The sequence below is a fragment of the Gorilla gorilla genome, chromosome 20, assembly GCF_029281585.2.
Source record: "Gorilla gorilla gorilla isolate KB3781 chromosome 20, NHGRI_mGorGor1-v2.1_pri, whole genome shotgun sequence".
NCBI classification, from domain to species: Eukaryota; Metazoa; Chordata; class Mammalia; order Primates; family Hominidae; genus Gorilla; species Gorilla gorilla.
In genome coordinates, this window is record NC_073244.2 from 24,744,059 (window position 1) to 24,850,634 (window position 106,576).

The window sequence follows — 106,576 nt, forward strand, 5'->3', positions numbered from 1 at the left end:
GAGTAGTGCTGGGAACAGCAGGTGAAGCCCAGAGGAGGAGGGAGAGGAGGAGGAGAGAGAGGAGGGGGATGGGGGATGGGAGTGGGGGATGAGTGGAGGAGGATGGAGGAGGAGGGGGATGGGGAGGAAGATGGGGAGTGAGAGGAGGGCGATGGGGGAGGAGAAGGGGGAGAAGGAGGAGGAGGAGAGAGGGATGGCTTCCCACAACTGCCTCTCGGGGGCCACTGCCCAAGGCCAGCCTCTGCACTTTTGTCCCTGAAGCGGGTGTTTGGCTCCAGGATGAGGTGGCGTCAGCAGCCGACCCGGGCCTGTCGCACTCTGGCGGGGGACTGTGGGCTGGCCCTGCAGAGCTCAGCCCCGGGCTGAGTCACAGCACAGCGCCAGGCGTGGGCCTCCCTAACAGAAAGCAAACTCCGGGCGAGAAGGTCTGGGGGCGGGTGGGGACCATCTACGATAAAGGCAGCCCCAGTTGGGTGAGGAGGGCACAGACCATCGGAGGGACAGAAAGACCTGGAAGCCTTGGATTTAGGAACTAGACTGGTGCTTTTGGTTTCTTTTCTTGTTGAGGGGGCTGAGGATGAGGCTTTGTGAAACCAACCAGGAAGAATGAAACACAGAGCTGGTCCGACACCCAGCTCGAGGGAGGGGGGCCGGAAGCTTCTGGAAGTTGGCTGCCCCTAAGCAGGGGCCACTCTAGCCCACAAGGCCAAGTTGGCAGAGGCAGACGAGGGGACTCTGCGGCTCAAGTCACGGGCCAGGAGGGACTGGGCCTGGAGCCCGCAGCTGCCGGGCTGGAAAGGTCAGAGCCGGCTCTGCGTCTGGCTGCGCCGGCAAGAAGCCACAATTACGCAGGCAAAAGAGCCCGGGGATTAGCCCCAGCACCTGGGACCCTGAATGGTGAGAAGGCACCTAGGGGGTGTTGGAACACATTCTGAGTTCAGAGCCTGGTCAGGGAGAAAAAACCAAACGGAGATCAGGAAGGGGAAGGGGTCTTCGAGGGCTTTCCCATCCCAACTTCCCAGGATGCCTCCCCAGAGCTCCCGGATTTGATCCACGCCTCGTGACACACACAACCCCTGGGAGGAAGGAACCCAGGCTCCTTGGAGAGCCCCAGAGGCCTCTAAGGGCCGGTGAGTCTAGGACATGGGGCAGGAGCTGCAAATGGGGCCTCCCTGCTCCCCACCCTTCCTTCCCTCCTCCTCTAAACATTGCCCCACCCACCTCGCCCTGTGAGCCCAGCCCCCTGCACGGCCCACACTGTAGGGGCATGGGATGTGCCAAGAGATGCTCCTGTCGACCAGGCACAGTGGCTCATGCCTGTAATCCCAGCACTTTGGGAGGCCAAGGCGGGAGGATCACTTGAGATCAGGAGTTCAAGACCAGCCTCGCCAACATGGTGGAACCGTGTCTGTGCTAAAAATACAAAAATTAGCCATCTGTGTTGGTGCACACCTGTAATCCCAGCTACTCAGGAGGCTAAGGCAAGAGAATCGCTTGAACCCACGAGGCAGAGGTTGCAGTGAGCCAAGATTGCGCCACTGCACTCCAGCCTGGGCAACAGAGCGAGACTCCGTCTCAAAAAAAAAAAAAAAAAATGCTCTTGTCCAACAGGCAGGTGGGTGCCGTGGGCTGGTGCATCCCAAGGCTTCCAGGCCCGGGCCCCCAACTGCTGCCCCTGCCTGTGTTGAGGGGGCGGGTTTGTGAGGTTCAGGGCAGGCCACATCCTGGACCCCACATGCCCCATCTCTAACCATCAATCAAGTGCCGCTGTGGCGGAGAGGATTCAGGCGACAGCAGATATCCATCCCTGTCCCCCACCCCACACACAAGGAGAGCATCCCAGGCGAGGACATTGTAAATGCAAAATCTATACGATGGCAAGTAACTCTGAAGACTCAAGAAAGAGTTCCTCACGGACGGGACCTTTTATTCCAATCACCTCTCAAAATAGGTCTCCGAACGAGGACCCTGAAGAGAAGGCTATGCAGGGGGACGGGCCGCTGCCTGGCTCAGGGCTTCCCTCTGGTTTCTTCACGGTCCACAGATGCTACCCGGAGCCTTTCTCGAAAGCGCTGACTCAGTGTCTCAGGTGCGCGCCCGAGGAGTGGCAAACCCGGCCTGGCTCAGAAAGGGGGCAGGAGCCTCGTGAGAATCTTCCATGAGCATCTTCCGAGGGGATTCCTGTCCCGTCTTCTCTGTGTGAACACCAGTGTGGACAGATGAGGATAGATGATGGAGCCCAGGCCACCCAGGAGGGGGTGATGGGGACCATGCGTGGCCCCTGCCTGGGACTTCCCTCCCCACACACCCCTCGGCATTAACATCTCCACAGAGGGGAGAGGGTTATAGGACAACCTGGTGTGGGGGGCGCCGGGGACTCTCAAGAGCCCCCACTGTCCAGATGCTGGTCTTGCCTTTTGTAAAAGGACATCAGTGCTTCACTGTGCCGCTGACGCCTGGTGACAACTCTCAAAAGGAAGCTTCCCTTACAGGAACGGGGATTTCCTGAGAGTCCAGCGATGGACAGAGGGCAGGAGACCCGCTAGGTGCACCCAGAGGCTCAAAAGGAACAGTGGATGTGCAGTGTGTAGTTTTATTTGTTTTTATTTCCATAACACGAGAGGAAGTGAAGGGCCAGGGCCCGAGGCATCCCCTGCACAGGTTCGAAGGCTTTCAACCGTCCCGGGTTTGTTTTGAAGGCAATTTTGGGGCCGCGCCCAAGGAAACTCTGCAGGCTGTCAGTCGCGGCGTGAACAGCTTAAAATAAAAATCTCCCGTCTGGTCGCTGCTCGGAGAGGCTCCGAGAAATGCAAAACAAACCCGCCTGGAAAATGCTGCCCTGAGAACCAGAGCGAGGGCTTGAAAGATGCCTTCAACACAGACTCTTCTAGGAATCCAGCCAGCTTTGGGACGGCCGTTTCACAAAACCAAAAAACACCAAGTAACATTTCTAACCGGAGAATTGCCGGTTTTAGCAAGAAAAAGGGGCTTCACCTAAAAGGGAGGGTCACAAAACACGATGGGGGTTCCCCCTGGCGCCTGCCTCTTTCTTTCTGAGCAGATCCGTCCGAGACTGTGGAGCGGAATCGCCACCCTGGCAGGAGGGGGCGCAGCGGCCGGTCTGGGTGGGCGCTCACTGTTTGCCCGCCTGTCTGCCAGGCTTCTTCTCTGGCTGGCCTCTGCCTGTGCCCGGGATCCCACCTCGGCCCCGGCCACCAAACACACCTAGAGGACAGAGAGAGGGGGCTGCAGCAGAGCCAGGTGGGTGGGACCTTCGACAGGATCCCAGCGCCCTGAAACTCTAGGCCAGGTCACGTAAGTCTCCAGCCTCAGCTTCCTCATGTGTGAGGTGGTGACTGAGGGTGCTTGGATCTCCTCCGTGGGGCAGAGCATCTGAGGAAGGCAGGAACTCCAGGGCATCCTCATTATGGGACTAGACCCAGCCCCCAGGGATGCGGGGGGGGGACTAGGTGACAGAGGACACTAAGTCACATCGGGGGTTGGGGCAGGCTTCCTAAAGGACAAAGCCAGAAGGGTTTCCTGGAGGAGGAGGAGGAGGTAGGAGAGGCGTGGAGCAGAGACCAGGGCAGTAGGCCAGGCTGGGGGCTCCCTGGGAGTGGGGGGGCCTCCTATGCTCGACAACCACCCACAGCCCCTCGTCTACCTGCCAGGAGGAAAACAGAAAGAGGGATTTCTGTGTATCCAGCCCTAAGGATGGGGAAGGGGAGAGGACTCCCCAGCAGGCCTGAGGCCACAGAGATAGACCATGAGGACAAATGACATTTTCCATGAAGCCCCTGAGGTGGGAGCATGTGGCCACTGGGGAGGTGACAGGGGGGTCTCGGGAGATGAGGGCCCCAGGGACTGAGTGGACGCTACAGCGGCACCTCCAGTAATCCTGAGCAGGCTGCACGCAGGGCACGCGTGTCCCCACACCCTCTGTGTGCCTGGCGCCCCTTCACGCCACCCTCACCACAGGCCAGGCCTGGACGCAGCAGGTTGGGCAGGCCGGGACCCAACATTGATCCTCCCTCTCTGTCTCCCTTGGGGACCCCAGCTCTGTAAGCCCCGTTTAGGGAGCCGTTCCAGAGAACTTTCTAGCTGGACGAACGCTTGAGGAAATCAAAGCTGGAGCTTCAAACAGCAGGAGAGCCAAGGCCAGCAAGAGGAGCTGGCCCTGTGGCCCATGTGCTGGGTGCCAGGGGCCAGAGGCCAGCGCTGCAGGCAGCATAGCTCAGGCCCTCCACAGAGCCCGCTGGGAGGCTCAGTCGTGGGCCAGGGAGGTCTGGGGACAGGAGGACTGACCCCACCAGGAACTGGAATCTCGGTCTACTCTGCAGACCTCAACCCCGTGAAGGTGGGGTCAGGGGTCCAGATTGAGAGGATCTAAGAGGTCAGGGCTCTCACCAGCCAGGGGCCATCAGGCCCTGTGGGGACAGAGGCCAGAGGCCAACGCTGGCCTGGGCCACCAACCTCCCCTCTCACCAGGCAGGACCAGCTGTGCTAGGGTGCACAGCCTGGTGGGGGTTACTGCGAGGCTGCTATCTGCACTCCATGGCCCAGTGGCTTCCTGCAGAGCAGCCAGAGAAAACCCCCCACTTCCCTAGGTAGGACCCGACCCACTCTCTCAACAACCTTGACCCCAAGTACTGGGAAGGAGCCAGGCCGGGGACCCCAGAGGCCCCACCCACCCTGAGATCCCCAAAGCTCCCTGCCTGGAGTACTATCCCTGCCCCTCCCTCGGGCTCACTCCTGACCACCTCGTGAGCCTGCACAGAATTGGCGCCTGGGGCCTTCCGGGGGCAGCCATGCCGTGCTGCAAGCCCCCAGGCTGGCACCTGAGCCCAGCACACAGGCAGTGCCCATGGATGGCAGAAGCAAAGCCCAGGTCCCCCCGAGAACACAGAGCTGGGGACAGAGAGGTGAGGAAGGGCAGGGGCTACAGATGGCCCCTGGGCCTAACAAATGGAATTTTATGCCAATTCATCATCTCCGGTGGGGGCGGGCGACCTTGGCTCTGGATAGAGCCACGCCAGGTTCCAAGTGGAGTTGCCGGCGGCCTGGATAGATGGGCACCACCAGACCCTCTCAGAGGGGAAACTGAGGCTTGGGGAGGTGACTTGATGTGCCCTGAGGACCGCCAGGAGGCACAGTGAGAGGAGGGCTGAGTCCCAGGTCTCGGGGCTCCTCTGCCTGGGCCTTGGCTCATGGCCAAGGACCAGGAGGGGGGCCCGGGAGGGTCAGGAGGCTCCGAGGCAGCGCTGCGGGGGCACCAGCGCTGCGAGGGCAACTCCAAGAAGGAGGGATGCCGCGTGTGGCTGTCTTCCCGCCCCAGGTACGTCCACTGGAGAGGGGAGACCCACCTCGGCCAGCGCCGCCCATGCCCCGGCCTTTCTGCTGCTTCTGCTGCTGCAGGCCTCCGCGGCCGCGGCCCTTGGCCACCACCTCCTCCTTGACCATGTCGATGATCTCGTCGGGGATGCGCAGGTACTTGATGGTGCTGCCGCGGATGTAGCACTCGGGCATCCGCCAGAACTTGTCCCCGTCCTGCGGAGAAGGGGAGCAGGTTATTAACTTATCACCGGGCTGTCTGGCCCAGCCCTGGGAGCGCGGAAGGCCCTGCAGATCCTGCCCAGCCTGCACCCCGTACCACCCCTGCAAGCTGCACAGTATCAGTCCCGGGACATACGTGGCAAGGGGTCCACCCTGCAGGCGGGATCTGTCCTGACCCCAGGCAATCCTTCACCCAGGAGCAAGGGTGGGTGTGGTATGCGCAGCCCCCATTGTGCACCCACAAGGAAGACTGGCTCCTATCCTCTGCCCGTGGGCCTGGCTCAGGAGTGGCTGACTGGGGCTCCCTCCAGCCTGGGATGGGGCTCTCTCTGGTTGGGGTTCTTCACCTGCAGCCCAAAGCCCAGAGCGGGTGGGGTCCTCCCTGTGCACCAGACACAGCCGAAGCCCAGCTACTCCTCCTCCTGCCCCAGCCCCACCTCACTTCTGGAAGCCTCTCTACGTGCCCTGACTCATTCATTCATCTAAGTATCTCCTGACAGGGCCTGCGCTGGGTGCAGGGACATGCGAGCAAGCTACAGGCCTAGTGTGGTGGGTGAAGAGGGGCGGGAAATGGGGGGGGCTTGGGTCCTGCCAGGGTGGCTCAAGGGCGGCTCCCAGCGATGCCAGTTTTAGGAGAGCTAACCAAGACTGGAGAAATGGGGATCTTGCAAAGACACAGACTCATGCTGCAATGCCTCCGAGGCCCCCACTGGGACAGATCGAGGGATTAGCAGGGGCCAGGGCCATTCCTACCATATCAGTTTCCCAGCCCCGCCCCACCGCCCAGGTTCCTGGACAGACCCACGTACGACGCCTGGATGGCCTTTGCCCCCGATGCCCTTTAAAGTCAGATCACAGTATGTTCCAGCTTGGAACCCACCCAGGGCCCCCTCCAGCCTGGGGGCAAGGTCTAAGAACCTCAGCAGGGCTCCCTAGGGCCCGAGATCCTGCCCCGCCCTGGCAGTCCTCTCCCAGCCCGACGACACTCCCTCCAGATGGAACTTTCTGTTTCCGGAACACACGCCATGGGCTTGCCCCCAGAACTTTGCACGTGGTTTTCCCACTTCTCATCTGGCTAACTCTGACCCCAAAAGGCCTTACCTGCCCGAATCCCCAAGTCCTCCTGTCAGACACTCTCCTCCACACCTGGGTGGGTGTGGCCTGGCCTAGCGCTGGGCGGGGAGGAACAGCCCCTTTGGGTGCTCACTCTCCCAGGAACCCCTCGAGGGCTCGTGGGGTGGACACACCATGGTTCTGTGGGGACTCAGGGCCTGGGCAGGTGACTTGGCGCCCAGCTCTCCCAGGCAGGGCCCAGAGGCTTCCTTGTGCAGGAACCTGGGCAGGGCCTGAGCTCACTGCAGGGAGGCCCCTGCCTCCTGCCCACAGCGCTCCAGAGGTCTCTCAGCCCGGGGTCTCTGCATCCTGCGGCCTGCCTCTGAGGGAGGGAGGGCCCCACTTAGATGGGGACGATGTGAGTTCCCATCGCCTCTCCTCCCAGCCACATGTGACGGCAGCATCACCGCCCGGCCTGTGCCTCTGTGAGGCAGGCTGCTCAGGGAAAGCCATCCGTCCACTCGAAGCTAGAGGCAGAGGCCAAACCAACCCCTGGAGACCACACAGCCTCTGAATCAACAGGCTTCTCATGTCTAGGACCTGGAGGTGTCCACAAGACCGCACATGCTCACGCACGCAACACGCCTGGTGATTCCAATACCAGAAGTGGACAGAGCCCCGCTGGCCGCAGATGGGAGGCACGCGGTTCTGCACCAAGGCACCGTCCGACACAGCCAGACTGGACCCACCCAGACGCCCTCCGACAGGCTATGGCACGAAACCCAGCAAGCAGCTTCTAGCGCTGCTGCACAGCAGCCTCACCCCCTGTCCCCACCCCGCCCAGCCCTGTGCTGATGAGAGGCCCAGTCCCGGGTGGGGGTGGCGGTCACGGCAAGATACGGCCACTTCAGGAAGAAGCGCCTCCCCCCTCGAGCCCTGTTGTCCTGTCAAGGTGACGCCAGGCAGGCACTCCAAGCTCCCCAGCAGTTTCCTCCCTATACCATGGGGGGCTGCCACCCACAGGGAGACAAGACGGATGGGGTCAGGGAAGGTTGGTGGGAGGAGTCCAAGGGAGCCGCTGCCTTCAGCACCATCCCTGGCCTCCTCCTCAGTGCTCTGTGGGTCATCCCAGGGGCAGGGAAGGCCCGTGACGCCAGGGGAACCATCTTCCAGCCCCGGCCGACCCAGCAGCGCTCCTAGCCAGGCACTTCCCGGTCTTGGGCTCTGGCTGGTGGCTCCTGGCCCACCGGGCCCTGGCGCTGCTCCTGCCCACCGTGACCTGGGCATCCCGGACATCCCAGGGCCACACTACCATGGCCCGCAGAGTGCAGGCAACATCCAGGCTGGACTAAAGGCAGCAGAGTCCGGGAGTCTTGGGCCTCCCCTGGAGGGGGCTGCCCCAACCTGAGCCACAGGGAGTCCCCAGTCCTAGGTCCTTCCAGGTCAGGGGTGGCACCAACAGACACACAGCAGGAAAGTCTCCCACAGGGTCAAAGTCCAGGGCACACTGGGAGACTTGGTGGCCTAGCTCACCCTGCCCTGTCCCTCCTGACTGACCCCTGGAAGGATGAGCAGTCCTAGGCGGCCTCCCCCACTGACTCCTCCCATGAGGTCCAGGGAGGGAGGGAGGGAGGAGGCTGAGTGTGCACCCCCTGCATCCCACCCCCATTGGTGGGCGCAGCACCCACCCTGGACGTGCAGATGACTTCTCGCAGGTTAATGTTCATCCAGTTGTCGCAGCTCACCAGGTGTCCATTGTATGTCTCCCCATTTTTCAGCTCCACCAACTAGAAGAGAGACAGGCTAGAGGTTGGCTGTAGCCCTGGAGCCCTGCGCCATGGGCCCCTCAGGAGGTGTAGCTCTGCCCTGAGACGGACCACCACCTCCGGGCCTCAGCCCACAGCTCCCAGACCCCTAAATGGCCTTCCTTACAGGCGACAGGCTCTGCCTCCGCTAGACACTTTGCTGGCAGTTAGACAGTCTATCATGACGCCAACCTTTGTGCAATTAAAAAATGATACTGGGCCGGGTGCGGTGGCTCACGCCTGTAATCCCAGCACTTTGGGAGGCCGAGGCAGGCAGATCACGAGGTCAAAAGATTGAGACCATCCTGACCAACATGGTGAAACCCCATCTCTACTAAAATCATAAAAATTAGCCGGGCATGGTGGTGCATGCCTGTAGTCCCAGCTACTCGGGAGCCTGAGGCAGGAGAACTGTTTGAACCCAGGAGGTGGAGGTTGCAGTGAGTTGAGATAGGCGGAGGTTGCAGTGAGCTGAGATCGCACAACTGCACTCCAGCCTGAGCAACAGAGTGCCACTTGGTCTTAAAAAAATAAAAAACTAAGAAACACAGAAAAGTTTAAAGGAATAAGTGAGACAATGGTGATGGTGGCCACTGATCCAGGGTGGCTGGGGGCCAGGTGGGCATAGCTGGGCACAGCTGGGCTGGTCCTGGCAGGCACCCCCACAACACCAGATATTTGGGCTTCGGTGTTCCACAAATGCTGTTTTTTACTGCAATAATTACTCATCTATTTTGGTATGTTTTGAGAACAAAGATAAGTAGCAGATCATTCTGAAGATATGCTGCTGTTAGGAAAAGACTGAGATTTTTTGGTGTCTTTTATGAGACAGGGTCTTGCTCTGTTGCCCAGGCTGGAGTGCAGTATCGTGATCATGGCTCACTGCAGCCTCAACCTCCTGGGCTCAAGCCATCCTCCCACCTCAGTTTCCCTAGTAGCTGAGACTATAAGCGCACACTACCACACGTGGTTAATTTCTTTTCCTTTTGTAGAAGTGGGGTCTCACTGTTGCCCAGACTGGTCCCAAACTCCTGGGCTCAAGTGATCCTCCTGTCTTGGCCTCCCGGAGTGCTGGGATTATAGGCATTAGCCACCACACTCAGTCCAAGGCTGAGATTTTCTTTTGAGATGGAAGTTTCTCTGTTGTTGCTCAGACTGGAGTTCAATGGTGTGATCTCAGCTCACTGCAACTTCTGCCTCCCGGGTTCAAGTGATTCTCCTGCCTCAACCTCCCAAGTAGCTGGGATTACAGGTGCCTGCCATCACGCCCAGCTAATTTTTTAGTAGAGACGGGGATTTCACCATGTTGGCCAGGCTGGTCTTGAACTCCTGACCTCAGGTGATCCACCCGCCTTGGCCTCCCACCAAGGCTGAGATTTTTAAATGACTCAACTTCGGCATCTGCCCAAGAGAAATGAACACAGGCAACCATACAAAAATGTGAGCGTGAACGTTCACAGTGACACTATTCGCAATAGCCAAAAAGGGGAAAGAGCCCAGATGCCTATCAGCAGACGAACACATAAACAAAATGTAGGTCGGGCGTGAGCCTGTAATCCCAGCACTTTGGGAGGCCGAGGCAGGCGGATCACGAGGTCATGAGATCGAGACTATCCTGGCTAACACAGTGAAATCCCGTCTCTACTAAAAAAAAAAAATACAAAAAAAAATTAGCCAGGCGTGGTGGCGGGTACCTGTAGTCCCAGCTACTCAGGAGGCTGAGGCAAGAAAATGGCGTGAAACCGGGAGGTGGAGCTTGCAGTGAGCCCAGATCACTCCAGCCTGGGCGACAGAGCTAGACTCCCTCTCAAAAAAAAAAAGTGGTAAGTATCTGCTCCACGGAGTATCGTCTGGCTATAAGGAATGAGGCACTGACACAGGCCACAGGGTGGATGAACCTCAAAAACACGGTGCTGAGTGACAACCACCAGGCTTGAAAGGCCTCATGGTCTCCGTTCGCATGCATGGGAAATATCCGGAATAGGCAACCCCACAGAGACGGCAGCTGCCTCATGCTCATCAGGGGCTGGGGCTGGGAAATGACTGCTGATGGAAATGGGCTTTCTTTTGCGGAGACGGAAATGTTCCAGCCTAGATAAAGGTGGTGGTTACACAACCTGTGACTGCACCAAATGCCACTAAATTGTGCACTTTAACTGAAGTGTTAGTATGTAATATTATCCTTTTTTTTTTTGAGATGGAGTCTCGCTCTGTCACCCAGGCTGGAGTGCAGTGGCGCGATCTCAGCTCACTGCAAGCTCCGCCTCCCGGGTTCACGCCATTCTCCTGCCTCTGCCTTCCGAGTAGCTGGGACTGCAGGTGCCCGCCATCACGCCCGGCTAATTTTTTTGTATTTTTAGTAGAGACGGGGTTTCACCGTGTTAGCCAGGATGGTCTCGATCTCCTGATCTCATGATCTGCCCGCCTTGGCCTCCCAAAGTGCTGGGATTACAGGCATAGAGCCAATATTATCATTTTTTGGAGACAGGGTTTCACTGTCACCCAGCGACCTGCAACCTCAAACGCCTCAGGCTCAGGTGATCCTCCTGCCTTAGGCTCCCAACTAACTGGAACTACAGGTGCACGCCACTACACCCAGCTAATTTTTATATTTTATGGAGAGACGTGGTTTCTCCATGTTGCCCAGGCTGGTCTCTGAACTCCTGGGCTGAAGCCATCCTCTAGCCTCAGCCTCCCAAAGTGCTGGAATTATAGGCCTGAGCCACCATGCCCAACCTGAAGTTCTTTTTATTTTTTTAAGTGACAGGGTCTTGCTATATTGCCCAGGTTGGATTTGAACTCCTGGGCTCAAGTGATCCTTCCACCTCATTAATTTTCTTTTTCTAGAGACAAGGTTTCACTCTGTTGCTCAGACTGGAGCACAGTGGTATGATCACAGCTCACTGCAGCCTCAAACTCCTGGGATCAGTCGATCCTCTTGCCTCAGTCTCCTGAGTAGCTGTGACTATAGGCACACACCACCTCATCTGGCTAATTTTAAGTTTTTCTTCTTGCCCAGGCTGATCTCGAACTCCTGAGCTCAAGCGATCCTCCTGTCTCGGCCTCCCAAAGTGCTGGGATTACAGGCGCGAGCCACTGCAACTGGCCCATTAAATTTTTAATAAGTATGTATGTATTACTCTTACAAGCAGCAGAAATGACAGGAGTGTGGACACTCCTGGGGAGGGAGAAGAGAGCGAACTGCCATGCTGGTGGACAGGCAGGCCAGGAAGCCGTCTGCTCAGCCACCGCCCCATGCTGAGGCTGGCCCCCTCTCAAACAGGCTTTCCCAGACCACTGAGTACTCACCATGGGGTGATTCTGAGCCGTCTTCAGCAGTGACAAGGGAAGCTGAAAGGCAAATAAAGCCACATGATTTGTCTGTTTGACCAGCGCCTGGGAGCTCTGGTCTTGAGTCCCACCCACGACTCATAGATGGTGCGGTGCGGGTGAGGGGGCACAGGAGTGCGTGTCAATCACCCCCCGCTGGAAATGCCACTTCCTCACTCTGCCCAGCCCTGGAACATACATCTGCCTCTTAGATTAGGAAGAAAAGCCTCACACACCCTCCCTACTCCCGTAGGTGGCCACCACCTGCTCTTGGTGCTGATCACTCTGGTCAATTTTTTTTTTTTTTTTTTTTTTGAGACGGAGTCTCGCTCTGTCACCCAGGCTGGAGTGCAGTGGCATGATCACGGCTCACTGCAACCTCCACCTCCCGTGTTCAAGCCTCACAAGCAGCTTGCCTCAGCCTCCCAAGCAGCTGGGGACAACAGGCATGCGTCACCACACCCAGCAAATTTTTGTATTTTTAATAGAGGCGGGGTTTCACCATGTTGGCCAGGCTAGTCTCAAACTCCAGACCTCAGGTGATCCACCCGCCTCAGCTTCCCAAAGTGCTGGGATTACAGGCATGAGCCACCGTGCTTGCCCTAATGCTTGTATTTTAAGCTCAAACTGGTATCTCTGAGATGCATCCATGTTGATGAGGTTACTCTGAGTATGGAGTTGAGGACACTACAGCTTGGAAACCGAGGAACTTGCCCAGTACTATGGCGCTAGGAGGAGACAGAGCTGGCCTGGTCCTGTCTGTCTGAAGCAAGCACAAGCCCATGCCTTGCAGGGCAGCCCCAACTGGCCCAAGACTGACACCGCCAGGCCCCAATGCAGGGGTCAATCCCATCAGAGAAGGCCACATCTGAGCTGGTTTTATTTTTATTTTTTTAGATGAAGTCTTGCTCTAAAAATACAAAACTTTGCTGGGCATGGTGGTGCGCATCTGTAGTCCCAGCTACTTGGGTGCTGAGGCAGGAGGATTGCTTGAGCCTGGGAAGCAAGCCTGTCACCCAGGCTGGAGTGCAGTGGTGTGATCTTGGCTCACTGCAACTTCCACCTCCCGGGTTCAAGTGATCCTCCCGCCTCAGCCTCCCAAGTAGCTGGGATTATAGGGGTGCACCACCATGCCCAGATAATTTTTGTACTTTTAGTAGAGATGGGGTTTCTCCATGTTGGCCAGGCTGGTCTTGAACTCCTGACCTCAAATGATCTGCTTGCCTGGTCCTCCCAAAGGGCTGGGGTAACAGCATTGAGCCATCACCCCCCGCCTGAACTGGGTTTTCTTTTTTTTTTTTTTTGAGACGGAGTCTCGCTCTGTCGCCCAGGCTGGAGTGTAGTGGTGTGATCTCGGCTTACTGCAAGCTCCGCCTCCCGGGTTCATGCCATTCTCCTGCCTCAGCCTCCCGAGTAGCTGGGACTACAGGCGCCCGCCACCACGCCCGGCTAATTTTTTTTTTGATTTTTATTTTTGTATTTTTAGTAGAGACAGGGTTTCACCATGTTAGCCAGGATGGTCTCGATCTCCTGACCCCGTGATCCGCCTGCCTTGGCCTCTCAAAGTGCTGGGATTACAGGCGTGAGCCACCGCGCCCGGCCCTGAACTGGGTTTTCAAAGACAGGAAGTCACCAGGTAAGGTGAACTTTCAAGATTTTTTTTTTTTGGTGGCGACAGGCTTTTACTATATTGCCCAAGCTGGTTTTGAACTCTTGGCCTCAGGGAATCCTCCCATCTCAAGCTCCCAAGTAGCTGGAATTATAGGTATGCACCACCACGCCTGGTTTCAAGATGTTTTTTTCCATCATTACTGAATTTCTTTATTATGTCAAATATGTAGTATTTCTATTACTGGGGGGAAAATCAACACTTTCATTTTGGAAACAGAAAACTCAACCTGTACACTGGGAGCTGCCTCGGGTGACGCAGGGCTGTGCCTGGGTGCGGGGTCCTATAACATGCCCGTTCTAGTACTGCCATGAGGAAGGCCCCAGCACCAAGGGGCCCTGACGAGACAGTGCCTCACGGGACACAGGCTTCACCCAGCCCTGTCCTGGTGACTGGAATTCCAGGTGGCCCTGACCCCAGATGCCTTTGCTGGGAGTCCTGCCCTGGCCACCACCCCAATCCACAGTGTGGCTGCTTTTCCAGGTGGTGTGAACTTGAAGGCCTCTCCCTGTGGAGGCCGGAAATGGCCCTCAACCCTGGCGGGGTGGCTCCCCCATGAAAGGAAGGGGTTGGGGAGGGAATCCTACATCCCACAGCCCCTTCCTGAGAAGAGCTGCCCAGGGGAGGTTGGTGCCAGCAGGAAGCCAGGCCCAAGCCCACTTCCTGCACCGGCTTCCTGGAAGAGCCAGATAAGGGGGAAGAAAGGGCCATGTGGCCCCGGGGCAGCTGCTTGGAGAGGCAGGGGAGGAGGGCTGTGGGCGGCTGGGTGTGCATCTGACTGGGTGCCACCAGCCACAGAGAAAACACAGGAGCCACAGACTGGCACACGGGTCCCATGCCCAGGTCGCCCTTTACTGTGAAGAAGCCATGGGTTTTCCTCAGCAAGCCTGTTTTCTTTCTCTAGTCCGTAACAGGAACGGGACCTTGGACCTCCTCCTGGATCACCAGGGAAGGCGCAGAGGTCAGGCTAGCCCTTAAAGTCCCACCTCTCATTCTGCAGAGGAGGCGCCAGCGCCCACAGCAGAAGTGACCTGCCCAGGGACATCCAGCAAGGCCCTGGCAAAGCTGCCCAGAGGCAGATGCCCTACTGTCAGCAGGTGGCTTGTAGTCACACCTTCCATGCCAGTGACAGACCCTCTTGGGCCACCACCTGGTCTCAGCGACCAATAGCACAGCCTGGGAGGACCCACGGCCTCCTTGCCTGTCACCTGCAGTCCCATCCAAAAAGCAGCAGAAAGAACATCTGAGAAACAAAGAGAGCTGGTGGGATGGCCACGGAGGCTCTCGCCTGTAATCTCGGCACTTTGGGAGGCTGAGGTGGGCAGATCACCTGAGGTCAGGAGTTCCAGACCAGCCTGGCCAACATGGCAAAACCCCACCTCTACTAAAATACAAAAATTAGCTGGGCGTGGTGGTGGTCAACTGTAATCCCAGCTATTCAGGAGGCTGAGGCAGGAGAATCGCTTGAAACCAGGAGGCAGAGGTTGCAGTGAGCCAAGATTGCGCCACTGCACTCCAGCCTGGGCAACAGAGCGAGACTGTCTCAAAAAAAAAAAAAAAAACAAAAAAACAAAAACAAAAGAAAGACTGGCTAGGCGCCGTGGCTCATGCCTGTAATCCCAGCACTTTGGGAGGCTGAGGTGGGCGGATCACGAGGTCAGGAGTTCGAGACCAGCCTGGCCAATATGGTGAAACCCCATCTCTACTAAAAATACAAAATATTAGCCAAGCATGGTGGCGCACACCTGTAGTCCCAGCTACTTGGGAGGCTGAGGCAGAAGAATCGCTTGAACCCAGGAGGCAGAGGCTGCAGTGAGCTGAGATTGTGCCACTGCACTCCAGCCTGGGTGACAGTGACACTTCATCTCAAAAAAAAAAAAAAAAAAAAAACCCAAATAGGGTTGGTGCAGACCCGCTCTCACAACGCTCCCCAGGCCCGCTATAGAGTCAAGGCAGACAGGCTCTGCCACACTGGCCGCCACACCCATTCCTGCCACCTGACCTTTGCTTCTGCTGTCACCTCTGCCTGGGGTGACCTTCCCCAGACCTTCCCGTGGCTGCTGAAACGTCACCTCCTTTGGCCAGGCCCTTTTAATGGCCACCCTCTGCCTCATGGGTGTTTGTTTCCATCATAGGATGCAGCCAGTCTTTAATTACCTTGTTTATTACCTGTTTCCCTCGCTAGACTGGAACACTCAAAGTGGGTGTGGACTTTGTCCAGGGCCAAGCACAAGGCCAGGCACATGAGAGGGACTCGGTAAATATTTGCTGAATAAATACACAAGAAAAATGCACACACTACCCAGGGAGGCATGCAGGGAAGGCAGAACACTCGCCCCATCCCACAGGTAAGGGAAGGAGTGGCTGCGGGACAGGGAGCTGCCTGACTCCCAGGCCCTCCTAGGCTGCAATGGCCTGGGGCTGTGACCATATATCTTGATTTCTCCTACATCCTCATCTCCAAACACTGTTGGAGAGAGGTCAGAGGAAGGGGTGGATCCTCAAAATCTTAAAAGAAGATATATCAAAGTGCCAGGTGAGGCCGGGCACAGTGGCTTGTGCCTGCAATCACAGCACTTTGGGAGACTGAGGTGGGAGGATCGCTTGAGCCCAGGAGTATGAGACCAGCTTGGGCAACACAAAAGATTCTGTCTCTACAAAAAATCTAGAAATTAGCCAGGTTTAGTGATGCATGCCTATGGTCCCAGCTACTTGGGAGGCTGAGGTCAGGTGGGAGGATCACGGGCCGGTGAGGTTGAGGCTGTAGTGATTGTGCCACCGCACTCCAGCCTGGATGAGAGTGAGATCTCAGCTCTGAAAAACAAAAAAAGTGTAGAGTGCAGTGGCTCACGCCTGTAATCCCAGCACTTTGAGAGGCCGAGGAGGGTGGACCACCTGAGCTCAGGGGTTCAAGACTAGCCTGGCCAACATAGTGAAACCCGATCTCTACTGAAAATACAAAAATTATCCAGGTGTGGTGGTGCGTGCCTGTAATCACAGCTACTTGGGAGGCTGAGGTAGGAGAATCACTCTCCGAGAGGTGGAGGTTGCAGTGAGCTGAGATTACACCACTACACTTCAGCCTGGGCGACAGAACAAGACTCTGTCTCAAAAAAATAAATAAAATGAAATAGAAAAAGAAAAAAAGTGCCAAGTGTGATGGGAGAGGCCCCACCCTGGTTTATGGAAAGTCACAAGAAAATCCAGAAAAGAGAATTCCTTTCTCTGGGCTTTCTTGGAGCATCTGGAATCTGGTTCTCAGGTCTAGATCCACGAGGACCTAAACCCAGTGCCTCCTAATTCAGGAAGCTGTCCAGGACTGCCCATCCCCGCTGCTAACCTAGGCCACTCCTTCTGGCCCTGCCCTGACGACAGGGAACTGAAGTGTGTATCCTGTGATGGCTTGTCCATTCTCGGCCAGTCCTCCAGGAAACAGCTGGACAGCCAGGACTCTGGATGTTCAGAAGGTGGGAAGGGGCTGAATGAATGAGTTCATACTTTGCCCACGCACCGTTCTACACACTGGGAATCTAGTCGGAAGAAAAACGAAGATCCTGCTCCCACAAAACTTAACACAGGGATGGATCCTTCCAGCTCTGCCCAGTCTTACATGCCAACTCTGCCCTCTAAGTACACGGCAGAGAGGGACAGGCTCTCTGAATCCTTGCACTTGAAATCGCCTTTGCAAAAATTGTAACAGGAAATTATGACAGTGAAAAGAGATCAGACCTAACCGACTCCATTGTGCTTCTAACCTTTACGCCATCCTTGCTTATTCCTAGGTATAGGCCAAACTAACCTTGGGAAGCGATTTAGCTTATAGTTTGACTCTGGAACAAAATTGGTAATAGCCCTTTCCCGAAAAGATCCTCTTCTTGCCTGGGGACCAGTCTGCCTTTGTAGGACTAACAAATAAGCTACAAGATTAGAAATTACCATTTAGGGGTCATACAGCCTCTGGCTGCAAGAGTCTGAAACTCCCCAAATTGCTCCTTGGGATAACATCACTATTATAAAATCTAAGATCAGTGCTTGAGATATTTTGCAGACCCTGTACTTGACGGATCAGCTGACACTACCCTGACCAGTAATCTGGCTCAACCAGTCCTGCGATCCCACCCAGGAACAGAAGACAGCAAGAAAACTTCACTTCAACACTCCTGTCGATGACTCCATCTCCAACCTCAGGAAGCTCCAACCAATCAGCACCCCCCACTTCCTGAGCCCCTACCCGCCAAATTATCTTTAAAAACTCGGATCCCCTAATGCTCAGCGGACACTGATTTGAGCAATAATAAAACTCCGGTCTCCTGCATAGCTGGCTCTGTGTGAAATACTCTTTCTCCATTGCAATTCCCCCCGTCTTGATAAATCTGTCTAGGAAGCAGGCAAGGTGAACCCATTGGGTGGTTACACACCGACCAGCCAGATTTAGGAAGAGTTCTCACTAATCCACAGTTCTGATGCAGCCACCCCTGGGGGACCCTCCTGGTTACTGAATCTCCCACTGTCTCACAGAGTCTGGAAGTCACATCCCCAACAAGGGCCTTGGTTTCTCTCATTGAAAAAAGAAGGCCCAGATGATGATCGGCCAGGAAACTCCCAGCTCTGAATTCCTTTTCCGATCTGCACACTGGGGGACACGGGCACTTTCTAGCCCAGATCCAGAACTTCCAGAATCATAAACAATGTGGCCCTGCAGAGACCTGGGCCGCAATTTTTCCTTCTTTGTACTGGGAGGATGTACTTTGTCCACCCCTAGCTCAAAACGCCCCCTTCCGCTGGAATGACATGCTATGTGACCCAAGGAGAAACACCACACCCCGGCACCAGGCCTGCTTTTCAGCCAGAAACCAAGAGGCCTAGGAGGCTGTGCTGCTAGCATCTTGCAAGCTCTGAAATTCCTAAAACTAAGTTTCACAACTCAGACTGGCCCCCTACTTCCCAGCACTCTAGTTTTCAATCAGGGAGGTCAGACTGGGCCCGAAGCGTAAGGGACCCCTTCCCTGCCCAAAAACTCCCTGCTGCATTTGGCGGATCCCCACCTTTTTTTTTTACTTCAGTTTCCCCACCTGCAAACTGGGAAAACTAACTAAGGCGAGGCCACTGTACTGTGGATACAAGTCCGTGCAACCCTAAATCCCAGACGAACGTGGTAGAGCCATCCGCAGTCTCCGGCCTCAGTTTCCCAGCCTCGTGCCGGGGGGCGGGACTCGAGGCTCGGACCTTACGTTCGCCCGGCGCCAACCAAGCCCACAGCGCCCGCCCGCAGGGATCCCAACGACTGCTGTTCCCGCCTCCCGGTGAGACCCCGCAGTTGCCCTGCCCTCACCATGGTGCCGGCGGGGACCGAGCTCGCCGGCCACTTCCGCCGCCGCCGCCGCACACGCTCCCGGCGGCCGTCGCCGCGCCGCGCGCCACTAAGCTGAAAGAAAGTGGCAGAGACGCAAGCCAGTCAGCACCGGGCTCGAAGGGCGGTCAACCAATCCACGCGGAGTAGGGCGGGGCCCGCTGGGCGAAAGGGCGGGGCGGGCCGTGTTCCCGCCCGAGGAACGAAGACGAGAGCCGTAAAGTGCCGCGGCTTGTAATGCAAAAGGAGGCGGAGCAACGCGCGCCGGCGCGGGGTGCATTGTGGGGAAACGCGTGCGCAGGTGAAACCTTCGTCGGTCTCCTGGGCTCCACGCTGTGGGCAAAGCCAGTTAATACCTTTTGTTTGCAGTAGAGAGAGGGAAATCGAGGCTTCGTGGTGATTGGGACGTGCCTGATGTTGCCCTTCCGACTCCTAGTTTTCTAATTCTGTAATTATCCAGGGAACATCATTTAGTAGGTTGGAATCCTGACCACGACCCTCGGGGCCTCAGTTCGCTCCCTGTAAATAGTAGTGTCTGCTCCAAAACGTTGCTTACTGTGAGGATGAAATGAATGAAACCATGTAAAAGCACTTAAAACAGCGTCTGGCACATATTAAGTACTTATTACCTACTCTGTGCCTGCTTCTGCTCACAGAAATGAACAAAACACAAAATTCGTGGCCCTCAGGGAGACAGACAGTAAACAAAGTAAATAGGCGAATGCTATTAGTTTCCTGGGGCCTGCTGTAACAAATGCCCACACACTGCGAGGTTTAAAACAACAGAACGTGATTTTCTCACAATTCAAGAGATCAGAATAATGAAGTGAGGTTGTCAGCACGGTTGGCTCCCTCTGGAGGCTCTGAGGACAATCTGTGTGTCCTATGTCTCTCTCCTGGGTTCTGGTGGCTGCTGGGAATCCTTGGAGTTCTTGGCTTGTAGATGCAGCCTTCCGCGTTCTGCTTTTGTCGTCACTTGGCCTTCTCTGTGTGTCTCTGAGTCTCAAATGTATCTCTCCTTTTTTTTTTTTTGTAGTAGAGACAGGGTCTCCCTGTGTTGTCCAGGCTGGTCTCGAACTCCTGGGGTCAAGCAATCCTCCCTCCTCTGCCTCCCAAAGTGCTGGGATTACAGGCGTGAGCCACCGAGCCCGGCCGCTCCTTTTTCTTGTAAAGGACACTCCTTTCTCTTATTAAGTCCACCATAAATTTCGGGATAATGTCATCTCAAGATCCTTAATTACATCTGCGAAGACCCTATTCTTTTTTTTTTTTTTTTGAGATGGAGTCTCATTCTATCACCCAGGCTGCAGTGCAGTGGTGCGATCTCGGCTCACTGCAACCCCTCCCTCCTGGGTTCAAGGGATTCTTCTGCCTCAGCCACCCGAGTGGCTAGGATTACAGGCACATGCCACAATGCCCAGCTAATTTTTGTATTTTTAGCAGAGACGGGGTTTTACCATGTTGGCCAGGAGCTGGCCTCGAACTCCTGACCTCAGGTGATCCTTCCACCTTGGCCTCCCAAAGTGCTGGGATTACAGGCATGAGTCACCACGCCCAGCCTCGTTTTTTAATGACTGATGCTATTTATTGACATTATTCATAATATCAAAAGACTGAAAGAAACCCAATGCGACCAAATAGTAGAGTAATACAGCTATAAAAAGGAATGAAGACAATCTTCATATACTGACATTGAATGGTGTCTGGATATATTAAGTGAAAAAAAACCAAGGTAGAGAACAATTTTTACAATATGTCATCCTTTGTGTGCAAAAAGAGAAATACATGCATGTGTATGTGTATATATATTTGCATGTGTGTATATATATATATATATATATATATTTTTTTTTTTTAACCACACCAAGCACGTGAACCAAATTTGCTTATATTTTTAATAAGAAACATAAAGGCCAGGCTCAGTGGCTCACGCCTGTAATTGCAGCACTTTGGGAGGCCACGGTGGGCAGATCACCTGAGGTCAGGAGTTTGAGACCAGCCTGGCCAGTATGGTGAAACCCCATCTCTACTAAAAATACAAAAAAATTATCTGGGCATGGTGGCGGGCACCTGTAATCCCAGCTACTCCGGAGGCTGAGGCAGGAGAATTGCTTGACCCCGGGAGGTAGAGGTTGCAGTGAGCCGAGATCGTGCCACTGCACTGCAGCCTGGGCGACAGAGTGAGACTCTGTCTCAAAAAAAAAAAAAGAAAAGAAAAAAAAGAAACGTAAAAAGTACGAACCAGGCCAGGAGTGGTGGCCCATGCCTGTAATCCCAGCACTCTGAGAGGCTGAGGTGGCTGGACCACTTGGGCCCAGGAGTTCCAGACCAGCCTGGGAAATACAGCAGCAAAACCCTGAATCTACAAAAAATGCAAACAAGTAGCCAAGTGTGGTGACTGTGCATGAAGTCTCAGCTACTCAGGAGGCTGAGCAGGGAGAACTGCTTGAGCCTAGGAGGCAGAGGTTGCAGTGAGCTGTGATCCTGCCTCTGCACTCCAGCCTGGGTGACAGAGCAAGACCCTGTCTCAAAACAAACAAACAAACAAACAAACAAAAGAAGCATGAACCAAAATATAGGCCAGGCACGGTGTCTCACACTTGTAATCCCAGCATTTTGGGAGGCTGAGGCAGGTGGATCACCTGAGGTCACGAGTTCGAGACCAGCCTGGCCAACATGGTAAAACCCCATCTCTACAAAAATACAAAAATTAGCTGGGCGTAGTGGCGCATGCCTGTAGTCCCAGCTACTCAGAAGGCTGAGGCAGGAGAATCACTTGAACCTGGGAGGAGGAGGTTACAGTGCATGCCATTGCACTCCAGCCTGGGTGACAGAGCGAGACTCCATCTCAAAAAAAAAAAAAAAGTAACCTGGGGGAATAAGGGAACAAGATGAAATCATAAGAATGAAAGCCAGACTTCTTTCAGTGTACCTTGTTGTCTAGTTTCAACTTTGGAAGCATAATTAAAAATAAAAGTCAAAAGGAAAAATCAAAAGAAATCCCTAAAAATGGAAACAAACAAATGAACCTCACTGTATATCAAGTTGCAAAGACCCTATTTCAATTACAGTCACATTCACAGCTACCAGCAGGTTAGGATTTGGATATACGTGTGTGTATGTGTGTGTAAATTTTTTTATGACTGCGTCCCTCTTGCCCAGGTTGGAGTATGGTGGTGCCATATGGCTTATTGCATCCGCAACTTCCTGGGGTCAAGTGATCCTCCTATCTCAGCCTCTGAGTAGCTGAGACTGCACACAGGTGTCACCGCCACGCCCAGCTTATTTATTAATTTAATTTATTTATTTATTCATTTTGTAGAGATGGGGGTCTGCTTGTTGCCCTGCCCTCACCGTGCTAGCCTCCAACTCCTGGGCTCAAGAGATCCTCCCTCCTTGGCCTCCCAAAGTGCCAGGATTATAGGCATGAGCCACCATGCCCAGCTGGGATATATATTTTTAGGGGCTACTACTCATTACATCAAGTATCAGCTGTGGTAGCTTAAAACATAGGCATTTATTTGAGTAGTTTACTTCTCCACAGTGACATGCCTATAGTTTTTTTTTTTTTTTTTTGAAACAGAGTCTCATTCTGTCACTCAGGCTGGAGTACAGTGGCGCGATCTCGGCTCACTGCAACCTCCGCCTCCTGGGTTCAAGCGATTCTCCTGCCTCAGCCTCCCAAGTAGCTGGGATTACAGGTGTGCACCACCACACCCAGCTAATTTTTGTATTTTTAGTAGAGACGGGGTTTCACCATGTTGGCCAGGCTGGTCTCAAACTCCTGACCTCAGGTGATCCACCTGCCTTGGCCTCCCAAAGTGCTGGGATTGCAGGAGTGAACCACTGTGCCCGGCCAATGACATGCCTATAGTTACATATACTTGCAAGCAGGACTGTGACCTGAATTCCTAGAAGAGGCTTATCTAGGTGCCAATCAAAGGTTCCATCCCCTGGCCACATGCCTTGACTTTCAGGCCTACAAGTGAGCAATAGGGGACCTCATAAAGTGACTCCTTGTATCCCAGCCTCCTGAGTCTCAGCACTGCCCTGAGAGCCTTTTCTTACCAAGTCCAGGGTGAGGAACTTCTGGCTGAAAGGACCCTATGCCTCTCAGAGCTGAACTGGGGAACCCTTGTTCAACTTCTCAAAGATTTTCCTGCTGGGCATGGCGGAGCACGCCTGTAGTCCCAGCTACTCAGGAGGCCGAGGCAGGATGATCGTTTGAGCCCAGCAGTTCGAAATCCCAATTCCCTGATCCTTCTGACTGGAACCACATCCAGGTGGAGTGGACTCTGGAGGTCTGAGAAAGCCCAAGGAGCCTTATAAGAGGAAGCCAGGCCAGGCGCAGTGGCTCACACGTATAATCCCAGCACTTTGGGACGCCGAGGTGGGAGGGGATCACTTGAGCCAGAAGTTCCAGACCAGACTGGGCAACATAATAAGACCTACGTCTCTACTAAAAATTTTAAAATAGGCCAGGCACGGTGGCTCATGCCTGTAATCCCAGCACTTTGGGAGGCCGAGGAAGGTGGATCACCTGAGGTCAGGAGTTCAGGACCAGCCTGGCCAACATGGTGGAAACCCTGTCTCTACTAAAAAAAAAAAAAAAAAAAAAATACAAAAATTAGCTGGGTGTGGTGGTGCGCCTGTAATCCCAGCTACTCGGGAGGCTGAGGTGGGAGAATTGCTTGAACTAGGGAGGTGGAGGCTGCAGTGAGACCAGATTGCGCCACCGCACTCCAGCCTAGGCAACAGAGCAAGACCCCATCTCAAAAAAAAAAAAGAAAAAGAAAAGAAAATATGGCGAAACCCCATCTCTACTAAAAATACAAAAATTAGGCTGGCGCGGTGGCTTACGCCTGTAATCCCAGCACTTTGGGAGGCCGAGGCGGGTGGATCACCTGAGGTCAGGAGTTCAAGACCAGCCTGGCCAAAATGGTGAAACCCTGTCTGTACTAAAAATACAAAAATTAGCCAGGCGTGGTGACGGGCGCCTGTGATCCCAGCTACTCAGGAGGCTGAGGCAGGAGAATCGCTTGAACCCGGGAGGCGGAGGTTGCAATGAGCTGAGATCGCGCCATTGTACTCCAGCCTGGGTGACAGAGCGAGACTCTGTCTCAAAAAAAAAAAAAAAAAAAAAAAAAAAAAAGATTAGCTGGGTGCAGTGGCCTGCGGCTGTAGTCCCAGCTACTTGGGAGGCTGAGGCACGAGAATCACTTAAGGCCGGAAGGCGCAGTTTGTAGTGAACCGAGATGGTGCCACTGCACTCCAGCCTGGGTGACAAAGTGAGACTCCATCTCAAAAAAAAAAAAAAAAAGGAAAGAAACAGGGTCTATGAGGTGTCCCAGCATCAACATGGCGATGAAGGTAGCAGCAAACCGCATTCTGGGTCATCCTTTCTGACTTTTCTAGACTTTTCTACATGCAGTCTTTCTTTTTTTGCACAACTTGCAAACTCCTATTCATCGTTGAAACCTCTGCTTCGGTGTCCCCTTGTGGCAGCCAGTGGCTACTGCAGTTTTTTTGTTTGCCCTTTCAACAGTAAGGGTGGCCAATCAGCGTTCCCCATCCCCCTGGCTACAGGGATTGGTTAAAGAAAGAGCACGGAATTTACCAAGGCCAATGAGATTCTCCCCTGGGAAGGATACCGAGGGCTGGGAGGGAGAAGAGCTCGTTCCTGGGGAGTTAAAGGGAAAGTCCAGCAGCCCTTAGGCTCTGTCCTCTGGAAGAAGCTTTCTGCAGAAATAATCCAGCAGACACAAGACAACGGAGGTACTCGGTGGAAAGGGAAGTATGGTTTGAGCCCCTGGATCCAGCTATAGTTGAAGCCACAGCTATGATGTTGCACTTAAATGAGCCCGAGAAGTTTTTTTGAATTGCTTCATCCACTTGGAATTTGCAGTCTGTCCCTGGCAAAAGAGCCAGTACTAATGCATATCTGCTCTGTGAACTCTTCCTTAGCTGCCCTGCTCAAAAGCTAATCATTCCTTCTCTTATACTTTGAACTTTAGTACCCTCCATTGATTTCTATCATTGCCTGGTTTATGCCATGTTGTAATTGCTTGTTTCAGCCCTCTCAACTTTGACTTGTAGGAGCAAGGACCTAAGAGGTTTCCTGGGGCTCTACGTGGGGCTGTTCAGGACAGTTTACCCTCCCCTATCATCATGAATGCATGACCCAGGCTGGGGCAATCAGAAGGCTTCCCTGGCTGGCTGAGCATGGTGGCTGATGCCTGTAATCGCAGCACTTTGGGAGGCCGGCCGGTGGATCACCTGAGCCCAGGAGTTCGAGACCAGCCTGGGGAACATAGCGAGACCTCATCTCTCCAAAAAAAACTTAAGAAGAATTAGTTGGGCGTGGTGGCACGTGCCTGTAATTCCAACTACTTGGGAGGCTGAGATGGGAAGATGGCTTGAGCTTGGGATTTCGAGGCTGCAGTGAGCCATGATCATGCTACTGCACTCTACCCTGGGTGACAGAGCGAGATCCTATCAAAAAAAAAAAAAAAAATCTTCCTTGGGATGGTTTTGGGATTGCAGAGCTGGAGTGATCAGCGATCACAGTCAGGTATAGCCATGGCCATTTCTTCACTGCAGAGTCATGGCCGTGTCTAAGCCTGAGCCCAACTGTATCTGAGCTTCATAAATCTTCATTCTTCCGTATTCCACTAACCAAAATCCTATTCTGGATCCAGCTTAAATTATATTTCTGACCGGGCACAGTGGCTCACACCTGTAATCCCAGCAATTTGGGAGGCCAAGGCGGGTGGATCACCTGAGGTCAGGAGTTCGAGACCAGCCTGGCCAACATGGCAAAACCCTGTCTCTAATAAAAATACAAAAATTAGCCAGGCGTGGTGGTGGGTGCCCGTAATCCCAGCTACTCGGGAGGCTGAGTCAGGAGAATCACTTGAACCCAGGAGGCAGAGGTTGCAGTCAGCCGAGATCACGCCATTGCACTCCAGCCTGGGCAACAAGAGCAAAACTCTGTCTCAAAAAAAAAAAAAATTGTATTTCTTCCAGCAGAAACCTAAGAAGTCTAGACCAATGTACGTCTCCAACTAACAAAAATACCCTACCCACTACTAAAAAAAAAAAGAACAGCATAAAAGCCAGTACTGGCAAAGTTGTGATGAAACTGGCAAACATATGCTTCCTTTTAAATGGGAAAAAAGTTGGTATTATATCTCAAAAGCTATAAAAATATCACACCCTTCAGCTCAGCAATCCATTTCTGAACATTTCTACTAAGGAAGTCTTTTGGGTGAAGGGAACCACCATGCCAGGGCCTCACAGCAACATCGCCAATTCTAAAAGAGCAATATTTTGCTGGGCGCAGTGCCTCACACCTGTAATCCCAACACTTTGGGAGGCCAAGGCGGGTGGATCACCTAAGGTCAGGAGTTCAAAACCAGCCTAGCCCAACATGGCAAGACCCCGTCTCTACTAAAGTTACAAAAATTAGCCAGCCATGGTGGCGTGTGCCTGTAACCCCAGCTACTTGGGGGGCTGAGGCATGAAAATCGCTTGAACCTGGGAGGTAGAGGTTGCAGTGAGCCGAGATCACGCCATTGCACTCCAGCCGGCGCAACAGAGTGAGATTCCATCTTAAAAGTAAATAAGTAAATAGCAGGTTTTTTTAAAAAAAATTAGCTGGGCCAGGCGAGGTGGCTTACGCCTGTAATCCCAGCACTTTGGGAGGCCAAGGCGGGAGGATCACGAGATCAAGAGATCAAGAGATCAAGACCATCCTGGTCCACATGGTGAAACCCCATCTCTACTAAAAATACAAAAATTAGTTGGGCATGGTGGTGATCACCTGCAATCCCAGCTGTTTGGGAGGCTGAGGCAGAAGAATCGCTGGAGTCCGGGAGGTGGAGGTTGTAAAGAGCTGAGATCGCGCCACTGCACTCCAGCCTGGGCAACAAGAGTGAAACTCCGTCTCCAAAAAAAAAATAAGGAAACGCAGACACCCTCCTGGGTTGCGCTTCGCTGGTCAAGGCAGTGACCCTCTCCCATCCAGGGAACCAGGAGCCTCACATGGATCAGGCCCTTCCTGATCCATGGCCACCTGAGCTGAAACAAAATATCATTTGTACCTTGCCCAGTGCATTCCTGGGGTGCAGGCAACCAAAGAACAGAGGTTCATTTGCCCCTGTCCTTGGCTGCCTTCATATCCCAGAGTCAGAAGAAGCAGAGATTCCTCAAATGGGTTTTTTGTTTTGTTTTGTTTTGTTTTTGTTTTTGTTTTTATTATTTTGAGACGGAGTTTCGCTCTTGTTGCCCAGGCTGGAGTGCAGTGGCGTGATCTCAGCTCACTGCAACTTCTGCCTCCTGGGTTCAAGCGATTCTCCTGCCTCAACCTCCTGAGTAGCTGAGATTATAGGCATGTGTCACCACGCCCGGCTAATTTTGTATTTTTAGTAGAGACGGGGTTTCTTCATGTTGGTCAGGCTGGTCTTGAACTCCCGACCTCAGGTGATCCACCTGCCTCAGCCTCCCAAAGTGCTGGGATTACAGGCGTAGCCACTGCACCCAGCCATGGGGTCTTTCTTTCTTTCTTTTTTTTTTTTTTTTAAGACAGAGTCTCAAAAAGACCCCCTCAAGTGGGGTCTTGAAACTTCCTCCACTGTCCACCTGCGCCCAGTGGCCTGGTAGAAGTTCCTTAGATGGGCACGGAGACTGCTGGATCCAGCCCCCCTTCGTCCTGCACACATCTCTGCCCCTGCGCATTAACTGTGCACCTACTGTGTGCTGGCACAGACTAAAGGGAAAGAAGACCCAGCCTCAACGTTCAAACTATTCCAGGCGAAAAGAGGGAGAGGCAGGAGTGGGGAGTGGAGCAGTAAATATACCCTCCAAGGGGCGGGCCAGGGCTGGATGAGGGAGCAGGGGCCATGGGCAGTGGCTGACCACCAAAAGCACATCTGTGGGCCTAGTCTTTTTGTTGTTGTTGTTTGAGACAGGGTCTCACTCTGTTGCCCAGGCTGGAGTGCAGTGGCAAGATGGTAGCTCAGACCAGGTGCGGTGGCTCACGCCTGTAATCCCAGCACTTTGGGAGGCTGAGGTGGGCAGATCACTTGAGGCCAAGAGTTCGAGACTAGCCTAGCCAACATGGTGAAACCCCATCTCTGCTAAAAATACAAAAATTAGCCAAGTGTGATGGCGCGTGCGTGTAATCCCTGCTACTTGGGAGGCTGAGGCAGGAGAGTCACTTGAACCTGGGAGGTGGAGGTTGTAGAGAGCCAAGATCACACGACTGCACTCCAGCCTGGGCAACAGAGTGAGACTCCGTCTCAAAATAAATAAATAAATAAAAGGATCATAGCTCACTGCAGCATTGAACTCCTGGACTCAAGTGATCCTCCTGTTTCAGCCTCCTGAGAACCTGGCAACTGATGAGCTCGCTACCACCTTCGGGTGATTTTAAAATTTTTTGTAGAGATAGGGTTGCACAGCCTGGTCTTGAATTCCTGGACTCAACTGATCCTCCTGCCTCCACCTCCCAAGTATGAGCCTTGTCTTCTAGCCTGAGCTCCCCAAAGGCCTCACTATCTCCAGACACCGCCTGGAGAAAAAGGACACATTCATCCTTTAAGAATGCATGTCTGGGCCAGCCATGGTGGCTCATGCCTGTAATCCCAGCACTTTGGGAGGCCAAGGCAGGTGGATCACCTGAGGTCAAGAGTTTGAAACCAGCCTGGCCAACATGGCAAAACACTGTCTCTACTGAAAATACAAAAAAGTAACCAGGCGTAGTGGCAGACAACTGTAATCTCAACTACTCGGGAGGCTGAGGCAGGACAATTGCTTCAACCTGGGAGGCAGAGGTTGCAATGAGCCGAGATCGTGCCATTGCACTCCAGCCTGGGTGACAAGAACGAGACTGTGTTTAAAAAACAACAACAACAAAGAATGCATGTCTGCCCAGACATCTCTCTCCCTACCATGGCCATGAGGCCCCCTGCAGTCCTCAAACTGGGCTTGGTTTACTCTGACAGAGCCAAAAGGACAGAGCCCTAACACAGAGCCGTGTGGTCCCCATGAGCTCCAAATCTCCCTCCCTTCCAAGGCCACTCCTATTAGCAACTGGCAAAGCCCAGAGAGGCTTGGAGCCCCCAGGGGCAGGATCTGAGCGCCGGTGCAGAGTCCATGAGTCCTGCCTTCCCCCACCTGGCTCCCTAGGGCTTGGGTTCAGGGTGGCCTTAGTCCTCAGAAGCTCCCCAAACTTCCCTGGGTTGTGGAGGTGGGAGGCTAGAGAAAAATGTAGCTTCTGCCCAGCGCAGCGATACACATCCGTGGTCCCAACTACTCGGGAGGCTGAGGCGGGAGGATCACATGAGCCCAGGAGTTCTGAGCTGTAGCGCACTGTGCTGATTGGGTGTCCACATTAAGTCTGGCATCAATATGGTGACCTCCCGGAGCAGGGAACCACCAGGTTGCCCAAGGAGGGGTGAACCAGCCTAGGTTGGAAACGGAGATGGTCAAAACTCCAGTGCTGATCCGTAGCGGGATCATGCCTGTGACTAGCCACTGCACTCCAGCCTGGGCGACAGAGTGAGACCCTGTCTCTAAAAAAGATAAATTTTAGGCTGGGCAAGTGGCTTATGCCTGTAATCCCAGCACTTTGGGAGGCTGAGGCAGGCAGATCACTTGAGGTCAGGAATTCCAGACCAGTACGGTGAAACTCTGTCTCTACAAAAATACAAAAAAAAAAAAAAAAAAAAAAATTAGCCAGGCGGTGAAACTCTGTCTCTACAATACACACACACACACAAAAATTAGCCGGTCATGATGACCTGCGCCTGTGGCCCCAGCTACTCCGGAGGCTGAGGCACAAGAATAGCTTGTACCTGGGAGGTGGGGTGAGCCAAGATTGCGCCACTGCACCACTCCAGCCTGGGTGACTGAGCAAGATTCTCTCTAGAAAAAAAAAGAGATACATTTAAAAAATGCAGCTTGTGTTGCAAACCAACATCCAGCTCGGCAGGTTTTGCTCTATTTAGCGTTTTTTTGTTTGTTTGGGTTTTTTTTAGATAGGTATTGCTCTGTTGCTCTGGCTGGTCTCACGCTCCTGGCCTCAAGCAATCCTCCCACCTCACCTTCCCAAAGCACTGGGATTACAGCAGGGGTCCCCAACCCCTGGGCTAAGGACTGGTACCAGTCTGTGGCCTGTTAGGAACCAGGCCGCACAGCAGCAGGTGAGCAGCGGGCAAACGAGTGAAGCTTCATCTGTATTTACAGCCAGTACCCATCACTCCCCAGTAGATCCTGAGCTCCGCCTTCTGCCAGTCCAGCAGCAGCAGCATTAGATTCTCATAGGAGTGTGAACCCTATTGTGAACTGCACATGTGAGGGATCTAGATTGTGCACTCCTTATGATAATCTAATGCCTGATGATCTGAGGTGGAACAGTTTCATCCTGAAAACATCTTCATCCCCCCCAACCGCCAAGTGCATGGAAAAATTGTCTTCCACAAAACCAGTCCTTGGTGCCAAAAAGATTGGGGACTGCTGGATTACAGGCATGAGCCTCTGTGTCAGGCTTCACAGCATTGTTTTTTGTTTGTTTGTTTTTTTGAGACAGAGTCTCGCTCCGTTGCCCACGCTGGAGTTCAGTGGTGCGATCTCGGCTCACTGCAACCTCCACCTCCCAGATTCAAGCTATTCTCCTGCCTCAGCCTCCTGAGTAGCTGGGATTACAGGCATGCACCACCATGTCTGGCTGATTTTTGTATTTTTAGTAGAGATAGGGTTTCACCATGTTTGCCAGGCTGGTCTTGAACTCCTGACTTCAAATGATCCACCCGCCTTGGCCTCCCAAAGTGGTGAGATTACAGGTGTGAGCCACTGTGCCCGGCCATTTATTTTATTATTTATTTATTTTTATTATTTTATTTTATTTTATTGAGATGGAGTCTCGCTCTGTCTCCCAGGCTGGTGTGCAGTGGCGTGATCTCGGCTTACTGCAAGGTCCGCCTCCCTGGTTCACACCATTCTCCTGCCTCAGTCTCCTGGGACTACATGTGCCCGCCACCATGCCCTGCTAATTTTTTGTATTTTTAGTAGAGACAGGGTTTCACCGTGTTAGCCAGGATGGTGTTGATCTCCTGATCTCGTGATCCGCCCGCCTCGGCCTCCCAAAGTGCTGGGATTACAGGCGTGAGCCACCGCGTGCGGCCTATTTATTTATTCATTGAGACAGAGTCTCGCTCCGTCCCTCAGGCTGGAGCGGAGTGGTGCGATCTTGGCTCACTGCAATCTTTGCCGCCTGAATTCAAGCGATTCTCCTGCCTCAGCCTCCAAAGTAGCTGGAATCATAGGCATGTGCCACTGATACGAGAGTGCTGGGATGGGGAGAGCATGGTGCCTTTAAATGATAGGGAAGGGAAGTGCGGGGTAAAGGAGGGCCTGGTCCCTGGCTAGGGCTCCACCCCCAGAGACCTAGGTGAGGACCCGCACTCCCGCCTTCGTGCCCAAATATTGCATTTTCCAGGACCACACTGGCCCGCCACGCCCCCATCCTGTGCCTATAAAAACCCGAGACCCTAGCGGGCAGGCACACAAGCTGCTGGACGTCTTGACGTACACATCCATGGAAGAAGATACAAGTGGCTGGACAGCGAGAGGACGTCGAGGGAGCACGCTCGCGGAAGGGCACACTGGCATGCGGGCGGGTAGTCGACCAGTGGAACTAGGCTGAGTTTGGCCTGGGCAGTCAGCGGAGAGCTGGGGCCGCCTAGCGACCCAACTCCAGAGAAAGACCATCTCCCTTCTGGCTCCCGCATCTACTGAGGGCTACTTCCACTCAATAAAACTTCATACTCATTCTCCAAGCCCAGGTGTGATCTCATTCTTCTGGTACACCAAGGCAAGAAACCCCAGGATACTAAAATCCCTCTGTCTGGGCTGGGCGCAGTGGCTCATGCCTGTAATCCCAGGACTTTGGGAGGCCTAGGTGGGTGTATCACTCGAGGTCAGGAGTTTGAGACCAGCCTGGCCAACATGGTGAAACCCCATATCTACTAAAAATAAAAAAAAATTAGCCGGGTAAGGGTGCGGTCACTTGTAGTCCTAGCTACCTGGGAGGCTGAGGCAGGAGAATCACTTTGAACCCGGGAGGCGGAGATGGCAGTGAACCAAGATCACGCCACTGCACTCCAGCCTAGGGGACAGAGCGAGACTCTGTCTCAAGAAAAAAAAAAAAAAAAGAAAAGAAAAGAAAAGAAAAAAATAAAAGAAATCCCTCTGTCCTTGTGACAAGGTAGAGGATCTAATTGAGCTGGTAAGCTGCCTATAGATGGCAAAAAAAAGCACCCTGTAACACACGCCCCCTGGGGCTTCAGGAGCTGTAAACATTCACCCCGGACACTGCTGTGGGGTCAGAGTCCCACAGCCTGCCCATCTGTATGCTCCCCTAGAGGTTTGAGTAGAGGAGCACTTCAGAAGCAAGCCACACCCCCATCGCCCACCCTGTGAGGGGAATAAGGGAACCTTTCCCGTTTCACCACCATGCCTGGCTAATATTTTTTGTATTTTTAAGAGACAGGGTTTTCCCATGTTGGCCAGGCTGGTCTCGAACTCCTGGCCTCAAGCAATCCACCTGCCTCAGCCTCCCAAAGTGCTGGGATTATAGGCATGGGCCACCACACCCAGCCACAGTCATCCAATTCATAGAGACAGAAAGTGGAATGTTGGGTGCTAGGGGCTGAGGGAGGGGAATAGGGAGGGAGTGTTTAATAGGTATGGAGCTTGTTTGGGAAGAACAAGTTCTGGAGATGGATGGTGGTAATGGTTCCACAACAATGTGAACGTACTTAATGCTACCCAAGGGTATGCTTAAGATGGTAAATTTTATGTTATGTACATGTTACTACAAACCACCCCCCCCCCACCCCACCCCGGCCGAGGCGGGCAGATCACTTGAGGTCAGGAGTTTGAGACCAGCCTAGCCAACATGGCGAAAACCCATCTCTACTAAAAATACAAAAATTAGCCGAGCATGGTGGCGTGCACCTGTAGTCCCAGCTATTTGGGAGGCTGAGGCAGGAGAATGACTTGAACCTGGGAGACAGAGGCTGCAGTGAGCCAAGATCGTGCCACTGCACTCCGGCCTGGGTGACAGTCTCAAAAAAAAAAGTTCCTCCAAGTTGGGCATGGTGGCACATGCCTGTAGTCCCAGTTACTTGGGAGGCTGGGGTGGGAGGATGGCTTGACCCCAGGGGGTGGAAGCTGCAGTGAGCTGTGACTGTGCCACTGTGCTCCAGTCTGTGAGACAAAGCAAGATCATATCTCAAAAAACAAAAACATGGCCCAAACATGATTAGGGCTACGAGTGAACATTAGCCTTTACGCCAGTCATTGGGGCAGTGGGGCATGACTCAGTTTCTCCCCATCACTGCTGACTCTACATGTTTTCGTTCCTCCCATTGCAATTGAGGAAACTAAAATCCACTGTCACTTCCCTCTCGCCTTCCCTCTTCTAGCAACGCACGTACTCCACACCAGACACGTATGACATATTCAGGTTATAAAACCTGCCTTTGGGTGAGTGGTTTTTTTGTTTTGTTTTGTTTTTTCTGAGACGGAGTCTCGCTCTGTCGCTTAGGCTGGAGTGCAGTGGCACGATCTCAGCTCACTGCAACTTCCGCCTCCTGGGTTCAAGTGATTCTCCTGGCTCAGCCTCCCCAGTAGCTGGGACTACAGGCACGCACCACCACTCACTGCTAGTTTTTTGCATTTTCAGTAGAGACAGGGTTTCACCATGTTGGCCAGGCTGGTCTCGAATTCCTGACCTCAAGTGATCCGCCTGCCTTGGCCTCCCAAAGTGCCGGGATTACAGGCGTGAGCCACTGCGCCTGGCCAGGTTAGTGTTTTGATCTGCTTTTTTCTCCCACTTGGCTTGGACCTCATTCCCTGGCCAGCTCAGACAGCTCTCTGATGTTCTGCATTCTACCTGAAGCTGCTAAAGACCAAAATAGCCACTGAGCGTGTGACCTGGGGTGTGGGCTTCCAAACAGGGCTCAGGGGCAGTCTAGAGAACTCTGCCCTTGGTGTTGGAGGAAGTCGGGGGTGGAGCCAGTAAACACCATAGTACCAGCTGGGCACGGTGGCTCATGCCTGTAATCTCAGCACTTTGGGAGGCCAAGGCAGGCAGATCACCTGAGGTCAGGAGTTCAAGACCAGCCTGGCCAACATGGTGAAACCCCATCCCTACTAAAAATGCAAAAATTAGCCAGGCACGGTGGCAGGCGCCGGTAGTCCCAGCTATTCAGGAGGCTGAGGCAGGAGAATTGCTTGAACCCAGGGGCCGGAGGTTGTAGTGAGCCGAGATCGTGCTATTGCACCCCAGCCTGGGCGACAGAGTGAGACTCTGTCTCAAACAAACAAACAAAAAACCATAGTGTCTTAGCGAATGATGGCAAAGTCAAAGTGGAACGGGCTATCAGTGAACCACACAGTCAGGAGTTCTGGCTCATGCCTGTTATCCCAGCACTTTGGGAGGCTGAGGCAGGAGGATTGCTTGAGCCCAGGATTTCGAGACCAACCGAAACAGGCAACATAGCAAGACCTCGTCCCTATAAAAAATATAAAAATTAGCCGGGCATGGCAGCACGCGCCTGTAGTCCCAGCTACTCGGGAGGCTGAGGTGGAAGAATTGCTTTAGCCTTGGAGATTAAGGCTGCAGTGAGCTGTGATCGCTCCATTGCTCTCCAGCCTGGGCAAAAGAACAAGATCCTGTCTAAAAAAAAAAAAAAAAAAAAAAAAAAATTCGTGACCCAAGTCCAAGGTCCAGCCCTGTTTCTGAAGATGTGGCCAGAAACTCAGCTTTCATTTTCTACCTGTTTTTAGAGGAATTCTGGTCTCTGATGAATGTTGGCAGAATGTGCCTGGGGATGTGCTGGGTGTTGAGACGCAGCTCTAATAGAACAACACTTCCTCCTCTAGAAGTTTTCATCTCTATGTTAGAGGAAATGGGAAGCCAACCAGAGAGGCTGTGACTATACTAAATGATTTCTGCTTAATAATACCTGGGGAGGGGGGGCCGGAAGTGGTGGTTCATGCCTGTAATCCCAGCACTTTGGGAAGCTGAGAAGGGTGGATCACCTGAAGTCAGGAGTTCGCGACCAGCCTGGCCAACATGGTGAACCTCCCTCTCTACTAAAAATACAAAATTAGCTGGGTATGGCGGCACTCGCCTGTAATCCCAGCTACTTGGGAGGCTGAGGTGGGAGAATTGCTTGAACCCGGGAGGCAGAGGTTGCAGTGAGCCAAGATCACACCACTGCACTCCAGCCTGGGTGACAAGAGTGAAACTATGTCTCAAATAAATAAATACATATATAATTTCTGCTTAATAATACCTGGGGGACTAAATAATCTGTACGACAAACCCCATGACACGAGTTTATCTATATAACAAACCTGCACATGTACCCCAAAACTTAAAAGCTAAAAAAAATTAAAAATGATTTCTGGCCAGGTGTGCTGGTTTACACCTGTAATCCCAGCACTTTTGGGAGGCCAAGGTGTGCGGATTGCTTGAGCTCAGGAGTTCAAGACCAGCCTGTGCAACACTATGAAACCCCTATCTCTACAAAAATACAAAAATTAGCCGGATGTGGTGCCACACACCTGTAGTCCCAGCTACTCAGGAGGCTGAGGTGTGAGGATCAGTTGAGCCCTGGAGGTAAAAGTTACAGAGGTATGATTTTGCCACTGCACTCCAGCCTGGGTAACAGAGTGAGACCCTGTCTCCAAAAAAAAGAGAGAGAAAGGAAATTGTTTCTGAGCTTTATTGCTATGAAGAGGATAGAACCAGGGAATGAGATGGAACCACTGGGGGGTAGCAGTGAGGTCATTTCAGCCAAGGAGGGCCAGAAGGAACCCTCAGAGGAGGTAATAGGATATCAGGGAGGTGACAGCCAGAGAAGGCCCCAAGGAGAAAGTGACAGTTCACCCCTGGGAGGAGGTGACAGCCAGGGACAGGAGGAGGGCCCCTGAGAGGAGGCGACATTGGAACACTGGAGCTGAGGCCTGAAGGAGGCCAGCTTCGCAGGTACCTGCGGGGTGTGTTCCGGCAGAGGGAACAGCAGGTACAATCGCCCTCCCCCATTAGCCTCCTAGGACCATGGGGGCCTGCAGAGAAACTTCTGGCACCACACAAATGTGGTTGCCGTGTTTTTCCTTTTTTACTCTGTCCTCCCCCACCCCCGCCAACTTCCTGGCCTGAATGCCGCTCCTGTGGTCACAGGCCTCGCCTTGAGGCGAGTGACCTCGGGGAAGTGGCATTCTGTGCCTCAGTTTCCTTATCTGGAAAACGGGCCTTGCTCGCGGGGACTCCCCTCCCTAATTCTGGGCAGTATGCATGCATAGGGCAGGCCCTCAATGAACCCTTGCAGAATAAAGGACCGGCTCATCCCCAGCACCTGGCTCAGTGCGTGCAAGCGGCTACACACTACGGCATAAGATGTTCCCATTTTGCAGACGGGGAAACAGAGGCTGGGGAATACCCGGCCCAGCCGACGGAGGCGCGGCGCAGGGCGCGCACGCTGCGTCTCGGGCCCGGGGGCGCGCACGCGGAGCGGCTGACCGGGGGCGTGGCCGGGGGCGTGACAGGGGCGTGGCATCGCGCGGCCGGGAGGCTGCTGCGGCAGCAGCTGTCGCGCCAGTCGCAACAGAAGCAGGTCCGAGGCACAGCCCGATCCCGCCATGGAGCAGCCGAGGAAGGCGGTGGTAGTGACGGGTACGCTGGCTGATGGGGGCTGTAGCGGCAGCGGCCGGGGGCAGAGGCGGGGGCGGCTCCGGGACTGCGGGGCCGAGAGGGGCAGGTGCTGGAAGTCCTCTCAGATTTGGAAGGTGTCATCACCCGCGGGAGCCCCGCGCAGCCCAGGCTTCCTGGAAAGTGGAGGAGGAGGAGCCTTGGGTGTCCCAGGGTCGGGAGTCAGGGCAGTCAGGCGCGGGGCTTGGGGGGCCGGGCAAAAGCCCGGCGCTGCGCAGGCCCCCCTGGCGTCCTTTCCTCCCAAGATGGGGATGGTGACCCTCCTGGCACCTGCCTCCTCTGTCTGGCCTGCGGGCTGGACTGGACCCTTCCTCCCTGCCCCTTCCGAGGTCCAGCCTGTCCCCCCACCGCTCCCCCAACCCCTGGCCCCAGGGTACAAAGGCCGATTTGCGGGCAGGAAGTGTCCCAGTGACAAATGAACCTCCCAGTCACTGCTCGCCGCGCCCTGCGCTCCTGGGGGGCTACTCTCCCAAGGCAGGGGCAGGTGGGGGTCCGGGGACCTCGGGCTCTCCCAGCTGTCCCAGGGACTGTCTTCAGCGGAAACCTTTTTGTGTTTTGTGCCAGGGCTGTTTGTTGGTGAGTCAGGGCCCCTGCTGTCACCGACTCCCCCCCACCCCCAAACCAACTATTTCTCCTCCCTGAGACTCCGCCTCGGGGCCACGTGGGGCGCCAACTTCCGCTGGGGCCTCAGAGTCAAGGAGTGGGGGGGTCATTTTGACCTGCTGTCTGGAGGGGTCAGAGTGGGAAATCCAGCAAAGGTGCACACAGGTGTTTTGTGGCTGTTGAAGGGAGGTTGAGGCTGATCCAGGAGATTCAGGGAAGAAGGAAGAAACAAGGCACCTGCTTAACAGGTGTGTATAATTGGGAGGAGGGTCACTGCCCCCACCCCTTCCAGCCTTCCTTTATCTGGTTATTTATTCCAGCACTTTTTGCATGAGCTGATTACAGCTTTACTGTCTCCATTTTGCAGAAAGGGAAACTGAGGCTCACAGAGGTCATCCAGTTTGTAAGGGGCTGAGCTGAGACTGAAACCTCGGCTGTACAGAAGGATAGAGTTAGGAGGTCCCCTCCTGAGTCACAGCCCCTACCTGCTATCCCAGGCTACAGCATCTCTGCATAGCATTCATATCCTGTGGGATCACTGGCCCAGATGGACCATATTTTTTTTTTTCTTTTTTTTTTCGAGACGGAGTTTTGCTCTTGTTGCCCAAGCTGGAGCACAATGGCGCGATCTCGGCTCACTGCAACCTTCGCCTCCTGGGTTCAAGCGATTCTCCTGCCTCAGCCTCCTGAGTAGCTGGAATTACGGGCACGCATCACCCCATCTGGTTAATTTTTTGTATTTTTAGTAGAAACGGGGTTTCACCATGTTGGCCAGGCTGGTCTCAAACTTCTGACCTCAGGTGATCCGCCCGCCTTGGCCTCCCAAAGTGCTGGGATTACAGGCATGAGCCACCGCACCCAGCCCCAGGTCTGGATTTGAATCCCAGCTCTTTCACCTTCTTGCTGTGTGACCTTGGGCAGCTAGCTTCACCTCTCTGTGCCTCAGTCCCTGCTCCTGGAAACTGGGCCCAGGAAACACCCTTGTCTGAAAGGGGATGTGGCCAGGCTTAATGCCAGGAAGATCACTTAGCACAGCCTTGGGCGACTGTCGTGTTTTGGAAAGGGGGCCTGGAGTTTGAGCTAGCTGGGAGGAGGGTGACAGGGTGAAATCTAGACAGCCTGGAGGGCTCATTCCTCATTTGGTGCCGATTCAGGGCATTTTGGGACAGTGACACAATAATTGTAGGTTGAGTCAAGGGGACCAGAGGAAGTGAAGACAGGATCAGGACCTTTTCGGAGGCAGAAGAGACCTCTGGCCCCTGGCTGAGCATGAGGGGCAGGCGGAGGTGAAGGCAGGAAGGGACTCATTGACTTCAGAGCAGACAGGTGCAGGACGGCGGCTCTGACGGGCCTCCAGGTGCTCCCAGAACTCAGGACCAGGCCCCCAATGTTGTCCCTGGCAGCTGCGCCCTGAAGCTCCTTTCTTGCTTCTCCAGGTGGGAGTAGCGGCCAGGCCAGGGGCAGACTGGGAAGGGCCACTCTTGGGTAATATATTGCTTTTCCTGTTTTTTCAGGATTTGGCCCTTTTGGGGAACACACCGTGAACGCCAGTTGGATTGCAGTTCAGGTAACTTAGATCCGGAGGGTGGGAGTCAGGCTTGGAGCTGGGCACCCCCCAGAAAGTTATGGCATCCAAGAAAGTCCCCTTTTAACAAAAACTTTTTTTTTTTTTGAGACGAAATCTTACTCTGTCACCCAGGCTGGAATGCAATGGCACAGTCTCAGCCCACTGCAACCTTTGCCTCCTGGGTTTAAGCGATTCTCCCACCTCAGCCTCCAGAGTGTCAGAGATTATAGGTGGCTGCCACCATGCCCGGCTAATTTTTGTATTTTTAGTAGAGTCGGGGTTTCACCATGTTGGCCAGGCTGGTCTCGAACTCCTGACCTCAAGTAATCCTCCTGCCTCAGCCTCTTAAAATGCTGGAATTATAGGCGTGAGCCACTACGCCCAGCCAGCTCTTACAAAACGATGTCGGATCCACATCTCTTCCTGGATAGTAACCACCGGAGCACACGTCTGTTGAGTATTTGTACCCAAGCGCTCTGAATCCTCCCAACAACCCATGCATAGTACGTGTAGTTATTCTTGTGCCCACTTAACAGAATAGGAAACTGAGGCCCAGAGGAGGGATGAAGGGAGTTCTCCGAGGTCACACAGCCAAGAAATGGGAGTGGCATTGCCTCAGAAGTGCCCCAGGCTCTGGCCAGCGGCTACAGATCTGGGTCTGGAGGGCCAGGTGTGGATATAAACGTAGCTGGTTTCCAGGACACAGCTGTTTATGTGGTGCTGGCATCTACTTTACCTAGGAATTATCCAACTCTAGGATCTCCCTCTTTTTTTTTTTTTTTTTTTTTGAGATGAAATCTCACTCTGTTGCCCAGGCTGGAGTGCAGTGGCGCGATCTTGGCTCACTGCAACCTCGCCTCCCGGGTTCAAGCGATTCTCCTGCCTCAGCCTCCAGAGTAGCTGGGATTACAGGCACCCGCTACCACGCCTGGCTACTTTTTTCTATTTTTAGTAGAGACGGGGTTTCACCATGATGGCCAGACTGGTCTCAAACTCCTGACTTCAGGTGATCCACCCACCTCGGCCTCCCAAAGTGCTGGGATTACAGGTGTGAGCCACTACCCCTGGCCAGGATCTCCCTCCTTTTTAAAAATCTTTTCCATTGACTCAGACAAATCGTGACCCAGGTTGGTTTCTGAACAGCCAAAGTGAGAATTCTCTGGTATGTTTTAGGCAGGTAATTCATGGTTCAGGAAGGACCAGGCAGGAATATGTGGGGTGGGGTGGCAGGGGAACATATCTTGACCTTGTAGGAGGGGGTACAGTGAGCCTCGCTGTCATCTCCTCGCAGCTGGGGGAGGAAAAGATGGCATATTAGGGACCGAGGGGGGCTGTCATTCCTGGTGCCCTGAAGAAGATGCCAGTCTGCAAAACCTTTCTAGTTTCTTTTCCAGATGGAGTATTTTGTAGGGACAGGCTGGGGAGCAATGCACGGAGAGAAAGACGGAAGTGTTTTCTCGTTATATAAATCAGATCGGCAGAGACCAGAGCCAAACCCCTGTTTATCCTAGCCTATGAGCTGCCTGATTTAAAGTAACCTCTGTTCCCATTCCAGAATCCTAGATTTGGAGAAAAATCTAAGTTGAAACCTCAGCGTGGCAGTCCCCAGCTGTACCCCCCATTTTTTAATCACCCCCTCACTCCCCAACTTCAGACCTCAAAGTTTTGGCTGTTTCCCTTATTTTTTTTTTTTTCCTTCCTGCCCACTTCGTGAACGGGATGGAGGGACGGGATCCCGGGACCCTGCAGATGGGAGCGTGCCCAAGGCCCTGCCTGCTCACCCGCTCCCCGGAGAGCCAGACAAAAAGAAACAGCATGTTTCTGAAGACTTGTGTGTCAGGCTTTGTGCACATTTCAGACGGCAGCCTTCACGGGGCCGAGTGGACACAAAGCCGGGTGTCTGAATTCCTGGGCCCCAGACACTGATCTACATCTAAATAGAAGAAAAATCAATTAAACAATCTTTGGAAATCCCTCCGAGCTTCAGGGCTTCTCGGATGGTGAAGGATGGCAGGTTTTTATCTTGTGGCCAGAGAGGAAATAGCCCTTCTCCTTGGTTCTCCTCTCTCCAGACCTGCAGTTTCCACTTTTTGCTTTCTTTTTTTTCTGGAGACACAGTTTCGTTCTTGTTGCCCAGGCTGGAGTGCAACGTCACGGTATCAGCTCACTTCAACTTCCGCCTCCTGGGTTCAAGCGATTCTCCTGCCTCAGCCTCCCTTAGTAGCTGGGATTACAGCTGCGCACCACCAGGCCCGGCTAATTTTTGTATTTTTAGTACAGCCGAGGTTTTGCCATGTTGACCAGGCTGGTCTTGAACTCCTGACCTCAGGGGATCCGCCCGCCTCGGCCTCCCAAAGTGCTGGGATTACAGGCGTGAGTCACTGTGCCCAGCCCCACTTTTCACTTTCTTCCCAAAGTTTAGGACACAAGATTCCCCACCATTCCCCTGCTAAAAAGATGCCAGCCTTCTTAGATCTGATTGTTTCACTTAAACAAAACAAAACAAAGTTTAACATATATACACCCAGAACACTCATTAGTGAAATTTTAGGGCTGACATGATGCCTCACGCCTGTAATCCCAGCACTTTGGGAGGCTGAGGCAAGGAGTTCGAGACTATCCTGGCCAACATAGCAAGACCCCATCTCTAAAAAAAAAAAAAAATACAAACAGCCGGGTGTGGTGGCGCATGCCTGTAGTCCCAGCTACTCGGGAGGCTAATATGGGAGGATCACCTAAGCCTGGGGAGGTAGAGGCTGCAGTGAGCCCTCATAGTGTCACTGCACTCTAGCCCAGGTGACAGAGCTAGACCCTATCTCAAAAAAAAAAAAAAAAGGAAAGAAAAATTTGGCCAGGCACAGCGGCTCACGCCTGTAATCCTAGCGCTTTGGAAGGCTGAGGCGGGCAGATTGCTTGAGGTCAGGAGTCAAGACCAGCCTGACCTATATGGTGAAACCCTGTCTCTACTAAAAATACAAAAATTAGCCAGAAATCACTTGAACCCAGGAGGCAGAGGTTGCAGTAAGCCGAGATTGTGCCACTGCACTCCAGCCTGGGTGACAAAACGAGATTCTGTCTCAAAAAAAAAAAAAAAAAGAAATTTTACATATGTGCACCCCCAAGGCCAGGTCAAGATCTCGAACATTCTCTGGTTCTTCCTCGCATTCTTCACAGAAGCCCCACATAGCCTCTCCCCAAGTACTCCCAAGCCCTCCAGATGTAAACCTCTGCAGACTTTTTTGCGCCACTAGGTGAATTTTGCCTGTTCCAGAAGTTGGCAGGAACAAGCAGCTTCCAGGTGCCACACCTCTGCGAGAACCGCCCCTGGAGTTGCTGCTTGGTTCCTTCCTGTCCTGGATTTGCCTGTTAGAAAGGTGTCACTGCTGGATGGGTTGAATCCATTCCTCCAAAAAATGTGCCCTGGAGTGTTGTTGGTGTAATGCAGGCAACTGTTGCCAGGCGTCACCTCCACCCAAAGATGGGTGTTTTGTTCTGCACTGTGGGTGGCAATTGCTTCCTGCCGTGACCGATTTTTCGGAAGCTCCTCGTCCTTCAGGGACCCCCTAAGTACTTCTCTGTGTCTCTCCCCTCTTGCTCCCTCTGGGTATCTCTCTGTCCCTTTCCCTTCTTCTATCTGTTAATATCTGTGTCTCTCTTCGTCTCTCTGTCTCTTCTGTCTCCCTGTCACTTTCACCTTCTCTATCTGTGTGTGTCTGTTTCTCTCTCTCTCTCCTTTTTTTTTTTTTTTTTGAGACAGAGTTTCGCTCTTGTTGCCCAGGCTGTAGTGCAATGGCACAATCTCAGCTCACCGCAACCTCCGCCTCCCGGGTTCAAGCAATTCTCCTGCCTCAGCCTCCTGAGTAGCTGGGATTACAGGCATGTACCACCACGCCCAGCTAATTTTGTATTTTTAGTAGAGACAGGATTTCTCCATGTTGGTCAGGCTGGTCTCGAACTCCCGACCTCAGGTGATACGCCCACCTCGGCCTCCCAAAGTGCTGGGATTACAGGTGTGAGCCACTGCACCCGGCTGTTTCTCTCTCTTGTGTCTTTCTTCCTCTCCCTCTCGTCTCTTTCTGCCTCTCTCTCTCTGGGTTTCTCTGTTCCTTCCCACCTCGTCCCTTCTTTCTCTCTCCGTTTCTCTCTTTCTCGCTCTCTTTTTTTTTTGAGACAGGGTCTCACTCTGTCATCCAGACTGGAGTGGAGTTCAATGGTCGATTGAACGAGTGAGGTGAGCAATCTCAGCTCACCTCATCCTTGACCTCCCGGGCTCAGGTGATCCTCCTGCCCCAGCCTCCCCATTAGCTGGGACTACAGGCATGCACCACCGCACCCAGCTAATTTTTTATTCTTTCTTTCTTTCTTTCTTTCTTTTTTTTTTTTTTTTTTTGTAGAGATGGGATTTGGCCATGTTGCCCAGCCTGGTCTCAAACTCCTGGGCTCAAGCCATCCTCCTGTCTTAGCCCCCCAAAGTGCTGGGATTACAGGCATAAACCTCCATGCCCAGCCTTCTCTGTTTCTCTCTGTCTCCCTGTCTCTCTCTCTCTGGGTCTTAACTATCTCTTCCCCTTTCTCTCTCTTTCTATCTTTGTTAATCTCCGTGTGTCTCAGTTTCTCTCCCTGTGTGTGTCTCTGTCTCCTTGTTTCTTGCTCTCTGAATCTGTCTCTTTCCCCTTCTCTCTCTCCCCATTTCTGTTTCTCTCTGACTCCATCTCTCTGTCTCTGTCTCTCCTTTTTTTTTTTTTTTTTTTTGAGACAGGGTCTCACTCTGTCACCCAGGCTGGAGTACAGTGGTGCCATCTTGGCTCACTGCAACCTCTGCCTCCCGAGTTCAAGTGATTCTCCCGTCTCAGCCTCCCAAGTAGCTGGGACTACAGGTGCACGCCACCACGCCCAGCTAATTTTTGTATTTTTAGTAGAGATGGGGTTTCACCATATTGATCAGGCTGGTCTCGAACTCCTGACCTCGTGATCCGCCTGCCTTGGCCTCCCAAAGTGCTGGGATTACAGGCATGAGCCACCGCGCCCGGCCTGTCTCCGTCTCTTCTGATCCTTTCTCTTTGTCCCCTGGGTGAAGTCATGCCCACAGCATAGGTGGAACTGTTTCCCACCCACAGTGTTCAGGAGGTGGGAGTTGGTGGGGTACAGAGGGGACCCCCCCTTGTCTTTCCTGGGATGGCAGCTGCCCCCAGCACCCCAAGCAGGAGGCACCATGTGTCTTGTGTGTCCCATCTCTCCTGCCTCTCAGGGTGGACTGGGGCACTGGCTGTGTTTCTCTTCCGAGGAGGCGCAGGTGGGTGTTAAGGGCTGGGGAGCTCCGGGGCTCGGGGCCATCTGGGGCGTCTCTTGCCAAAGCTGGGTGAGGAGGACCCGGGTCACAGAACTTGGTAACATCACGGGACAATTGCTGCCACAGTGAGTCTAGACAGACCTGCTAAGGATATTACCAGGGAACAAAGAGGGTCTTTGTTGTGGGGTCAGGGGAATCGGTCAGACGAGGCTGCGCGGCGGGGTCCTGTCAGGTAGATGGGGTGTAGACAATGGGGCGTCTGCCCGAGCCCCGCCCTTTCACAGTTTATGCTCTGATGGTGCATGAGGCCGGGTGTGCTCCTGGCAAAGTGATGTGGGACTTGGGGTGCCCTGCCCCCCTTCTCCCGGAGGAGAACCATCCAGCCCTTTTGGAACAGAGCGTGTTCAGAGGCTAAGACTTCAGCCAGATTACCAGCCACACACTTCCTTCTAGTGCCAGATACACTGTATGGCAGGTGGCTCCCCGCCGTTACCCTATTTAAAATTGAGTGATAATTTACATCAGGCAATGTGAACAGACCTTAAGTTTCCCTATCACTTTGGTGAGAAACTTTTTTTTGTTTTGAGATGGGGTCTTGCTCTGTTGCCTAGGTTGGAGTGCAGTGGTACAATCATAGCTCACTGCAGCCTCGACCTCCTGGGCCCCGGCGATCCTCTTGCCTCAGCCTCCCAAGTAGCTGGGACTACAGGCATGCACCACCATGCCTGGCTAATTTTTTAAATTTTATTTTTTGTAGAGATGGGATCTCACTATATTGCCCTGGCTGGTCTTGAACTCCCGGGCTCAAATGATCCTTCCACCTCGGCCTCCCAAAGAAGCTGGGATTATAGGTGTGAGCCACTGAGCCCTGCCATCAGGTGTGTCTTGGCAAACACACACGTTAACACCTCTCTTGTGACTGCAGGTCTTGGGGTGTGTGTATATGTTGACAGTGGTTTTCTTTCTTTCTTGTTTTGTTTGTTTGTTGTTTTTGTTTTTGAGACAGAATCTCACTCTGTCATCCAGGCTGGAGGGCAGTGGCACAATCTCAGCTCACTGCAACCTCCACCTCCCGGGTTCAAGTGATTCTCATGCCTCAGCCTCCTGGGTAGCTGGGACTCAGCTAATTTTTGTATTTTTAGTAGAGACAGGGTTTCGCCATGTTGGCCAGGCTGATCTTGAACTTCTGGCCTCAAGCAATCCTCCTGCCTCAGCCTCCCAGATCGCTGGGATTACAGGTGTGAGCCACCCACCCCTGACCCTATTTTTCTGAATACAGCTTTCCCTGTTGATTTTTTTTTTTTGAAGTTTTTTTTATTTTTTTATTTTTTTATTTTTTTATTGATCATTCTTGGGTGTTTCTCGCAGAGGGGGATTTGGCAGGGTCACAGGACAATAGTGGAGGGAAGGTCAGCAGATAAACAAGTGAACAAAGTTCTCTGGTTTTCCTAGGCAGAGGACCCTGCGGCCTTCCGCAGTGTTTGTGTCCCTGGGTACTTGAGATTCGGGAGTGGTGATGACTCTTAACGAGCATGCTGCCTTCAAGCATCTGTTTAACAAAGCACATCTTGCACTACCCTTAATCCATTCAACCCTGAGTGGATACAGCACATGTTTCAGAGAGCACAGGGTTGGGGGTAAGGTCACAGATCAACAGGATACCAAGGCAGAAGAATTTTTCTTAGTACAGAACAAAATGAAAAGTCTCCCATGTCTACCTCTTTCTACACAGACACGGCAACCATCCGATTTCTCAATCTTTTCCCCACCTTTCCCCCCTTTCTATTCCACAAAACCGCCATTGTCTTCATGGCCCGTTCTCAATGAGCTGTTGGGTACACCTCCCAGATGGGGTGGTGGCAGGGCAGAGGGGCTCCTCACTTCCCAGTAGGGGCGGCCGGGCAGAGGCGCCCCTCACCTCCCGGACGGGGCGGCTGGCTGGGCGGGGGGCTGACCCCCCCACCTCCCTCCCGGACAGGGCGGCTGGCCGGACGGGGCAGCTGGCCGGGCGGGGGGCTGACCCCCCCAACCTCCCTCCCGGACGGGGCGGCTGGCCGGGCAGAGGGGCTCCTCACTTCCCAGTAGGGGCGGCCGGGCAGAGGACTCACCCCCCCATCTCCCTCCCGGACGGGGCGGCTGGCCAGGCGGGGGGCTGACCCCCCCCACCTCCCTCCCGGACGGAACGGCTGGCCGGGCAGAGGGGCCCCTCACTTCCCAGTAGGGGCGGCCGGGCAGAGGTGCCCCTCACCTCCCGGACGGGGCGGCTGGCCAGGCGGGGGGCTAAGCCCCCCACCTCCCTCCCAGACGGGGCGGCTGGCCGGGCGTGGGGCTGACCCCCCCACCTCCCTCCCGGAGGGAGCGGCTGGCCGGGCAGAGGGGCTCCTCACTTCCCAGTAGGGGCGGCCAGGCAGAGGCGCCCCTCACCTCCCGGACAGGGCGGCTGGCCGGGCGGGGGGCTGATCCCCCCACCTCCCTCCCGGACGGGGCGGCTGGCCGGGCGGGGGGCTGACCCCCCCACCTCCCTCCCTGACGAGGTGGCTGCCGGGCGGAGACGCTCCTCACTTCCCCGACGGGGTGGCTGCTGGGCAGAGGGGCTCCTCACTTCTCAGACGGGGCGGTTGCCAGGCAGAGGGTCTCCTCACTTCTCAGACGGGGCGGCCGGGCAGAGACGCTCCTCACATCCCGGACGGGGCGGCAGGGCAGAGGTGCTCCCCACATCTCAGACGATGGGCGGCCGGGCAGAGACGCTCCTTACTTCCCAGATGTGATGGCGGCCGGGAAGAGGCGCTCCTCACTTCCTAGATGGGATGGCGGCCGGGCAGAGACACTCCTCCCTTTCCAGACTGGGCAGCCAGGCAGAGGGGCTCCTCACATCCCAGACGATGGGCGGCCAGGCGGAGACGCTCCTCACTTCCCAGACGGGGTGGCGGCCAGGCAGAGGCTGCAATCTCGGCACTTTGGGGGGCCAAGGCAGGCAGCTGGGAGGTGGTTGTAGCGAGCCGAGATCACGCCACTGCACTCCAGCCTGGGCGCCATTGAGCACTGTCCCTGTTGATTTTTAAAGTAACACATCCCATGAGACTCAAGACATCACCTTGTGCCCATTAGGGAAAAGACAGAAAAGAGGCAGATCTGTTGATATGGGACTATGGGTTGTTTTATTTTTTTTTTTTTTGATTTTGTAAAACACTGACATGGTTTAAAAGTCAAAATCATGCGATGAGTTTTTTGCAGAGAAATCTCCCTCCCGTCCCCATCCCCGCTCCCATTCCTTCCTTGCCCAGAAGGTGGCACAGTCTCGCCACCGGTCATGCCAGGAAATCCCTCAAGGTTGGTCCAAACAGAGATTACTCATTCTTTTAAATATTTTAATTTTGTTTGTAATTTTGATGAAATCCAGTTTATCGATTATTTTTCTTTTATTGTCTGTGCTTTTCGTGTCATTTGGTGTGTGGGGGCTTTTTGGTCTTTTTTCGAGATGGGTTCTCACTGTGTTGCCCAGGCTGACCTCAAACTCCTGGCCTCAAGTGGTCCACCCCAGTAGCTGGGATTACAGGCATGAGCCACTGTGCCTGGCTGCTGATTTGTTTTTTGTTTGTTGGTTTGTTTTGAGACACAGCGAGACTCTGGCTGGAGTGCAGTGGTGTGATCTTGGCTCACTGCAACCTCCACCTCCCAAGTTCAAGCGATTCTCCTGCCTCGCCCTCCCGAGTAGCTGGGACTACAGGCATGTGACACCACGCCTGGCTAATTTTTGTGTGTGTTTTTAGTAGAGATGGGGTTTCACCATGTTGGCCAGGCTGGTCTGAAACTCCTGACCTCAAATGATCTATCCACCTCGACCTTCCAAAGTGCTGGGATTACAGGCATGAGCCACTGCACCCGGCCTGCTGATTTGTTTTTAAGAGAGAAAAGAGCTCTGTGGGTCTCCTCTTGGAGATTAGGGGAAGACGCATTTATAAACGGTAAAGTTTTCTCCTCTGGGACGTATTGAATATGAAGTGGGAAAACCAGGCTTCAGTGTAACGATCTCTCTCAATAGCAAGTATGTATTGACTGATCTGCAGTGCAGCAATGCCCCTACTTGGCATTTATGCCCCACCCATCAGCATGAGAAGTTTGCATGAGGACGTTCACTGCAGCATGGCTTTACAGTAAGGAAAATTAGAAGCCACTTTGATGTTCCAACGTAGGGGAATGTTTAAATCCATAGTGACCAGTTTCTGAGGTGGAGTATTATGCAGCAGAGAAAAGGATGCGCTGAGATCTCCGTATAGTAATGTAGATAGATCTCTGAAATAGACTGCTGAGTGGAGCAAACAGAGTTGCAGGATAAAATCAATGGCTGGGCACAGTGGCTCATGCCTGTCATCCCAGCACTTTGGGAGGCCGAGGTAGGAAGATCGCTTGAGCCCTGGAGGTCAAGGCTGCAGCGAGCGCTGGTGGCGCCACTGCACTCCAGCCTCAGTGATCAGAGCTGGACCCTGTCTCAGAATTGCTTTTTTACTGCCTATGAATGGAAAAGCAGCAGTAAATCTTTTTAAAAACTTTACTTTTGGCCGGGCGCAGTGGCTCACATCTGTAATCCCAGCATTTTGGGAGGCCAAGGTGGGCGGATCATGAGGTCAGGAGATGGAGACCATCCTGGCCAACATGATGAAACCCCGTCTCTACTAAAAATACAAAAATAAGCGGGGCATGGTGCCTGTAATCCCAGCTACTCGGGAGGCTGAGGCAGGAGAATCACTTGAACCCAAAAGGTGGAGGTTGCAGTGAGCTCAGATCGCGCCACTGCACTCCAGCCTGGGTGACAGAATGAGACTCCATCTCAAAAAAACCAAACAAAACTTTACTTTTAAGTGCTGTTGGACTTTGTCTCAATACAATTTTTAAAAAAAGGATAAAATCAGGCCAGCCATGGCGGCTCTTGCCTGTAATCCCAGCACTTTGGGAGGCTGAGGTGGGCAGATCACCTGAGGTCGGAAGTTCGAGACCAGCCTGACCAACATGGAGAAACCCTGTCTCTCCTAAAAGTACAAAATTAGCCAGGCGTAGTGGCGCATGCCTGTAATCCCAGCTACTTGGGAGGCTGAGGCCGGAGAATCACTTGAACCCAGGAGGTGGAGGTTGCGATGAGCCGAGATCCCGCCATTGCACTCCAGCCTGGGCAACAAGAGCAAAACTCTGTCTCAAAAAAAAAAAAAAAAAGAAGATAAAATCGCTGTAAAAACAAGCCAGATGTGGTGGTACATGCCTGTAGTCTCAACTAAGGCTAAAGTGGGAGGATCGCTTGAGTCTAGGAGTTCAAGACCAGCCTGGGCAATGTAGCAAGACCCCATCTCTAAAAAAAAATACTATGGGATTTCTCAGGTGTGTGAATAATAGATTAGAAACAGGTCTGCATGGGGCTGAGTGCAGTGGCTCATGCCTGTAATCCCAGCACTTTGAGAGGCCAAGGGGGGCTGATCACTTGATCTCAGGAATTGAAGACCATCCTGGCCAACATGACGAAACCCTGTCTCTACTAAAAATACAAAAATTAGTTGGGTGTTTTCCCAGTACTCAGGAGTACTCTAATCCCAGTACTCGGGAGGCTGAGGCAGAAGGAACTCTTGAGGGCGGGAAGCAGAGGTTGCAGTAAGACAAGATCATACCACTGAATGACTTTTGATAATCCATCTCAAAAAAAACGAAAGAAAGAAACAGGTCTACATGATGTGTGCCCTGTCACCTCTGTGGTGTGAAGATGGGAATTAGTGCAGGTTTGTTGACGGAACGGATGGTGGGGCCTTTGAAAAATATAATTGTCTCTTTTTTTTGAGACAGAGTCTTGCTCTGTCGCCCAGGCTGGAGTGCAGTGGCATAATCTGTGCTCACACTACAACCTCCACCTCCCAGATTCAAGCCATTCTTGTGCCTCAGCCTCCCGAGTAGCTGGGAGTACAGGTGCGCACCATCACACCCAGATAATTTTTGTATTTTTCATAAAGACAGGGTTTTTCCATGTTGACCAGGGTAGTCTCGAACTCCTGACCTCAGGTGATCCTCCCGCCTCGGCCTCCCAAAGTGCTGAGATTACAGGCGTGAGCCACGATACTCAGCCACCTCTCACTATTATTGAACTTTTTCGGGGATACTGCTGAGTTACTTGGAAACAGGTTGAATCTTTTTTTTTTTTTTTTTTTCCTTGAGACAGAGTTCTACTCTTGTCCCCCAGGCTGGAGTGCAGTGGCGCAATCTCGGCTCACTGCAATCTCTGCCTCCCAGGTTCAAGCCATACTCCTGCCTCAGCCTCCTGAGTAGCTGGGATTACAGGCACCTGCCACCATGCCCAGCTAATTTTTGTATTTTTTAGTAGAGATGGGGTTTCACCATGCTGGCCAGGTTGATCTCAAACTCCCGACCTCAGGTGATCCACCCACCTCAGCCTCCCAAAGTATTGGAATTACAGGCATGAGCCACCGGGTCTGGTTCTTTTTTTTTTTTTTTGAGACAAGGCCTTGCCCTGTTGCCCAGGCCATAGTGCAGTGGTGCAATCTTGGCTCACTGCATGCAGCCTCCCCCTCCCTGGCTCAAGCAATCCTCCCACCTTAGCCTCCCAATTAGCTGAGACTGCAGGCATGTGCCACCACATCCAGCTAATTTGTATTTTCGAGTTTTGCCGTATTGGCCAGGCTGGTCTTCAACTCCTGGGCTAAAGCAATCCTCCTGCCTTGGCCTCCTAAAGCACTGGGCTTACAGGCATGAGCCACTGTACCTGGCCAAATTAATCATTTTAAAGTATATAATTGCATGGCATTAAGTACACTCACTGTGTTGCGCAACCATCATCTCTATCTAGTTCCAGAACATTCCATCACCCGAAAAGGAGACCCTGTCCCCATCAGTAGCCATTCTCCATTCCCCTCCCCCAGCCCCTGGCAGCCACTCGTCTGCTTCCTGTCTCTATGAATTTGCCTGCTGTGGGCATTTCATATCAATGGAATCATACAATATGTGGCCTTTTGTGTCTGGCTTCTCTCACTCAGCATCATGTTTTCAAAGTTCATCCACAATGTACCAGGGATCAGTGCTTCTTTCCTTTTCATGGCTGAATCGTATTCCATCGGATGGATGGACCATATTTCATTTATCCATCTGTTGATGGGCATTTGTGCTATTTCTACCTTTTGGCTTTTGTGAATACTAGAGAGGCTTCTTTTCACAAATTGGACATGGTGGCTCACCCCTGTAATCCCAGCACTTTGGGAGGCCAAGGCAGGTGAATCACTTGAGGTCAGGAGTTTGAGACCAGCTTGGCCAACATGGTGAAACCCAATCTCTACTAAAAATACAAAAATTAGCTGGGCGTGATCCCGCATGCCTGTAATCCCAGCTACTGGGGAGGCTGAGGCTTGAGAGTCACTTGAACCCAGGAGGCAGAGGTTGCAGTAAACCGAGATCATAGCACTGTGCTCTAGCCTCGGTGACAGAATGAGACTCTGTCTCAAAAAAATAAAAGACTCTTGGGAGGCAGAGGCGGGTAGATCACGAGGTCAGGAGATTGAGACCATCCTGGCTAACACAGTGAAACCCCGTCTCCACTAAAGATAGAAAAAATTAGCCAGGCGTGGCGGTGGGTGCCTGTAGTCCCAGCTACTTGGGAGGCTGAGGCAGGAGAATGGCGTGAACCCGGGAGGCGGAGCTTGCAGTGAGCCGAGGTGGCGCCGCTGCATTCCAGCCTGGGTGACAGAGCGAGACTCTGTCTCAAAATAAAATAAAATAAAATAAATAAAAGACGCTGTTGCAGGGCACAGGGTCTCACCCTGCTGTCCAGGCTGGAGCACAGTGGCACGATCATAGCTCACTGCAACCTCAACTGCCTGGGCTTAGGTAATCCTCCCATCTCAGCCTCCTGAATAGCTGGGACCACAGGTGTGCACCACCATGCCCAGCTAATTTTTAAAGTTTTTGTAGAGGCCAGGTCTCACTATGTTGCCCAGGCTGGTCTCAAACTCCTGGGTTCAAGCGATCTTCCAGCCTCAGCCTCTCAAAGCGCTGGGATTACAGGCATGAGCCACTGCACCCAGCCCCATTTCTAAAATAATAACAGTAATAGGATAATGGCAGCCAATGTCATTTGAACACTTAAAATATGCCAGACATTGTGCTTAGAACTGTTAGCGTGAGTGAGCACATTTAATTTTGAAAGCTATCCTGTGAGGTAAGTCGATACTCTTTTTTTTTTTTTTTTTTGAGACGGAGTGTTGCTCTGTCACCCAGGCTGGAGTGCAGTGGCACAATCTCGGCTCATTGAAAGCTCTGCCTTCCAGGTTCATGCCATTCTCCTGCCTCAGCCTCCCCAGTAGCTGGGACTACAGGCGCACGCCGCCACGCCCAGCCAATTTTTTTGTATTTTTAGTAGAGATGGGGCTTCACTGTGTTAGCCAGGATGGTCTCGATCTCCTGACCTCGTGATCCGCCTGCCTCGGCCTCCCAAAGTGCTGGGATTACAGGCATGAGCCACCACACCTGGCCTTTTTTTTTGAGATGGAGTTTCGCTGTTGTTGCCCAGGCTGGAGTGCAGTTACGTGATCTTGGCTCACTACAACCTCTGCCTCCCGGGTTCAAGTGATTCTCCTGCCTCAGCCTCCTAAGTAGCTGGGATTACAGGTGTGTGCCACTGCACCCAGCTAATTCTTATATTTTTAGTAGAGATGAGGTGACACCATGTTGGCTAGACTGGTCTCGAACTCCTGACCTCAGGTGATCCGCCCACCTTGGCCTCCCAAAGTGCTGGGATTACAGGCCTGAGCCATCACGCCTGGCCTGATAACTCTGTTATTCCCATTTTACAGATGAGGAAACTGAGACTCAGAGAGATTAAGTGGATTGCCGAAGGTCACACAGGCAGGATTGAGTCCAAGGAGCCTGGGATTTAACCACAGGGACCATAGAATCATGTCACCTTCCATAGAGATACAGAGAGACTTTGAGGCAAGAGGTTGCGGAAGGAAATGAGGGGCTTTGAACTAAATCAACACACACCCTTCCCATCCTGCAGAATGAGTCTGGAGAACGGCCTGTTTGTTTCACCCCCAGAGAGCGCATTATCCGCATAGCTGTCACCTGGGGCCATGACACTCCCACTCTCCTCTCTTCCAGGAGCTAGAAAAGCTAGGCCTTGGCGACAGCGTGGACCTGCACGTGTACGAGATTCCGGTTGAGTACCAAACAGTCCAGAGACTCATCCCCGCCCTGTGGGAGAAGCACAGTCCACAGGTGAGTGGTGCCAAGGGGCGGCACTTCCTCATCAGGACGTACAGGTTGGCACCCTTCATGTGGAGGACTTAGGTGGCTTTGGTCCTGATCAGATCACGTGACCAATGCCATACAGCCTTGTCTTCAAAAGGGCTTTTCAGGCCGGGCATGGTGGCTCATGCCTGTAATCCCAGCACGTTGGGAGGCCGAGGCAGGTGGATAATCTATACTCAGGAGTTCGCAACCAGCCTGGGCAACATGGCAAAACCCTGTCTCTACTAAAAATACAAAAAATTAGCCGGGTGTGATGGTGGGCGCCTGTAGTTCCAGCTACTCGGGAGGCTGAGGCAGGAGAATCGCTTGAACCCGGGAGGCGGAGGTTGCGGTGAGCCAAGATTGTGCCACTGTACTCCAGCCTGGGCAGCAGAGCAAGACCTGTCTCAAAAAAACAAAAAAACCCAAAGGGCTATCCAGGCCAAGGGTAGTGGCTCATGCCTGTAATCCCAGCACTTTGGAAGGCCAAGGCAGGAGGATTGCTTGAGTCTAGGGGTTTGAGACCAGCCTGGGCAGCATAGTGAGATCCCATCTCTACAAAAAAATTTAAAAATTAGGCATGATGGTACATGCTTATAGTCCCAGCTACTCAGAAGGCTGAGGCAGGAGGATTGCTTGAGCCCAGGAATTTAAGACTGCAGTGAGCCAAGATTTTTATGCCACTGCACTCCAGCCTGGACAACAGAACAAGTCTCTTAAAAAAACAAACAAGACCGGGCATGGTGGCTCACGCCTGTAATCCGAGCACTTTGGGATGCTGAGGTGGGTGGATCACCGGAGGTCAGGAGTTTGAGACCAGCCTGGCCAACATGGTGAAACCCTGTCTCTACTAAAAATACAGAATTAGCCAGGTGTGGTGGCGCATGCCTGTAATCCCAGCTACTTGGGAGGCGGAGGCCAGAGAATCGCTGGAACCCAGGAAGGGGAGGTTGCAGTGAGCTGAGATCGCGCCACCGCACTCCAGCCTGGGCGACAGAGCAAGACTCCATCTCAACGAAGAAACAAAAACACTGCATTGGCATTTTAACACCTGCATAGTAGCTCATTATTTATTGAACTAACTCTGCTGGATGGCTAGTTAGCTTGTTTGCAGTATTTGATTTCGATAACAAGAACAGCTGCAGTGAACAGCCTTTCATGTTTCAAATTCTTGCCTGTCTTACATGGCATACCTTTCTCCAAGAGTGACTGCAGGGTCTATTCTAGCAGCAAGAGGTCAGAAACAACACAACCCCAGGCAGAGCTCATTAAGGATGCTGCCTTTTCCCTGGCCTCAGGGGGACCCCTCTGAGTCCCACGGGCAGGCCATGTTAAGTCCTGCCCCTGTCTGTGTGCAGCTGGTGGTGCATGTGGGGGTGTCAGGCATGGCGACCACAGTCACACTGGAGAAATGTGGACACAACAAGGGCTACAAGGGGCTGGACAACTGCCGCTTCTGCCCCGGCTCCCAGTGCTGCGTGGAGGACGGGCCTGAAAGCATTGACTCCATCATCGACATGGATGCTGTGTGCAAGCGAGTCACCACGTTGGGCCTGGATGTGTCGGTGACCATCTCGCAGGATGCCGGCAGGTAGGGCCCTGTGGGGTGGGAGTGAGTGGGGATTTCCCTCCTCCACCCACTGAGCCTGGTGTAGAACAAGCCAAGCGTGTTGACCTTGGCCTCTTTGGACCAAGCACTCAGTGTATAGTATTTGTACGTAGCAGGCGCCGTTGGTTCTGCTCCTGGGACTCATGGATCTGCCCACTTCTCCCCACCATCACGGTCCCCACCAAGGCCCCCAGCATCTCCCACCTGGACACTGCCCCAGCCTCCATCTCAGTCTTCCTCCCTGCTGCCTCCACCCCAACCCAAGCAGTCAGTTTCTGTGTTAATTTCCTGGAGCTGCTATAACAAATACCCACAAACTGGGTGGTTTCATATAACAGAAATGTATTGTCTAACAGCCTTGGAAGTCAGAAGTCCAAGGTCAAGGTGGTAGCAGGGCTGGTTCCTTCTGGAGGTGCTGAGGGTGAATCTGTCCCAGGCCTCTCTCCTGCAGCTGGTGGCTGCCGGCCGTCCTTGGCTTGTAGACACATCGCTCCAGTCCCCACCCCTATCCTCACATCACTTTCTTCCCTTTGTGTGTGGCTGTGTGGTCTTCTTATTAGGACACCAGTCATTATATTTAGGACTCATCCTAATCCAGTATGACTTTTTTTTTTTTTTTTTTTTTTTTGAGACGGAGTTTTGCTCTTGTTGCCCAGCCTGGAGTGCAATGGCGTGATCTCAGCTCACTGCAACCTCCACCTCTTGGGTTCAAGCAGTTCTCCTGCCCCAGCCTCCCAAGTAGCTGGGATTATAGGCATGCACCACCACGCCCGGATAATTTTATACTTTTATTAGAGACAGGGTTTCTCCACGTTGGTCAGGCCGGTCTCGAACTCCCGACCTCAGGTGATTCACCCACCTCTGCCTCCCAAAGTGCTGGGATTACAGGCGTGAGCCACTGCGCCCAGCCGACCTCATCTTAATTTAACTAATTACATCTGCAAAGATCCTCTTTCCAAATAAGGTGACATTCTTTTTTTTTGAGATGGAGTTTTGCTCTTGTTGCCCAGGCTGGAGTGCAATGGCACAATCTCGGCTCACTGCAACCTCCGCCTCCTGGGCTCAAACAATTGTTCTGCTCCAGGCTACCAAGTAGCTGGGATTACAGGCGTGCATCACCAGACCCAGCAAATTTTTTGTATTTTTAGTAGAGATGGGGTTTCACCATGTTGGTCAGGCTGGTCTCGAACTCCCGATCTCAGGTGATCCACCCTCCTCAGCCTCTCAAAGTGCTGGGATTATAGGCATGAGCCACCAAACCTGGCCCAAATAAGGTCACATTCTGAGGTCCCAGGTGAACACGAATGTTGAGGGAGATGATTCTATTGCAAAAGGTCTTTTATAAATTTAAATCAGGGCCAGGCGCAGTGGCTCATGCCTATAATCCTAGCACTTCGGGAGGCCAAGGCAGGAGGATCGCTTGAGCCCAGGAGTTTAAGACCAGCCTGGGCAACATAAGGAGACCCCATCTAACAAATAAAAAAAATAGCAGGCTGAGACAAGAGGATTCCTTGAGCTTGGAGTTCGAGGCTGCAGTGAGCTGTGATAGCGCCACTGCACTTCAGTCTGGGCAACAGAGCAAGACCCTGTTGGCTCTAAATAAATAAATGCATGTGTTCCTTTCCTAGACCTTCCCTATGGCTCCCATTGCACATAGAATAAAATTCCAACCCTGGCCCTTGGCCCGCCTCTCCACCCCGCTCTGCCTCTACTCATCCCGTATCCATTGCACTCCAGAAACATAAACCAGCTTCCTCCTGCTCCTCAAACACACCAAGCTCACTCCAGCCTCAGGGCCTTTGAATGCCCTATGGCCTCTGCCCAAAACACCTTCCTCTGGGAACACCTCTTTCCAGTCTTTTTTTTTTTTTTTGAGATGGAGTCTCGCTCTGTAGCACAGGCTGGAGTGCACTGGCGTGATCTTGGCTCACTGCAACCTCCGCCTCTGACGTTCAAGTGATTATCCTGCCTCAGCCTCCCAAGTAGCTGGGATTACAGGCACGCGCCATCATTCCCAGCTAACTTTTGTATTTTTATTAGAGGCGGGGTTTTACCATATTGGCCACACCAGGGTGGTCTCGAACTCCCGACCTCAAGTGATCCACCCACCTCAGCCTCCCAAAGTGCTGGGATTATAGGCCTGAGCCACCACGCCTGGCCCTCTTTCCAGTCTTAATTCCAACACGAGTCACCTCCTTGTGACTTGTAGGCCTCTCCAACTCCCCAGACCAAGTTATACCCTCCTAGCACCAGCTTCCTCACTTTTCCCTAATCTGTGCGCTTGTCCAACTCAAAGGCGGCTATTGGTCAATGCAGTTGAGTAGCTGAAGGAAGGAATGCCTGGATTTACCATCAGGATTTTTGTTTCTGGAGACAGGATCTCGCTCTGTTGCATAGGCTGGAGTCAAGTGGTATAATCACAGCTCACTGCAGCCTCCATCTCCTGGGATTAAGTGATCCCCCACCTCAGCCTCCCGAGTAGCTGGGACTACAGATGGACACCACCACGTCCAGCTAATTTTTGTATTTTTTGTAGAGATAGAATCTTGCTGCATTGCCCAGGCAGGTCTTGAATTCCTGGGCTCAAGTGATCCTTGTGCCTCGGCCTCCCAAAGTGCTGGGATTATAGGCAAAAGCCACCGCACACCACTGAGTTCTTTTTAAAGCTAACTTTTTCTCTTTTTTAATTGAAAACTAATTGTTATTTAGTTGTTTATTTATTTTGACAGGATCTCGTTCTGTATCCCAGGCTAGAGTGCAGTGGCAAAATCACAGCTCATTGCAGCCTTGACTTTTTGGGCTTAGGTGATCCTCCCACCTCAGCCTCCCAGGTAGCACAACCAAACCCAGCTTATTTATTTATTTATTTATTTATTTATTTATTTATTTATTTATTTTGAGACAGAGTCTTGCTCTGTCGCCCAGGCCGGAGCCAGGCTGCAGTATTGTGGCACAATCTTGGCTTGCTGCAACCTCCACCTCCCGGGTTCAAGCGATTCTCCTGCCTCAGCCTCCTGAGTAGCTGGGATTACAGGTGCCCACCACCACACCCAGCTAATTTTTGTATTTTTAGTAGAGATAGGGTTTTATCATGTTGGCCAGGCTGGTCTCGAACTCCTGACCTCAGGTGATTCGCCTGCCTCGGCCTCCCAAAGTGCTGGGATTACAGGCATGAGCCACCGCGCCTGGCCTAATTTTATTTTATTTTAGTTTTTTTGAGACTGTGTCTAGTCTTGTCACCCAGGCTGGAGTGCAGTGGCTCGATCTTGTTGCACTGCAGCCTCCATCTCCCGGGTCAAGCGATTCTCCTGCCTCAGCCTCCGGAGTAGCTGGGATTACAGGCACCCACCACCACACCCAGCTAATTTTTGTATTTTTAGTAGAGATGGGGTTTCACCATGTTGCCCAGGCTGGTGCTGAACTTCTGAGCTCAAGCAATATGCCCACCTTGGCCTCCCAAGGTGCTAGAATTACAGGTGTGAGCCTCCGCACCCAGCTCAATTTTCTTTCTTTTTTTTTTAAAGACAAGAGTTTCGCTCTTGTTGCCCAGGCTGGAGTGCAATGGCAGAATCTCAGCTCACCACAACCTCTGCCTCCCAGGTTCAAGTGATTCTCCTGCCTCAGCCTCCCAAGTAGCTGGGACTACAGGTGCCTGCCACCACGCCCAGAAAATGTTTGTGTTTTTACTTGAGATGAGGTTTCACCATGTTGGCCAGGCTGGTCTTGAACTCCTGACCTCAGGTGATCCACCCGCCTTGGCCTTACAAAGTGCTGGGATTACAGGCGTGAGCCACCGCGCCCGGCCACCCAGCCTAATTTTTTTGTATTTTTGGTAGAGACAAGGTGTTGCAATGTTGCCCAGGCTGGTCTCGAACTCATGGAGTCAAGGGATCCTCCCACTTCAGCCTCCCAAAGTGCTGGGACTGCAGGTGTGAGCCACCATACCCAGCTTCCATCAGTCTCTTTATAAAATTAATTTTTAATCATAGGTAACTCTAGAACATATCCTCATATGTCTAATTGGGAAAAATTCTCATTCCCTCTCTTTTTCCGTAGTGGTCCCTCTGATAAGTCAGACACGGAAACTATGAAGCTCCTACTGACTGACACGTTTCCGTACATATATACGTCACTTGGCCTGCTGCTTTACGATTTTGTCTTGTTTTGCTTTGCTTTTACGTGGATGGAGTCACACGGCGAAAGTCACACTTTACTGAGAATTCTCTTCCTCAGTTTTCATTCGTGAGTGTTCAACATGCGTCTGGCGAGTTCTCCATTTTTTTCTGGCTGTACCACATTCCTTGTAAACGGATTCATAGGATTCCATGGTGTGGATAAACCAGAGTTTACTAAGCCACTCCCTGTCAGTGGGCTTTAGGTTGCTTTCTGTTTTCCTGCTTTTATACATAATATGGTGGGGAGCATCCCTGTTTGTACTTTCTTGTACCCTTGTGCAGATGGTTCCTGAGGGTAGATCTAAAAATGGGAAATAGGCCAGGCGTGGTGGCTCACGCCTGTAATCCCAGCACTTTGGGAGGCCGAGGCAGGCGAATCACTCAAGGTCAGGAGTTCCAGACCTGCCTGGCCAACATGGTGAAACCCCGTCTCTACTAAAAATATAAAAATTAGCCGGATGTGGTGGCAGGCACCTGTAATCCCAGCTGCTCGGGAGGCTGAGGCAGGAGAATCGCTTGAACCCGGGAGGCGGAGGTTGGAGTGAGCCAAGATCTCAACACTCCACTCCAACCTGGGCGAGAGTATGACTCCGTCTCAAAAAAATAAATAAATAAAAATAAAAACTGGAAATAGGGCCAGGCACTGTGGCTCACACCTGTAATCCCAGCACTTTGGGAGGCTGAGGTAGGCAGATCACTACAGGTCAGGAGTTTCACAACAGCCTGGCCAGCGTGGTGAAACCCTGTCTCTACTAAAAATACAAAAATTAGCCAGACGTGGTGTGGCCCACGCCTGTAATCCCAGCTACTCGGGAGGCTGAAGCAGGAGAATCACTTGAGCCGAGGAGGCAGAAGTTGCACTGAGCTGAGGTTGTGCCACTGCACTCCAGCCTGAGCAACAGAGCAGACTCTGTCTCAAAAAAAAAAAAAAAAAAAAGCCAGTGGTGGTGGTGCACACCTGTAGTCCCAGCTACTCAGGAGGGTGGGGTAGGAGGATCACTGGAGGCCAGGAGTTTGCACTCCAAACTGAGTGACAGAGTGAGACCCTGTCTCAATAAACAAAAAATGGAAATACCAGGTTGTAAAGTCTGGGTGATTATAATTTTACTAGCCTGACAAATTGCCTTCCACACGGGGACAACCAGCGTGCATTCCCACCAGCAACAGCTCACTCTGCCCATTTCCCCACATGTGCCACAGCACTGGGAGTTGTCAATTTGTGTGTGTGTGTGTGTGTGTGTGTGTGTGTGTGTGTGTGTGTTTAAAGAGACAGGATCTCACTCTCTCACCCAGGCTGAGTGCAGTGGTGCAGTCATGGCTCACTGCAGCCTTGACCTCCTGGGCTCAAGCAATCCTCCCGCCTCAACCTCCTGAGTAGCTGGGACTACAGGCACGTGCCACCACCCCTGGTGATTTTTTTTTCATCTTTGCCAACCTGGGGAGGGAGGAGAGTGTTATTCCATCTTGTGGGTTGCTGGTAAGGCTGGGGTCTCCCCTTGGTTTTGGATGGGTACTGTCACCTTGGTCTACAGATTGCCCCTCTGACCCCGTTTTGGTCTCTCTCTTACCCGCCATGCCCTGCGGCTTAGATATCTCTGCGACTTTACCTACTACACCTCTTTGTACCAGAGTCACGGTCGATCAGCCTTCGTCCACGTGCCCCCACTGGGGAAGCCGTACAACGCGGACCAGCTGGGCAGGGCACTGAGAGCCATCATTGAGGAGATGTTGGACCTCCTGGAGCAGTCAGAGGGCAAAATCAACTATTGCCACAAACACTGAGGGACGCTTAGGTCTCCTAAGACCTCATCTTGCTGGGGACCCCACGAGGGGACATCCACCCTCTGGGGTGTGGCCAGGAAAAGACAAGCTCTTCAGCTTGGGGATCCGATCTGGAAGAGAGATTCTGATCTGCCCACCTCCTCTTCCTCCTTCTCTACAAAAGCTCCGGTTGATTTGAGGGAAGTGGTGAAATTTTTTTTTCTCCCATTTTCCTCCCTGCATCTGGGGACACAGCTGCCGTGACCAGGGAGGCCAGCCTGGGAGGTCCAGATGCCCAGGGAGAATCTTGGTCTGGTGGATCCATGAGCTGCGATACCACGGCTGGGGCCATGTGTTCACCTGCTTTCCTGTCCATTGGTGAAGGAATTTCAGAATTCATTTTATATCCAAGACTGGCTTTTACCAAATTTAAAAGCCTCTCAATGCGTCCTCGACCTTGAACTGTGCTCAACAGCCTGGCCCTTTCTGGGGCCACCCTGGGATATGGCATTTTTTCTTTCTTTCTTTCTTTCTTTCTTTCTTTCTTTCTTTCTTTCTTTCTTTCTTTCTTTCTTTCTTTTCTTTCTTTTCTTTCTTTCTTTCTTTCTTCTCTCTCTCTCTTTTTTTTTTTAAATAGTGCTAGTTTGGGCACAGAGTAATTTATATTCCCTTTGGTTAAAATGCAGGCTTTTTAGCCAACAACAAAAGTGTTTTCCCCCCACCCCCACTCGCCCACCAGGGTGAGGCCACTTTTGCCTCCTGCCCTGAAAATTGGACTTAAGATGCCATGTCTTGGCCGGGCGCAGTGGCTCATGCCTGTAATCCCAGCACTTTGGAAGGCCAGGGTGGGCGGATCACCTGAGATCAGGAGTTCAAGATCAGCCTGGCCAACATGGTGAAACCCTGCCTCTACTAAAAATACAAAAATTAGCCGGGCATGGTGATGAGTGCCTGTAGTCCTAGCTACTTGGGAGGCTGAGGCTGGAGAATCGCTTGAACTTGGGAGGCAGAGGTTGCAGTGAGCTGAGATTGCACAGCTGCACTCCAGCCTGGGTGACAGAGCGAGACTCTGTCTCAAAACAATTGGACTTAAGATGGTATGTCTTTGTTTTAGGGCCAAAAATGAGGCCCCTTTGCTTAAGGCATGGGGTCCGTGGCCAGGCGACGGGGTGGGACTGCCGCCCCAGATGTGGCCATGGGGGTCGTGGTCCTTTCAACACCAAGCTATGAGCTGTTGCCATGGAGACCAGGGCCACCTGTGGAAAGGCGGATTTTGTCTGCTTTTGACTTTTCTTTTTTAATATGTAAAACTCCACATCAGCGGAAACCCCCCCCCCCCCCACTTCTGGCCTGGAGCTTCAAGGTTTTGGTGCTGGGACGAGTTTGTTGTTCTCCTTAGCGGGGTGGCACGGGGGGCTCAAAACGGGGGCGCGGGGGCTGGAGTTGGCAGAGCTCTGCATGTCCCGGCATGTCTGGGCAGGAGGAATTCCGGGCGGCCAAAGGGTTTTATGTAGATTGCTTTTGGACACTCGCCCAGGAGTCAGGAGTCGATTTTTATCTCACTTCCTGGTAACCTTGAACTTACCAGGCAGGGATGAGATGATGTAAACTTCCTCAGATGACGTAAGTTCAGCCACATCTTGCTGCCCATTAGGGAGAGAGGACGACCCCCACAGTGAAACTAATTGAGTGAAATGCACGTTCTGGAAATCAGTTTCTATTTTGGCCTGGGGGAATGTGGCTATACTGCTTCCCTGAGTGTGACACAGTTGGAATCTAATCTTGTTGGTTTCCCAACATCTAGGTTTTTGTTTTGTTTTGTTTTGTTTTTTTGTGATAGGGTCTTGTTCTGTTGACCAGGCTGGAGTACAGTAGTGTGATCATGGATCACTGCAGCCTCTACCTCCCGGGCTCAAGTGATCCTCCCATCTCAGCCTCCTGAGTAGCTGGGACTACAGGCATGCACCACCACACCTGGCTAATTTTTAAATTTTTTATACAGACAGGGTTTTGCCATGTTGCCCAGGCTGGTCTCGAACTCCTGGACTCAAACTGATCCTCCTTTCTCGGCCTCCCAAAGTGCTGGGATTATAGGCATGAGCCACTGCACCCAGCCCAGTTCTTTCTTAAAGCAGCTGAGAGTTTTGTTTTCTTCAGCGTTCACCTTCCTTGTCTCCAGTTCTGATGCTGACAGTGGTTCCTACCTCTGTTGGGTTTCTAGATAGTTTGGGAACGGGATTGATGGGTTTCTGTGAAACACATTTTCCAAGTCTTGGGCTTTCTCTGGAGGGGAAGGTGGATGCTGGCGGGTGACTTGTAGTGGGCGCCTGGCAGTGGGTGTGGACTGTAACTGACAGGTGGAAATGAGTAGGGACACTATTGTTCCCTCCATGCCAGCCTTTTTTTTTGCTGGAAATGCCCCCTCCACACCCCTGGTAGCTCTGTGTCCTGAGAAATCCAGAGTGTGGGAGACATCACTGCATCTGTCCCCCCAGCTTCTGTGAAGGGAAGCTGTGGCCTCTTTTGAATGTGGGGAACAACTGAAGACTCAGGGGTCACCCAGAGGTCTGGTGGAAAGCAACTTCAGGTTTCATCTTGCTCTATTCCTCAAAGGTCTGGTCTCTGGGCCTCTGAGGAGAAAACAGGTCTAGCCAAGACAGGGGCAAAATGGGGAAGGGGGTGTGCCAGGCCTGAACTGAGCTAAGCACCTGCCCCGGGCTCCACACTTCCATCCTTCTTTTGTCTTCATTTCGCCTCTGTGTTTAAAGCACTGTGTGACATAGCTCCTTAGAGATATAACCTATTGTCTGCTCATTGTCAAGTGTGTGTGTGTCATCTTTGTGTTCTTGCAGTGGTTTCACATTTCCTTACCGAGTCAAGCCAGTATCCCATCCTTCCTCATAATGCACAAGATTTGGCTCATTTTATTTTTCTCATTGTTATTTTTTATTTTTATTTTTTGAGACGGATTCTCACACTGTCACCCGGGCTAGAGTGCAATGGCGTGATCTCGGCTCACTGCAACCTCCAACTCCTGGGTTTACACAATTCTCCTGCCTCAGCCTCCCCAGTAGCTGGGATTACAGGCGCCCGTCACCACACCTGGCTAATTTTTGTATTTTTAGTAGAGATGCAGCTTCACCATGTTGCCAGGCTGGTCTTGAAATCCTGACCTCAGGTGATCTGCCTGCCTTGGCCTCCCAAAGTGCTGGGATTACAGGTGTGAGCTACTGTGCCTGGCCAAGTTTTTTACAAATATTTTTCTTTTGGTGGAACTCATCTGTGCACTCTCTGGTGTGTTTTTCCACCTTTGTTGGGTCTTGGCTTAAAATATCCTCATGTGGGCTAGGTGTGGTTACTCACACCTGTAATCCTAGCACTTTGGGAGGTTGAGGCAGGAGAATCCCTTGAGCCAGGAGTTCAAGACCAGCCTGGGCAACATAGCAAGAAACCCCATATCTATCAAAACATACAAAAATTAGCCAGATGTGGTGGTGCATACCTGTGGTCCCAGATACTCAGGAGGCTGAGGCAGGAGGATCACCTGTGCCTGGGAGGTTGAAGCCCCAGTGAGCCATGATCACACCACTGTAGTCCAGCCTGGGTGACACAGCAAGACTCTCTCAAAAAAAAAAAAAAAAAAATCCTCATGCAAGAAGGTAAGGACCAAGTCCCATTCCCTCTTGCCTCATTTTCAGAGCCTGGGGTAGGGGCTACAGGTGGCATAGGAAGGGTCTGCAATGTGGGTGGGACTTGGCAGGTGTTGGGAAGAGGAATAGGGGTGGCAAGTGTCAATGGTGAAAAGACAGGCTGAGGGGTGTGGTGGGAAGGCTGGGGGAGAAAGGTGAGAAGTGATTGGGGGGGCTTCCCTGATGAGTCCTCATGGAGGGTGCTGGTGCTGAGGCAGGGAACAGGGGTGCAGGGACAGTGATCAGGGCACCTGGTGCCCTGACCAACTTGATGATGGCATCTCTTTTAAGATGCCCAAGTCTGTGCACCTTTATTCCTTTATTCGGCCCCTAGCACCCCCTCCCCAACCCAAAGAAGGTCAGTAGCATGCGTGTGGGGATGTAGCTCAAAAAAGAAATAAGATGGAGTGGAAAGGAAAGAAAGGAAGAAGCAGGAATTCAAGGTGGGTGAGCTGAGCTTGGGGCCACCTAGCCCACCTGCTCCAATCAAGGGCTGGAACAAACCTGAGGCCACTTGGAGAGGCAGGGCTGGGCAGGGACAGGGGGTGGGGGCCGAAATCACAGCTTCCCCATCAGAGCCAGATGTGTGAAGGAAATGTCCCAGATGGCAGTAGTTTCTTGGCAAGGAGGGGAATCCTGGAGATGGTTCATGTCTGTGATCCCAGCGCTTTGGGAGGCTGAGGTGGGAGGATTGCTTGAGCCCGGGAGTTCGAGACCAGCCCTGGGCAACATGGCGAGACCCCATCTCTACAGAAATTTAAAAAAAATTAGCCAGTTGTGGTGTCAAGCACCTGTAGTCCCAGCTACTTGGGAGGCTAAGTTGGGAGGCTTATCTGAGCCCGGGAGGTGAAGGCTGCAATGAGCCATGATTACACTACTGTACCCCAGCCTGGGCAACAGAGCAAGACCCTGTCTCAAAATTAAGAAAAATAAAAGGGGGGGGGGGCAGGCGCAGTGGCTTACGCCTGTTATCCCAGCACTTTGGGAGGCCAAGGCGGACTGATCACTTGAGGCCAGGAGTTTGGGGCCAGCCTGGCCAACATAGCAAAACCTCATCTCTAGTAAAAATACAAAAATTAGTCAAGAGTGGATGGTGCGTGCCTGTAATCCCAGCTACCTGGGAGGCTGAGACAGGAGAATTGCTTGAACCTGGGAGGCAGAGGTTGCAGTGGTGTGAGATCACGCCACTGCATTCCAGACTGGGCAACATAGCAAGACTCTGTCACACACACACACACGAAAAGAATTCCCTGCTCTGCTTTTCTGCTCGTTGCTGGCATAGAAACATCTAGAACAGAAAGTATCCACTCTGGGGCAGGTGGGAGAGCTGGAAAAGTAGATTCAAGATGCCTTTTAGTCTTGGAAGTTTCTTCCAGGAAGCAAGACCAGCTGGTATGTTTACACCTGCACTCCAGTGCCCTGGGGAGGTGACCGGGTGGAGGGAGATGGCTCATGGAAATCTGTCCCGCACAGCCGGCCCCCTTTTGGCTGCCACTGTCTAGACTGCTGGCCTTTGACCTCTCTGCCTCTTGTGGCGTCTGAACCTAGACGTCCCTTTTGGAGACAGCTGGACAAAGCCCTATTCTCCGCAGCCCCAGCCTCTATCCTGAGGCCTCTGGGAGCCGTGTGACGGCCAGCGTGGGGTGCTGATCATGGTCAAGGAGGCAGGTCTTTGCCAGGTTGCCCCATGCAGCCACCCATCCTCAGCATCCTAACTTGAGGGGACAGGAGAGGGCTTTGTTTTTATAATCCGGATTAAATTTCCCTTCCCTGGGCACAAGTGCCTCATGAGGGCCCGGGGCTGCTGGGTGGGAGGGAAAGCATCCCCGTTTTTGCAGTGAGGAGGCCGGCCGAGGGCTGGGGTTCCACTTAGACCCTTGGCAGAATGGCTGTTGAGGGGCAGGCGCAGCCCAGTGCCCACGTCTGGAAAGCTAATTCCCGGGTGGACGCTGAACATACCTGCTGAGAGACTCTGTCCCCTGGTTTCCAGGACAGTTGTCACAAGCTGAGTGGGGGGGGACTCCAAGGACTTCAGGGACCCAGTCCCACCCCAAACTGCTCCCCCTCCCCGAAATTCCCTTTCTCCTCCTGCTCTTTCTCCCCGCTGTGCCTCCCCCAGTTACCCACAGAAGTGCCTGCCTCTCCAGCGCTCACAGAACACACAAAAAGGGACAGGAAGGTCACTGGGTGGTGGCCGTGGCTCCTGATGATCCAGACCAGCGTCTGGCCCAAGCCATTCAGAGGTGGGGTCTGGGGCCTGGGGGTTTTGTGTCGTGACACTTTGTCTCGAGGAGATTCCACATAGGGATTTGAATTAGGCTTTCTGCTTGCCAAGGCCTGTGGCATCTGAGCCTGGCTGAGGGCCGGGCAAGCCTCCCCTGAGCCTTTGGAAGCCGAGTTCACTCTCTGCCTGCCCAGGGGAGCACCGGCTTGGTTTTGGGGGCTCCTCTAACATCTCAGGTTTTTCTCTTTTCTTAAATTTCTTTCTAGGAAAAAACCCTTCCCTGCCAAAGGTGACTGTGTTTTCTGCCGCCAAAGCAGGGCCCGGTCCCTCCAGGCTCAGCGTAGCTTCTCCCTGACCCCCGCCCTAGAACTTTTGCCAGTGCCTTTTCTGAAACTCCTGTGTCCCGGACCCCCCAGGCGGAGAAGGATATGCCGGATTCTGCCTGGGGCTGGGCTCTAGGAGACCCCAAATTTGACACCACAGAAAGCAAATAAAACACTTGAAATACGCATACATTTCCTGTGTGTCCTTATGTGGGGCTGGAGTTCACCTGGGTGCCCGGGGATAGAGGGGACCCTGTGTCACTGGGTTTCTATTCTCAGTGGTGCTGGGCCCAGGGCAGCTGGTGACCATGTGCTGAGTGAGTGAGAGGAGGGGAATTCTGCCCCCAGTGGTCTCCTTCCTCAAAATCAGAGGCCTGGCCGAGCGCAGTGGCTCACACCTGGAATCCCAGCACTTTGGGAGGCTGAGGTGGGTGAATCACCTCAGGTCAGGAGTTCCAGACCAGCCTGGCCAACATGGCGAAACCCCGTCTCTACTAAAAATACAAAAATTAGCCAGGTGTGGTGGCACGTGCCTGTAATCCCAGCTACTCGGGAGGCTGAGGCAGGAGAATTGCTTGAATCCGGGAGGCGGAGGTCACAGTGAGCCAAGATCGCACCACTGCACTCCAGCCTGGGCAACAGTGTGAGACTCAGTCTCAAAAAACAACAACAACAAAAAACCGCGGACCTTTGTTCCAACACACAGGGAGGTTGAGGAACTTGCCTGTGGTGACACAGGCACTGGGATTTGAGCAATGATCTGCATCAACCTCCAGGGCATACAAAACCCCCATCATGGCTGGGCACGGAGGCTCATGCCTGTAATCCCAGCACTTTGGGAGGCTGAGGCGGGTGGATCACCTGAGGTCAGGAGTTCGAGAACAGGCTGACCAATATGGTGAAACCCTGTCTCCACTAAAAATACAAAAATTAGGCCAGGCGCAGTGGCTCACGCCTGTAATCCCAGCACTTTGGGAGGCCGAGGCGGGCGGATCACAAGGTCAGGAGACCAAGACCATCCTGGCTAACACGGTGAAACCTCGTCTCTACTAAAAAATACAAAAAATTAGCCGGGCACGGTGGCGGGCACCTGTAATCCCAGCTACTTGGGAGGCTGAGGCAGCAGAATCACTTGAACCCGGGGGGTGGAGGTTTCCGTGAGCTGAGATCACGCCAGTGCACTCCAGCCTGGGCGACAGAGCAAGCAAGACTCCACTTCAAAAAAAAACAAAAAGTCCCCATCACTCTGACAGGGGATGCCATGCCATTGCCACCTTTACAGACAGGGAAACTGAGTTTCCACCAGTTGAAGCCCCTTGTCCCCTATGTCACGGCCAGGGAGAGTAGGGGTGGGAATGTGAACCCAGGCCGGCTTCTCTGGAGTGGAGGGCCTTGAAGAACACAAATGGACGTGTTCATTCCCTATGCCTGTCCGCAGCAGGAATGAAGACACCCTGGTCTCTGGCTCTCTGAGAATAAACTTTTGACACCAAAGGGACTTGGACAACAGTTAGGAAGATGTCCTGGAGCAAGTGGACCCCATGGGTTGGGGGAACTTCTTGGAGTCACAGAGGACTGAGGGTTCTTGCACCCCCAGTGGAGGTATTCATATCTGGGTGGTCTTTCCCATAGGGTCGACTCTTATTATTATTATTTAATGTAGAGACAGGGTCTTGCCATATTGCCCAGGCTGGTCTCAAACTCCTGGGCTTAAGTTCTCTACCTGCCTCGGCCTCCCAAAGCTCTGGAATTCCAGGCATGAGCCACCATACCTGTCCCTTTGCTGTCTTGAGCCTTAGTTTACCCATTCCTCATGGGGCTTTTGTGGCAATTCAATGAGATTCTGCTTTTACAGCCCTTAACTTGGAGCCTGGTGCCCTGTCATTGCTCAGTAAATACAATGATCAGGGTGTGGGCTCTCACTTTTAATCCCAGCACTTTGGGAGGCCGAGGCGGGTGGATCACTTGAGGTCAGGAGTTCGAGACCAGCCTGGGCAACATGGTGAGACCCCCCCCCTATCTCTACAAAAAATACAAAAATTAGACAGGTGCAGTGGCCCACACCTGTAGTCCCAGCTACTCAAGAGGTTGAGGTGGGAGGATCACCTGAGCCTGGGGAGGTCAAGGCTGCAGTGAGTGGTGATCGTGCCACTGCACTCCAGCCTGAGTAACAGAGTGAGACCCCATCTCAAAAACAAAAACCCGGTCGGGTGCAGTGGCTCATGCCTGTAATCCCAGCACTTTGGGAGGCAAAGGCAGATGGATCATTTGAGGTCAGGAGTTCGAGACCAGCCTGGCCAACATGGAGAAACCCCATCTCTACTAAAAATCCAAAAATTAGCCAGCCATGGTGGTAAACACCTGTAATCCCAGCTACTCGGGAGGCTGAGGCAGGAGAGTCGCTTGAACCAGGGAGGCTGAGGTTGCAGTGAACTGAGATCATGCCACTGCACTCCAGTCTGGGTGATAGAATGAGACTCCGTCTCAAAAAAAAAAAACCCACAAAATAAATACAGTTACCATGACGAAGCCCTCCTGGCTACGTAGGCATCTCCTCTGACTCCTACAGCTGCCTGGGTGTCCCCATTGTAGCACTCTGGGTGGTAATTGACAGCCTCTGTGAGAGGGTGGATGGGTATGTGTGGGGCCCCCTCTGTGTCTCCTGTGCCCAGCACAGTGCCAGGGACACAGTAGGGATGCAATAAACTGCTGGGAGGAGATGAGTGTTGTGGGTCCACTCCTGAGGCTAGCCAGGGGCTCGGCAAGGCACCAATGCCTCCTCCCAGGAGTGAAAGACGCTGGAATCACCAGGCTCCTCCTGCAGTCTGAGGCCCCTCACCCCGTGGCTGTCCCAGTCATTCAGGAAATGTCCACTGTGGGCTGAGCCCTGGACTGGGGACACAGCAAGGATCAGGCAGCTGGGAGTACAGCCTGGAGGTTCCCTCTTGGGATGAGGGCTGCACAGGCAGTTAAAGGGTCCAAGGATCATCCCAGGATATGGCTGAGAGGCTGCAAGAGGCTCCATCCCCTAGAGGCCCCCTCCGCCCTCGCCTGGGTGCTCCCAGCCTTACTCAAAGGAGCAGGTCGGCCCGGTGCGTTGTCTCACACCTGCAATCCCAGTGCTTTGGGAGGCCGAGGCAGGCGGATCACTTGAGCACAGGAGTTCCAGACCAGCCTGGGCAACATAGCAAGATTCTATCTCTACAAAAGTAAAAATAAATCTTATAAAGTAGCTGTGGACTGGGCACAGTGGCTCACACCTGTAATCCCAGCACTTTGGCAGTCCAAGGTGGGCAGATCACCTGAGGTCAGGAGTTTGAGACCAGCCTGGCCAACATGGTGAAACCTCATCTCTACTAAAAATACAAAAATTAGCCAGGCGTGGTGGTACACATCTGTAATCCCAGCTACTCAGGAGGCTGAGGCAGGAGAATCGCTTGAACCTGGGAAGCAGAAGTTGCAGTGAGCTGAGATCGTGCCACTATACTCCAGCCTGGGTGACAGAGTGAGACCCTGTATCTAAAAAAATAAAATAAGAATGAAAAGATGAGGATCTTGGCCTCCATTCTTGCCCTTCCACTCCATTCCAACTGCTGAGCCTCTCACACCCTCTGTGGCTCCCTTTCGCCTACAGGAAATAGGATTTCTGTACTGGGCATTTGAACCCCATTCCCTTGTTTCTGCTGACCCCCAGCAGTCTCAATATCCCCTACTTCCTCTTCCCAGAACCACCCTCCCCAAAGCCCTTATCGATGCTTGGAGGATTCCTATGCATCCCTCAAAATCCAAGGTTTGGGAAAGATGCTGCAGTGGTCTCAAGACATCCTCAGTGTGATGACAGCCTGGGGTGGCGGTAAGGGGGCAAAGTCCAGCACCAGAAATCCCAACTGAGTCCTTCCCCCACACGTCTTCCACCTTCCCACCCTCTCTTTCGGGTTCTGGCTCCCTGCCTCCAGGCAATCACCAGTTTTTACCAGGAGTGCCTCAGACCTGCCCGGACATGTCCAAGTCCCCCAGAAGCAGGGAGGGGTGGGTGAGGCTGTCACCTCTCCCTTCCCTGTACGGTGCTGATAAGGGCATGGGGAGGCAGAGACAGGCAGAGATAGACACGATGAGAGACAGGCAGAAATGGAGGGAAAGCCACGGAGAGATAGACACAAAGAGGAAAAGTGGAAATTCTCCAGATATTTTGTTTAGGGTGAGGACACGGAGACACAGACAGGGACTTAGCCAGCCGAGGATGACGATTTGGGATGTTAGGTCACCCAGGTGCTGTGCTGTGTAACTCAGGCACAGAGCTGCCCTGTTCCGAGCCTCAGTTTACCCCTGTGACTCAGAGCAGATCTCCATACCCCCATCACAGGGCTGCGTATCCGAGCTCAGCCAGAGCCTGGCATGCAGTAGGTGCTTCATAAATACACACTGTGGACAGTAGAATTATGATGGGAGCGAGCGTGTGAACTGGGTTGCTAATGTGGAGCGTGAAGGGGGAGGCCCAGGGTTACCCGGCCAATGGGTTCCGGGCAGCAAGCACGTGGGGGAAGCCTCAGCTGACCACTTCCTGGCCAGTTTATGCAGGAACTCGCACAGCCGGTCCCCGAGGCTGAGCCCACCACTTCCGCCCCCCATGGTCCCAGCCCTGCTGACTCATACTCAGCTGCCACGGTCCGCTTTCCCTGCTGAGCACGGGGGTGGGGGGCGGGGGGGAAGAGGGGGAGGGAAGGGCACCTGACCGAGGCCAGAGGCCCAGAAAGGACAGAAGGTCATGGCTGGGGAGAAGCAGGCAGGAGAACCGAGTCTTGGCCTTAACTGGCTGGCAACGTAAAACCTGCCCTCCACAAGGACAAGATGAAAACTTGGGGATTTGGAGGGGACAACAAATTAGACTCAATCACAACTTCAAACTTTTGGATGTCAATATATCCATCAAGAAATTGAAAAGAGGCCTGGCATGGTGGCCGATGCCTGTCATCCCAGCACTTTGGGAGACCAACGTCGGAGGATCACTTGAAGTCAGGAGTTCCAGACCAGCCTGGGCAACGTGGTGAGACCCGGCCTCTACAAAAAAATTTAAAAATTAGCTGGACAGGGGCCAGGCGCGGTGGCTTACGCCTGCAATCCCAGCACTTTGGGAGGCCAAGGCCTGGATGACAGTGAGAGACTCTGTCTAAAAAAAAAGGACAGGTGCGGTGGCTCGCGCCTGTAATCCCAACACTTTGGGAGGCCAAGGCAGATGGATCACCTGAGGTCAGGAGTTCGAAACCAGCCTGGCCAACATGGTGAAACCCCATCTCTACTAAAAATACAAAAATTAGCCAGGTGTGGTGGCGCATGCCTGTCGTCCCAGCTACTTGGGAGGCTGAGGCAGGAGAATCGCTTGAACCCGGGAGGCAGAGGTTGCAGTGAGCTGAGATCGTGCCATTGCACTCCAGCCTAGGTGACAGACAGAAACTCTTGTCTCAAAAAAAAAAAAAAAAAAAAACCCACCAGAGATAAAAATGGGCAGCAGATGACATTGTTTACATAATACTGACCACAAACTTGATGTCCTAAAAGAACAGGACTTCTCTCAGAGTTCTGGAAGCCAGAAGTCCGAAATCAAGGTGTCACAGAAGGACTGGTTCCTTCTGGAGGCTGTCAGGACTCAGAATATGATACTCCAAAGTATGGCTCCTTGGCAAAAACTTTGTGGTTTTTGTTTTTAGAGACAGGGTCTTTCTCTGTCACCCAGGCTGGGGTGCAGTGGTGCAACGATAGCTCACTGCAGCCTCTACCTCCTGGGCTCAAGCAATCCTCCCACCTCAGCCTCCCAAGTAGCTGGGACTACAGGCATGCGCCACCACACCTGGCTAATTACTTTTATTTTTGTAGAGATGAGGTCTCGCCGTGTTGCCCAGGCTGGTGTCGAACTTCTTCTTCTTCTTCTTTTTTTTTTTTTGAGATGGAATCTCATTCTGTTGCCCAGGCTGGAGTGCAATGGTGTGATCTTGGCTCACAGCAACTTCCGCCTTCCGGGTTCAAGTGATTCTCCTGCCTCAGCCTCCCGAGTAGCTGGGATTACAGGCATGCACCACCATGCCTGGCTAATTTTGTGTTTTCAGTAGAGACAGGGTTTCTCCATGTTGGTCAGGCTAGTCTTGAGCTCCTGATCTCAGGGGATCCACCTGCTTCAGCCTCCCAAAGTGCTAGGATTACAGGCGTGAGCCACCGCGCCCAGTGAAGACAGTTATTTTAAAGTATTTGTCTAGTGAGTCTGATGTGTGGGCTTCCTTAGGGATGGTTTCTGTCTGTTAATTTTGTTCCTTAAAATGCGCCACACTTTGCTGTTTCTCTGTATGCCTAGTGATGTTTTTGTTGTTGAAAAGTGAGCATTTGAATATTCTAAATTATGGTAACTCCAGAAATCAGATTCTCCACCTTTCTGAGAGTTTTGTGATTTTTGTTTCTGTTTTTAATTATGGAAGGCAGTAGCCATCTCTTTGTTTAGATAGTTTTCCAAACCCTTTTTTTTTTTTTGCAAAGACTGTATTCCGGCCGGGCCCGGTGGCTCACGCCTGTAATCCCAGCACTTTGGGAGGCTGAGGCAGGTGGATCACGAGGTCAGGAGATCGAGACCATCCTGGCTAAAATGGCAAAACCCTCCTCTCTACTAAAAATACAAAAAATTAGGTGGGCATGGTGGCGGGCACCTGTGGTCCCAGCTACTCGGGAGGCTGAGGCAGGAGAATGGCGTGAACCCGGGAGATGGAGCTTGCAGTGAGCTGAGATCGCACCACTGCACTCCAGCCTGGGCGACAGAGCGAGACCCTGTCTCAAAAAATAAATAAATAAATAAATAAATAAATAAATAAATAAATAAATAAACCTGTTCCCCAAATATATATATGAAATTAAAACATGCATGGTCATGATCAAGTTCTAATTACAGACAAAGACTTCCTTGAGATTGGGGAGAACCTGCCTTGGACTGCGGGGACCGCTTCACCTCTCTTGGGAATGATTTTTCTTTAGGTGGGTGCTGGATAGGGGTGTTTGTGATTTTATTATTAATACTTTTGTGTGTGCCTGAAAGATTTCACAATGACAAATAAAACTGAGAGGAAAAGGTTTGGCAGTTCCCCATTAAGTTCAATACAGGGTTACTCTGTGACCCAGTAATTCCACTCCTCAGTAGAGAGCCAAGTGAAATGAAAACAGGTGTTCAAACAAAAACGTGTATACTCACTTTTACAGCAGCATTCTTCATCAAGACGAAACTACAGTACAAATATTGTAAAATTCCATTTCTGTGAAATGTTCCGAATAGGTAAATCTATAAAGGCAGAAATTAGGCCAGGTGCAGAGGCTCATGCCTGTAATCCCAGCACTTTGGGAAGCCGAGGCGGGTGGATCACTTGAGGTCCGGAGTTCGAGATCAGCCTGGGCAACACGGTGAAACCCCGTCTCTACTAAAAATTCAACAATGAGCTGGGCATGGTGGTGCACGCCTGTAATCCCAGCTACTCGGGAGGCTAAGGCAGGAGAATCGTTTGAACCCGGGAGGTGGAGATTGCAGTGAGTCGAGATGGCGCCATTGCACTCCAGCCTGGGCAACAAGAGTAAATCTCCATCTCACCAAAAAAAAAAAAAAAAAAAAGCAAGGCACAGTGGCATCAGGCTGGGGTGGGAAGATCACTTGAGCCCAGCCATTCGAGACCAACCTGTGCAACACAGGAAAACCCCATTCTACAAAATAGTAAAAAATTATCAGGGCATGGTGGCACATGCCTATAGTCCCAGCTACTCGGGAGAGTGATGGGGGAGGATCACTTGAGCCCAGGAGGTCGAGGCTGCGGTGACCTATCATTGTGCCACTGCACTCCAGCCTGGGCTACACAGCCAGACCCTGTCTAAAAAGAAACAAAACAGGCAGGACGCGGTGGCTCACACCTGTAATCCCAGCACTTTGGGAGGCCGAGGTGGGCGGATCACCTGACATCAGGAGTTCGAGACCAGCCTGTCCAACATCGTGAAATCCCCTTCTACTAAAATACAAACATTAGCCGGGCATGGTGCGGGTGCCTGTAATCCTACCTACTTGGGAGGCTGAGGCAGGAAAATTGCTTGAACCTGGGAGATGGAGGTTGCAATGAGCCGAGATCGCGCCACTACACTACAGCCTAGGCGAGAGAGCAAGACTCCATCTCAAAAAAAAAAGAAAAAGAAAAAAAGAAAGAAACTCTCATTGATGGAGTGTTCATTGATGGAGCACTTTTTGGGAGTGGGTTGACATGCTCACAGGTGTTTTTAACCTCACCCCGTCTCTGAAGAGGTGCAGATAAAAGTCTCCAGGTGAGGAAAATGCCTTTTTAAAAACAATTTTTAGAGGGCCAGCACGGTGACTCACGACTGTAATCCGAGCAATTTGGGAGGCCGAGGTGGGCGGATCACTTGAGGTCAGGAGTTCAAAACCAGTCTGGCCAACATGGTGAAATCCTGTCTCTACTAAAAATATAAAAATTAGTTGGGCATGGTGGCACATGCCTGTAATCCCAGCTACTCGGGAAGCTGAGGCAGGAGAATCACTTTAACCCGGGAGGTGGAAGTTGCAGTGAGCCAAGATTGCGCCAGTGTACTCCAGCCTGGGCAACAGAGCGAGACTCTGTCTCAAAAGAAAAAAAAAAAGAGATGGGGTCTTGGGGTCTCACTGTGTTGCCCAGGATGGTCTCCAACTCCTGGCCTCAAGCGATCCTCCTGCTTTGGCCTCCCAAAGTGCTGGGATTACATGCCTGAGCCACTGTGTTCAGCCAGGGTGTCCCTTTTCTGAGACTGCATTCTTCCCACCTTGCCCAGGTATTGCAGGAGAACCACAGGCCCCATGCTGTGCTGGCGAAAATCTCATCTCATGCTGGCCTGTTAGGGTGGCCATATCCTCTCATTTCAGAGGCTCTGAGGGAGATGGAACAGGCTCAGCGGCTGGCTGCTTGGGGCTCTAACCCCAGCCCTGCTGTCTTCTGGCTGTGTGGCCGTGACGAGCCCACCTCTCTGGCCTCAGTTTGTCATCTGTGAAATGGACATAATCTATCCACCACATCAGGCTGTATAAAGATTAGGCCAGGTGTGGTGCCTCACACCTGTAATCCCAGCGCTTTGGGAGGCCGAGGCAGGCAGATCACCTGAGGTCAGGAGTTCGAGACCAACCTGGCCAAAATGGTGAAACCCTGTCTCTAATAAAAATACAAAAATTAGCTGGGCATGGTGGCATGTACCTGTAATCCCAGCTACCCAGGAGGCTGAGGCAGGAGAATCGCTGGAACCCGGGAGGCAGAGGCTGCAGTGAGCCAAGACTGCACCACTGCACTCCAGCCTGAGTGACAGAGCGAAACTCCGTCTCAGAAAAAAAAAAAAAAAGATATGTCCAAGTCCTAACGCTCAGTATCTGTGACCTTATTTGGAAAGAAGGTCTTTGCAAATGTAATTAAACTAAAGATCTTGTACTGAGATCATTCTGAATTAAGAATGGACCCGTGGCTGGGCACAGTGGCTCACACCTGTAATCCCAGTGCTCTGGGAGGCTGAGGTGGGCAGATCACCTGAGGTCAGGAGTTCAAAACCAGCCTGGCCAACATGGCGAAACCCCGTCTCTACTAAAAATACAAAAAAAAATTAGCCGGGCGTTGTAGTGCACACCTGTAATTCCAGCTACTCGGGAGGCTGAGGCAGGAGAATCACTTGAACCTGGGAGGCTGCAGTGAGCCGAGATTGCGCCACTGCATTCCAGCCTGGGCAACAAGAGTTTCAACTCTGTCTCGAAAATAAAAACATAAAAAGAGTGGACCCATGGCCAGGCACAGTGGCTCATGCCTATAATCCCAACGCTTTGGGAGGCCAAGATGGAAGGATCGTTTGAACTCAGCCGTTTGAGACCAGCCTGGGCAACATAGTGAGACCCCGTGTCTAAATACAAACACAAACAGAAAACAAAAAGAACCCCGGCTGGCTGCGGAACCCCCTAGATGGCACAGGCACATCCTGGCTTTTGAGGACAGTCACGAGCATGAGACAGCATTTCTTCTTGTCCTCGGGGCCTGCAGGAAGTTTTTAAGTAATCTGCTTTTGTGCCTCTTCCAAATCTCCTCCTATGACCCTGTTTACATTGTATCACAAGAAACAATCAATAAAAGTGATTTGTGTTCGTGAGTGCCGTGTGTTTGACAAAGGCGTCGATAGCTGAGAGCTGGTAGTGGAGGGGGGAGATTTTGGGAGATTGGGGCCCTGCCAGGTGGAGGGACTGGCCTGACCTCTGGCCCCTGCGCTCTGTTTACTTCCATCCCAGCTCCACCTCTGGGGACCCATGGAAGCTGTCGGTGAGGAACACAGGATCCGACCTGCTGAGCTCATCTCTGGCCACCTGCCTGCATCCGCCCCATCTCTCCTCTCAGCTTGGCCATGAGGCGGGCTATGAGGTCATTGGTTAAAGATTTGGGGAAGCAGAGCCAGGCGAGTGGCCAGATGTGGTGGCTCATGCCATCACAGGATCCCAGCACTGTGAGAGGACAAGGAAGGAGGATGCTTGAGCTCAGGAGTTCGAGACCAGCCTGTACAACATACCAAGACCCCCGTCTCTACAAAATATAAAATTAGCCAGTTGTGGTGGCACACGCCTCTAGTCCCAGCTACTCGGGAGGCTGAGGTGACAGGATCCCTTGAGCCCAGGAGGTCGAGGCTGCAGTGAGTGGGTAACAGAGCCAAACCCTGTCTCTAAAACAAACAAAAACAGAAACAAAAAGTACACTACTTACTGTCTTGCTTCTCACCATTCCAGCCTGGTAGTCCTTTTTTTTTTTTTTTGAGACAGGATCTTGCTCAGTTGCTCAGGCTGGAGTGCAGAGGCGTAATCACAGCTCACTGCAGCCTTGATCTCCAAAAAGACTACCAGCTTGGCTGGGTGTGGGGACTCATGCCTATAACCCCAGCACTTTGGGAGCCAGAGGCAACAGGATTCCTTGAGCCAAGGAGTTCGAGACCAGCCTGGGCAACACAGTGAGACCCTATCTCTAAAATTTTTTTTTTTTTGAGATGGAATTTAGCTCTTGTTGCCCAGGCTAGAGTGCAATGGTGCAATCTCAGCTCACCACAATCTCCACCTCCCAGGTTCAAGCAAAATTCTCCTGCCTCAGCCTCCCGAGTAGCTGGGATTACAGGCATGCGCCACCATGCCCGGTTAATTTTGTATTTTTAGAAGAGACGGGGTTTCTGCATGTTGGTCAGGCTGGTCTCAAACTCCCAACCTCAGGTGATCTGCCTGCCTTGGCCTCCCAAGGTGCTGGAATTACAGACATGAGCCACTGTGCCCAGCCTAAAAAAATTTTTTTTTTAAAATAGCTGAGTGTGGTGGCACATGCCTATAGTCCCAGCTACCCAGGAGGCTGAGGTGGGAGGATTGCTTGAGCCCAGCAGATCAAGGCTGTAGTGAGCCAAGATTGTGCCACTGCACTCCAGCCTGGGCAACTGAGCGAGACCCTGTCTCAAAAAAAAAAAAAAAGAAAAAAAAAGGACTACCAGGTGTTTCTTTTTTTTTTTTTTTTTTTTTTTGAGACGGAGTCTCGCTCTGTCGCCCAGGCTGGAGTGCAGTGGCGCAATCTCGGCTCACTGCAAGCTCCACCTCCCGGGTTCACGCCATTCTCCCACCTCAGCCTCCCGAGTAGCTGAGACTACAGGCGCCCACCACCATGCCCGGGTGATTTTTTTGTATTTTTAGTAGAGAGGGGGTTTCACCGTGTTAGCCAGGATGGGCTTGATCTCCTGACCTCGTGATCCACCTGACCTCGGCCTCCCAAAGTGCTGGGATTACAGGCACGAGCCACCGCGTCCGGCCTGGTGTCCTTATTTCTTGGGAAAGGATACAGAGGGTCAGAGAGGCGCCCCAGCTTGTGCAGGAATGCATTCCTGAGATCTGGCCTGGCCGTGGTCACCGGAGTGTTTACTCTGCTTGCAGGGTCTGGTGTAGTGGGGGATGGCAGGGTAGGAACGTGCAGGCTGTAAAGCCAGACCCCAGGTGTCAGTGCGGTTCAGAAAGCAACTAGCACAGCCATGCCCAGGCCAGGACCCGTGACACAGCGATGCTCTCAGATGCTGCTGATGTTACAGATGTTGTTGGGGGCACCCTGGGGGGGGCACCCTGACTCTGCAGGTGAGAACCTTCTGGGGTTCCTAGGACCCTCGGACAAGCACTCTGATCCGGATGACTCCAGGTCCCAGGAGTTGCAGAAACGCCACCAGGACCTTCAGAGCACCAGTTAGACAAGGAGAGCCAGGAGGAGCCGGGCCCCAACCTCATCCAAAAGCACAGGTGAGCTCTGAGATCTCCACCCCCAGGACAGCCCCCACGTCTATTTTCTTTTTCTTTAAAGATGTTCTTATTTGGGGGCCAGGCGTGGTAGCTCATGCCTGTAATCCCAGCACTTTGGGAGGCCGAGGCAGGTGGATCACCTGAGATCAGGAGTTCGAGACCAGACTGGCCAACATGACAGGGTGAGACCCCCATCTTTACAACAAATACAAAAATTACCCGGGCATGGTGGCACGCGCCTGTAATCCCAGCTACTAGGGAGGATGAAGCAGGAGAATTGCTTGAACCCAGGAGGCAGAGATTGTAGTGAGTTGAGATCGCACAACTGCACTCCAGCCTGGGCAACAGAGCGAGACTCCAATCCAAAAAAAAAGAAAAAAAATCCCCTAGGACAGGGCTGTGGCTGAGACCCTGAGGGCTGGAGGCTTGGCTGGCCTTGCACAGCAGCGGGTGCATGCTGGGGTGGGGAGAGGCCTGGAGACCCTGTGACTCCACTGGGGGCCTTGCTGTGTGACCCCCCAGTGAGTCCTTGTGTCTCTTGCCCACGCATGCCTGTCACATGCAGACACCCACACACACCCACTATCTGCCAGACAGAGCAGCCCTTCCTCTCCGCAGACAGGAAGCTGGATGTAGGCACAAGGGCTGACGCCTGGGGCCAGGAATCCTGAGCATTAGGAGAAGGTCTGGAACCCCAGGGGGAAGGGCACTCCTGGGGCATCCCCTGCCCCTCTACCATCTGGTGGCTGGACTCCACACCAGCCTGCCCTGCTCTAAAACCCCAGCTCCTCAATTCTGTGCCACCTCCTCTCTAGGCCCAGACAAGAGCAGATTCATCCCTGCCCCAAAGGAACCACCAGTCTTGGGTCAGCAGAGCTGGGCTCAGACGCTTCCAGTGCCGTGGGGCTGTGACTGTGATAGGTCTGTTGCTCCATGCACTTGGCAAGTCAATAGCTGAGAAAACAGGTTGCAACATGGAAAGAGTTTTAATCCGACCGGTGTGGTGGCTCATGCCTGTAATCCCAGCACTTTGGGAGGCTGAGGCGGGTGGATCATCTGAGGCCAGCAGTTCAAGATCAGCCTGGCCAACCAGGTGAAACCTCATCTCTACTAAAAATACAAAAATTAGCCAGGCGTGATGGTGCGCACCTGTAATCCCAGCTACTTGGGAGGCTGAGGCAGGAGAATCAATTGAACCTGGGAGGTGGAGGTTGCAGTGAGCCAAGATCATGCCACTGCACCCCAGCCTGGGCAACAGAGCGAGAGACTGTCTCGGAAGAAAAAAAAAAAAAAAAGGCTGGGTGCAGTGGCTCATGCCTGTAATCCCTACACTTTAGAGGCAGAGGCCGACGGATGACTTGAGGTCAAGAGTTCGAGACCTGTCTGGCCAACATGGTGAATCACCGTCTCTACTAAAAACACAAAAATTAGCCAGGTGTGGTGGCGCACGACTGTAATCCCAGCTACTCAGTAGGCTGAGGCAGGAGGCGGAGGTTGCAATGAGCTGAGATTGTGCCACTGCACTCCAACCTGGGGGACAGAGGGAAACTCCGTCTCAAAAAAAAAAAAAAGAGATTTAATCCTAGGGCCACCCAATGAGGAGATAGGAGGGAACCTCAAATCCATTTCCAGGAGGAGGAGTTTGGGGCCACATAAATATATATATACATATATATATATTTTTTTTAAGATGGAGTCAGCCGGCCGTGGTGGCTCACGCCTCTAATCCCAGTACTTTGGGAGGCCGAGGCAGGCGGATCACAAGGTCAGGAGATCGAGACCATCCTGGCTAACACGGTGAAACCCCATCCCTACTAAAAATACAAAAAAAAATTAGCCAGGCGTGGTGGGGGGTGCTCATAGTCCCAGCTACTCAGGAGGCTGAGGCAGGAGAATAGCATGAACCTGGGAGCTGGAGCTTGCAAGGTGGAATGCAATGGCATGATCTCAGCTCACTGCAACCTCCGCCTCCTGGGTTCAAGCGATTCTCCCGCCTCAGGCTCCCGAGCAGCTGGGATTACAGGCATGTGCCACCACAACCGGTTAATTTCTGAAATTTTTTAGTAGAGACAGGGTTTCATCATGTTGGTCATGCTGGTCTCGAACTCCTGACCTCAGGTGGTCCACCCGCCTTGGCCTCCCAAAGTGCTGGGATTACAGGCGTGAGCCACTGCACCTGGCCAGGGGCTAGAGTTTTAATTTTTAAGGGTTTTGGAGTGGGCTGAAGTGTGGAGGTCATTGCTTGGTGAAAGAGTGCAGGAGGTGAAGTCACAGACAGTAAGAAACTGTATTCTCATGCAGATTCCATTCCTCTGTGGGGTCTTCACACTGGTGGGTGTCATTGGTTAAGGATTTCAAAAACATCTTAAGAAATTCTTTTAAAAAGTCTTATGATTCTAAGGTCGGAAATCACATCTATAGCAAATGGTCGGTATCAGGTGCTACAAGCAACTTGCGGTCACAAGGAAGTGGGTCAAAGTACAGCCTGATTAATGCTTAATTATAACTAAGTTTCTGTCCAGAATTCTTTTTTTTTGAGACAGAGTTTTGCTCTTGTTGATCAGGCGGAAGTGCAATGGTGAAAACCTGGCTCACTGCAACCTCCACCCCCTGGGTTCAAGCGATTCTCTTGCTTCAGCCTCTCGAGTAGCTGGGATTACAGGCATGTAATCCCACCACCAAGCCCAGCTAATTTTGTATATTTAGTAGAGACAGGGTTTCTCCATGTTGGTCAGGCTAGTCTAGAACTCTTGACGTCAGATGATCCACGTGCCTCAGCCTCCCAAAGTGCTGGGATTACAGGCGAGAGCCACCGTGCCCGGCGCAGAATTCTTTTTTTTAGAGACGAGGTATTGCCATCTTGCCCAGACTTGTCTCGAACTCCTGGGCTCAAACAATCCACCCACCTCGGCCTCCCAAAGTGCTGAGATTATTGACATAAGCCACCATGCCTGGCCCCCAGAATTATGAATCCTGTGAGGATGGCTTCAAGGTGAGCGCTGAGCCAGACAAAAGGATGGGGTTTGGGAGCACCCTGCTTAGACTGGAAAGATAATGTTGGAGAAGACTTCCTGGAAGAGGGGCTTTTTGCGTAGAGTTTTGAAGAATGAGTAGGAGTTCTCCAGAGGAGGATGAGTAACTGCAATAACACCCAGTTTATCAAGCGCCTCCTATGTGTCTGGCCCTGTGCTTTACCCCTCATTTGACCACCTCTCCAGTGAGAGTCTCAGTCCCTTTTTTCCTGGTGAGGAAACAGGCATGGCAGAGAGGCATGACACATCAAGGTTGCCCTTCCTGGCTCCATCTAGCCCGTTCTCCTCTGCTTCCTTTGTTTTTCACCATCTTTAGCCTTTGACCCCAACCAAAAAGAGAAGAGAGGAAATCCCATGGGCATAGACAGCCACCTCTTAAACTCCTGTCTGGAATTTTTCACATAGTAACAATGTCTTTTTTTCCTCCAAAAAGACTCCCAGGCTGGAATGGTGTCCTCATATGGAGGAAGAGGATACTGAGGCCCAGAAATGTGCCCTAGCTTTACTAGGAGCGCCCCCACCTAAAGATCCTCCCCCTAAATACACCCCCAGACCCCGCCCAGCTGTGGTCATTGGAGTGTTTACTCTGCAGGCAGGGGGAGGAGGGCGGGACTGAGCAGGCGGAGACGGACAAAGTCCGGGGACTATAAAGGCCGGTCCTGCAGCATCTGGTCAGTCCCAGCTCAGAGCCGCAACCGGCACAGCCATGCCCAGGCAAGAACTCAGGACGCTGAATGGCTCTCAGATGCTCCTGGTGTTGCTGGTGCTCTCGTGGCCGCCGCATGGGGGAGCCCTGTCTCTGGCCGAGGCGAGCCGCGCAAGTTTCCCGGGACCCTCAGAGTTGCACTCCGAAGACTCCAGATTCCGAGAGTTGCGGAAACGCTACGAGGACCTGCTGACTAGGCTGCGGGCCAACCAGAGCTGGGAAGATTCGAACACCGACCTCGTCCCTGCCCCTGCAGTCCGGATACTCACGCCAGAAGGTAAGTGAAATCTTAGAGATCCCCTCCCACCCCCCAAGCAGCCCTCATATCTAACCAGGGATTCCTCTTGTCTTGAAAAGCCCAGACCTACCTTTGAGCCTCAGTTGCTCCATCTGTGCCCTGGGTAGGAACATCCTGGACCCCCTTGGGTCTGATGGGGTAGCCGATGCCTGATTTGCACCCACAACGTGGGAGGTTATAACCTGTCCCCAAATTGCAAATGGGGAAACTGAGGTACAGGGATGCCAGGGACCCTCCTGAATGTGCACAGCACCTGGGAAACCCGGGGACGGGGTCGGGCGTGCGGTGTGGGCATGGTCCCTGACCTGGGCTGGGGCCAGGATCTGAGAGAAACAATGGGGGTGTGGTGCATGGATGGAGGTTGGTGATGGGCAGAGCCAGCTGGAGCTGGTTCTGAATCTGATGAAATCGCTTGTCAAGGCACTGCTAAAGTCACATGCAACGAGCGACTTGTTAGGGGAGGAGGAGAGTATTTTCCCCATCTCTGTGCCCTCCATGGAAGCTCCAGGGGTGCAGGGCACTGGATGAGGTCTGGGCTGTGGTGGGACCCAGGAGGGGGCAGGCAGAGGGGCACACTCTTAGCCCGCCCTAAACCCATCTGTGCCGTGTGACTCTGGCAAACCTCTCACCCTTGCTAAGCCTAGCAACTAGGTTAAGGCACCCTCAAACCCCAGTCTCCCCAGTCTCCCTAACACTTGTACCAGCCTGAGGGGCTGTGATTCCTAGAGGCTCAGTAGTCTGGAATGTGATGGGTTTGGCACTCTTCATTTCTCGGGATTACACCTGTAATCCCAGCACTTTAGGAGGCCAAGGTGGGAGCATCGCTTGAGGCCAGAACATTGCAGCCTGAGCAGTATAGCGAGAATCCCATCTCTACCAAAAATGTTTAAAAAAAATTAGCCAGACATGATGGTGTGTGCCTGTAGTCTCAGTTATTCAGGAGGCTGAGGCGGGAGGAGCACTTGAATCCAGGAGATTGAGGCTGCACTGAGCCATGAGTGCCCCACTGCACTCCAGCCTGGGTAACAGCAAGACCATAATAAATAAATAAATAAGTGAAGCAAGTAAGTTTTTGACTGCCAGAAGAAAAGCAGAGCCATGGTTGGAATCTCAGGCTGCCTGAATATCAGATATACATTAATTCCTTCAAGTATTTACTAAGCACCTATTGTGTGCCAGGCACAGTATCAACCAAGCTAAGATTCTAAGTAGGGAATATGAATGATACACAAGGAAATAAAATAGGGTGCTTCCTATTTTAGGCAGGCTGGAAGGAAGAGGAGGAGCCAGCCATACTGAGATTCAGGAGATTCAGGGGGAGAAATGCCCTTTTTTTTTTTTTTTTTTTTGAGAGGTAGTCTTCCTCTGTTGCCCAGGCTGGAGTGCAGTGGCACGATCTTGGCTCACTGCAACCTCCACCGCCCCGATTCAAGCCATTCTTCTGCCTCAGCCTCCCGAGTAGCTGGGATCACAGGCACCAGCCACCACGCCCAGCTAATTTTTTGGTATTTTTAGTAGAAGCGGGCGTTTCACCATATTGGCCACATATTGGCCAGGCTGGTCTTGAACTCCTGACCTCAGGTGATCCACCTGCATCGGCCTCCCAAAGTGCTGGGATTACAGGCGTGAGCCACCGCGCCTGCACGGAGAAATGCTCTTGGTAGGGGAAATAACTTGTGCAAAGGCGCCGGGGCCGTGGTGAGATCCAGCTTGGCGTGTTAGGGGAAATGGGCACCCTCGTTCCAGGAAAACGGTAGGCCTGTGGGTGACCAGCTTCCCTATCTGTCTTTCCACAGTGCTGCTGGGATCTGGCGGCCACCTGCACCTGCGTATCTCTCGGGCCGCCCTTCCCGAGGGGCTCCCCGAGGCCTCCCGCCTTCACCGGGCTCTGTTCCGGCTGTCCCCGACGGCGTCAAGGTCGTGGGACGTGACACGACCGCTGCGGCGTCAGCTCAGCGTTGCAAGACCCCAGGCGCCCGCGCTGCACCTGCGACTGTCGCCGCCGCTGTCGCAGTCGGACCAACTGCTGGCAGAATCTTCGTCCGCACGGCCCCAGCTGGAGTTGCACTTGCGGCCGCGAGCCGCCAGGGGGCGCCGCAGAGCGCGTGCGCGCAACGAGGACCACTGTCCGCTCGGGCCCGGGCGCTGCTGCCGTCTGCACACGGTCCGCGCGACGCTGGAAGACCTGGGCTGGGCCGACTGGGTGCTGTCGCCACGGGAGGTGCAAGTGACCATGTGCATCGGCGCGTGCCCGAGCCAGTTCCGGGCGGCAAACATGCACGCGCAGATCAAGACGAGCCTGCACCGCCTGAAGCCCGACACGGTGCCAGCGCCCTGCTGCGTGCCCGCCAGCTACAATCCCATGGTGCTCATTCAAAAGACCGACACCGGGGTGTCGCTCCAGACCTATGATGACTTGTTAGCCAAAGACTGCCACTGCATATGAGCAGGCCTGGTCCTTCCACTGTGCACCTGCGCAGGGGACGCGACCTCAGTTGTCCTGTCCTGTGTGGAATGGGCTCAAGTTTCCTGAGACCCGATTCCTGCCCAAACAGCTGTATTTATATAAGTCTGTTATTTATTATTAATTTATTGGGGTGACCTTCTTGGGGACTGGGGGACTGGTCTGATGGAACTGTGTATTTATTTAAAACTCTGGTGATAAAAATAAAGCTGTCTGAACTGCTCCCTGTGGTGTCCAGGATAAGGGAAGGTGACCTTGAGAAGATCCTCCTCTCCCTGACCTCAGTTTCTCTAGGAGACCTGGGAGGGGGTAAGTGGAAAGGCTCAAGGAATGAGTGGCAAGGTGTTCTCGGAGATGCCAAGCCATTGGAAGGTGCTTACGACACCTGTGAGCTCTAAGGGCAGCCTTGGCCATTCCTGACTCCCTGACTCTCTGTCTCTATTTCTCTATCTCCTTATTGCTGTTTCTTTTTTCTTTTTATTTTTTTTAGACGGGGTCTCACTCTGTTGCCCAGGCCGAAGTGCAGTGGCACAATCACAGCTCACTGCAGCCTCAACCACCCGGGCTCAATCGATCCTCCCACCTCAGCCACCTGAGTAGCTGGGACTACAAGTGCATGCCATCATGCCCAGCTAATTTTTGTATTTTTTGTAGAGGCTGAGTTTCGCCATGTTGCCCAGGCTGGTGTTTCTGTTTTGGAAACAGCTGAGACCCCATACCTTTTTAAGTCTCAGCTTCCCTCCATCTTTCCTCATTCCTCAAAACTTCTCTCTTTGGAGGCTGAGGCAGAGGATCTGTCTCTATCTTTGTCTCTATCACCATCCTGTTGTCTCTCCCCACTTGGGAGTCACCTTTCCAAACACAGGCAGCTCAGAGCCAAGTCTATCTGCAACCAAGTGCCTTGTTTTGTGGTACTGTCCCCAACCTGAGGGGTGAGTCCCATCACCTCTCCTGTTTGTGGCACTTCCATGTTAGTGACACCTCATTCTTTCATATATAAAGAGTAGGGAGAAACAAATAAGTTGTGAAGAATATTTTCATGCACACCACATCTCCCAGGTTATATATACTTCCTGTTTAGGATGTTGGAATTCTGAGGTGTGCTGAGTCCAGCCCCCTCCCCACACCAAACTGCCTGCCCACCCTGAATCTCTGACAGGAATGGCGATGGGTGTCTCGAGGGACAGAGTACCCACTTCCAGCAGTGAGGTGTATCTGCTGGGAATGCCACCACCCACAGGCCAACCTGAATGACTGCAGGTTCCCCTTAACATATTCAGTGAGTGCCCACTTTATGCCAGGCCCCGGATACAGCTGTAAAAAGACACACAAGGACCACCCCACTTTGCGGAGCCTGGTTGAGTGAAGGGGACAAATGAGTAAATCCTAAGAAAGTAGTTGATTGCAGTAAGATTTGTGCTGGGGATTCAACCCATCAGTTCATTAGTGAACGGAGGCAGAGGTGATCTAGATAGTTGGATGGGGAGGCCTCCCTGGGGAGGGAGGTCACATTTGAGCTGAGACCTGGAGGAAGAAAAGGAGTCGGGGAGGGGGTAGTTGAGGGTGGACATTGCAAGTAAATGCAAACAGCAAGTGCAAAGGCCCTGAGATGGGAGCAGGCTCACTTCAGTCACAGCAAAGCTGTTGAAAATGGGCACCTAGGAGGCTTCAAAATTAAACTCAACACCAAAAGGCAGCAGATGGCGTCACTGAGTCTTTCCCCAAACAACAGCTGTTGCCTTTGCAAGGTAAAGGGCTGGGCCTGTGCCTTCTCTGTGCTTCTCCAGGCTCTTGCACAAGTTGGTCCACCCAGCCAGCATGCCCTTTCCTCTCCAATTCTCAAACTCCTATGCATCCTTCAAAACCCACTGCAGATTCCCCTCTTACATGCAGCCTTATTCAAACTCATTCAATTGTCTCCATGTGGGGACTGTGCTCCCATTCTTCCCTTTGGCCCAGGCTTGATCTCCCAGGACTGAGGGTACTTGTCTCTAGTTCTATCTCCCCCAGGCTGGAGGATTGGGCTGGGACCAGCTGATAGGAAACCCAGTTGAGGCATGAGCCTGAAAAAACTCTTGAAATACAGACGTCTGTGAGTCATTAACTCTGCCTGAGAAGAAACCAGGGACAGCTTCTCAGAGGAGGTGGCATTGCACCAGGGTCTTGAAAGATTTTCTCAGAATATTAGAGCTAAAGGAATATACATATATTTTTATTTTGGGGGTGGTGTGGGCTGCTCTGGAGGCCAAGCCTGGAGATCAGGGACCTGGGAAGGGGCCCTGAGAGGGGCAGAAGGGAGGAATGTGGCTGGGCGCGGTGGCCACGCCTGTAATCCCAGCACTTCAGGAGGCCGAGGCGGGCAGATCCCTTGAGGTCAGGAGTTCGAGACCAGCCTGGCCAACATGGCGAAACCCCGTCTCTATTATAAATACAAAAATTAGCTCGGCATGGTGGCGGGTGCTGTAATCCCAGCTACTCGGGAGGCTGAGGCAGGAGAATCACTTGAACCCGGGAGGCGGAGGTTGCAGTGAGCCGAGATCACACCATTGCACTCCAGCCTGGGTGACAGAGTGAGACTCAGTTTCAAAAACAAACAAACAAACAACAACAACAACAAAAAACAGGGATGGGAGGTGGGGAGCAATTTGGGAGTCTCAGATGGAGACTTGGTCTTAGAACTCAGAAATCCCCACCTTGAGGAACCCACGCACCCTGAGCCAGCAGCCTCGTCAGCCTCAAAGCATTTATTGAGCACTGCCTGTACATCCACAGGAGGGTGATGACAGGATTGACACAGTGACCCTCCTGTCCCCTTGTCGGGGGTCTCTCCTCTTCCCCCTCTAGGAGCTGAGGGGGCTGAGGAGCGGCATGAGGGACAGGGAGGGGGCGGCAGAGCTTCCTGGGGCCTCAAGGACAATCCTTTCCTGTCCCCATTCTTCAGATGGGGAAACTGAGGCCATGGAGGAGTTAGGACACCCTGAGTCACCCAGCAGGGACTGAAAGGGTTCTGGGTGGAGGTTAGGACATCTTAGGCTCAGTGCCCGGGGATCACATACTCCTCTTCATCCATTGGGGCCTGGCCCAGTGACTGCAGGTTACAGTAGACAGGCTGGGAAGCCAGGTCGATGTCCTTGTAGTTCATGTAAAAGTCATTGTCCTCTGAAGGGTGAGCCCTGGGGGGACAGACAGACCAGGGGTAAGTGTGGGAAGGGGAGGACTCAGCGGACAGGCACATGAGCTTTGAGAAAGTCCAGAGTGGGCCAGGTGCTCTGGCTCATGCCTGTAATCCAGCACTTTGGGAGGCTGAGGTGGGTGGATCACCTGAGATCAGGAGTTCAAGACCAGCCTGGACAACATGATGAAACCTCGTCTCTACTAAAAATACAAAAATTATCCAGGCATGGTGGCACAGGCCTGTAGTCCCAGCTACTCGGGAGTCTGAGGCAGGAGAATCACTTGAACCCAGGAGGTAGAGGTTGTAGTGAGCCGAGATTGTGCCATTGCACTTCAGTCTGGGAGACAGAGCAAGACTCTATCTCAGAAGGAAAAAAAAAAAAAGAAAGCTTCAGAGTGGCTCAGTCCACCCCGAATATTTACATATGGGGAAACTGTGGCACGGGCTAGTGTTCTGACTCCTAGCCAGCCCCACCTCTCTCTGAGGAGGCTGCGGGAGGGCAGTGATTTAGGGAACGTTCTGTGGGTGTAACGCTGCGGTCTGAGGACCTTGAACCCTTTTTCCTTCCTTAAAAATGAGATAGCGGCCAGGCGCGGTGACTCATGCCTGTAATCCCAGCACTTTGGGAGGCCAAGGCAGAAGGTCTGCTTGAGACCAGGAGTTTGAGACCATCCTGGGCAACAGGGTGAGACCCCATCTCTACAAAAAATTAAAAAATTATTCAGGCGTGGTGACGTGTGCCTGGAGTCCCATCTACTTGGGAGGCTGAGGTGGGAGGATCGCTTGAGCCCAGGAGGTCGAGCCTACAGTGAGCCGTTATCACACCACTGCACTGCAGCCTGGATGACAGAGGGAGACCCCGTCTCAAAAAAAACAGAAATTGAGGTAGCTGTTCATTATTACATTAAAATCTAAATTTTTGTTTCCTCTTGAAAAATCGGAAGCTCTGGCCACGTCAGTCACATGCACACAAGTGGCTGCACCCACACTCTGTGCTCCTTCTGATGGGAAATGTTTTCACCACTGAAGCAACTGACTTTGTGGCCCTCATATATAAAAGCAAGTCTCTGAGCCTCAGTTTCTGCATCTATAGAATTGGTCAAGGAGCAGGTAGCTACTTAGGAATATTTGTTATGGTCAGCAAGACCTCCAGAGAATTTTCCTGCCTCCTGAACATTCTAATTCCAACCCAGCTCCTCTTGTAAAAAGGGCCACTAGGCCAGGTGCAGTGGCTCATGCCTATAATCCCAGCACTTTGAGGCCAATGTGGGCAGATCACCTGAGGTCAGGAGTTCAAGACCAGCCTGGCCAACATGGCAAAACCCCGTCTCTACTAAAATTAGCCGGGTGTGATGGTGGGCGCCTGTAATCCCAGCTACTCGGGAGGCTGAGGCAGGAGGCAGGAGAATCACTTGAACCCGGGAGGTGAAGGTTGCAGTGAGCCGAGATCATGCCATTGCACTCTAGCCTGGGCGACAGAGCGGGAAAAAAAAAAGGTAAAGGGACTACTTTGTGTTAACAGCATCTATCAGTCAATTATACTCTAGTACGAATTGCCCACCAACCCCTAAGTGGTTGTAGGGGGATGAACAGGACTGGGACTCAGGGTTTGTGTCCTGCCTTTTTTGACTGGCTATGTGACCTTGGACAAGTCATTTCCCTGCCTCCCAGAGCCTCCATGTCTGTAACTGTAAGATGCAGGGTGGAAATGACGCAGTCAATTCTAAACACAGTGTTTCTGGAGGCCAGTACATAAAGGAGGCTGATCCGGAAGCCTCGGGGACAGGGAGGCCAAGATGAACATCACAGCACAAGCTGCTTTTGTGAGTCCAGTGTCTTCAACACCCTGCCTCAGACCATTTCTGCTTCTGAGCCATGTTGACATCTGTTTTGCATATTTTCTCCTTTCTCACGAACAGCCTTCCGATAGCCTCCCCACCTCCTGGCACGGACTCTGCTGCCCAAACACAGCCATGGCCGCGGCCCCTTCCTGCTTGGCCCTCCCTGTTCCCCTCAGGCCTCAGCTTTCAAGTCATCCCTTCTCAAAAACCATTCACAGCAAATTCTCTGCTCTTTCCCACCTCTGGGTCTCTGCCCCTGAGGGTCCCACCCCTTGAAATTCCCTCCATTCCCTTTTCCAACCTAGAAAAGCTTTTCTTTTCTTTCTTTTTTTCTTTCTTTCTTTTTTTTTTTTTTTTTCTTTTTTGAGACGAGTCTCGCTCTGTCGCCCAGGCTGGGGTGCAGTGGTGCTATCTGGGCTCACTGCAACCTCCACCTCCTGGGTTCAAGTGATTCTTCTTGCCTCAGCCTCCCAAGTAGCTGGGATTACAGGCACCCAAGACCATGCCCGGCTAATTTTTGTATTTTTAGTAGAGACACGGTTTCACCATATTGGCCAGGCTGGTCTCGAACTCCTGACCTCGTGATCCTCCTGCCTTGGCCTCCCAAAGTGTTGGGATTACAGGCATGAGCCACCGTGCCCGGCCTAATTTTTGTATTTTTTAGTAGAAACAGGGTTTCACCATGTTGGTCAGGCTGGTCTTGAGGTCCTGACCACAGGTGATCTGACCTCGCCTTGGCCTCGAAAAGTGCTGGGATTATAGGCATGAGCCACCGCACCCCACACCAACCTAGAAAAGTTCAATTCATTTGTCTAAGCCCAGCAAAATCATCTAGAAGCCGGTGGCGGTGGCTCACACCCATAATGCCAGCACTTTGGGAGGTGAAGACATGAGGATCACTTGAGGCCAAGAGTTTGAGACCAGCCTGAGAAACATAGCAAGACCCCCGTCTCTATGAAAAATACAAAAATTAGTTGGGTGCGGCAGCATGTGCCTGTGGTCCCAACTACTCTGGAGACTGAGGCAGGAGGATCACTTGAGGCCAGGAGCTTGAGGCTGCAGTGATCTGTGATGGTGCCACTGCACTCCAGCCAGGGCGACAGAATGACACATTCTCAAAAAAAAAATGTCGGCTGGGCGCGGTGGCTCACACCTGTAATCCCAGCACTTAAGGAGGCCGAAGTGGGCGGATCACGAGGTCAGGAGATCGAGACCATCCTGGCTAACATGGTGAAACCCCGTCTCTACTAAAAATACAAAAAATTAGCCTGGCGTGGTGGCGGGCGCCTGTAGTCCCAGCTACTCGGGAGGCTGAGGCAGGAGAATGGCATAAACCCGGGAGGCGGAGCTGGCAGTGAGCCGAGATCACGTCACTGCACTCTAGCCTGGATGACAGGGCCAGACTCCATCTCAAAAAAAAAAAAAAAAATCATCTAGTGGTGATGGGACTTTGTAGGGCACCTCTTTAGTATCTCATGTGTGTCATGGGGAAATGGGGGGCTGTCCCCACTCTATGGAGAGACAAATGGAGGTTCAGAGACAGCCTTGGGTCACATGGGACATGGGCCTATGCTGCTGACCGCCACCGCAGAGCCCCAACTCCGCTCAAGCAGTTGCCTCCTGTCTCCCCATCCTTGGCCGCCAGAAACTGGGTTTACAGGTCATAAGGGGGGAAGTTTGCCCCATATATGGGAACTCACTTAATTCTTACCCCAACACACTATGATGGGGGCTGTAATTCTCCCTCATTTTACTTTATTTTATTGATTTTGTTTTTGAGATGGAGTCTCACTCTGTCACCCAGGCTGGAGTGCAATGGCATGAACTTGGCTCACTGCAACCTCTGACTCCCAGGTTCAAGAGATTCTCTTGCCTCAGCCTCCTCAGCAGCTGGGACCACAGGCGCCCGCCACCACACCTGGCTAATTTTTGTATGTTTAGTACAGACTGGGTTTCACCGTGTTGGCCAGGCTGGTCTCAAACTCCTGACTTCAAGTGATCCGCCTGCCTTGGCCTCCCAAAGTGCTAGGATTACAGGTGTGAGCCACCATGTCCAGTCCTCTCCCCATTTTATAGGTGAGGAGACTGAGGCTCAGAGAAGTAAAGCTACTCACCTGAGATCCCACAGCCTTCAAGCGGCAGAGCTGGGATTTGAACCTCAGCCATCTGGGTGTGGAGCCTTATTATTCACCACTTTGGCAGGTGTCTCAGTGGCTTACTTACCCTTGTTCATCCCACTGGTGCTCAGCTGCTGGCTGGCCCACAAACATGTTCTCATAGTCGGGAGTGGAGGGGCAGGATGGCACGGCCACTTGGGGCTTGGGGGCACTACGGCTGCCGTACCGTGGCTGCAAGCCTAAACCGGGCTTGGGCCCATCCTGAGCAGCCCAGGGCTTGTCCAGCTCCCGGCTTCTGGCCACTCGGCATCGCCAGAGTCTCCAGGCCAGCACAGGGCCAGCGATGGCAAGTCCAAGAAGCAGGCACCCGCTGACCACCACTGCCCGGATGGTTGCAGAGGCCAGGCCGGGGACGCAGCTGACCTCCAGGAAGGCAGAGAGGTTGTGCTGGGAGCTGGTTGTGTCCCAGCAGAGCAGAGGCTTCTGGCCAGAGCAGTTGTCTCGGCGGATGTCGTGCCAGGACTCCAGGGCACAGTTGCAGTCAGCCTGCAGGTCAAGATCACAGAGGGCGGCCAGCGCCCCATCCACACGGGACAAGGGGTTGCGTAGCACGTTCAGGACCTCAAGCTTCTGCAGGTGGGCAAAGAAGGTCACTGGAAGCTCTCGCAGGCCGTTCCCAGACAGGTCAAGGAGAATCACGTTGCTGGCCCGCAGAGACTGGTTATGGGGCAGGCTCAGGCTGAGGCCACTGAAATTCAGGCACGTGGCACTGAACTCCGCGTTCCAGTCCACATCCGCGGAGGACACGGTGCACGACAGTTCCAGGCTGTCTGACTCCAGCAGCAGCAGCGGCAACAGCAGCGTCCATGCCAGGGTGCCCCCCATTCAAGCAACCTACGTAGAGACACCGGAATCCTAGCCCTGACCTCAGCCCTGTGGTCGCCCTCGCCTCCACCGCCAGTGTTTATTATTATAGCTCAGTCCAGCTCAAGCCGCTTCTGAAATGGTAAAACGCAGCCCCAGTCTGGTCGCCTCCTTTGGCTGGTGGGCTGCCTCAGTCTCCCCTTCTGGGGAATGGGTAGATAACCCCAGTGCCTAGCGGGCTTGGAAGGCAAGGAGGAGATCCGGGCCAGTTAACCCCTTCTTCTATGTCCTGAACATCTGGGGCGCCCTCGTTGGCCAGGACGGGACCCTATGCAAATAAGCGGTTGCCTTGGAAACGGCCCCGCCCCCTGATCACGCTCCCGGTATCTCCCAGAACCGCGGGTCGCTGGGAAGTCCTGGGATAGGGTGGAGTGGAGGCTGCTGAAAGGGTCCTCCCAGGTCTGGTTTGCAGTCCCTGCACAGGTGCAAGTTCTAGAGCCTCAATCCTACCTTTTGGGTCCCACTGCCACGCTTTTGCCTCTGCGATGCTGGAAAAGCGACGGCGCCCAGAGGCTGCGTCCTGGCCCACCTGGACACGGGGGCCGCAGCGGCCACAGCCAGCACCGTCCGCAGCGCTGCTGGGGTCGCTGGCGTTCCTCTGGCTCTGCACCCAGCGACTCAGGGGGAAGAGGAACTGGTGTCTGGGTGGAGTGCAGAGGGGAAGAATGAAGACAGAGATCCGCCCCCTTGCAGGGCCTCAAGGTTCTCACCAGAGGTGGTTGGAGGGCAAGGGGGAGGGGTGGCCCAGAGTCCCGCTTCCCTCTTGCTAGAACCCAGTGACTTCATGTCCTCTATTAGCACCCCAACCGACTGCCACCTCATCAACTCGCTTCTCGATCTCAGCTTGGCTGGTTCCCAGCTCATGCAGTCATTTATTCATTCAACAAGCATCACCCACGCTGGGCCCCCAAGAGGCCTCAGCCCTGACCAGGTCCTCAAGGAGCTATCTTAAGAGAGGACAGAGCTGGACATAGACACTCCTAATCCCATGCAGTCAAGGAAGGTCCAGAGGGAAAGACAGGGTCCTGGAAGGCTTCCTGGAGGAGGAGGCATTACAGTTGGGGCTTCAACGCATGAGTAGGAGTTCACCAAGATTCCCCAAACCTATCATTGGCTCTCCAAGCTCCTCCAAGCCTCTCCCACTGAGTTCTTGCACAATAGCACCTCTATGCTGGAGGGGACAGTGAGGAGGGCTCCCAGCAGCTTGGGAAAATGTAGCTGGCTGGGATAGCATGGTTAGGAGTGGAGAGGATAGAAGGAATTGGTGGTGGGGGAAGAGGTCCATGTGGAGCCAAGGCAGGTGCGTGGGCAGAGGGGCACTGGCTCAAGAAGTCCCTCTGGAGTGAGCCTGGTGTCTGGGGTGGGCAACGTGGGGAGGAGGCTGAGGTCCCAGAAGCAGATGGGGGCCTGAGGCAGACTGGAGGGGTAGTAGTGACAAAAGTGATACTGAGGAGGGGTGGGCTGGGAGAAGGCCTCACCTGAACCTGGTGTCAGGTGGACCAGGTTCCAACCTATGCCAGCCCGACTCACTGTGCCACCTTAACTGCGTGTGATACCATGTCCACAGCTGTCAAATGCACAGAGGCTTCTCCGGGATCTGGGAGGCTGGGAGTCCACTCCCCCACGTTTTCCCCTCTCCTCGGCCTCTGTCCTTCACATCGCCAAACTCCGAGAAATGGTCAAAGGCTTTGAATGGAGACCTTGAAGAAAAAGCGGGAAACTGCTCTTCAACCTGTCCAGAGATGCTCATTCTTGCCAGGTGCAGTGGCTCACGCCTGTAATCCCAACACTTTGGGAGGCAGAAGTGAGCAGATCGCTTGAGCCCAGGAGTTCGAGATCAGCCTGGCCATCATGGTGAAACCCCATTTCTACTTTAAAAAATACAAAAATTAGCCAGGTGTGGTGGTATGTGCCTGTAGTCCCAGCTACTCAGGAGGCTGAGGCAGGAGAATTGTTTGAACCCAGGAGGCGGAGGCTGCAGTGAGCCAAGATCACTCCACTGCATTCCAGCCTGGGCAACAGAGTGAGACCTGTCTCAAAAAAAAAAAAAATTCACACTTAATAAGAAAACTGCAAATCACAAACTGTCTTCACCGATCAAATTGGCAAAAATCCAACAGTGCAATGACATTCTGTGCCAGCCAGGCTGTGGGGTGCATCCATGGTGTAGCACTGGTGGAGGGCACCCTGGCACAGGCCACCGGAATGATACACTCATGTGCCTGCTGACACAGCAAGTCCACTTCTGGGAATCCCTGCCTGAATATTTGCATGTTTACAGTGTGAACTGACTAACGAATAAAAAAATGTGGCTCAGCCTGGACGTGGTGGCTCATGCCTGTAATCCCAGCACTTTGGGAGACCAAGGTGGGCAGATCACAAGGTCAGGAGTACCAGACCAGCCTGGCCAACATGGTGAAACCCCGTCTCCACTAAAAATACAAAAATTAGCTGGGCATGGTGGCACGTGCCTGTAATCCCAGCTACTAGGGAGGCTGAGGCAGGAGAATCGTTTGAACCCAGGAGGCGGAGGTTGCAGTGAGCTGAGATCATGCCACTGCACTCCAGTTTGGGCGTTAGAGCGAGACTCCATCTCAATAATAATAATAATAATAATAATAATAATTTAAAAATTAGCTGGGCATGGTGGCTTCAGCCTGTAGTCCCAGCTACTTCAGAGGCTGAGGTGGGAGGATCCCTTGAGCCCAGAAGGTTGTGACTGCAGTGAGCCGTGATTGTGCCACTCCACTCCAGCCTATGCAGCAGAGCAAGACCCTATCTCTAAAAAATAATTTAAAATAAATGGCTGGGCCGGCCACGGTGGCTCATGCCTGTAATCCCAGCACTTTGGGAGGCTGAGGCAGGCGGATCACCTGAGGTCCAGAGTTTGAGACTAGCCTGACCAATGTGGAGAAACTCCGTCTCTACTAAATACAAAAAATTAGCCGGGCGTGGTGGCGCATGCCTGTAATCCCAGCTACTTGGGAGGCTGAGGCAGGAGAATCACTTGAGCCTGGGAGGTAGAGTTTGCAGTTGAGCCGAGATCACGGCACTGTACTCCAGCCTGGGCAACAAGAGCAAAACTCCATCTCAAAATAATAATAGTAAATAAATAAATAAATAAATTGGCTAAAATGTTCAATTTTATGTTATGTGTATGTTGCAGGTTTGTTTGTTTTTTTGAGAAGGCAAAGTCGGGCGTGGTGGCTCACACCTGTAATCCCAGCACTTTGGGAGGCTGAGGCGGGCGGATCACAAGGTCAGGAGACTGAGACCATCCTGGCCAACACTGTGAAACCCTGTCTCTACCAAAAATACAAAAAATTAGCTGGGCGTTGTGGCATGTACCTGTAATCCCAGCTACTCGGGAGGCTGAGGCAGGAAAATCACTTGAACCAGGGAGTTGGAGGTTGCAGTAAGCCCAGATCGCGCCACAGCACTCCAGCCTGGTGACAGAGCGAGACTTCATATAAAAAAAAAAAGAGAGAGAGAGAAGGCAAAAAGATGCTCCAGGCTCAAAGTGATTCATTGCAGCATTGTTTGTTACATGAAAAAAAATAAAATGGGCCAGGCACAGTGAGACATGCCTGTAATCCCAGCACTTTGGGAGGTCAAGATAGGAGGATCGCTTGAGCCCAGGAGTTCAAGACTAGCCTGGGCAATATTGTGAAACCCCATGTCTACCAAAAAAAAAAAAAAATTATATATATATATATATATATATATACACACACAAAAAAAAAATTAGCTGGGAGTGGTGGCACATCCTTACAATTCCAGCTACTCGGGAAGCTAAGGCAGGAGGATCGCTTGAGTCTGGAAGGCAGAGGTTGAAGTGAGCCGAAATCGTGCCACTGCACTCCAGCCTGGGGTGACAGAGTGCAGAGTGATACTCTGCCTCAAGAAGAAGGAAAAAACAAAAAAGGAAATAACTTAAAGGATTGGTTACATTAGTAACAGTTCAATTCATCCATCCTAGCATGCCACAAAGTTCTGAAAATGAAATTATAAATCTCTATGAACCTATAAGGAAAGACTCACTCATTTCCTCTGCAAGCCTTTATGAAGTTCCTGTTGTATACCAGGTACTATGAACCACAGACACAGCAGTGAATAAAACAAACAAAAATCCCAGCCCCCCCTCCCCCCACCTCTCACTGTAGTTGGGGAAACAGACAACAGGCAGAATCCATCAGGAAAATATATCAAGTGCAGGTGGTGGGAATGCTGCAAAGAAAAATAAGGGCAGGAAATGAGATGGGAAACTTTTATTTATTTATTTATTTATTTATTTGAGACGGAGTTTTGCTCTTGTTGCCCAGGCTGGAGTGCAGTGATGCGATCTCGGCTCACTGCAACCTCCACCTCCCGGGTTCAAGCGATTCTCCCGCCTCAGCCTCCCAAGTAGCTGGGATTACAGGCGCATGGGACCATGCCCAGCTAACTTTTTGTATTTTTAGTAGAGACGGGGTTTCACCATGTTGGCCAGGCTGGTCCCGAACTCCTGACCTCAGGTGATCCACCCTCCTCAGCCTCCCAGAGTGTTGGGATTACAGGCGTGAGCCACTGAGCCTGGCCGCAGAAGCAACTTTTCAATGGGATGATCAAGGAACCCCTTAGGGAGTAAGGAGGAAGGGATGTGGGGAACAGCATCCAGGAGTGGGAACAGCATGTGCAAAGGCCCTGTGGTGGAAGCAGCCCTGGGTAGAGAGCAGATGTCTCCAAATGTTTGTTCAGGCTGCTATAACAAATATGCCGTAAACTGGGGTAGCTTATGAACAACAGTTCCGGAAGCTGGGAAGTCCAAGATCAAGGCACCAGCAGATTCACTTCCTAGTTTGCAGATGACCGTCTTCTCACTGTGTCCTCAGTAGACAGCAGAGGGAGCAGGGGAGCTCTTGGGGCCTCTTTTATAAGGAGCAGAGGGATGGAGGAGCCCAGCCAGCAGTGAGCCTCATGCAGCTGCACGTCCTCCACGCCCAATTCTGAGGCCTCTCAGAAAAAAAGGAAATAAAGAAATGAGGAAGTGCCAGACCCGAGGCTGCAGGTGGTGGGGGACAGGCAGGCCTGGGGTCTGGGATAGTGAGTTTTGGAGGCGGGTCTGGGGGAGCTGGGGGCCTTGGAGTCTGAGGTCTGTGGGGTCCTGAGATTTGGGGACTCTGAGGTCTGGGGATCCAGGGGTCTGAGAGTCCTGGAATCTAAGGGTCCTGGGGTCTGGGGGTCCTAAAGTCTGAGGATCCAGAGGTTTGGGAGTCCTGGGATCTAGCGGTCTTGGGATATGGGGGTTGGGGGGGGTGTCTAGGGGTCTGGGGATCCAGATGTCTGAGAGTCTTGGGGTCTGGGGGTCCAGGGGTCTGGTGGTTCTGAAGTCTGGGGATCCAGAGGTCTGGGAGCCTTGGGATCTGGGGGTCCTGCAGTCTGGGGGCCCTGGAGTTTGGTAGTCCTGGGGTCTGGCATGTAGGGAAAGGAAAGAGAGATCAGACTGTTACTGTGTCTATGTAGAAAAGGAACACATAAAAAACTTCATTTTGACCCATACCCTGAACAATTGCTTTGCCCTGAGATGCTGTTAAATCTGGAACTTTAGCCCCAACCTTGAGCTCACAGAAATATGTGTTGTATGGAATCAAGGTTTAAGGGATCTAGGGCTGTGCAGGATGTGCTTTGCTAATAAAATGTTTGCAGGCAGTGTGCTCGGTAAAAGTCATCGCCATTCTCCATTCTCGAGTAACCAGGGGCACAATGCACTGCAGAAAGCCGCAGGGACCTCTGCCCTGGAAAGTCAGGTACTGTCCAAGATTTCTCCCCATGTGATAGTCTGAAACATGGCCTCGTGGGATGGGAAAGATCTGATCGTCCCCCCAGCCCGACACCCGTGAAAGGTCTGTGCTGAGGAGGATTAGTAAAAGAGGAAGGCCTCTTGCAGTTGAGCTAAGAGGAAGGCCTCTGTCTCCTGCCTGCCCCTGGGAACTGAATGTCTCGGTATAAAACCCGATTGTACATTTGTTCAATTCTGAGACAGGAGAAAAACCGCCCTATGGCGGGAGGCGAGACGTATTGGCAGCAATGCTGCTCTGTTACTCTTTACTCCGCTGAGATGTTTGGGCGGAGAGAAGTATAAATCTGGCCTACGTGCACATGCAGGCACAGTACCTTCTCTTGAACTTGTGACACAGATTCCTTTGCTCACATGTTTTCTTGCTGACCTCCTCCCCACTATCACCCTGCTCTCTTGATGCATTCCTCTTGCTGAGATAGTGAAAATAGTAATCAATAAATACTGAGGGAACTCAGAGACTGATGCCGGTGCGGGTCCTTGGTATGCTGAGCGCCGGTCCCCTGGGCCCACTGTTCTTTCTCTATACTCTGTCTCTGTGTCTTATTTCTTTTCTCAGTCTCTCATTCCACCTGACGAGATATCCCACAGGTGTGGAGGGGCAGGCCACCCCTTCATGCAGGTCTTAGGATGTGAGGTTTCTGAGGTCTGTGGGTTCTGGGGTATGGGGATCCAGAGGTCTGGGAGTCTTGGGGTTTGGGAGTCCTGGGGCCTGAGGGTCCTGGGGTCTGGGGATCCTGGGGCCTGAGGGTCCTGGGGTCTGGGGATCCAGAAGTCTGGGGGTCCTGGGGTCCTGAGGTCTGGGGGTCTTGGGGTCTGGGGCCCCTGGGGTCTGGGCCTTCCTGACACAGCCCCAGCTGGCTACTCCCAGGTTTCTGGGAAAGGGGACAGCTCAAGGCTCCACTGGCCTCATCCCTGGCTGAAGGGAGCCTGGAACTTTCAGAGGCCACCTCCCTGTGGTCCCTCTGCTGCCCCCTGATGTACCTGAAGCCGTCCTAGGCTTGAGTCCCAGGCAGGGCCAGCCAGTCTGCACAAAAACCTCCAGGCAGCCGCCAGAGATGGCCCCAGACAGAGAGACACCAGCCCGCCCCCTAGCGATACTCAGAGATGCCAAGAGACCCTCAGAAACACTTGGGGGCCACCATAGGCATGCAGAGACACCTAGGGACACTCAGAAACGCCCAGGGATGCCCAGAAAACCTCAGAGACCCCCAAGATCCTCAGAGACATTTAGAGACCTTCAGAGACTCCCAAAGACCCTCAGAGACCCTCAGAGATCCCCAGAGACCCTCAGAGACTCTCAGAGATCCCCAGAGACCCTCAGAGACCCTCAGAGATCCCCAGAGACTTTCAGAGACATCCAGGCTGGGCGCGGTGGCTCACGCCTGTAATCCTAGCACTTTAGGAGGCTGAGGCAGGTGGATCACCTGAGGTCAGGAGTTCACGACCAGCCTGGCCAACATGGTGAAACCCCGCCTCTACTAAAAATACAAAAATTAGCCAGGAATGATGGTGCACGCCTGTAATTCCAGCTACTCGGGAGGCTGAGGCAGGAGAATCACTTGAACCCGAGAGGCAGAGGTTGTAGTGAGCTGAGATTGTGCCACTGCACTCCAGCCTGAGTGACAGAGCGAGACTCTGTCTCAAAAAAAAAAAAAAAGGCTGGGCGGGATGGCTCACGCCTGTAATTCCAGCACTTAGGGAGGCCGAGGTGGGTGGATCACAAGGTCAGGAGATTGAGACCATCCTGGCTAACACGGTGAAACCCCGTCTCTACTAAAAATACAAAAAATTAGCTGGGCGTGGTGGTGGGTGTCTGCAGTCCCAGCTACTTGGGAGGCTGAGGCAGGAGAATGGCGTGAACCTGGGAGGCAGAGCTTGCAGTGAGCCAAGACCACGCCACTGCACTCCAGTGCAGGTGACAGAGCGAGACTCCATCTCAAAAAAAAAAAAAAAAGATAAATATTCAGAGACATCGAGACCATCCAGAGATCCTCACAGACCCTAGAGATGCCCTGGAAAGCCCAGAGCCCCCCCCCCCCCCCCCGAAAGAAAAAAGCATGGAGAGCCAGGCAAGAAACTCCCTGGGGTGGCCCCGCCTCAATTCAACCCCATCACCACATTCACCCAACACCCTCAGGTCCTCAGAGCCCACCCTGACGTGGGTGATGCCAGAGTCCCTCCAGGCCTCAGCCTGGGTGCTGACCCAAGAACCCTCAGTCTAGCAGTGGCGTAGCCACGGATGCCTGGCCCTGTGGAGTCAGATCAGGCTGGAACAGGGTCAAGGGCTGCCCTCCCCCTTCTCCAGCCACCTGCACAGACCCCAAATCTCCCACCCCAGCCTCCTCCTTCCTGGTTTTCTGCCACCTCCATCCTCTCTGTGACAGCCATGAGGCAGAGCAGGGAAGTTTAAAAACCCTCCCCCATGCCAGGCGTGATGGCTCATGCCTGTGATCCCAGCACTTTGGGAGACCGAGTTGGGAGGATCGCTTGAGCCCAGGAGTTCAAGACCAGCCTGGGCAACATAGTGAGACTCTGTCTCTACAAAAAAAAAAAAAAAATCTTTTTGAGACAAGGTCTCTGTCCGACACCCATGCTGGAGTGCGATGCTAAAATCATTGCTCACTGCACTGCATCCTCAGCCTCTGGGACTCGGGTGATCCTCCCACCTCAGCCTCCGGAGTAGCTGGGTCTGCAGGCACATGTCACCATGCCTGGCTAATTATCTGTATTATTTTAAGAGATGGGGTTGGCCAAGCGCAGTGGCTCATGCCTGTAATCCCAGCACTTTGGGAGGCCGAGAGCAGGCAGATCACGAGGTCAGGTGATCGAGACCATCCTGGCTAACAAACACAGTGAAACCCTCTCTCTACTAAAAATACAAAAAATTAGTTGAGCGTGGTGGTGTGCGCCTGTAGTCCCAGCTACTCCGGAGGCTGAGGCAGGAGAATGGCGTGCACCTGGGAGGCGGAGCTTGCAGTGAGCTGAGATTGCGCCACTGCACTCCAGCCTGGGTGACACAGCAAGACTCCGTCTAAAAAAAAAAAAAAAAAAAAAAAAGACAGAGAGAGAAAGAAGAGAGTTGGGGTTTTTGCCATGTGGCCCAGGCAGGTCTCAAACTCCTGGCCTCAAATGATCTTCCCACCTCGGCCTCTCAAAGTGCTGGGATTACAGGTGTGAGCCACCACGTGCTGCCTAAAAAAGTTTTTTTAAATTAGCCAGGCCTGGTGGTGTGCGCCTGTAGTCCCAGCTACTTGGGAGGCTGAGGTGGGAGGATCCGTTGGGCCCAGGAGGTCAAGGCTGCAGTGAGCCATGATTGTGCCACAGGCACTCCAGCCTGGGCCACAGAGTGAGACCCTATGTCTAAAAAATATAAATTAAAAAAAAAATACAAAGTCTGCCCGCAGGTCCCCTGCTGGTGGAATCCAGTCTTCCCCAGAGAGATGGGGAGGGCTGAGCCAAGCACCAGAGACCCTCAATAAGGCCTGGGAGTCTGGAGGGGTCTGAGGGGCTCTGGAGCCAGCGGTCAGGACCAGAAGTAGGTGTAATGACCATGAGTCTGGGCCAGGGAGGACTTAAAGGCACGGCTGGAAGGTGGACTGACATGGACATTGTGGACCTATACGCATTCATTCATCAAACGATGATTGAGGCTGGCTCAGACACTTCCAAGCTGTGTGACCTAGGACCTGCACCTCAACATGTCTGTGCCTTGGCTGCCTCCTCTGTATTTTTATATTTTTTATTATTATTATTATTATTATTATTATTATTATTTTTGAGATGGAGTCTCGCTCTGTCGCCTAGGCTGAAGTGTAGTGGCATGAACTTGGCTCACTGCGACCTCTGCCTCCCGGGTTCAAGCGATTCCCGTGACTCAACCTCCCAAGTAGCTGGAATTACAGACGCACACCACCACGCCTGGCTAATTTTTGTATTTTTAGTAGAGACGGGGTTTCACCTTGTTGGCCAGGCTGGTCTCGAACTCCTGACCTCAGGTGATCCTCCCACCTCGGCCTCCCAAAGTGCTGGGATTACAGGCGTAAGACACAGCACCCAGCCCAAAGCATGACTTTTTAATAACATGAGAAGACCTTGTTTAAGGTCACATGGCCTTGTTAGTTATAGTAATGTTTTTTTGTTGTTGTTTTTGTTTTTGAGATGGAGTCTCGCTCTGTTGCCCAGGCTGGAGTCCAGTGGCGTGATCTGGGCTCACTGCAAGCTCCGCCCCCCGGGTTCACGCCATTCTCCTGCCTCAACCTCCCGAGTAGCTGGGACTAGAGTAGCTGGGACTACAGGCGCCTGCCACCACGCCCGGTTAATTTTTTGTATTTTTTTAGTAGAGACGGGGTTTCACTGTGTTAGCCAGGATGGTCTCGATCTCCTGACCTCGTGATCCGCCCACCTCGGCCTCCCAAAGTGCTGGGATTACAGGTGTGAGCCACTGTACCTGGCCTTAGTAATTTTTTTTTTGTTTTTTGTTTTGTTTTGTTTTTTGACGCAGAGTCTGGGCTCAGTCACCCAGCGTGGGGTGCAGTGGCGCAATCATGGCTCACTGCAGCCTGCACCTCCTCGGCTCAAGTGATCCTCCTACCTCAGCCTCCCAAGTAGCTGGGATTACAGGTGCACGCCACCACACCCGCCTAATTTTTCTATTTTTCTGGTAGAGACAGGGTTTCACCACATTGCCCAGACTGGTCTCAAACTTCTGGGCTCAAGCAACCCTCCTGCCTTGGCCTCCCAGAGTGCTGGGACTACAGGCATGAGCCACCGCGCCCGCCCTGCTGGTTCTAGTAAAATTTTAAAAGCCACTGAATACCTTTGGGAGAGTCGTGGGGAAATAAAACGTGGCATGAAGGCAGCCATGGTCGGCCAAGCATGTCCCACCTGCGAGGCTTGCATTTCTTGGCTGACAGTGACGCTGACCACAGGAGGCCACGTCATGGCCACACGGCTCTCTTGAGAGCAGTCTTCAACCACAGACGGAAGGAGAGTTGGCTGTAAATGCCTCCACTCCCTCCACCCTCAGGTAGGACAACAGAAGCACCTCTTCTGTTGCTGTCTCCCTGAGAAAGGACCCATTCCTGGTGGCCCACGTTGAACCTGCTCGCTGGCACCCCCTGCAGGGCTCCCCTTCCCTTCCTGCCTCTTTACCCCCCAGGAGGGCTTCTGGGATCACCTCTCAGATAATTATGCCCCTGAATTGAGTCTTAGAGTCTCCTTCACCAAGCCACCAATTTTTTTTTTTTGAGACAGAGTACCGCTCTATCTCCCAGGCTGGTGTGCAGTGGCACCATCACGGCTCACTGCAACCTCTGCCCCCCAGGTTCAAGTGATTCTCCTGCCTCAGCCTCCTGAGTAGTTGGGATTATAGGCGCCCGCCATCGCACCCGGCTAATTTTTGTATTTTTAGTAGAGACGGGGTTTTGCCACGTTGGCCAGGCTGGTCTCGAACCTGATCTCAGGTGATCCGCCTGCCTTGGCCTCCCAAAGTGCTGGGATTACAGTCGTGAGCTACCGCACGCGGCCCAAACCACCAAATTAAGACAGTTCTTTTTGTTTTGTTTTTTTGAGACAAGGTCTCACTCGGTCACCCAGGCTGGAGTGCAGTGGCGTGATCTCACTCACTGCAACCTCCACCTCCTGGGCTCAAGCGATCCTCCTGGCTCAGCCTCCCATGTAGTGGGGACCACAGGTGTGGGCCACCACACTTGGCTAATTTTTTTATTTTTTGTAGAGATGAGGGTCTTGCTATGTTGCATAGGCTGGTCTCAAACTCCTGGCCTCAAACGATCCTCCCGTCTTGCCCTCCCAAAGTGCTGGGATTACAGGCATGAGCCAACATGCCCGGCCTAAATCAGCAAATTATAAAGGAGATTAGACAGTAATAGTGCTGTGGTGCTGATCTGCCTATGGAGTGGCCATTCTTTTTTTTTTTTTTTTTGAGACGGAGTCTCGCTCTGTCATCCAGGCTGGAGTGCAGTAGTGCGATCTGGGCTCACTGCAACCTCCACCTCCCAGGTTCAAGCGATTCTCTCGCCTCAGCCTTCTGAGTAGCTGGGATTACAGGTATGCGCCACCTCAATTGGCTAATTTTTTGTGATTTTGGTACAGATACGGCTTCACCATGTTGCCCATCTGTTCTCGAACTCCTCAGCTCAGGCAATCTGTTTGCCTCGGCCTCCCAAAGTGTTGGTATTACAGGCGTGAGCCACGGCGACCAGCTGTAGCCATTCTTTTATTATTTTACTTTCTTAATAAATTTGATTTCACTTAAAAAAAAATGCCATGGCCAAAAAATTAGAGTCAAGGGGTCTGGGAGAGTAGGATGGTTCAAAGTTTTTTCTTGTTTTGAAACAGAGTCTTGCTCTGTCACCCAGGCTGGGGTGCAGTGGCACAATCATGGCTCCACCACATCCAGCTAATTTTTTATTTTTTGTAGAGACAGGAGGTCTCACTATGTTGCCCGGGCTGGCCTCAAATTGCTGGCCTCACGTGATCCTCCCTCCTCGGCCTCCCAAATGCTGAGATTACAGGCATGAGCCACCGTGCCTGGCCTGGTTCAGTTTTTGTTTTTTCTTTCTTTTTTGAGTCTGAGTCTCGCTCTGTCATCCAGGCTGGAGTGCAGTGGCTCAGTCTCGGCTCACTGAAATCTCTGTCTCTCAGGTTCAAGCGATTCTCCTGCCTCAGCCGCCTGAGTAGCTGGAAATACAGGCGCATGACACCACACCTGGCTAATTTTTGTTTTTTGGAGACGGAGTCTCGCTCTGTCGCCCAGGTTGGAGTGCAGTGG

The 106,576-nt window shown here is 52.8% G+C and overlaps 4 protein-coding genes across 12 annotated transcripts; 2 read left to right on the plus strand and 2 right to left on the minus strand.

Moving 5' to 3' along the window:
• Positions 1–1,906: 1,906 nt before the first annotated feature.
• LSM4 (LSM4 homolog, U6 small nuclear RNA and mRNA degradation associated) lies at positions 1,907–18,999 on the minus strand. 3 transcript variants are annotated; one of them, XM_063701105.1, is made up of 5 exons: positions 18,743–18,889; positions 11,721–11,762; positions 8,295–8,393; positions 5,364–5,547; positions 1,907–2,195 (listed from the first exon to the last, which is right to left on the minus strand). In XM_063701105.1, the coding sequence occupies exons 1-5, from the start codon at positions 18,743–18,745 to the stop codon at positions 2,086–2,088; spliced, it is 438 nt and encodes a 145-aa protein (XP_063557175.1). In that variant the 5' UTR covers positions 18,746–18,889; the 3' UTR covers positions 1,907–2,085. The 3 variants fall into 3 exon arrangements, with proteins under 3 accessions (XP_063557175.1, XP_004060343.1, XP_055228150.1); XM_004060295.5 differs by lacking the exon at positions 1,907–2,195 and adding an exon at positions 2,587–3,225 and having other exon boundaries at positions 18,743–18,999; XM_055372175.2 differs by lacking the exon at positions 1,907–2,195 and having other exon boundaries at positions 2,587–5,547; positions 18,743–18,999.
• Positions 19,000–36,353: 17,354 nt separating this feature from the next.
• PGPEP1 (pyroglutamyl-peptidase I) lies at positions 36,354–67,247 on the plus strand. 7 transcript variants are annotated; one of them, XM_055372166.2, is made up of 6 exons: positions 36,354–36,509; positions 38,663–38,715; positions 53,150–53,266; positions 54,637–54,869; positions 58,944–59,129; positions 60,652–67,247. In XM_055372166.2, the coding sequence occupies exons 1-6, from the start codon at positions 36,476–36,478 to the stop codon at positions 60,842–60,844; spliced, it is 816 nt and encodes a 271-aa protein (XP_055228141.1). In that variant the 5' UTR covers positions 36,354–36,475; the 3' UTR covers positions 60,845–67,247. The 7 variants fall into 7 exon arrangements, with proteins under 7 accessions (XP_055228141.1, XP_055228147.1, XP_055228142.1 ...); XM_055372167.2 differs by lacking the exon at positions 58,944–59,129 and having other exon boundaries at positions 36,387–36,509; XM_055372168.2 differs by lacking the exon at positions 58,944–59,129 and having other exon boundaries at positions 36,387–36,509; positions 67,003–67,247.
• Positions 67,248–79,236: 11,989 nt separating this feature from the next.
• On the plus strand, positions 79,237–86,113 carry GDF15 (growth differentiation factor 15). The gene is made up of 3 exons (XM_019015514.4): positions 79,237–79,390; positions 82,856–83,405; positions 85,223–86,113. The coding sequence occupies exons 2-3, from the start codon at positions 83,129–83,131 to the stop codon at positions 85,870–85,872; spliced, it is 927 nt and encodes a 308-aa protein (XP_018871059.1). The 5' UTR covers positions 79,237–79,390; positions 82,856–83,128; the 3' UTR covers positions 85,873–86,113.
• A 1,961-nt stretch (positions 86,114–88,074) lies between these two features.
• LRRC25 (leucine rich repeat containing 25) lies at positions 88,075–94,567 on the minus strand. Its single transcript, XM_004060299.5, has 2 exons — positions 93,130–94,567; positions 88,075–89,063 (listed from the first exon to the last, which is right to left on the minus strand). Exons 1-2 carry the CDS (start codon positions 93,906–93,908, stop codon positions 88,925–88,927), a joined length of 918 nt encoding a protein of 305 aa, XP_004060347.2. The 5' UTR covers positions 93,909–94,567; the 3' UTR covers positions 88,075–88,924.
• Between the last annotated feature and the right edge of the window lie 12,009 nt (positions 94,568–106,576).

Bases quoted from the DNA above. Each gene is read 5' to 3' on its own strand.
- LSM4 (XM_055372175.2), bottom strand. The intron at 8,394-11,720 runs GTGAGTACTCAG...TCTCTCTTCTAG, and splicing joins CGGCTCAGAATCACCCCATG to TTGGTGGAGCTGAAAAATGG. The intron at 5,548-8,294 runs GTGGGTGCTGCG...CCTTCTCCGCAG, and splicing joins AAGTCATCTGCACGTCCAGG to GACGGGGACAAGTTCTGGCG.
- PGPEP1 (XM_055372166.2), top strand. From the start codon at position 36,476: ATGGAGCAGCCGAGGAAGGCGGTGGTAGTGACGG. The intron at 54,870-58,943 runs GTAGGGCCCTGT...CTTTTTCCGTAG, and splicing joins ATCTCGCAGGATGCCGGCAG to TGGTCCCTCTGATAAGTCAG. The intron at 59,130-60,651 runs GTGAGTGTTCAA...CCTGCGGCTTAG, and splicing joins CTCTTCCTCAGTTTTCATTC to ATATCTCTGCGACTTTACCT.
- GDF15 (XM_019015514.4), top strand. From the start codon at position 83,129: ATGCCCAGGCAAGAACTCAGGACGCTGAATGGCTCTCAGATGCTCCTG. The intron at 83,406-85,222 runs GTAAGTGAAATC...GTCTTTCCACAG, and splicing joins CCGGATACTCACGCCAGAAG to TGCTGCTGGGATCTGGCGGC.
- LRRC25 (XM_004060299.5), bottom strand. From the start codon at position 93,908: ATGGGGGGCACCCTGGCATGGACGCTGCTGTTGCCGCTGCTGCTGCTG. The intron at 89,064-93,129 runs GTAAGTAAGCCA...CTGTCCCCCCAG, and splicing joins CACCAGTGGGATGAACAAGG to GGCTCACCCTTCAGAGGACA.